Genomic DNA, 121,896 nt, shown 5'->3' with positions numbered 1-121,896 from the left:
AGCACTGTCTCTTTTCCAAGCAATGTATTTATTACAATTATGTTTGCTGGATCTGAAATAGTAAGGCCCAGTGTAAAGAGGGGGGAACTTGCTAGATAGGCCATGGTGGCTCTCTTCTGATGTTAAGCTATTAATTATTTGTGTTATTGAGAGTTGGTTTTTCATAGAGTTCCAGCACCTACATAACTCTTTCTTTTCCTTTCAGAACTCTCCTGTTCCTTAATCCAAGGAGCCATCCAGCATGCAGATAATGTCATTCCATGGAACTGAAATATCTGTGAATTAGTCCAGGTTCCCTAAAGGACTGCAAAATGGAGCCAATAACTTTCAAAGTTAAAAAGTGTCAAACATCTAGTGATTTCTCAGCAAGTTTCAGTCTCCAGCTCGTGGGTTCTCTTCCGGTGCATTCCCTAACCACTATGTCAATGCTGCCTTGGATTGTGGCTGAGATCCAATTGCTCAGTGCAAAGTCTTCCAAAGAAGAACCCAGCGCCAGCCAAATTCGACTTTGTGTTTCACCAGCCAGTTTGCGGTGTGAGCCAGACACAGGGGAAACCCAGCAGTGGGATCCTTTAATTTGTTCAAGTTTATTTGAATACAAGCCACAGCAGGTCCACAAACTGATTCACAACAGCCACGATCCGAGCTACTTTGCTTGTCTGATAAAGGATGAAGCAGCAAATCAGCAAAGTATCTGCTATGTATTTAAGGCTGATGATCAGACAAAAGTAAGTAAAAAGAAAAGAGCTAAAGGAAGCATCCCTGGAGCTGCTTTTGTGCTGTTTGAATCCTTTCACTACACTGTAAAGCCTTAAGGTTGTACTCACAATTGGAGACCACATCTCATTAAAACTTACTCACTTTAGTTGAAGTTAATTGCTCAGTGAAATTTGAGCGAGCTGCTCAATATGTGAAATGAAAGGTATGTACATCTCCTACAGGATCAGGGCCTGAATTTCATCAGCTTAAAAACCATTTTAGTTTGTGATGTGGGCTGAAATCTTGACCCTCAAGTCAGTGAGAGCTTTTCTGTTGATGTCACTAGGGCTAGTATTTCACTCTCAAGTCACTGTGAACTTTATCTAATCCTGCACTCAGACCTCTCAAATTTCTGTTTTCCTGATGTGACTGGGAAACAGAGATACCTCCTTTCTCAGAAAGAGGAGAGGGTAGTGTGGAGCCTCCATATGTATCATATCTCTAACAACAGGGCCCTGTGGAAACCTTTTCCTAGTTCTATAATTCTCAAAGCCTGGCAGGCAGTTTAAAGAGTGGGAGAAAGGCACAGTCTTTGCACCTCTGTGACATACAGGCTTGCTGCTGCATAGTGTGAGACAGGAATTGGATATGCATGTCTGGCAGTGGGTGAGATTTGGCTTAGTCTGCATTTCCTAACCAGTTGTGTCTTTGCTGAAAAAGTGGAAGCATTAAAATTGTTGATCTCTTCTGTTAGAGAGTGAGACACTGGTTCTCATGAATGAGTAAAATGAGTAAGATTTAACACAAAGTTATTGTGAACTACTGAGGACAAAATGGTGATGTATCCTTCACCTCTTGAATGTCAACTCTGGTCTCCATAATGTTGGAAAACAGAATGCTCACTTGACTCATAGGAGGTGTCCTGCTGAAGAACCCTGGAGGCATTATGTGAATGTACACCACACATGGGATTTATGCCAACCTGCCCAATAGCAAAACGTTGTACAGTTCCAAATCCGTGGTCTCAAGCTTACGGCTCAAAACATATGGAAACAGCTTTAGTTAAATCGCCCCAGATAAAACTGCAGTTCCAGTAAATTAAAAGGCAAATACATTGTAAATCATAAGCATTCAAGTGAAAAATCCTGTCAAGTTAAATGTGGAATACCAAGTTTATGTATGTAAGAGCAGAAATAAGGAATAGTTATTTCAAAACTTGGCATTGGATAGCAGCTGGTGATGCATTTTTCAGTTTGCATTTACTTGTGCTTGTGATTTTCCAGGATTATTGTGAAAACACAGTACTGATCACCTCCAGTACATTTTCTTAAGCATTTTCTTTTGCAACAAAGGATTCAAGTACTTTTTCTTTATGTTTGATCAAATTCCTGGACATTTTTGAAATGATCAAGAACAAACTAAGTCTTTAGTTAAATTTGCAGCTGTGTCTGCATGTTTTTGGAGGCAACACCCACAATTTTTGTATGCCTCCTTTAACTACTTAGCTCTAGGTTCACACAGATGTCCATCCTTTCAAAAACTGCCTTCCACCTGGTCTCTTAACTTGCCTCGTGTGTAAGAGTTGTTTCTCTTGACTTCTTTGCAGTCTAAGTAGACATCTAATCAGCATTTCTGGACCTATGTTTTAACAAAAGGGTGGTGGAAATGCCAGGTGTTCTTATCATCTAAAGTGAAACCCTGCCTCTTTTACTTACATTTTGTGCAATTTCCATATTTAAAGTAAGTTCTTTGTGCTTTGTAGGGTGTTGTTACTTTGCCCTGAATATGGTCATACAATGCCTTTGAGCTAACTGATGTTTGTGTATTTATCAGGAGGAGGGAACTGATGTTACCTGTTGTGCAGATGCCCAACTTGAAAGGATAGGGAGTGCACATATGCCTTTGTTACAAACTGAAGGAGCTGTTGTTAAAAACCAGTGAGTTGGGATGAAGGATTTAGGATTGTTAGTGTAATTATGTTCAGTTTCAGAAGAAATAAATTTTAGAAATTGAACTTTTGCAGCCTGTGCAACTCAGCAGATTCCTGTGCTGGCACTCTTGTTTGTAAGAACCCTTTTTTCCTATTTGCTTCAGGTCTGTAAAAGAATCACAGCAGTCCAGATACATTTAATAACAGAATTTACATGTTCATTACAATCTTTAGCCAACAATCTTGGACATTCAGACTTTTGTGATAATTACTAATTACAATAATATTTTAAACTGCAAGAGCCACAATTCTTTGTGCCTGCATGTATAAATCTGTAGTAGAGTTGTATTTGACGAAGAGTTCTTGGATTAAGTCACGTCTGACTGAAGATTTGAAGTAGAAGGTAATTTGTGGCTTTGCAAATAAGTTCTGTTGTATATCCTCACCTTAATATAAGTAGAATAAAATGGGGGAGAAGTGTGTCTGTGGGAGAAGTACAGTAGGAAGATTAGAATGTTAAGACAAAGGCAGTTGAGTAGAAGACTAAACAACTAAAGCCTTTAAGAGGAGGATAAGAAACTTGGAAGTCATGCAGACAAGCATAGCACTGGAGATGGTAGAAAGTACAGAAATCCAGGAATGGTCAGGCTTTTAGCATCAGCGTTGCAATCCATTAACTGTAGTTTTACTCCTTTATAGATAGAAATTGAGCAAGAACATACATCTGCTTAGTGAGGGATTATTTTACTGTTTAATATGAGAGTTTTGTTAATGTTGCTGGGTCATATTTAGCTCAGCTCTAGAGCTGGTGGAGGTGCATGCAATGCCATGCAATGTTTTTCCTGAATACAAGGCTCTTGGGTTCTTGTTGCTGCATTTCCAACATAGCCACTTCAGAGAAGAAATCCGTAGACAGGTAATTAACACTAAGTAATGTCAGGATTGTTTGCAAGGAATTCTTTGTTATCCTGCTCTGTAGCAGTGAAAGAAAAGGTAGTGCCCCATCGTGGTCTTTGTCTTCCCTCTGTAGGATCTGCTGTAATTGTTGCCACTGTACCATGATGGCAATGTGTGGCTCACTTTCCCTGCTGGAAAGCAGTAAGTAGGGAAGGATGAGATGACATTATTTGAAAAGAAGCATGTGAATATGGAGATGATTTCACTCTACTTTGTGCTTAAAGGATGCCTAGAGAGAGCTTCTCTTATGGATTAGAGCCTTCTTTCCAAGTCAATTTGTCAGACGTGGGATCTGCAGTGTTTCTTCCTTCATATATAACTTCAGTAAGTTTCCACTAGTTACAGATAGTGGAGTTCCTTATCCTTACACCCTCATTCTGCAGAGGTTCTGATTGAGTAGGTTCTGATTGAGAGGTTCATGATTGAGTAGTTTCTGCCTGAGGGTGGGGCTGAAGCATTAATGAATATTCTTTGTAGGTGCTCAGGAATGGAGCTGGATTCAATTATATTGCCTGCAGGGAGCTTATGAAGGCTACTTATAGGTGAGGTGAGTAATGGTGGGGGAAGATGGGGAAAAATTAAATCTCCCCTAAATCTGTTTGCAGAATAGTCCCTTCAGGATAAGAACACAGCCTTGCTGAGCACCTTGGTGAGAGTGCTTGCCTACTGTAGGAGTGCAATGAAACCATTCATGCTCCACCCTCTGTGTCTCCCCAGTGGCCTCTGGTCTGACATTTGCCTGTGTACTACAGAAGTGGGATGCTGTTGATACCACTGTTGTTGTTGAAAACTATATACTTTAAAAATTATTGGCATTTTAGTCCTGCATTTGAGATGTGCTAGTTCTAAACTGTTTGGAACTGCAGGTGACGTGTGCCATTCCTTCCTGAGATCATTCTCCCCAGCTTTGCTTCTGTATGAAGCCCTGTTTTATCACATCATTCCCTCCAAAAATGAAAGAGATAAATAATGTGAGGCTAAGGGCATACTGTAGCAGGGATTCCCTCTCCAGCAGATGCAAAGTACCCAAAACATTACGGAGGATGAGTAATTGCTGTTCTTATTTTCAGCTTGGAAAAGTAATTCCAGATGTCATTATGTTGATCCTTCTTTGGTGTATCGAATAATTTGTTTTACTTAGGTATATTTAATCTTACTTGATGGATGTTTGGGCTGGCAAATGGAACATGGGTCACTAGTTTATCTGACTCATGCCCTGAGCTAGTTTAGATTTAAGGCAAGTTAAGGTTGTGCTGTCCTTTATTATTGCTTTTATATTTATTGTAAATGCAGATTAACAGTTCTAAATTTAATGGTTTCACAGAGGTCTGAGGACATGCAGTATCTCAGCCTTTTCCCATGTCCTGTGCTCCATTCAGCAGCAGGCTCACATTTTCCCAAACCGGTCTTCTGTCACCTACATAGCTATAAAGACTTTGCTAGATTCAATTCCAGGTGGACTTCAGCTTTCCTCATCATGTCTCTGTCTTGGGTTGGCAAATTCTTATCGAGGCTCTCTGGAAACTGGCTGGATTGACTATGCCCTGCTGTGTTTTTCCTGCAGCAAATATTTGAGTGGTTGAAGTTCCTCATCAGGAGCAGGGTATGCCAATGTGAGGCTACTCTGAGCTGTCTATAGAGTGCATCATCCACCTATTCTTTCTGATCACAGGGTAAAATAAATTCCTGTATGTAGAGCAGAAATTGGCAGACAACACTGTCATTTTTTAGTTTATTTTTTTTGGTGAAGCAGATGCTCAGAAGGCTTGAAAATTTCCCCTTTTTTATATTGTGATATGAACTGGAGGTTTAGAGAATTTGAGGGAAAGCCTAGAAACTTGAGCCTGATGCCTTGCAAGGAAAATATTTCTGTGACATTACTAATGGAGAACTGGAGTATGAAGAAAGGTAAAAAGTTCAGGTCAGATTTTTAAAGGGTTACATTTTGTACTGGTGTTTTTGTTTGCATGGGTTAGGGTTTTTTGGTCCCCAAGAGTCTGTGCACAAGTTGTCATAACAGCCTGTAATATATGCTTGTGTTTACCAGAGCAGTTAATGCTGTGATGGCAAAACACTGGGTAGAACTTCTCTGCTTAATAGAAAAATATTGCCTGTGATTTAAACAGGATCACAGCTGCACAGGAGATGCACAAGTCTGTGTGGTGCTTCTGAATCTTCTCTGTGGTGTCACCAGTCAGGGGCGGGTTTGGGCCCAGGCAGCTGCAGGGTGTTACTGTGAGAGTTGCAGCGTCTGTGTGGTTGCAGCAGACGGGGACACCTGCTGGAAACCTGGGCCTGCTGATTGACTTCACCTGTGCCAAATCTGCCCCGAGGCAAGCACAGATAGAGCCCATCTCCTTACACTGAGGAACTTCTGGAAATGCAGCACCTGGCCTCTTGTGGAGCTTTCTAGTTACAACTGTGATGCCTTCTGTTGTCTGATGTCTTCGGGTTTTTTTGTTCACCCATTGCTTCAGCAGTTATTTTGCTTTTAAACAACCTTCACCTACTTTCATGAGTTAAAATAGCTTATGCACTTAAGTAGATCACGCTGTCTTACCTGGAATGCAGCACTCTGTTACATGTTGTTTATGATCTGATTATGTGCTGAAGAAGCTGGTTTCAGATAATCAACACTTAGCTCTCTGTGAGGCTGCACAGAGCTGAACTTCACATTATTCATCTATAAAAGGAATGGCAGGGGCCCAGTGAACTCCTAAGCAGTTGTTGTGAGGCTTGGCTTCATGGCTGTCTATTCTTACACAACTTGTTTTTACTTTGGACTTTAAGGTATAACCTCACTAAGTATCTATTTTTAATAGCACCATTCCCTTTCTTAAAAGAATTCAGGGAACATAATTTTAAAGGTAGAGGTGATCTTTTTTTCTGTATTTTACTGACTGATGAGTCAAGGGAGATTAAAACATGTTTCTTCTTTTGCAAAAAACATAAAACACTGAAACAAAATTAAGTAACTGGACCAATGTCAGTGCAAGTGAGAACTTAATTCGGCTGTTTTTTGCCTCCTTATGCACCTTTGGGGGTTTTGATTGAATCTGTGTAATTGAAAAGTGCTAGCACTGCTTTTTGATTTAGGACATCTTTCCTGTCTCCCAAATACTAACTGAAGAAAATGTAAAGTACAGAAGGAGAAAAAAAAATGCAGCAGAACAAATGAAAAATCCAATAGATATTTGTGATGTGCACATACACAGTCCAGTTTATAAAGTAGGTCAAAGTTTAGCTGTGTAAATCCTAGCAGAATATCCTGTAAAATGCAACCAACCAGCTGTGCTTTCAGTACTCTCACAATTAATCAAGCTTTACAGGCTTCTTGAGCGTGAGTGTGATGACACCAGTTCTATCCTGGGATCTGTTTGAACAATCCATGTACGTGAGCTATTCTGTCAGGGACCTTCCGTGGCCAGTGACCCGGTCCCTAGCAGCATTATTCCAAGCCTTTATGGGGCTCTTGTCAAATCTTTGAGTGACTTTGTGACGTGCTGCATCAGCTAAGTGCTCGTGTGTTCACTCTCATTTTATAAAAAATTATTGTGGGATTTCCCTAAACTTTTTGTGATTGCCATATGGAGGAAGTAATTTGTGCAATACCAGTGCTGCTGAGTTATAGTCAGAGGTAATGTCTGATCAAGGAAGATGAAATTAATCACAAGGTTTGCAAAAAGAGTTGCCTATTCCCTCTCTTGTGGCAGCAGCAACATAAAAATTATATATTCTTGTGATTTCATATCTTAGTATAGTACTTGTATAGTAAACTGCATCAGATAGCATTTTTCATGTACTTTTCTACTTGAATAATACTGAAAGTAGCTGTGTTCTACTTGTGATGTTACATGCACTTGATTTTAGGGTAAGAGTTCATGCCAAAGCTATTTATTGTTCAAGGCTATTAAGGAACAAGGAAAAGTTGTTCATTCACTTTTCCTGGTGGAGATTGTAGCAGAAATACAAAACAGTAGAACTGAGGCAAAAACATAATTAGTGGATTTATGATGGCCTCTCATCTGATTACTGACCACTCTTTTTGTCTTATTTGTGGCCTATGATGTCCAGCACAGGTGACTGGAGCCATGAATATCTAAGCATCCTCTATATCTGTAGAAGAGTTTTCTTTAAAAGCTCCTGTTCACACAGAGAAGAGCTTCTGTACATATCTCCAAAGAGAAGCTCACTCTTAACATCTTAACCAAGTTAGTCAGCTTTTCGTGGCCTTGTAATCCTTTGTTTGCTGATTTGCACATTCCCACCTTTCTCCCTATTCTTTATACTGTGGTATCACTCAGTGGTATGTTTCAGAGTAATTTGAATATTCTAAAGGAAATGTGATAAAGTTTCAATGAAATCAGCATCCTAACATGATCACAGAACAGTTTCATGTGCACTGTGTGAGTCAGAGCATAGCCACCTAGAGCCTGACCTCACATCCCCAATTCACTCAGTCTTAAACTGCTGTGGGGTTTTAGTTCAAGTATAATCTGTGATGGTACACTGAGGAGATTTTATAGCTGTCCTCTGTCAAAAAAAGGCAATTCTGTTATTCTTTTCTCTTCTGATCCATCCCTTGATGTTCTTCCTTGGTGTTTTCCCTTGTGCTGGCACTAATGTTTGTCCAGCTCTGTGTTGAGCTGCTTTAGGGGCTAAGGTAAAAGAAATTAATTTCATTTTTCTCCAAAACCCATTTGGTGCACCTTGCTAGATCGCCATGTTTTTTGTCAAATTTCAAGTAGACATAAATTTTATAAAGAAATAATTTTATAAATAAAATATTTTGGGACAAGGCTTTCATAAGCAGGTGAGGGAAAGAGAGTGTCACACCAGGAGTACTCCAAAGGGATTGGGCTGTGGAGCAGAAACCTATTGTTCTTTCTTTGTAGGATGACATAGATCTTAAAAGTAAGACTGTGAGGATGGAGGTGCAGGGACACTTGCAGGCTTCTTTGGTCTCTGCACACAGAGCCACCGTGTTTGGAGCACAGTGCTTGTAACACCAAGGTTGTGGAGTCAATCCCCAGATGGGCCATTCACTGAATAGCTGCACCTGGTGATCCTTGTGGGTCCTTCCCAGCTCAGAATATTCTCTGAAAGTGTCACTGACCTTGAAATCTGTCATGCTAATCATGTGTGAGAAGAAATCACTGCATAGTTGCCTAATGAGTCCAAAGTAGCCTTGCTCTAAAAAGACAAACATCACCGGGTGGGTGGTCTTCAATTGGGAAACCGACTATCCAATATTGCCTAAAGACTAATCATTTTAAAAGTCCTCAGCTTCACAACTTGTAACAATAACAAAATATTTAGCAACAAAGTTATCCAGCTCACCTTACTGTGGTGTAGTAGTCTGATTTCTGCGGAGGTGCTGGATGCGAGACACAAACGAAGTGAATGGGTCCCTCAGTGCCTTGCAGCCTCATCAGTGCTACCACTTCAAACAAACACCCAGCAAGCAGACAGGGATGGGCACATCAAAAATCCCAAACCAAACTGAGAGACTTGTGCCCATGGAAAAGCTCTGATTGAGAAACAGAAGGAGTGTGGAAATAAAAATTGTGTATACAGAATTAAGAGTTCAGAAAATATTGTTTGATTTGTAGCAATATTGAATATAAGCTGCATACACACTACTATATAAAGAAATACTTAATGATGAAGGAGCTCCAGTGTATTTTCTGAGTTATCCACTGCTGAGGCTTAATGAAGTTAAGACTAGAAGAAGTTTGGAAGTTTGAATGCTGTTTTGTTGATCTCTGAACTCAAGCCAGAAAGTCTAATCTAGACTCACTAGATGGTTTTTATTTTTATAAAATTTTCATAATCTAGACTCATTGGATGGTTTTTATTTTTTGTTTAACTACTCAACACTCTTAAGTAATACAAAGTATGCACAGTTGCGAAGTTCTTAAAATAATTTTGTGGATACTTGGTGCAATGGTAGTTGTATGCAATTTAAAGCCAGAAAGTAGAGAAGGGGGGGAAACTGCTTTGAAAATAACAGTTTTTATTTTAAAAATCAGTCTTACCTTGAACAGTGATAGTTGTTGTGATGCACAATACAATAACATATTGAGGACAGTGTGATTTAGTTAGCAAAACTGAGAAGGTAATTTTTGTCAAATACAGGAATAAGCAAAGGCTATATCTGTCATGTAGGTTAGTACAGTCTCTACAGACAGACTCAAGAGCGGCTCCTATCTGGTTGATACCAGTTATCTTTCCTCAAGACTAATAAAACCAAAACCTCCTTTTTAATTTGCTTTGCAAGTTTCATTAGGAAGCTTGGGCTTTAGCTCACTTGGAGCTACTTAAACATGGACATTCATGTTCAGGCAGTTGTATTTTCTTCTTTTCAGATTTTAAAATGCAAGCTATCCACATTCAAATATGAGGATGCCAAGTCATAAATTTTGATACTGAGTAAATCATCTTCCTGAAATAGCTCCTTATGTTTCCATGCAGTTGGCTTTTCATTTAGAGTTTTGCCTTTCCTGGGCTGACATTTATGCTGTGCCCTCAAGGTCATCAGATGGGGGCTCTTTGGCTGTAGTGGAGCAGAAAACCAAAGCAGAGGAGGCATATATAACTGCTGTATTTACTTTAGCAGCACAATCTCCCATCCTGTCATATGTCAAAGTGAATAATGGTAGAAAATCATTGTCGTAAAATCAGTGCTTTCCCTTGCCTGGTGTAGACACAGTTGTTCTCCATTTCTGTTTTTTTTACCCTCTCTGTGGGCGTCAAGTTATGGGAAGGGCTGTGGGAAATATTTTCCTAAAGAATGATTTGTGTGACTGGACAAATACAGGCTTAAATGGATATGTGTGTTTGCCCTAAAGGTTGACCATGGAGGATCTGATACAAGGATTGAGTGGATAATGCCAGCTTATACTTGGTTTGTCCTTTGTATGAAACTGCTGGTCAATGTGGACTTCCCCTTTCTTTCCCACCCTCCCCCCACTTTTTCCAGAGTGACAGTAATTGAAATCTATTGCTAGTCATAAAAACTGCTTCACTGATGATGATTCTTCTTGCATGGGATTGTTTGGTCCTTCTGCATAACTAATTGAACACTTTTCATGTGCAAGCTTCTTTAAAAGACCCCCACAAAACTAGCTTCACACAGGCAGAATGTGCTTCAAAATTGTATTTCTAGTAATCATTATGTCGTTTGTTGTGTTACTTTGTTCCTTATATGCTATGCTTCTACTTACAATGTGAAGAACTTGCACAGGAAGAGGGAATAAAAGCTAGATTTTATAACTCCTCATTTGAGATTTTTGGAAGCTATGTTCAGCACAAAGGTGTAAAGTAGAGCTTGCACTGAATATCTGGTGGTGTATTTGCATCTAAACCTGTGGCTAACTGAAATGGAGGTGGTTTTTTGAGAGTCAGAAAGCAAATTGTACATAAATCTTATTTCTGAGTCTTTGAGGATGAGTTCTGTATGTACTTTAACTTCAGGCTAGGTCCTTTGAAGGCAGTGGATATACTTGCAGCAAGACTTTGAACATGCTTGTAGATACTTGCTTGGTTAGCACCTATAATACATAACATATCATTCAGCTTGGTTTTAGCTCTGGATTTTTTTCAATGACAATTATGTTATTCACGTAGAAAAAGAAGGTTTCCAATACCTATAATTAATTTATTTAGGAAGATTTTTAATGAAACAGAAATACTTTTAAAACCAAACAAGAAAAATTGTAATTCAAATACAAGAATATATTGAGGATGATTAACATGGTTGATTCAACACCACTATTACAAAACTTAGGTTTCTTTCCTTAGTTAAAATTTCAAATAGAAGTATGCCATATGTCTATGAAGCAATAATTTACTAAAGTTTTAAGAAGAGCAAAGCCCCGTTCATCACTTTTAATTCTCTGCAGACTACAAAAACCATGTTCTAATGTGCATCTCCTACAAATAGTGTTGGTACCTTCAGAGGTCTCTCACTGCAGCTGAATTCAGAGGCATTTCTAGGAGTTATCGTGTTAGGATTGCCTTTGTTGGACCAGCTGTCCAGCAGCAATGAGGCACTTCAGGTTTCCTGACTTACTGCAGATTTCAAAGCGACACAGTAGTGGGTACTGACACACTGGAACGAGGCACTGATTCCCAAATCAGGACTGGGACTTAGAAGAGAAAGCAGTTGCTTCTGAGGAGCTCTCTGCAGTATCTCTGCTGCTGTGGAGGTCTGTACAGCAGACCTCCTGTACTGTTCCTGACAGTAGCATTCGTAGCCAGGCCGGTAGGAAGCTTTTCTAATTGCAGGAAGAGAACTTCATTGTTCTTGAAAGGGATTATTCCCCAGAGCACATAACTCCTTTTGTCCCTCCTATCCCTTCACAAGTTTGCAGCTTCATCAGGGTTTAAGATGAGGTGTTTAAGTGCCACTTAGTGGCTGTCCCGAGCAAATGTAAGATCCTGCGATTGCTGTGACAGTTTTCACCTCTTCTGCTTTCCACTAGCAGGAGAATTGCTCATCTTACTGTGGTGATACTGAAGGCTTAATCTAAAACTGGTAGAAATCAGTTGAAAGATGCTGGTGGGTTTTCACTTAGGAAGTTTCAGTAGTGTAATTTCCATTTTACTTTTTTTCCCAAATTGCCCTACTGAAGTTCTGTTTGGGTTCTCCTAGTGGGTTTTTTGTTTTTCGTTGGGGTGTTTTTTCAATAATTTTGCAATGCCTCTAAAAATATTGGAATGAGTTTGCATTTTACTACATAACAAGAAGCAGCACTATGTAAAGTCTGTGGAACAGAAATAATGCTGTTTCTGGAGTTCATTCTTGTGTGTTAAATTTCACTAACATCGGTTAGTGTTTGACATCAGCCGCTGTTCTGGGGTGTTTCAGCTCCCCTCAGCAGAATACCTGATAGATGTGAAACCATTAGCTCTTGGTCATGTTAGGATCTTGCTATAATAAAGTTTTTATGTGTGCAAGGACAAAAGTTTATATTCTAGAAACTTGCAGGACTTCTGGATATTCTTTACATATATGTTATTAACATACTTAAGATACATCCTTAAGACACATAAAGGTATAGTAGTAACTTGATCTGTGATTTAAGTGGGGGCAATTCTCAAATGAATAGCTTTTACATCTCAGAGTGCATGCATTGCCTGTATGTAGGCTTCCTCTTTACTGGGAGGAGGTTTTTCAGTGGGGTTTCTGCAGGGAGTTCATGTACTGTAGAAGACATGCTTCAAGTTTTTCTTTAGAATGGAGTTGTCTTTTTTTTTTCTTGTCTTTCAGTTTTTGTGTTTAATATAGTATCCATAAGCATGCTGGATTTAGAAGAGTCAGAAGATTTCCCAGGAACCTCAAATAAACAAAACACAGATTTCTGATTACATTTCTTGTTTAAGTTACAGAACAGAAATGGTCAAGGTCTCAAGACAAACCTCTTTGCACATGTTGAGACAACGTACTTCCAGCAAGTCATATAAAACCTAGATATGTGACAAATTTTCCTTAGCCAGATAACCCTCAGTGACCTGACTTTAGGTACATACATTTGCACAGGCATGTCAGCCTGTTCTGGAAGTCTTGATGCCAGCTTGAAACATCCGCTGAATTAGACTTATGGGTTTTTGTCTTTTGTTGTGAGCAAATTCAAAGCACTTGTATGGGGATGACGTGGATCTACAGTGAGAGAAAGTAATACTTGATTCTTATTAAGTTCTTGTTGTTTGACTGTATATTACAGCACTTTGCATAAGAGAAAAAGCTGGAAAGATTGATTAAAACGAGCCTTCATTTGACTCATAAATTATAATGGAAAGCAATGGGAAACTTGAGAATTTAATATACCCTGCATTAAATGTTCTGTTAATTATCTTTATCAATGATCTGGACAAGGGGATCAAGGGCACCCTCAGTAAATTCACAGATGAGACCAAAGTGAGTGGGAATGTTGATCCGCTGAAGGGCACAAAGGTTCTGCAATGGCATCTGGACAGGCTGGATAAATAAGCCAAGACCAGTTGCAAGTGGTTCAGTATGGCAAAGTGCTGGATCCTACACCTGGGTCACAGCAATCCCAGGCAATGCTATGGACTGGGGGCAGGTGGCTGGAATGTGGCCAGAGCTGGCTGAACATGAGCCAGGGTGTACCCAGGTGGCCAAGAAGGCCAATGGCATCCTAGCCTGTGCCAGAAGTAGTGTGGCCAGCAGAACCAGGACTCAGCACTGGTGAGGCACACCTTGAGTCCTGTGTTCAGTGCTGGGCTCCTCACAACTGAAAAGACATTGAAGGGCTGGGCCAGAGAAGGGCAAGGGGGCTGGTGAAAGGCCCAGAACACAAAGCTTATGAGGAGCAGCTGAGGGAGCTGGGATTGTTTGGCCTGGAGAAGGCTCAGGGGAGACTGGATCACTCTTTGCAACAATCTGAGAAGAGGTTGTAGTAAGGTGGGGATCTACCACTTTTCCCAGGTAGCAAGTGACAGGATGAGAGGAAGTGACTTCAGTTGCACCAGGAAAGGTTTAAATTGGATATTAGGAAGAAAAATCCTCAGTAATTGGGTTCTCAGGTATTGGATCAGGCTGCTCAGGGAAGTGGTAAAATCACCATCCCTGGAAGCATTCAAAAATGTGTGCATGTGACACTTGAAGATATGGTTTAGTGGTGAATATGGTAGTGCTGAGTTAGTGCTTGGACTTGATGATCTTACAGGTCTTTTCCAACCTAAATTGATTCTATGATTCTAAAAGACCTGCTCAGATGACTTCTGAGGTTCACTTATCCATTTGAGTCTTTGCACCAGTGAACACATTCAGATATGTGAGTTAAGACTTAAAAATTATTCAAATATGTGAGCTCAGACTTGCAAGTTGTAGTGGTATCTGAAGTTATGAGATCACTTCAGTGAAGAATTCAACTTTCTAGCCCATCCATCCAGCTTTGTGCAGGTTTCTCCTGGAATGCTAGAGTTCCCTGTTGCTACTAGGAATACCCAGAAAGGAGGAAATGGCAAAACTGACCCATGATTAGTTATGTATTTATTTATGTATTTCAATAGTATATTGCATGTCAACTAATATTTCAGACTTTATTCCTGGAAATATGTACACATTTCCAAATTTGATGAGTCTTACATGAAATGCTGCTGCTCTCTCCCCTTCTTGGTGACAAGATGGTTAACAGAGCCTGTGGTGAGGGGCTGTGTGGATCTGTGGTTTTTGGAAGGCTCACTCAGCACGCAGAGGCTTCCATTGTTCTGGCACAGGGCTGGGAGCGCAGTCAGCACATGTGGGTGAAATGTGCAGCAGTGACTTACAGTAGAGTATCCTGAGCCCTTTGAAGCAATGTAGCTTTATCAAAACCACAAAAGAGCCATAAGGACAAATCCTGCTGCTGTATTTTAAAAGCCTCTCTATTGTGTGTTATATTTCACAAATGTTTTCCAGTGTGTTTTTTAGGAGTTAAAACAGAATTATCTTCAAGTAACTAAATGTGGAATGTTGTTTGTAAAGAAACCTGGAACTGTAAATCTCTGAATGGAAAGCCAGCTGTATCATGGGGAAAGTGATTTTTCAGATTGGTAAAGACAGTGTTTGAATCTTGGTTTGAAAGATGGTTTATTGCCATTTTGTGGCTTTTGCTGTAATTGAAAGACAGTATGATTTAGCCAAATATACAAAAGCAAAAGAGTCCACATCACTGGCAAAAATACACTTGATGGGTTAATAAGCCTGCAGAAGAGGGTAGAAAGGGGAGAGACTAGAAACAGTTAAAAACGTGTGCAAGGGAACATAGCCGATAAAATTTTCCACTTTCAGGACAGCTGAGAAGGAATATAATCAACAGCACAACATAGCAAAGTAAAAATCACAGATAATTTAATAAAAAGGCAGATTTATATGCTCCATACAAAGTTACTGTACATACAAATTATTATGTTATTAGGTTCCAGTGGTATTCTCAGTTTCACATTACGCTGGAGCTACCTAGGGAAGGACTGTGCTGCAGCTTGTAACCAAATGGAAGGCTGGTGATGAGAAGTGATGCAGAGCAGGGGCTGGGCAGGCAGCTGAGTGTGCTTCGTAATGAACTGCAAGGGGCTGCAGTAGTTCTCAGCTGGCTGCTACAGTTCTTACACCAGGGTTTTGTCCAAGAGCACCCAAGCAGGGAGCCTTGGGGTGTGAGAGCAACCTTACAGACATTAAAATTTCTTCAGCTTGATTCTGGAAAAGAACAGGACAATATGGTATTTGTTTCTTCTTTTTGTTATCTCTGCTTAAGATGCATAAGGATATAGTAACAAGCTGGTCTGTGATTTTAGTGGGGGCAATACTCAAATAAATAGCTTTTACACTCAGCTGCTTATCATATGTGAACTGCAATATTGCTCCATAGACTTTAGGTAAGTTCTGGACCCTGCACTTGCTGAGAGATAAACCTGAACTGATAGTTCTTATTGTTAAGCAATTCCTAGGAAAACCAAGAAATGTTTTGGTTTGGCAGTAGAATAGTTAACACCTAAAGTTTTATTTTAATTGTTGGAGTTTTTTCAGTTTACTGAAATGGGGTTTGCTTTAGGGTACTACAATACAAGCCCATTTGAATCTGTGTACTGGCTTTGGGGATGGTGGCTGAATTAAATAATGAGAAATCAGTGCTGTTAGAAATAGATTTAGTAACTAAATTGTGGAGAACTGAAAAGACTGGCTACTTTCCATGGCTCTCCATTCTGTGGAGCTCAATATACTTCCCATGTCTCCTACTGTTGCAACTGAGGTATGCAAAATAATATATCTAGGACAGTGGGACTATTTTTGTATATATAATTAATTATGTGAACAAAGAGCTAGGCTATAACTCTGTAAAATGATGCATACATTATTCCTTATTTTGTATTACTCATTACTAGAATGTTCTAGTGGGCTACAGTAAATATGGACTAACTAAACTAACATGAAGTCCCATGTAATGGAAATAGACATTCATAATATATATGTCTCCCATAGCATATGGGGAATTGATAAAATTATAATTATGTTTTGATTTTAACCAGTCAAATGAGAGGTGTCATGTTCTGTTCATAGGTTTTCCTCAATATTTTAGACATTTTTTACTCTGTCGCTTATCTGTTATTGGAAGTTGAAGTGCTTAGTAATTTGGAGGATTTTTTCCACTGTGAGGTAATGCTTCTTTACAAAGGAAATGTGACCTATCTTCAAATGAATTGTCTTCTTCCCATCTGAGTTAATCATATCAGCTTCAAGATCAACAATCACTTTAAGTATAACTTTTAACTAATTGCATTTTGAAAATGTTTTTTAAACTTTAAGAGGTTTTCTTATTCTCCTGAGACCCGTGGTGCTTGTCACAAGGAAGCAGCAGGAAGTTGACAGAAGAGGGTGCAAAGTCCTTTCAGGGCCAAGTGTCTAGTGCCAGGAGACATTAATGGCAATTTGATTTTCACATGTTTTGCATCCCAGTGCCGGGAGAGTTTTAAAATAAACAGTCTTGCATAAATAATATTTTATAGTTTATCCAGTTGTATCAGGGTGTGTGTGCAGGTGTGTGCCATCCTTGTGGCAACTGCTGCCCTCTCCCCAGAGCCACCTCAGCATGGACAGCTCAGCTAAGTTATCCCTCAGCTTGGTGACGCTGGGAAGACCAAAAGCTACTGCCCTACAAGGAGGAAAAACAGGAGGTTTCCAGCTGTTTGAGCTGCAGTCAAGACTTAGCTGATTGTCTCAAAGGCTTGACATGTGTGTTTGTCATTGCACACTGGGAGCACCCCATTTATTGAGCTCTGTGATTTGGTTCTGCGGTTTGCTAGTTTGCTCTACCTGTTTTCTGCTCTTCCTACTCATTTCACAGCTTCCAGAAAACCCTCATAGAATAAATGTATGGAACTTCTGATGTCTCTTTGTGACAATTCCCTCTGTGCTCTAAGTTTCCCCTGTTGCGCATTTGCCACATCGTCCTTGTGGGTTTTCTGCATCCAACTATTCAGATCAAAATTATCTCCTCACAAGATATCTTTGTAAATCTTGCTTGGACTTACCTGTTGATTCAGGCAGTGTTTTTCCACTCATTTACAGAGATCTGATAATTTGATTACAATTAGATCATTCAGCAGTGTACATTTCATCTTGGTCAAATGCAGACATATGATTATGCTTGAGTGGAATTAGTCAGAACCCATGGCAAAGTTCCTGACAGCTTTAAGCTTTCTTCTGCTGTCTCTGGGAAGACAAAAAATCCTCAATCCAGCATAAAGCTTGCCAATCCAAAGTTTGCTCATTAATGTTTTCAGAAGTGTTTGAAGTGGTACAATGATTTCAGTCCAGGTGTGCTCTTTGCATCAGATGACCCTAATGTTTATGAATGGGCACCAATGGACCCAAAGCTAGATTGTGTAACCATTAAGCTGATTATGTATAGCCTTGGTTACCTTTACAGGATGATGGGTTCCACATGCTGTGAGTAGTATTTTCTCCAGTTCCTTGTTTGACTAAGGATTTTACGAAAACCCTTCCACTCTGAACTTTCTGGAGCAAATATTAAGAAATTATCCATTCCATTCAAGGTAACTGACTGATCATCCCAGCATCTGCTGTCACCCACAACTGCCTTCTAACAGGGCATAAGAAAAGCACAAACAGTTTTCTCTAGATACAACTTTTCAAATGAAAAAAAGAATGCCTAAATACTTTCTGGTCCAAAACAGACCCATGGGAAAGAATCTGAAGATGATGGTAGCCAATCAGGAAAGCTGCTTCAACCTTATGAGGTGTTTTATCCTCTAATACTCTCATGACCTCACTCCACTTGATGTAACCCTGCCTCTAGGATATGACTTGCCCAAGGAAGTCTTCAATTCCACTGTCTGCTGAGTGAGCAACATGGCCCGTGTGCTCTAACACTTCTCTCCTACAGGTGTAAGATCACCTTTCCCTTGCAGATCTTGCTTTCCCTCAGTCCTCTTGCTGAGGTGCAGTTGAGCCTCAGCACATGGTAACCCTCTTATGCTCTGACACTGTTGGAGAGAGAAGGGATAGTGGTGGTAGAGAAGAGGACATCACCAACATGACTTTCCATTCCTGAGTGAGAATCCTAATATCACTTGAATCAAAGCATTTTAGCAATTACAAATCTTGTGGTGGGAAATACAATGATATGTAAGCTAAACCTACAGGAGAGATTGGAGAGGACTCTGGTGCTGAATCAGTGCCCAGCAGTCTGGTGAGGAGCTGTTGTCTTCTGTCTGCCACAGGGGCAGTGAATTGCAAGTTATCTCTGGGCACCAGCCCAATGTCAGCATTTTTCATATTTGCTACTGGTTAGCAAATAGCCAGAAAATTTCACTTACAGTACTAAGAAGATTATCCAAATTGTGTAATTTCTGTTTCCACTGAGTATCTAGAAACCACCAAGAAAGTCATCCCAGGTGCTTTGGTGAAAGCTGGATTTCATCTTTAGCATGGGCAGTGGGCCCCTGTGCACTTTAATTCAAAGGGACAGCCGCTGCTAGCCTGTGGTTAGGTGTTGGGTCTTGCTGTTGTCTTTCATCAGGGGGCTGGTGGAGATCTGGTTTGGTGAAGTAATTGGTTTTATGATTAATATTTCATTTTGTATTGAGAAAAATGTTTGCTTATCATTTAGCCAAAAGAAGTAAGAAAGGTTACTCTTTTCTTTACCACAGTATCTATTCAGAAGCCACTGAGTTAGGCTTGATTGAGTCTTTGCATAGGATGAAATCCAGAGGATTCATTACTCTTTTCCATTGATGGATTCAGATAAATCATTTTTTGCATCTTGCATTGTGGGAAGGTGCCATAGAAGTCTGGTGTTTCCTTAGACACCTTTGTTTTGGTATGATTTATTACAGCTGCATCTAAGAACCAAAACATTATTACATTTTTGAATTCACATCACAAACAGTACTCTCACAGTAGTTATTTTCTTCTTCTCTTTTTTCTCTGATAAAGTGGAAACCATCACACCTGGAACTTTCGGGAAAGAATGAGACAGTACTCAGGGAAACCCTAAAGAACAGTGAGAAATACGTGATAAAGGATAAAAATTGTGGGTGTTTTTAAACAAAGACTAAGTATTGGAAAGTGATAATTAATGGCAGGCCTACTTTTTTTCTTGTATTTTTTCCACCTGAATGTATTAAGACCTTCTTGTGTACAGGAAGGAAGGAGATAAGTGAAAGTTGCAAGTGAATGTGGACAGAGGGACAATTCATGAGAAGAATAACTGCCAAAGTATGTTTAAGTACCATTCAGAAGAAAAAACTTTAAATGGGAATGGGATCTGCTTTAAAATCTCCACTAGTGGTAACACTAGAGCAACAGGGAGAGGCCAGTTCTCAGATACCACAGTTGAGGCTATACCCTTAATGCAAGTTCTTGTGAGACATCATTCAGTGATGACACACTGGGAAGATTCACAAAGATATTTATGGTCATTAAACCTAGAGAAACTGAAATCAGAGGAAAATTAGTTCAGGAATACTCCTCTTTTGAGTTGAAAGGTCAGCTGCATCTTCCTTTCTTAATACTTCCTTATGTCTCCCTTCTCTTTTTATATCTCTTTCATTCTCCAGATGGCTTCTTTAAATGGCGAAAACTTTGTTGGAGAAAAAATCATGGGGGTATTTGTGTAAATTTATGCAGGACATCTGTAGAACAGAAAGATCACCTTTCTGATGATGGAAGCTCTAAGTTGTGTCTTTGAAGTATTTTAATTGGTGCTGTTTTAAAAACAGCCACAAATATCTTGCTAATACTTTCCATAATAACATGAAACAGCTTATAGGACTGAGGGGTTTGTTTTGATTTTTAAGAGATCATAGACTTGGATAAGATGGTGTCAAGTGCTACTTACTATTTATGCAATACAGATGTTATTCCCTGACCCTGAATTTTTCCATTTCCCCAAAATGGGTATGTAGTGTTTTTGGAGAGACAGTTATCTACACAAGCCAAACTTAAAATACTAAAATACAGAAGTTCTCTTTTTAGAAATTTGAGCATTCTGAAAAATGAACTCAGTATTGTTCCCACTACATTTCTAAATGCATCTTTTTTGGAAGGTAAGCAACAGAGTGACCTTTTCATTTACACAGAAGAATTTAATGCATTACTAAATGTTTTTATAGCTGAACACTTAAGCCTCACTTCCAGCTGTTTCCCAAATGCCAAAGTGTGCCCACTTCTCCTTCCTTCAAGGCCAGCATCTATCATCTTTTTTTTAACAGATTAATTAAAGCAGAGAGAGCAGTTATGTAGCATGCCTGAAAGTCGTGTTAACAGCAGAAACTGGAATTCATTCATTATCTCCTAATTCAGTATCTTCACCACAAGATCACTCTTCTACCCAATCCTACAGAAGCATATAGAAGTTTTCAGGGTACATTTGAAATACGAATGTCACTATAACAACTCCATGCAACAGGTTTCAAAGTTAAGTAGTATGAAGTGACACACTGGAGATGGCTGTTTGAGCCAGTTGCAGACAGGATGAGAAGCCAGATATCCTGACTGACATCAGTTTAATGTGGACTCTTGGGCAGGTGTATGTATTGTTAGTTTAAAATTGTGTAAAGATGTCAGTCAGGAAGGGGGAGCTGGAAAAACTCCCAAGCTGGCAGGATCTCCTCAGAGAAAGGGGAAGAAATAATTATTTAGAAGTAATATTGTTCACACTCAGCGTGAGAGAAATGAGACTCTTGAGACTCTCATGCTGCCATCAAATATAGCGGTTATGCTGTACAACTATGAGCAGCACATAATGAGGAGGAGCATTCTGCCTTGCTTGCTCATGCCCTCAGTTACTTTATGAAATAAAAGTAGAGTTCTTGTCAGGTTCTGAGTTTAAGGCCCTGAGAACATGTTATTTTTTCATGTTTGTGCTCTGTACATCATGAACAGTAGTGAAAATTTCTCCCTCTATCATGCCAGTAAGCCTTTAGAGACTGCTACCAGAAGGGGGTCAGTCATATTGAGTGACTTATTTGGCTTATGGCTAAGAGCATCTGTACAATCAAAATGTCCATGGCCACTATCATAATCACAGAGAGATCCATTGGCCATCCTTGTGAATTATCTCTAATGTGTAGTAGTATTAGAAAATGGAACTCCATTCTCCTTTTATGAAGGTCTGAAATGCATTTGCTAAGGTTTTCATTTCAGAAACTGAATTGCCTTTGTGTTGCCCCCTCATCTGTCTGTGGCCCATTGCAGAGATGCAGCCGTGCTCGGGCACTCACCAGCACCAGTTAGGAGGTGACAGAGCTCTCTGGCTGCTCCTCCCTTGTTTGCCTTGCATGAACCAAACCCAGGGCTGCAGGGTCATGCAGTCCAGGGCAGGGGCCAAAACTACCCATTTTCTGCCTCAGAGAGCTGTGAGATTGGTCTGCTTCTCCCCAGCCCACGTGCGTGGATGTCACTCTTCCCCTCCTGTTTTCATTTAATAACTCAAACAACTGGAGCAGTGTCAGCTCTGACCTGGAGACCATTCCATTGGCCATAAGTGTGCAAGTGCAAGCATGTGCAGGGCACTCTCACAGTGGGGTAGCTGTCTCAGGGAGAGTGTCTTTGGGCAAAAAGAAGAGTTGAATTTGGCACTTCATCATCTAACTTTGACCAGTTGAATTTTATTGAGAAGTGCATAGCAGACCCCTATGCTTTTCTGTTATGATTGTGCAAATCTAGTTCTTCATGTTGTTTCTGAGGTGGTGGAAAATAAAGGGCTTTTTGTTTTGAGCCTAGTGGATTATTTCCTGTGAACTCCAAGCCTTTTTTCCTTTTCTGGTTCTGTGCCCTTCCTCCAAACTCAGGAAAAATAGTTGTCTTGGGCAGCCCTACAGCCACTGAGTAGGAGAGGAGGATATTCACAGCCAGCTCAGCCGGAGCAACGACGGGAATGAGCATTCCTGGCTGAGTGGCAAGTAACATCCCTGGACCTGCGGGGAACATGTACACTACTGCCTGGCCTTCCACGACAGTCTGATTTCTGGAAGTTGAGTGCTAGCGTGTGATGTCAAATGCCATTAGCTAACACGAATGGCAAGACAGACTGGAAGTGTAACATTTCACAGTGTTTTCAAACAGATGCTTTTTCGCTCGATCCTTTAATTTCAGGAATGGCTTCGATGTCGGGATGTTCCCGGAAAGTTTTAATTAGGAATCCCGCGGTCAGCGCTGCACTGCGCGGCCGGGCAGCGCGCGGTGGCGGCCGGCGGTTGCCTGCGTTGCCGGGCGCGCTGCCGCAGGGCGAGCCCGCTCCCTCGCCGAGCCCGCTCCCTTCCCGCCGCCGGGATCGGGCGGCCGCGGCCCGGGCGCGGGGAGCCCCTCCGGAGGCGGAGCGCGGCGGGGGCGGGACGCGGCCGCGGCCCTTCCTTTCCCTTCCCTTCCCGCCCCGCAGCCCCGCGGCTCAGCCGGCGCCGCCACGGGCAGTGTCCCGGCGCGCAGGGCTCCGGCGGGGACAGCTCGGGATCCGCGCGGGCCCGGCCCTCCCGGCGCATGAGACGGCGGGAGCGGCGGGCGGGAGAGGCGCAGAGGAGCGGCCGGAGCCGGGGATCGCCGCGCCGGAGCCCCTAGGATGTCACCATTGTTCAGCTGGGTGGCCAAGGTAGGCGGCGCGGCGCCCGCCGCCCTCCGCGCTCGGGAAGTAAAGTCCAGCCTTAGGGCTTGCAGATGTTCGCGTGTAATTCCAGGCAAGTCAGTCACCCCGGGAAGGGAGCGGAGCCCTGCTGTATTGTTCAGCCAGGGAAAAGGAGGAGCACTCAAAGTAAAGTCAACCTGCTGTCTGACATGGCTTGGGTTTAGGGGTTAAAAGTGAAGCTGCAGACTTGTTCTACGTTGCTGTGGATCTGCAGAAGGGGAGAGCTGAAATTAAAACTGCTCGGCAGGCCCGATCTTATTGCCTTTTGAAGTCTAACGCTACTTTTGCACTCTGGGGAATGTGTAACAGCGCTCCCACTGTTTGTTTTGGAGTCTTTTTTTTTTTTCCATGGTTTTTGTCATGCTCTGAATTTATGAAGAACAATAAGTTGGATTTTAGTGGGACACTTACATGTTTTACTATGACAATGCATGTGTCGTGCTGCCTTCTTCATCTGTGTGTCTAGGGCTTCAGTAGGGTTTTCCACTGTAACTGAAATTACATATGGATGCAAAGCAGTAAAGATGGTTAAAGATCTCTAGAATATAGTTTTGAGCTGGTGTTTAAAAAAATTCTAAAGTAACTGTCATTATGAAGGAGCTGCGAATGATATTCTGTCTCAAGGCACAGTTCAACATGTAGAAAAGGACAAGTGTGTGAAACAGCTGTATGGCAGTCAAGAATTGTAGGTCCCTTGAATAAATTAGCTGGGGGAAAAAACGTATATCTTGAAATTCAGCAGACAGTGTAGGCTGCTAGGCAGACAACACAAAACCTGATTCTCCCTTCTCTGTTGTCAGGTGTAAGTGGTCAGTTGCTTAATTACTTCTGCACCACTCTTCCTGAATATTTAACAGGTGAAATACCTACCCTCAGAAGATACTATGAGGAAAGTGCTTGATCTGTGACTGTTGCCTTTGTTCAGATTTTCAGATAGAAGGATTTGCTCTATTCTGTTTTGAAAAGATTCTGCTGACTTTTAGACACACCCTGAAAAATGGAAATGTATCCTTCTGTCTTTCCACTTGCCTTTTTCCTCGGGGTGAAGACCTGTTGGGTGGAGCACCTGTAGTGACCTCTCCTGTCGCTCCTCAGGCTCTGTCCCGTGCAGAACCTCACACCCGGCTCCCATGCAGCCTGCAGGAGTGACACCGGCCGATCCCCGTCCCGGCTCTTTTAATGTGCTGGTCTCCTGTACAGGTGGCTGCTGGCAAGGACGGGTGATGCCATTGAGTTCGTACTTCAAGGATGCCCCCAAGGCATGGCTCATTTCCTTCCCTCCCCGTTCACTTGCCAGCTGGGCAAGGCAGCTGGTCAGAGAGCTGGTGTGGTCGGAGGAGGTCAGAACTTGCAGCACACGGAGCTCGCTGTGCTTTTAGAGAAACAATCTCTTGCACCAACGCACTTCAGAGTGCTTTTAGGAGTACTTTCTGTGCTTTCAAAACTAATTATTTCAGTGCTGGTTCTTCACAACTACTTAGTTTTATTCTTATGATGGCCATTAATTGTCAGCACTAATCTGGGAGGGAAAGCAAGGCAGTGAGTGTACTGCCTTGATAGAAACATAAAATCAGGCTCTTTAATAGACAAAACTTCCCTGCCTGCCAAAATCTGATCAGTTGTAGGAGCTATTGCTCCTACAAGTTGTTGTGGGCTTTCAACACAAATGCAAGCCTTTCCAGTATTTATAAGATGGTGGCCCATTCGAGAACAGGGAAGGACTGTAGGAGGAGGAAACTGCCCCCCCTCAAAGGAAAGCTGTCCCCTTGCATCTCTTACTTAAAAATGAGTGACCTTCCACTTAAGTAAGTCACCAGGCCTGCAGATATTTACATGTGAAGCAATTTACTCCCATGTGCTATGAAATTGACTTCCCTGGTGTTTGTATAAACATTACCTTTAATATATCTTGTTTACACATTTTTATCTGCAGTTGCACCCAGCTTGTCTCTTACCGACACACAGGCTCCTTCAGGGCTGAGTTTTGCAGTGCTGCCAGGCTCAGCCATGGGTCCATTCTGGCCTGGAGGATAAAGCCCCACTTGAGTCACATGTGGATTGACATTGCCCCCATTGGCCATATGGATGCTGGCTGAACCCCTGTGTGATGGCTCTGTGGGTAATGAATTCCAAAGAACTTACTTGTTTTACTATCATACAATTATTTAAATAAAAAAGAATAGTTATACCTGTTTTTCCTGCATGGTTTGATACAAAGTCAGACAACTGACTCAAAGGAAACCTCTGACTAAGCACCTGAAAGCAGAGTCTCTTGGAAGTGTAAACTATGTTTGCACTGCTCTGAGTAGAAAATACAGTTTTGTGCTTTGGTAGATACACGAAGACTATTCATATTCCGTTTAGATTACTGAAGTAACTGTTACTAAAAGTAATCTTTGTGGGCTTGAAAAATGTCACAAAAAACACATGCAGAGTTTTAGTGGCAAGCTGACACATTATTAATTCATTAGTAGGACATAATAATACAGTGACAAGTGTTACAAATAATTTTATTTCTGTTCCTATACTATTTAATACAGCTTTAGTGAAAAAAAGATATTTGTCTTAGTTCTTTACAAATTGCTTAATTTTATAATGCAAGTTTCTATTCAGAAGCAGCTTTACAGAATTAGAGAACTGATTGCTGAAGAAATTGAAACAGTTCTTAGTGCAAGAAACTGTATAGAAAATTTGAGTAAATGTGTCCTCAGATTCTCAGCTAGCTATGAAATATATATAGTTTGTCTGTCAAGTTACAAAAAAACCCACTGTATATAATTTAATAGCTGTGTTCAATTTATTTTGTCTGAAGGATTATAAACCAACAAGGAACCAGTAAAGAAAATAACTAAGAATGCAAAGCAAAGTTACACCATTTAATTCAAGGTTTCTTCTATAATTATTAAGCGATGCTCCTTCCTGAGGGGAGCTGCAAGTGATAGAGTTTGGTGCTGGAGCTTGAGGAGCCTCACTTATTGCCACCAGCACTGGAAGAAAAGGATGGATTTACAGTGTAGCTGTCCCCAGCTGGGTTGGCTACTCTTGGACCTTGAGTTGAGAAAGCCAATTGTTTGGATTCCTTCTCCTATGAAAATCAGATTTTAGCGTGTATTCACAGTAGATGCTCTGAAATTCCAACAGCAAAACAAGAAGTAAGTTTTAGTTTGGTTTGGGTTTTTTTCAAGGATTTCTGACTCGGAAGGGCCTGTGAGCCTTCCACAGTTTGGGAAGCTCTCAAGCTATCAACAAAGAAAGTTTCTGTCCTATTCAGTGCAGCAAGATGTGGTTACTTGGCTTGTGCCATGAAACATTACTGAAAAAGTAATCATAATAATATTGGACCATGCCAGTTATATTTCTTGTAATACTAATACAGCTTTTCATTCTGTGTTAGAATTGATATTGCTGCTGTTTTGCCATCATTCCTACTATTCCTATTCTTTGTGTAACAGAGTGCCTAGTAGACCTCTGGAGGAGCATGCATGGGAGTAATGATATACTTCTTAGTTTAGTAGTTTAGGTCAGAAGCTACAAAAGAAATTAATTTGCCTTCTGCAAAGGAATGAATAGGAATGAGAGACTAAAAATCCTGATGGCCAAGTAACCCCCTCCTGCTTTTTTTTTTTTTTTTTTTTCTTTTCTTTTTTTTTCTTTTTTTTTTTCTTTTGTCCTTTTTAAGAGTGTTCTGAAAGGATGGTTTTGGCTTTTTTTGCTGGTCTGTTCTAGGGTGTATCACACTCATTTATGAGGATGTTTTGCTCCTTTTTAACTGACATGCCTCTTTCTTTTATTCCCCACAGCTTCCAGCAAAGTTGAGCACCTCGGTCATCTTTAATCCCTCAGTGAATGATTTACATTTTAGCCAGACAAATAAAAGTTTTGGTCTCTTAAGGAGCCCTCATAACCAGCCATTTTAAAACAGTCTAGAGCCAAAAAAACTTAAACATTTGTTAAACCTGTCTTTCTTTTAAGCTCATCTTACTTACGATAAATTATTTGGGTAGGTGAATAAGTGGCAGTGGTATTCTGTGGGGTGCAACTCCTGTTTGTGCTAGTGCATTTATCCCTGATAACCCTAATTGTAAAGGAATTTGAATACTTGCATACTGTATCAAGAATCAAGTGGTTAATGAGAGCTAGTGCCAGGGAAGAATTGGGAATTGCTGAGGGGGGAAAGCTCAAAAGCCACAGTTTTGCTTGTAGAAGAATCTCCTTGAAGCCATTGACGCTGTGGGTAGGGCTGAAAGGACAGACCCTCGCTTGTCTCCCAGGCTGGGTGCCAGCAGTGGAGCAAAGAGAAAGTGCAGATTTCTGCCAGAGCTGTGTTTTGGTGCCCAAGCTTGCACAATGCCCTTGTCAGAGAACACTACATTTCTGCTCAGTGTGATTCTCCAGGTCAGTTTCTGTTGGGGTAAAATGTTGTTGCCCATTGACAGCTTTCAGATAAACGCTGATTATCACCAAACACGGAGCAGTTGAAATGCTCTGCTCTCTGTATGCCAGTCACTCCCGCCCGCCCCTGCGGGGCCCGGCTGATGACTGAGGAATATGCGCTCAGCATTGGAAATGAAGTCAGCCCTGTGGTGAAACCCCTCACTTACTCAGCACTTAAGTTCTCTTTGGAACTATTTGCTTTTATTCTTCATCCTTCCCGTTCCTTTTCTGTATGCCAGGCTCGAATTGCACCTGCTCTGCTTAGGTGTTCCCCATTTGATGGGAGAGGCTGGAATATGGTCGCTAACATGGCGTTTGTGTGGCTGCACAGGTGTAGCAGGGCAGTGTCCTCTGCCTTTGTCAGCTACATTAGGGGTGCTTAGTAAGGAGCAGAGCTTTTCACAGAGAAATTCCTGGCCATGTAGATTGCAGTTTAGCAAGGTTTTTCTCTTGAATCATTTATGCCTTTCTGAATTAATTTCTCATGAGTATCTTCTTTCAGGTTCATGTTGACCTTCAGATTTAACAAGCCAAGCCTGACAAGGTAGCTGAGCTTGCTCTTTTGTACAGGTTCTGTCCTCTGCAATTCAAAACAGAACTTTTAGCCTCTAGTCAAACAGCATTTGTTTTTCTTTGCTGACGGGCACTCTGGAAGTTGGTGCTAGCTGTCTTCATGTGGTTAACATGTTCTGAGCCAACCAGTAGCAAAACTACTAGTAAGTCCTGCAGGATTAGGGAAAACCCCAGGTTGTATCAAAGATAGATAATACAACTACGAGTTTGTTTGGATTTTTTTTCCATATATACATTTGTCTGCAGCACTGCATTTTAACTTTATTTGCCTTACAATTGATTATTTAAAATACGGTTTCACATCATAGCCTTTTTTTGAAAGGCTACTGTAATGAAGCAGTCTTCTATGTGTATTAGAGGAATTCATGAGAACACCAAAGCAGCAGTTCCATTCTGGGTCCCTTAAATAGAAATATCCTTAGGGAAAAGTCAGGTAAAGGAACCTTTATGGTTCCTAACTTCGCATCATCCTGCATGTAGAAGCTGCAGCATTTCTGAGAAACTTCTGCTTTAAGGAGTTGTTGGAATTTTTTACTGGGCTATCTAATAAAAGCTTTAAATACTTTTAAGAAGTCTTCTGAACCATTTTATTTTAAATTTGAAGGAGCTGAGGTTGTGTATGGTGTACAGAGGTTGACTAATGACTTAACAAGTAAATCCTCAATGGACTTATTAAATTATTATTTAATTAATAGAATTACAGCTTGGCTCTTTTTTTTTAATTAGAAGCCTTTTACAGCTCTACTGTTCAAGCTGAAATACTTATGGATGGTAATGACTCAGAGGAAAAACATTCTCAGACTCTGTTTTGGTAGTATTTTACATATCAGTTAAGATACACAAAATATGTCAAGAGATGCTTACTAATTTGTATGGGGAAGTGAGGCAGCAGAGCTGGGAAAAGCAGCCAGAACTTAAAGAGCAGTAGCTGAGGCAGAGGAATGACTTTAACTACTGTGTATTGGTTTTGTCACTGAGGTAACTCTACTGAATTGTATTTGAATTGCTTTCAGTTATTCTTGCTTTTAAATCAAGTTACAATAACAAATCATGAGATGCAATAATGCATAAATATAGAATTTTAATAGGAGTGTTTTCACAGAATAAGCTGAGTTGGAAGGGAGCCACTAGGATGAAGCCCAACTTCCTGGCCCTGCACAAGGCACCCCCAAGAATCACACCACGTGCATCATCCAAATGCTTCTGGAACTCTGTCAGGCTTGGTGCTGTGACCACTTCCCTGAAGAGCCTGTTCCAGTGCCCAGCCACCCTCTGGGCTTTTTTGAATATCCAACCCAAACTTCCCTGACACAACTGCAGGCCATTCCTTCACATCCTGTCACTGGTCATCATAAAGAAGAGATCAGTGTCTGCCCCTCGTCTTCCCCTCAGGAGGAAGCTGTAGACTGCAATGAGGTCTCTCCTCAGTCTTCTTTTCTTGAGGCTGAATCAACCGAGTGCCCTCAGCCACTCCTCGTACGGCTTCCCCTCAAGGCCCTTCACCATCCTCATCGCTCTCCTTTGTGCACATTCTAACAGCTTTGTACCCTTATTATACTGTGGCACCCAGAACTGCCCCCAGCACTCGAGGTGAGGCTGCCTCAGCCCAGAGCAGAGCAGGACAATCCCCTCCCTTGCCTGGCTGGCCATGCTGTGCCTGATGCCTCCCAGGACAGGGTTGCCCCTCCTGCCTCCCAGGGCACTGCTGGCTCATGTTCAACTTGTCATGGACCAGGACCCCCAGATCCTTTTCCATGGCACTGCTGTCCAGCATCTCATTCCCCTGTCTGTCTGTACATCCAGGTTTGCCCCATTCCAGGTGCAGCATCTGGCACTTTCCCTTGTTAAACTTCTAGATTTGGTGATTGCCCAGTCTGCTAGTTTATTGAGCTTGCTCTGCAGGGCCTCCTCGCCTTTGAGAGGGTCACAGCTCCTCCCAGTTTACTGTCATCTACAAACTTGCTTAGTATCCATTTTTTAAAGTAAAATCTTTCTGAAAAGCATGGTTTTCTTGCTGAGAAGCAACAGGGAAGTTCAGGCACCTTTTCAGTGGACCTGTTTCAGTGGACTAGTGCGTAACAACAGATTTCTGCTGCCTCTTTTCCCTTGTGCTTTCAAGTTCCCAAAAGGCCGGGCCAGTATTCCTGGAACAGCTGGCCAGGTGCACAAAAGCTGCAGTTCTTAGCCTGGATGAAATCCCCTGTAGGTTGCATGTATGTCAGTAAGTGCCATATAGCAACATGTTGTTCAAGGGGGGGCTGCTGGTGCTGAGGATGGGTTCTGTGCCTCACTCTGGGAAGTGACTTTCACTTTGAATTGGCCCTAATTTGGTGCTCTGAACCAAATGCCTGTTTGCAGTGAAATGTATCACCAAATGAAGGTTTAGTTCTGTGTAAATGGGTGACAGTTCTGGTGTTTTGAGACATCCCCATAATGTCGTCTGTGACACAAGAAGTGGAATGGGAGAATACACTCTCAAACACATTCCTGGTTCAAAATAAAATAGTTAAATAATCACACCAGATTATACTTGAGAGTCCAATTAGAGAAGCTGGACAAACAGCATACACGTGGCTTTGGCTGTGTGGCTGTGTGGACACACAGTGGCACAATGGATAGCTCTGATGTAGGAATTAGGGGCCCATCAGGGAATTTTTGCTTTATTGAGATATAGACCTTTTGGCTAGTGCTTAGTGAAAATATCAGGCCTGAAGAGGTTATCTGGAATTTCTGTGCCTTAGACTTCTGTCTGTAACTAACTGAAGAACTGTGAAGAGAGTATAAAAACATTTGTTGCCTTCCATTCTCAGGGCACTGTGTATGTAAGCACACATGTTGATGGTCACATTTTAAAACCAAACTAAACATTATTCTGGAGTATCTGGAAGCTTCTTTCCAACTCAAAAAGTTGCTAGCTTTGGACATGTAATGTTTCTCTTTATACTTTTGCAGCACCATCACTGTAATCAAAAAATGGGGTTTTTTTCCAGGGAAAACCTTTGATATGCAGCTACCAAACAGGATTTTCAGGTACAGATATTCTGTGAAATTGCAGGTTTGGGGAAAACAGGCTGCTTATGCATAGTTGTGCAGGCACACCCCGTGCTACTGAAAATGGCAAAGCTGAGCTAAACTGAACAACTCCTTTCTTTTTCAATGAACCGTTTTGGGGAATTTATATGTTTATTTCAAGGAGCTATATAGCCAAATGTCTTACTTTTACCAGATCTTAACAGTCACTATATTTACTGAACTATTGGTCTGCTGCTGTAGTACCAATGAGGTAGCTCACTGAAGCCGTTGTCATGGAAATTTGGATGGTTGGCACGAAATGGTTCATGCTGGTTTTGTTTCTGTGGAGCTTTTTATAGCTTCTAATCTCCTCAAATGCAAGTCATGGAAAAGAAAATTTGTAGAAGTGCTTTGGAGTTTTAGACAATTATGTACAAGGGGCCTGTCTTTAAAACTGTTGTTACTTACCCAGAACCTGAACTGGTAATATGTTTTGGAATTTCAGATTAGGGTATGTCCCACTGGAATATAACCTACAGTTTATCATTCTGAGAAAGCAACATTTCTGCTTGACATACAGTCATTGAGGGCTGACCAATTGAGACTAAAGCATATTTTTTCGTATGCAAACAGTTCATGTAGCTGATGTGGATTTCTTTATGAAATATGGAATCATATAAAAATTATTTATTGTAGTTTGTTATAATTCCATCAGCATTTTTTCTTCTGTTTTTTTTCCTGTGTCAGCAGAGAAGGATGAAAACTGGTGAACTAACTGCTCTTTTAAGTGAAAGTCAGAGTAGTTTTCATGGGATGTTTAGTCATTACTTTCCCATCCTGCTCTCCTGGGAGCTGACCTGAGGCAGCTGAAATCTGTTACTATATGACAAAGCAGCAAATGTGCTCATCCACAAGCAAATCAGAATTTTGTACCAATCAGGCAGAATGCTGGATAAAGCCGATCAGCTTCTTCGCTCCAGTTCCCCTGGGGCCTTTGTAAGTTTAATTTTCAAGTAAGATTCTTCCAATTAAAAACATCATCTGTCCCTGTGCCGCCCACCAGCAGCCCTAGGAGGAAGGGCTGTGTGGTTGGCTGTTTGCTTTGGAAGTCTGTCAGCTCTGTTGTCAGAGATGGTGTTTTACTCTGCTGCAGATAAAGCTTACACATCATGTCAACCAAAAGCATTCATAGTTTGACTTCCCCCCACTACCTTCCTTTGTGAAAGCATCAAAATACATTTTGAGGGGAGGGAGATTTTGACACACATTTGGGTCAGCTGTCAAAAACGTTATGTCAGAAATAACCTTAGTTGTAGTGAGGATACAGATGGAGTTTTCTTCCTTTCTTGATTTGAGTTGGATATTGATTAGAAGGACAGAAGAATTTCAGACTTTTTTTAATTTGTAAAGAAATTATATTCACTTTTGTTTGTTTTGCTCACCCCTGTTTTGCCAGTTGTACCAATTTTGATAACTGCCAGAAGCCCAGGAACAAAGGAGACCAAGAGAGAGCCTGTGTATGCTATTGTACAAATGAAATTTAATCTGATTAATAATTCATAAAAAAAGTTACTACCTAATTTCCTTTTTAAGTCCTGATATTGCCTTTCAGTTATAAAACACAAATTCTCCACCCTGCCTCAAAAAAAATCAAAACAGAAAAGATCTCTTGTACTGAAAGCTTTGAAATGCCATTGCTGTCTTTTTCCATTTATAGCTATTTAAGAATAGGCTTCCTTCTGTTTCCCACCCCACAGCCTCCAGCAAAGTCCCAAACCTGTCTCAACCCTGTGAAGGGAGCTGCTTGCAGTTCCATCTTGCACCTCTCCCAGAAAAAAGGATTTCATCTCTGTTGATAAGGAATGAGCACAGATATTTCTAGGCATTGCTTTACAACAGGTATTGCCTCGTCGTTCAGTACTCACCTTATAAAATGTGAGCCAGGAACTCTGTAGGTATGAACAGCAACTAGACCAGACTAGAAATGCTGTTTTCATTTGTGAAATTGTGTGAAAAGAAACCTTTGAAACAAAATATGGAGAAAATACTTCTGAAGATGTTAATACCTTATTTGAAATATCTTTTCATTTATTTCACAGTTGTTCCATATAAGTTTGTGGTACTGAATGGAGGAGCTGATAAAACTGTGCAGGATGAAAATAAATGGTTGTTATTGTAAGGACAGAAAGGACTGGGCAAATATGAATTAGTGAACACCATGTAATAAGCACACCAAGTGTATGGCAGAGTATACCTGTATTCTTCCCAAAAGCACACCTTGTGGGAACAGCCCCTTCTGAACCAGTCAGGTGGTGTTGCATTTGGAGGTATTCTAAATACACATTTTGCCAACTGCAGTTTGCTTTTGGGTCATGCATTTTCATGGGGAAGGGTCTGAAAGTAAGAAGCAATCTAGGACATGGAAGTTTATTCCTGGAGAGTAGCCAGCTTTTTTTGTATTGCAGGCTTCAAATAAGGTATGCCTTAAAAGCATGTGTAAGAAACCCTTTAAGTGTACTAGCAACATGATACATCTCTCCTGAGGAGAAAGCACCATCACAAAACAGAGCAGTCCAACTTCAATAGAGTACTGAGTACACTTAAGTTCTACTTCTGAGCTTGTTTACAATACTCCATCAACAGATTCTGCAAATACTCAAATACTGGTTTGTTGTTTTTTTTTTTTTTTTTTTTTTTTTCAAAAGGAAAGAAAACCTTTTTGTGCCTCTTTAAATTACATGGAGTGCTCTCAAACTCACATGATTTTGCAAAAAGTATGCTCTTTTCTGTCTGGCTGAGGAATCATGAGGAATGTTCTCAAGCTGAGATTTGCCTGTGATATTAAAAGGAATGTGATATTGTGAAAGTGGCATACAGTACTCATGACATCAATCTGCAGTACTTTAGCAATATTCTGGAGCTAGCACTTGATGTGTGTGGGAAGTCTATCCTCTTTACAGTTCTTCATGATAATATGTAAACTGTAAAGAGTATGTGTTGGCTACATGGAGCTCCATTCTTCAGCCTACTGTGCTTACTGTGTCAGTCATCTCAGACAATGCTAGTGGCATTTATCCTCTCATCCAGGTCAAAAAGAACTAGATTTAAACAGAGAACTCTCTTCTGCCCCACAAAGAATATCCTCTGAATTTTAGTGCAGATTCATCAGCTTTTTAAAGCATCCCTGCAAAATTTGAGTCTTAGCCTTATCACCCTCACTTATCCCTTTCTCTGTATAATGCCCATTCAAACTTTACTAAGGAAACCATGCCCACAAATAAATATGTGTATGACTCTTCTTCCTTTCATGGGCCCATGGTGATACTCAGCTGTTGAATTCTCCCTTATTCAGGCTGAAACAACACCTTTGTCTTGCTTTTTGTGGGTTTCACAGCCCTTCCTAAGTAACACACCTGCACTGTGGCTATTCCTGCTGGCTGTTACCCTGGCTACCCCTCTCATCCCTCTGGCTGTGCTCCAACTTGTTCTCCTTTTCAAAGGACATTGATGAGTTCCCTGGTTAAGTGAGACACCCAGTGCATCTTATGCACTATAGAGAGAAATGTGCTGGACCAATGTGTGTGGCTGGTGAAGCTGCTAAGAGTGGCACAGTTTATAGCTGGTTTATGAGCAGTGAGGATACAGCAGCAAAATTTTGGTTCATATGTGTTGAGAAGTGAAGTCATGGAGTAAGGGTGACTTGTCTCTCTGTGCACCTGCCAGTCTGAAGTACTTAGGGAGCTGTTGGTAAGAATGTCACTTTAGTTCTACCCCTGGTGCACTTGCTATGCACAGAATTGATAGGAGCTTGCAAGGACAGTCATCAGCCAGGGCTGGAAGAGCTGTGAACTCTGTTGTTCCCTGAATTAAATCTGGGTTTGAAAGTGGTTTTGTGGGAGGAATAAAAATCAAATAAAATCTGTTTATTAAGGGTCAATGGGTTAAAATGTTTTAAAATGAGAATTGAAGTTAATGACTGGAAAAATCAGGGAGGTGTAGGAGACTGTAGACCAGTCTCTAAGCAAGATAACAGAAGAAGAAAAAAGCATGTGAAGACACTTGAGATAAGACCTGAATATAAAAAGCCTTTCACTGAAATAGAAATGAACTGCAAAGTTTATAACTCTTTTCTACCTTGAATTTCTGCTAATGTCAGAGACTAAGAAAATTTTGTCTTGGTGTTCCTATGTGGACTTAGCTGTATGTGACCCCCAGCATCTCATCAAAGTTTGAAGTTGTATCTAACTTGGACGTTTGCCTTGCTTTGTGGGAGACTGCACCATCAGAGGTCACTTCCAAATTAAGTAATTCTGTAATTTTGGAAGGAGAAATTGTGCAGTATCTCAATTGAAAAGAAGAAGAGTATCTGTAAACTATATTAGTTAAAATGCTTTAGTTTAAAAATGCCAAACTTCAAATCCTGAGTGGAGAAAAGTGTTTGAGAAGTCAGTTGACCACTACTGTGGGTTAAGGAGTGGTAAGGGAAGGAAATGCTGATCTGCATTGATTTCTGGACAGTTATTTTGCCATCAGTGTGCTGAAAACAGACCAGCTGCTTTTTATTACATATCAAGCTACTGAAATAAAAACTTTTATGCAGTCTTTTTAAAAATGCAAGTAAATAATGTGCTATGTTACCATTTATCTGTGTTGCTTACAAAACAACATGTTTAAAAACAATATGTTTAAAAAATTAATTTCTTCATTCTACTGCTTTTACAAATATTCCATGATTGTAAATAACTTAGAGGTGACAAAAATATTGCTGTCTGTCCTGATACAAATAGAGAGCTTCTCCCATGACATAGCTTCTCCCATAAATAGCTGTGTACCCTATCTTTTCTGTAGTAATACTCTCTACTAAAATCAAGAAGGAAAGATACTAACAGCAAACAGCATTAGATTTCTTGACATTTTATTGAGCCTGCTCTATTGATCAGGAAAGAAAAGCAAATAAAAGCACTTAAAAATAATTCTGATGTCCTCTCTTGCTTGAGTAAGCTAGCAAAATTCAATCAAAACATCTACTTGTTTCAAGAGTTTTGTGAAAGATTTTCAAGGCTTTGTTCTAGCTGGGGTGGTATGAGACCTTCTGTCTGAGGTTCAGCCTAAGAATCTGACCCTAATGTTTTTCAGTCTCCAGCAGTTTCTAGAGTCTGTTGCATAAGACCAGTTCCTGTCAGCACAGGTCTGGCTTAGGTTAAACAAAACCCCCTATGTCCTTGAAATCATTGAGCTGGTGCTTGAGCCTTATGCAGAGACTGGTAGGTATAAATAGGTGGATTTGTACTGCAGGTATAAACATTGCATAGCATCTAGAATAATAAATTATCCCACTTTTTTCTTTTTTCTCCTAGTCCTCCTAGCTGATGTGTTAGCAGTTCTTTTTCTGTGGCACGTTTTGCTTTTTTAGCTACCATGTATAATAGAAACTAATCTTTTTTTTTTTTAGTCTGGTCTTATTTACCAAAAGTTAGCTGTTGCATTTAGCTGTTACTGTGCTCTGTTCATTAAAATATTTTCTAACTCTTTCTTACATCTACTGACAGGATAAAGACCTTGACCTCTTACATGCTTGTATGTAAACTTTCAGGGTGACTGCTAGTTTCAAGGGGTAAAAATGCAACTGCAATTTATGTGAGGGAGAAGAGCTGTTCTTTGTTCTTCAGATGCAGCAAACCCATGCATGCTTAAAAATTACTGCCCTTTGTATTTATTTGGTGCATGGCATAGAAGCTGTAGCTATTTGTCTTGTAACTGAGTAACATGCACTAGGAAGTCCTAGGTGTTGGTTTGTATTTTGCTTGAATAGCCACAAGCCAAGTCACAAGAATACTCAGCATTTCAGTTCCCTGCTTTGTCTCTGCAAAGTAAACATTTTCATTATAGCAGAAATAATGTGGTCTGCTTTAAAAAAACCCACAAGTCCAGTGTTATTTTTAATGGTTATAGATACATGATCTTTTTCTGTATCTAATTCAGACACTCTAAACCTTTTCCCTGGTACATTTCATTTGTGTCTTCTGTTCAGCAGGCGTATTTGACCTGAGGTGATAAGAAGGTAATGCTGTGTTTGGTAAAGGTTCATTGTTGCTTACACTGATGTTCTGTACATAGTTTTGTGGGTTTGGGGAAATAATTTTAGGTCAGCAGCAGTGGTTTTTCTGACTACAGAAATAATCTTTATCCACTAATTGTATATTTGTATACAATTAATAAACAAGTCAGAAAACACTTAAGAATAGAAGTATGCTAGAAAAGAGGATTTCCATGGCAGGAAGAAATCCTAACTGTGTGCAACAATCTTTTCCCACTGTCTTGGCAAGTTCAGATTAGAAGGCACAGTTACCAGTAGGCATGTATAAAAGCAGTTGGTCTCTAAATCCCCAGGGTGACAGAGGGTGGCCCCTCAGGAGGCCATCTAGTTCAGCCCCTGCTCAAAGCAGGGTCACCCAGAGCAGGCTGCTCAGCCCATGTCCAGTCAGAGTTTGCTTATCCACAAGGATGGAGACTCTGCAATCGCTCTGGGCAACCTATGCCAGCTTGTAATTAAGTTACCTTTGTAATTAAACAAAAAAGATAAATATCTTGTGTATATAATATATCTTATGTAAACATATTGTGTATCTAATTCTTGTGTTCAGAAAGAGCCCACAGCCTTTAAAAGACTCCAGGCAACATTAACTTAATTCAGGAGCAATTTCATCCTTGCTGCTTTTTGATATAAATTGAAGAGCCATAAAACCTGATTCTGTTTCCATCCTAATTAATTTTTGGTGGTTTGCAAGAGATGTAGTTACTGATCACCCAGTGGCATGCTGCTTAATCTGGAAATGTTCCAGCTGTGCTTAATAAACATTTGCCAAGATAAAGCCTACATCTTTATTCTAGTAACCTGAAATAATTATTTTTAACTACTGTTTACTTCATGTTTATTTACTAAGCATCCAGGCCTGTTCACTTGGAGAGCCAGTGTCAGAGGATACAGAGGGCAAGTGGATTGTTCATTTTCCATACTTGCATAAAAAGTCTGGAGTGGTACAGGTAGATAAAAAGAGCACAAATCTTGATTAGGCAAAGAGCAGTTCCAGGGCAATAAGTATTTTGGATTTGTATTTTTATTCATCATGGAACTTTACTAATAAAAATCTTTACTAATAAAAATAGATAAATGTTTAACATACATAAGTATCACAGGAAAGTGAGGTGATGATCTGCTGCTTCTGTTGCTTCTACATCAATTGCCTAATCATAAGTAATAAAATTTTATTAGCAGGCTGAAAATTTTTTTAGGTCTGTAAGTGAGAACAGAAGAGTCTGTGTTTTTTAGTAAGTGTAGCACGGAAGCCAGCTGTTACTTATCAATGACATGATTCAAGCCCTAGCATGTGTGAAAATAAATAAATAAATACTCCCCTTGATTTTTCATCAAGAGGCCTGCTTGGTCTCCTCAGACACAAAGTTTATTAACTACTGCAAAGTCCTTCTGTGTGATGTAGTGTCTTTCCGTAAGCACTGTCTGTATATAAAATATAGCCATAGTTGAATGGCTATCTTTTGTCAGTATTATTGACAATATTTTGAATGGCTATTTTGTCAATGTTCAAGGTGTTTGTTAACAAAAAACATTGAAGAAGTTAAATTCAGTAAGTGCATAGATGTGCTGGATCCCTAATGCCTTGTCAGGGCTTTAGCTCAGCTGTAACCCTTACAGCACCTGCACTGCTGGAAACTGTCCTTACAGTCATTGAGGTGTGTATAGCTGGGGCAGCTTAACTGTGGTTGAGATAGTGATCCTCTTTTGGGAGCTGATGTTCCTGGCTTTACCAAAGTAAGCAGAGTTCAGAATATGCCTCAATCCTTTGCTGCTGCCTCTGCAGCCTCAGCAAAAGTGGAGGTGGGATTGCTGGTCTCTGCATGTATCCTGGGCAGCTCAGTAGCAAAATTGCCCATGGCTGGTGAGTCCAGACACTCCCACAAGAGTAAAACATGTTTATTAAAAATTGCTAAAGCAGTTGCAGCTTCAAATGTGAGTTGAATGAAGTTTTACATTTTACTGTAATTCTGATATGTTATGCCACTCAGAATTGTTTCTGTGAAGGAGTGTTGAGTAAATAAAACTGAGGTAGATCTTAAACTCACTGTAGAGCAAATGCATATTGTTTAAGGTACTAAAGATTTGTTATACCCTCAATGTTGTTCTTGCATATGATGAAGTTCAGCACAAAGCTGCCTGAGCCCAAGGCTTTCTGACTGGTTTGTGACATATCAGAGAATGGACTTAAAAATTCCTGATCCTGCTTTTCTTGCCCATTCTTCCCTATTGTCTTTGTTGAAAGATTAGCTAATGACTCATGCCTTGTGCTGAAGGGTGAAGTAATGCTTCCTGAGTTCCTATTTTGTCATGTGTTACTGTTTTAAATCCACTAGCTATATGCATGTGAATATCTATGTATCTCTCTCTCTCTCTTTAGCTATCTACCTACCTACCTGCCTATCTATCCATATCTTTATCTTTGTTTCTTTGTCTATAAAAGGAATAATGTTGAGGTCTTTATGAGCACCCAGAATATTCATTCAATTTTCACGGTTCAGATTTTTTTCCCCTCAAAGTCCTTTGCTGTTTCCTCAGTTGGTTTATGCACATTACTGCATTATGATTAAGCAATAGAAAACCATAAAAATGTCTGAAAAAAAACAGAGGCCAGGTCTCCAAAATATTCTTTAGGTTTAGAGATGCCTTTTCTCATAGGGGAGGTGGTTCTTCTGGGCTGCTATTTTAGTCTGACATTCCTGGACTTCCTTCTGTACTATCTGCAACCAAAAATTTGTAAGTAAAGCGAGTTCCAGTTGATGCTTGACAGGGGAAATCTGTTTTGTCAGGAAATTAGCACACTTTGCATGGATTTTTCTCAAACTAAATTTGGTAAATAAAACTGGCAGAATTAGCAGTTGTAATCATAGATGGTGGCTTCACACGTTTCGTTACCGCAGGAGCAGCACAGACTGCAGAAGGACCTTAATCTCCTGGGTCAGTCAAAGCAGTGTGATGTAACCAAGCATTGGCCTCACAGCAGCTTAGCAGAGAGCATATGCCTATCACTACCACATCAGCAGCTGAGACCGTTTACTGTCCCTCATGTGTCACATGGCAGTTTGGGTTCTAATTACAACATCTGTGATCTGTAGCAGACTGCTGTCTCATACAGTTGCCCTGCAAGTCATACTGTATGTGAGGTAATAATATTTAAAAGTGTCATCTAGGATAGTAGAATAAAAATGAACATGTAAAATAATGAATATAGTTATTAAAAAATACAGCTATTTACATTTTAAAAAACCCCACCAAACTGCCATAACAATGTAATTTGCTATTATGAAGGGGAAAGCAAATTTGCAAGAGGCTCATTAACCTACATGACATGAGTGTTTGAGTAAGAGAAGGGAGTGAAAAATAACAGATTAAATAACTTTACCAATTAATTAGTCCATGGCTCCTTCTGTGCTTTTTGAAGTACTTTTATCTTTCATTTTGGGTTGGAATGTGTCACATTATAAAGGTTGCTTCAGTGGCAAAAGTTTTACTGAAGATGAGAAGAGCATTGCAAGGGATAAAGTTCTTTTGACAAAGTGTTGATGATGATGAACTCCTGGCAAGGAGACAAATGAGAAATTCCTCTTCTCGCTGTTTAACTGCTGAAATGTGTCTCTTTAATAAATGCAAGATCACTTCAACTCGTCTTTTATTTTTGAAACTAAATCAAAGTATCCTTCCAGGAAAATCACAACAGAGAGCGTCTTAATTTTGCAGTTTGTTTGTCATAAAATACCAGATGCTAATGTGTATTTTTTCCCCCTCTTATAGGTGCCTGAGATTATAAGCTCTATTCGACAAGCTGGAAAAATTGCCCGTCAAGAAGAGTTTCAGAATAATCTCTCAGATGTTGAAGACCCTTTTACCAAAAAGTTTGAGGTGCTCTTCTGCGGACGGGTAACAGTAGCACATAAAAATGCACCTCCAGCACTCATAGATGAATGCATTGAGAAATTCAATCGTGCAAGTTGTACAAAAAATTCAGATTTCAGCTCATCATCCCAGCAACATGAAACTGCCAATAACTTTGGAGGTTTCTCTTTCAGCAGCAAATTGCGGTCTGTGTTCCAGCCCTTGGTCAATGAAGAGGAGGAAAAAAGGCCAATTAGGAAATCTTTTTCTCAACCTGGACTTCGTTCCTTTGCTTTTAAGAAGGATTTCCAAGAGGGAAGCCTTAGGAGTAACAGCTTTGTCAGGTCTTTTGAAGAAGATGCAATTTCACTGAACCTAAAAAGCCAGCTCATCTATGGACACAGTGTTGTGCAGCCAACTGACATTGCAGAAAACCGGACTATGTTGTTTACGGTAAAGCAAGATTTGCAGCTTCGGGTGGCGTTTTCACATCTTGGAGTTTGGAGTGGCAGACACCAAAGCAGATGTTCTGACAGATGGCAGTTACTTCTTTGATAACTTAATTGCAATTACCAAAGCTTAACTTAAACTTGCCTGTTTCTCTGGAGAGCATTACTTGTTAGTGAGAATTGGCTTACATATTCTAAATAAGTTTATATTAAATAGTTTAAAACAGTACTACCTGAAACCTTGGGCTTCTAAAGAAAGCTTTTAGAAAGTTACTGCAAGTTAGTAGGTAGTTGTGCAATTGCAGAATGCAATTACACTAGCTAGTAACTGCAGAAATAAATTTCCAGGGAAATGAATTATCTGTAACTAGAGCAGAAGGACCAAACCATGACTGAGAGCTAGTAGACTTTGTCCCGTGATAAGCAGTGTAATTGATGAAGGTGCTCCTGCTGCCAGCATGTTTGTGTAATGATGAAGTAGTAGTGGAATAGCTTCCTATGCTACTCCACACGTGTTTCCACTCCTGCCCTGCTTTGGTGTGGTTAGCAATGCCCTTGCCTTGATAGGTGAGCAGCAAAACTCTTTTCTGAGAACTGAGAAGCAAGTAAGGAATGTGGTATTTGCTCCTCTTACAATCCTCATGATGGTAAGCTATATTTTACTTAGCTTGTGTATTCTGAGCATAAGACAAACCTGGAGCTGATTCTGCAAAGACTGACTCTCCTAAGATCATCTTGGATCCATCAGCTGCTGTTGGAGCTGGGCATTCTTAAGGCCACTGTGTTATGTCTGTAAAAAGTAGCATGCAGAAAATGTTGTAGTCAGCTCTACCTGAATTAAAGCTTCTGTTTGGTTGTGGCAGGCTGACATCAAACAGTGAGTGCAGGAAGGTGGAGAGATGTTTCTTCCCTAGTAAAAAGAAAGCCATCCATGTTCACCTTCTTCCCCTGAGCATGTATTTCACATAGAAAATACAGTACCCTTTATAATAATAATGCCTAATTTTAAATAAATCGTTACTCCATTATTGATTCATGGCACATATTTTAGAAATAGAGAGATTATAGTTGGGCTGGGTAGGTCCAGATCCTCTTACTCCAGTGAGTGAATTTTTAATTTATATTAAATAGATGCAGCAGTTCTCAAAGACACCTGCAGCTTCAGTCTGAATATAATGTCAGTCACCTGCTGGCAGCCACATTTCAGAATTGTGAGGGTTTGCTGATCTGGCTTTGTGTCTTGGGTTACTTTCTGTCCTTTCTGTCTGGGAAAATATTGTTTAGTATGCACAGCTGTATTCTTTTTCTATTCAGCCAGTCTAAATTCAGCTGAATATAAGGAAGTGAAGTAACTCTAGTTTGTGCCTTCAGTATCCGCAGGCAGCAGCTGATGGCAGAGCTGTTTGTTGGTTGCCTTTCCCCAGTGTTCAGCAGGTTCTGAGTCAGGGAATGCAGGCAGCATGGTTGGGTCTCATCAGTTTGTGTGTGGCTACATACAGAGTGCTTTCAAGTAGCTTAGTATCTAGAGGAAAAAAATGGTTGGTATATTCTCACTTATTTAGTTAGATTTTGCCCAGGATTGAAGCAAAGGTTGGTTGATGCACGAGGTGTGAAAAATACTCTGATTAATTATCTGGCAACTCTCCTCACTTGATTCAAACAGTCCTGATTTTCATGTCTTCTTCCTGAAGAACTGCTTTCCTAGCCAGTTTCTCAGGATTTGAGGAGGGGCTACTTTTAGGTTTTTCTCCTGGCTGTGCTTATTGAGGGGGAGGGGGAGGAGATTAGTTGGTTTGGATTTTTTCCTCTTGTTCAGTTGACTTCAAATGATCACTACTGCCCAAGGGCCAAATGTGAAAGAATTATGTGAAACTGAGCAATGAGAAGGAGCCTCTTGCTGCAGGGAGGGGAAGACAGCAGCAATCAGGTGGCTGCTGAGTAGGTGTTGGGAGGAATAGCCCCATCAACAGATGCAAGATCAGCCCCAGGGACTATATAAGGAAACCAGCAGGCATCTGGGGAGAACCATTGTGACTGGTTGAAGTGAAAGAAGAGGTAGAAGGAATGCACAGGGCCATTTTTAGACATACAGAGGTGGCACATCTGACACAATCTGTTCACACATGAGATTTGTCCCTTCCCATTTCTTAAGAAAGTACAGTTACATTGGTGCTGCTGATGGTTTTGTGTGCTTCTTTTGGGATTTGGTACTTTGATTTGATTGAGGCAGGTTTCTCCAAGTCATACTCATGAGTGGATCCAAATTCTGCCTTCCTAAAATCTGAGAGTTGTTTTTAGCATTCTCTGACATGCTATAAAATATGAGGAATTTAATTTTTTTTTGTTACTATCTTACAAAGATGTTGCCAGAAGTTGAAAAAATGAAAACAGTAGTTTCACCATAAAAATGCCCTTTGCCCATCAATACTTAGCATCATCTTTTGATTGTACTAATGGCCTACAGATTAAATTACATTAGAAAATATACTCCAGTAAATTCATTTGTATAGTTTTTGAGTTAAGTGCCATAAATAAATAAAGCAAGCTCACAAAAATTATTAGGTAGACTACAGAAAGAAGTACACGCTTGGCTTTAAATTTTAAAGCAGTCTCATTAAGTAGCTTCTGTGACTGTGGTACATTCCAAGACTGCAGAAAATAGGAAAAGGGAGTGTGAGTGTATTTCTCTCAGTGCAAAGCAGGTTACTTGTGATACAATATTGCTGTCATCTGTTTAAACATTATTTTCTTGTCTCATTAAACCTCAGTGCCATAATGTGCAGAGCTCTCAATGCCAAATCAGTGTTGTTTCAGTATTCTTTCTGGTAGTAATATGCTAATTGGTATAAATATACAGGTAGAAAAAAATTTGGATCTGTATTCAGGAAACATTTTATAGTGGGACAAAAGGAAGTGTAATGTTACTTTTTAGCATCTTGCAATTTATTTTGCTCTTTTTAGATTGGCCAGTCTGAAGTTTACCTTATCAGTCCTGACACAAAAAAAGTCGCAATTGAGAAAAGCTTTAAAGAAATATCCTTTTGTTCTCAGGTAAGATTGTAGGGTATTCTTTTTATCTTTTTTTGTTGTTTAAATATTCTCTACTTGTGAATGCTCATGTAATCCTCTCTCCTTGCACTCTGCATGGATTCTCTCAACAGCAATTTCAGTGATTGCTATTTTAAAGCTGCTAATTAATCAGTAATTTTATAAGACCATTATTCTTCTTTCATGCTTTGCATTGTGATTCCTGAGATGAAGACTCACTCCTGTGTGCAGTGGATGACTAACGTTAGCTAGAAGGAACACACTGGTCAGGAGCACACTCTTGTTTGAGATTGCAGTGAGCATGATTCACGGTTGTGCAAATCTTGGGATCTCTGAGCCATATTTTTCAAGAAGTGAGAATGAAAGGAGAAAAATTATATGGAAGAGTTATCTGAAAAATACTTTAAAAATATTTTCTTTTCAAGAATATAAGTTACATGCGTTTAAATGAGGACAGTCCTCTGCAATGCAGAGGTAGTATATGTCATGCACTGTGGGCAGGTATGTGTCAGAGACTCCTCACTCGCTCCTAATCCCTGTTCTTTTTGCCACAGAGTTTGTTTCTCTGTCCTTCTGCCTGAGATTTTTTTGGTTTCTTTTGTAGGTTTTGTTTTCCATAAATTAATTTGTTTTTTAATTTGATGATTGCAGCTTTCATCACTAAACGTGCAGGCACATATTCTGAAAATTTCAGAGTAAAGTACATTTTTAATAGAATTTATTAATCTCTGGGTCTCCAGTGTGGGTCTTTTATAATTCATCCATAAAAAACAAAATGAAAAATAAAGCAATGTCTGACTTAATTGAAATTAAAGATTCATGAAGTATTAGGTTCTATAACAGGACAGAATTTTAATGGCCAGATGTCTTTAATGTAGCTCTAACAGAGATAAGTGACCTATATGTAATGCTATTTTGTTCTTTTCTTCCTGAAAGAAATACAGGTACAGAACATTGAAAGTAGGTATGGCTGTTTCATTGCTGTTGTTTCTTTCCTAGGGAATTAGACATGTGGATCACTTTGGGTTCATCTGCAGAGAGTCTTCAGAAAATGGAGGCTTCCACTTTGTTTGCTATGTGTTTCAGTGTACAGATGAAGCACTGGTAAGTGAAAGAAAAGAATAGCCAAATAGAATATTAGACCCTAAATGTCTTCTATTGCTCTATGCTCTGTATTTTGCTGAATGTCATCAAATCTTATTCCACTCAGAAATACAAAAATGTAACTAATATAGCTGTCTGCAAGAGACCTTTTCATTTATTTTCAGGGCAGAAGTTAAAATCCTCTTTAAAATCCACTAAATCTTCATTTCACAAACTAAGTTAGACCTTATGCTTCTTTTTTGGGGAGAGTTTTCTCTTAGGCCACCTGTTCTGAAAGTCAGCACTACACTCCTGTACTCTAAGTAAGACCAGTGCATCACAACTGCAGTAAGCTTTTTGAGCATAGACAAGAAAGGGGTTTGAGATAGAGGGTAGGATCTTTCATTAGACCACAGTAATAAAATTGTGTGGTCTAGAAGATACATGAGTTCATGATGAGTTTTATTGTGCTTATGTGTTTGTGCACAGAACCAACATATGAAGAGCTTGGGTTTTTAGTCATAAGCACATTCCCAAGCAAGGGCAGTATTATTCTAAAAGACTGTTGTGTTTGTGTTAAGGAAAACAGTGGAAGAGTGAAATTCTGTTCTTCTTAATGCTGTTCTTTTCAGGTTGATGAAATCATGATGACATTGAAACAGGCTTTCACTGTGGCTGCTGTGCAACAGAATTCCAAGGCACAGCCCCAGCTCTGTGAAGGGTGTCCTATGCAAAATTTGCATAAACTCTGCGAAAAGATAGAAGGTGAGGTTTAAAGAATTTTCTGGTTGAATATTTTTTGTGGCAGTTTCATTGGGGGACAGTATGTAAAATCCTAAGGAAATTAGTGCTTACAAAGAGCTTGGGATTTGGGGTGTAAAGTTGAGAGCCAGGTACTTTTATTTAGAGGGCTGTGGTATCAGGTTTTCTGTAAAGTAAGAAGAATTTTCTAACAAGAGGTAAGCTCCTTTATTGTGTTTTAGCTGAACTTTTAAAATCTGTTTCCGAGTGTAAACATTAGCAAGTTGCAGCTTGTTTGGCTCTATTAGCCCAATAAATGCAGAAGCCTGTAGATAAGGAACCTCTGATGGGTAGAAGCTGCAATAGCTATGACCTGTTGTCCTATTGAATACACTTAGATACTGGGATTATGCTATCACTAAGCAGGAACTGAACAGTATGCTTTTAATATCTGTGTTTGTCTGCTCCTTCATGGAAATGCAGAAATTAGAATTGTAGTTGTTACCCGGAACAGATGTTCAAGTCATAAAAAATCTCTTTATGTTTTAGCAAATTTTACTGTTATTTTGTTAATTTAAGTGATGCTTGGGGTGAATAGAGGGCAACAGCAGCTTGTCAGATCACGTGGCAGTGACTTGTTGGACTAAAACCTGCCTAATTTGATGAAACTGGACAACTTTCAAAACTACTTTCACTCTATTTTGGCTTTCAGCTAGCTGTGATTTTTGGGAAGCTTTTTAAGGGCCAATGTCCCTTAATGCCTTCAATTGTGCCATCCTCTTAATCGTATCATCTGCTTCTGAAGGAGATATTCCATGATCAGAAACTGAAGTACACAATACTGTTGATGGTTTGCTGTTTTTCCACAGAAAATAGAGGAAAGAAATTTAATCCAGGAAGAGAACAAAAAAAAAATAATCTGAATGAAAGGGTAGTCTGCTTTAGACTGTCAATAAATGTTTTCATCAAAAGGCAAAGTAACACCTTCACTAACAAGCAATAAATTTACTTGTTTTCAGAAGGGCCCACAACATAGAAATTAGAGAAAATGAAAGGGAATTCTGTTTATACCATAAACAATATCCAAGCAGCACTGCACTAAACATCAACAAAACAGTCTGCTAAAATGCAGTAGATTGTGGGTTTATTTTTTCTCATAATGGAGTCTTCAGCTAAGAGTATAATCCTGGTCTGTGCTCAGTAAATCTCCTCATTGCAGAGTTCATGTCCCTCATTTTAAAGGCATGAGTTAGTAGTAGCTTCAAATTAACCTAGAGTTCTTTCTAATGCCCTCTTATGAAATCATAGAATGGGCCAGCTCAAATAATTGAAAGCTTTGGCTTAAATTGTCAGCATATTTATGTGATTGATTAATTCTGAAAAATTTGACCCTCTAATTTGTTCATTTTTGTTCCTCTTGGTAGGGTTGCCCTCTTCTAAGACTAAACTGGAACTACAAAAGCATCTAACCACACTAAATAACCAGGAACAGGCCTCTGTTTTTGAAGAGGTTCAGGTAAGCTTTGTTTCCTACAAGATTTTAAAGCAGCTGGTGATTTTGCTAACATCAGTGTAAAACACAGAAGTCATTTTAATTTTTTGTGAATCATTCATTTTTTTACGTAACAGACTGTTAGCCAGCTTGTGCTTTAATTTCAGTTGTTTTTTTAGAGCTGTTAAAAACTTAGTTTTTGATGTAAATTACTGTTTTACTAATTTTTCTTCCCCTAATACTCCTTGCTTTCCATGGAGCTGTTGCCTTCTCATTGAGTAAAACTGAACACATTTTTTATGGGTGAAGGCAATAATGTGTACTGTGAGGACATTGAAACTGTTACTTGGACCAAAACAAATTTCTGTAATATTCCCAGATGAGAAAATTTCTTGCCTAAAGTTTATCCTAGATCTTAATTCTTGTCAAACTAACTAAAGAAGTTAAACATTCTATCTCCTTAATTAAATCTATTTTAGGACCGAGGAAAGCATAGCTGGATTTAAAATAGATGATGTAGATTGTAGGAAATGTCACTGGGATTGAAACACTGTTGAAGATTAAGAAATGTCAGACTTTTTAAAAAGTAATGTTTCCTTCCTCTCCTGAGTCATTTCAGTCTCTTTGTGTGTTTCCACGTGGCAGTTTATCACTCAGTACCAAATTTGGAAGTTACTCTGTGGAACCAATTCCATAAGCTGAGTAATTTCTTAGCATAGGGCAGCTAGCAGCACTGTTGCCTTTTAGTGTTCCGCACACAGTCTAAAGCTTCTTTCTAGTAGTCACAGGAAACTGTTAATTGCTTCTGGTGAGGGTCTGCAAAGCATTAACTTGGTAAAACTAAGGGTAAAGTACAAATCTCCTGCCCATCTTTCTCAGCTAACTTTTTCAGTTGGACAGCCTGGAATGTTGCATTCTTGCAGATCCATGTATTGTTACCATGATTCACATTTTTAGGTAACTCTCTTCCTGTGGTACTTTTATTACTCTAATGTGCTACCTTGGCATTGATTCATACAGTATGCTCTGCATTATATCAACAGGCTTAAGGCAGCATATGTTTTTCTGAAGTTAAGTTTCTGGGATTAAATTCTCTAATAAATTGTTTTAAAATCTTCTCTTAGAATAATTGAGATTGAAATAAAATGCAGCATAGATAAATAGGTTCACCTGTTGCACTAATTTAAAAAAGACCTATGTCATTTCCCAAAAACTAAATGTCCAGTGTGAAGGATTTCTAGAAGTGTTGTGAATCCTATCTCTAGGACAGTGCTCCATGTGTGCTACAAACTCAGAACTGCAGTGATTCAGTTTTCTTTATATCAAAAGAAAATAGGCAAAAATCTTTTTAAAGCCTTTATTTGCTTGTGGCAGTTCAATATCTGTACAGTTGTCTTCTGTCTTAGGTGTAAATTCTGTTGTGTATGAAGTGAGGTCAAGTGTTTTTGTGGCTGTATTAGTACTTTGTCTGGGACACTGGTGTCCTCTGGTGGACTGGAGCAGTAGCATTAACAGACTAAATTTGTTCCTACATTCATGATTTATTTATTTATTTACAGTGACAAATGAAAAGTGTAAACATTTGCAAACTGTTACACAAATGTATAATTACTGTGCTTGTGGTGTTCTCAATTACAGAAATTAAGACCACGAAATGAACAAAAAGAGAATGAGCTGATTATCTCTCTTTTGAGAAACATGTATGAAGAAAAACAGAAGGACCATGTTCATATTGGAGAAGCAAAACAGGTAAGTTTAATAATTCAATTTTAGTTCATATCAGGAGAAGCTGTGGGGGTACCAGTCGTTGGTTTCTCTGGGTGTGAATTGAAGGCACTTGAGACGGTTGTTAGTTCATGTTCAGACTCAGGTGTTGATTATCTCTTATCAGTAAAACAGTCTCACAACTGTGAGTTCAGCAGCTTTTCACCAGAAGGCATAAAATGGCCAACAATCTCTTGTTACAAGGTCTTTTAAGACTAAACTATCCAATTAAGAACTGACCTAGATTATTTTCCCTTTTAACCCAATAACTGATCCCAAAGACCCTGCAATGTGGACTTTTCTGCCCAATTACAAAATGCCACCCAAACCCATGAGGAAGAAGGAAGAAGAAGCATGAAGAAGAAACCCAGGACGATGACACCCTGTGCCCTCCATCTTGCTTCTATCCAAAACATACTAAAAATCCCAAAACCTAAATTTCTCACCAAGTGATACACGTACACTACTCTCTATAATCTATTTCACACTTTTGTGGGCTCTAGTCTATCTTGAAGTCTAGGAAACTTTCTCCATGAATGAGGGTCAAAGTCAGTGCTCCCCTGGGGGTCAGGGCACCCCAGAGCAGACAGAGAAATATTCCCAGTGCCCTGGTTTTCCACAAGAAGCCAGGAAAAAATTTTTCCGTTCAATTTTTATGTCTTTCCAAAGGCAAATTTGCATCACTTGCAATTTGAAACTTCAGTGCGTAAGCAGTGGTGAATACTGGGTTTGCTTATGCTTCATAAACTATTGTCATGTAACAAAACAGATATCTCAAATTTTGAGGGTCCCTGGTACAGTCTGATTTCAGGCCTAGGAGACAGGGGTGCAAACAAGACAGACTACTAAATTGTTTATTGATTCTCTCTGCAAAGAAAATTCAATATATGTGAGAGAATGTATAATGAATTTGTGATTGCTGTCACCTCATCTGTGGCATTTGCCATCTTGCTGTCAGTGTTGAGTCAGTGTAATGACACCACATTGGATTTGGTCATAAAGCCTATTACATTTACTCAGGACTGAAAGTTTGACTTGTGTGCAAACAACCATTTGAAGTGGCCTTAAGATGATGAGGATTGCTGCAGAAACAGCAGCAGAGACTCTTATCCATGTCCAAAGAGATGAGCTACCTTTTATTCTCTATCAGAGGATAAAATAGCCAGTGCTGTTTAACTGGCTGTTTATACAGCACAGTTAAGGTTTTTCCAAAGGGATTAGTGGTTTTGGATGCCTTGGTTTGTGAGTAGCTACCTTGAGACAACTCAAGGAGGTTAGTATTTAAAAAAGGATTCCATCCACTCGCTGGAAACTTTCAGTTCCAATTATTTAGACCCTTTTAAAAGTCTTGACTGTCCCTCTGCTGTTGGTTGATAATTCCACTGTGATGATTGCTGTCAGCCATTTGTGATATAAACTAGGAAATAAATACATGGACAGTTATTAGACCTGTGAAGAAATTAGGAAAGTAGAAGAAAATCATCCTTTACTGTATTTTCACTTTGTTAATCTCTTCTCCTTTTATAGCTTACTAACTAATTATTGACCTTCCTGAGTAAACAGAAGGAAAATTGCATATTTCACTCTCTGATTTATTGTATTGGGCATCTCACCAGAAATATGCTTTTAAGAAAAAAGCATTTCAGTTGTGGGATAAGAGGAAGAAACATTGCCTGAGGTCCTCTGTCATCATACCTAAAATATTTTTGTTTGGTGTAATGCTAGCTGATGGTCAGTCACAAACAGCTTGGAAATAGGGATATACAAAGTGAGATAAGATCTTTAGGTATGAAGTACTGAAGTATGTCTTCAATGATTTGAAAATATCTAAGGCCTGCTGCAATCTGTTTGCTCAGTTCCTGAAAACAAATTGGTTAATATGACACTTGCAAAGATGCCAGTGTTCTAAGAGAACTGACTTCCCCATAATCTATCATTTGTCTCAGCATAACATTTTATATTTACTCTGATCATTTATCTCCAGGCCTGTGTAATAGCAGATAACTTTGAACACATACTGTTATTTGTCTCAGCAATCATTAACCCATCACACCCTGATGTCCCTGTTCCCTTCTGTTCTGCATATTCACTTTCATGCTTTTCATTGCCTTTTTAAAAAATATATTTAAATGAGTGGAGAAAAAAGATTAAATGTGATACTACTATATGGATCTTGTTTAACAAAAATAAGAAAATATTGAAAATAAATGTCTTTTCATAAGAATGTAATAGCAAGCAGCATCTGATTTACTCTTGGAGAATAAAATGAGGGAAGCTGTAGTGGTTTAGGAATGGTACTCTCCATTCAGTGCCCCCACCAGGACTCTCCAAGCCAGGCACCTACTGTGGTGGGATGGAGAGGACAGTTGGAGGCACAGAAGGCAAAGATCACAGGCTGAGATAAGAACAATTTACTGGAAACAGCAATGAGGTAAGAAAATGACCAGTAATAGCAACAATACTAGTCACAAAGGGTACAAGAAAAGAAATTATTCACACAGAATCCATCCCCCAGTAATAGAGTACTGGAAGGCTCCCTCCTGACACGTTTTTTTGACTGGAAGGAGCCCCTTCTCTCTGAAGAGAGACCTTTTCCCCCTCCCTCCAGCAATGACAGATGGTATAAAATGTCCTTCAGGTCCTGGCCATGCCCCTTCCCAATTACTACAAAAATTAGCCTTGGCCTGGCATAACCAGGATAGAAGGTAAAAAGAAAATACAGGAGCCTGTAAAGTTGTCATACTGGAAATAGGATGTTTTAAAATTACATCTAGGCGGGACAATTTGGTGATGGTTATATGTCATTCACCTGCCCAGTACTAATTGCACAGATCAAGCATTCAGGTCTCTGAATTTAGGGACAAGTAGAGAGGGCTCTGGTGCCTGTCAGCTTCAAGATGAACCTCCCAAAACAGCACTGAAAACTGAGCTCTGGTTTCTACTGCAGATATTAGGTTTGGATGGTAATATTTGTATCACAGTATTGTTTTTATGTTTACTGCATTAGTATTCACCAGCACTAAAAATGGGCTATAATGGAAATGTTGAGAGTTTCTGTTAATGATGAGATCTTGAGTCATTTCTTGGTTAAAGAAAAGGCAATCCATGAGAAATCTCGAATCTGCCGCACTTAAACATTTAGAATTTGTACAATTCTACATTGGCATAAATGGAAAAATTGTCAGTAGAGCCGTAAATCTGTATTAAAATGGCAATTCTTCTGAAGCATGCTAGTTCACTCAACATGTTTCCTTTAAGAGATTTCCTGTCCTTATTTTAGGATAGTTTGTTAAACTTCAGTGCAAGTATCACTAGAGAAAAATGCATGACAAGGTGAGGACACCAGGAAAAACTATTGATACGGGTTATAGAAGTCTTCAGACCATTCACTGAGATTTTCTCCATGCTGTTGAGTATTTTGCATTTCTGTTTCTAAACACTTGCAGGCTTCACAAGCTCCTGCTGAGAATGCTGTAAATGAAGTGTCCAGCAGTGCTTCGAGATTCAGATTAGACATGTTAAAGAACAAAGCAAAAAGGTCTCTTACAGAATCTTTTGAAAGTATTTTATCACGTGTAAGTATCTTCATGTTTATTGTCTTTGAACATAATGTCATTGCTTTGTTTATTTGATAGAAAAATCATATTTGTTAGCGTTCCAGGCCTTAGCCCAAAGGTTATTAAAGTCACAGTGACAAGAATATTTGAGTATCTCCTCTTGTTACTTCCCAGACAGCATTTCTAGAATTCACCCCTATAAAATCCTACTGCAGCTGTGCTCAGGATATGAAATACAATGTTAGTGTTGTTATATTAGCTGTAGTACTGTTCTAGTTTTCTTCAGTTTGTCCTGACCTGGTATAAACTGCCTATGTAAGCATAGTTGTACACTGGTTGCATATTCACTGCCGTTGCTGTTTTGATGGAAACTCCTGATTTGGATCAGATCTGGAGCCAGAAGTTTTGGCTGAACTAGAGAGATAGTCACTGTTATGAGTAATGACAACATTTTATATTTTACCTGGAATAAAACTTCAAAGAGAACATGAGCTTTAACTTCAGAACATTAAAAAATTACATGATTTAAGGTTAGGAAGATACAAGTTCCATAATTGTGTTAGCACATCAGAATTCATCAGATACTTTTCTTAGTTACACAGCAACATTACTCAAATTATATAAAAATATATAAATGCTTTCTGATTTGTAGATGCTGAATGGTAATACCAGAAATTATGTTTTCCTGTGTATTAAATTTACATGGATTTAGTCCTTTGTAAAAGACATCCTTTTAATTTTTCTGTATCTTGGTAAGTACCTAATACAGAAGGTTCTTTAACAGTAGTTCTAGTACATGTGAAATACATGATTATGTACATACCATGGAAAGCACATCAATGCCCATGAGAATTCCTTAATTCTACAGGATCCTTCACATTGACAAAGACTATCCTGAATGAAGCTTCTGTTTCCCATAGGGAAAAAGGGTATTTTTAGGTATTTCAGGAAATCAAATTTGATACTATCTGTGAAAATTACAGATCTCAACTGTGCTACCCAAATCTCTTTGGTGTGCCCTGTATATCATAATCTTAACTGCTGATGTGCTTTATTGCTACAGGGCAGTAAAGCCAGAGGTCCACTGGACAGGTCTGGTTCTGTGGATTTGGACACCTCTATGTCCAGTACCTTAAGCAGCACAAATAAAGTAAGTAAAGCCTGGGATAATTGTACATATTTACACACTTCAAAAATATTCCCTGAAACAACTAAGCAAGTATGAAATATGGTCAGATGTGAAATGTTTGAACTTGCTTTCAAGCTTTTCATTCTATTCCCTGTGTTATAAACCAGAGAAGTGCTATTGAATTAGAAATGCCTTGTACTGTATATAACATATATTTTGTATGAATATGTGAGTATATGTGAAATAAAACATTATATAACATCATCTGAATTTTACAACAGTGTGCAGCAAAACAAGTGCTATAATGACCATGCTGCTGATCCTAATATGACTGGTTTTAGTCCTGAAAGTTCAGACCATGAACGCAGGACTGTATTACAAGAAACTTAAAACTAAGACAGAAGGTAGAGTAATTTCCCTGTTTGTGTGGATAGAAAACTTTTAGTCTATATAAAACAATGCAAACAAACAGCAGGGAAGGAGCCAGTCTTCTTCCCTGGAGGCAGCATAGCACTGCAGGCTTAGATATACAGCTATTGATTCTGCTGTAAATGCCTGCTCACCTGCAGACTCCTGACGCCATGTAAACAAGAGTCTGCTCTTTCTGCTTATGTTTTTGAAAGAATGGCTGATTCTGCAGGAAACATACAAGGTGAGGAATAAAGAAAATGCATGGCTTGGGATTGAAACAGGCACCTAGTCATAGCTTAAGTTCTTTGTGTGAATCTGCAGGTAGACAAGAGGAATATTATATGGTTAGATTGGGTTGCTAAAGATACAGCATTCTGCAATGCCACCCTTTTCACTGTTAGCCAAATGTCACCATTTTGTCCTGACCCTATGTCTTTTGAGTTGTATTCAACATAGTATAAAATACAATTACTCTCAAAATTACTCAACATTTTCTCTGCAAAATAAAAGCTCTGCTTTGTTGGCCTAAGTGATGAATAACAAGGACATAAAACATCAAACATCTTTCTTTGAACTAGCTTGATAAAAATGTGTGTGTTTGAAGCAGATGTCTGTGGGATGTGAATAATGACACAGTACTGCAATCTCAAATTCTAAACCCACATATTGCTGACCTTATTTCTTGCACTGCTAGGAGCCACCATTGTGTGAAAAGGAGAAAGACAGACTTCCTACACTTCCTGCAGAAAATGCTGTCAAGACCACTGGATCACTGGATGATCTCTGCAGCAACACAGAGGATTTCTCTCTGGAGCAGTCTGCTCCATTGCCCCAGCAGAGCTTTCGGAGGCGAGCAAATACACTCAGTCATTTACCAACAGAGAGCCAGGAGTCTCTGGGGCCTGTCGAATCATCACCATCTGTTCCTCAGAGAAAACTTATGAGGTATCACTCAGTGAGCACAGAGACTCCTCACAAAAGAAAGTAAGCCTTATTAAAAGCAGGCTATGATTTTGTTTGTTGAGGGCATATTTGGGGATGATAATTGCATACCAGGTATGTCCTCTTAATGGATAAGAGATGCAGTGTGTCACTCCTTGGAGGTTTGTAGGTGTTCTTTTTAAAAGCACCTTTAGCCCTCTGTGCTTCACAGGGGAAAGAAGACATGAGATGTGTAGTTCCACGGTATAGGTTACAAACTACTTGATTCAGTTATATTTGTCCAAGCAATCATTTTTGTTGTTTTGATCTGTGAACAGTAGAAATAAATGCTACTTCTTGTTTTCTATTTACAGAGAAAAATCCAGTAGCCTCTGTGATCCTGAAAACCTTACTAGTTGGTGTTTTCATATGTAGCTTTGAAATAGCATACAAAAGTAACTTAAAGTGCCTAGTTATTGGTAGAGGTGGGGCTCCTGTCTAGCTTTTCAATGAGCCCATCTAGATTTTACTGACAAAAACAAACTACTACTTGCTTTAATATGAATATTCTTCAAGCTGTCCTCCTTCAAAGGCCTGCCTCTGCATCTCCAGTCCCCTCTTAAATTTATGACAGTTTTCTCCCTCCCTTCTATCTGGCTTTTTCCAATTACTGTTGAAATACTTCTGTATTTCACTTTTCATTCATTGTAACTCTTGATCATATGCCTGACTTTCTCATTGAAATCAAGGAGAAGCACATATAAGGAATAAGAAATGGGGGTGTTAGTGCCATTTTTTGGTAAGTTATATTCTGAAATGCCTTGCTGAAGCCTGTAAATGGGAATTTGAGACTTTGCTGATTGGGTTAAAAAAAGTTCATTTTCTTAGAGTTGCTGCATTAACTATGAAAAGCATAGGAAATGTCTCATTTACATATGCCAACTCCATTTCAATGATTAGAGAAGGGATTTCATTTTTTTTTCCCTCCTTTCCTTTCTTTCTGTGTTGTTCTCTGTGCTACCTCAACTCCATCGCTCTGGTTGGAATCCGCACTATATGGTGTGAACGAATCTGTCGGCAAATCTAAAAGTTCTTCTGGTCAACTTGCACGTTCTCCTACTCTAGCTCGTCTTAATCCCTCGGCCTCTTCACCCAACTTTCTAAAATATCTAAGGCATAATTCAAGTGGAGAACCAAGTGGCCATTTTGCACAAAAAAGGTGAGCTAGTGCCTGCAAATAGTTTGGGGTAGGGTTTGTTTTCCTAGGTTGTAAATATGAAACTCTGTAGCAGAAATAATTAAAACAATTTAGTATAGACCAAAGGTGATAGATTTTTATGGGAGAGGGAGCTCTTTAACTGCTCCACCACTGAATGTAAATCTGGTGCTTACATAATTTGTTGTTTTAATCAATCAAATTCTTTCAGGCACTGGCTCTTTCTTTAGAACCAGTTGTTCCAAAGCAATTTGTTGTTATGCAGCAGACAGCAGCACTCCTTAAATTGTGTGAGGGATAAGTTGCCAAGAACCTGAGAGCTCACTCTGTCTGTCCTTCTTGAAGCATTTGGTTCTGTCCTTTGTTCATGGTAACACAAAAACATACTACTGTTCTTTTGTGCCTGACATCAAAGGCAAGTTGACCCAGTAGTTACATGGGGCAAGAAGCATCAGGAATATGCAGAGCTGATAGGAAAAAACCCACCACATACAACCCCACCACCATCCTCACAAAACCCCAAGAACAAGCAAAAACCCCAACCCATCAACCCATCATTTGTCTTGGTCTTGATACTCTTGCAGCAGTATCAAGTTATGCTTTTCCATGCCTTCTTTCTTAGAATTAAAATATAGAGAGAGAGCATTGAAGAAAAGGACATTAACACTTGTTTCCCTGAGAACCTGAAACTGAGTGGCTCCCTAAAAATCATAAACTGTGAAACTCTTTCTTAACCTCTTGAGCTAAAACTGCTTATTTCAGCTCAAAAGGCTAATGAGACCAAATGTCCTCAGAAGCACTGTCAACAGTCACTGGCCATTGGCAAGAAATTTTTATTGCTGTTGCGTTTATTTTTTGGTTTTGTTCTCTTGTGTGAAAGTTTCCTGTTTCCCCAAGGTGCTGATTTTTCTAAACCTAAGAAAATACTCAACTGCAGATGCTGCTTCACCAGTTTCTTCAGTTGCACTTGCTGAGTACTAACTAGAATCTCTTAATTCAGCTTTACCTCAGAAGTATGACGTATCTCAAGGCAGGAAATGCGAGCCTGCAGAATCCTGTTCACTCTTCAATTTAATAAGACTTACTTGAATACTGAAGGTTAAATTCTCAAAGCATTTTTTCCCCAAGTGATTTGGTGATGATTCTGTATATACAGTTGCAGCTTCTCCTTTCCTTTCCCTGTCTCTTAAGGATATGCCATACTGAACATTGAAGCAGCAACACTTAAAATGGAAATTGATAGGGATGGCAAATGGGTTAATAAGTTTAAATCAATACAGTCAAGCTTCCCAGTTCTGTAAGTGAAATTACCATGTAATTGTAATGGATTTACAATGTAAGTGAGCCCTGTTTGGAGGGTTATCTCAATACCAGCTACTAAAGAACCTGCTTCACTTCATGCTAGTGATCATCCCAGAGTATTCTGTCCTCCCCCATCATTCCATTCACATCTTCAGGAAACAGTGCTAAATGCCATCCAAATAGAACATTATGGTTTATGAGAAACAATTCCTTCTTAAACTTACTCTTTCGAGACTAAATTCTCCTACTCGTGATTTTGTGTACTTGTCTCAGAAAAGGTCTTCTAGTATCATCAGCCAAGTAATTTTCTATATTTTCACTCCATGCAAAAAACTTTTCATTATCTGAGTTGTTCTAACTTCATTCTATTGACCTTCTTCTGAGTATGTTTCAGACTTGTTATTTTAAAAGACAAATAATTATTTTAAATGAAAGGAATTTCTGTTAAAACAATTATGTTGGCCAGAAGACTGTTGATGAAATTTGATTAGCGCTCCTGTCTGTTGCATAAATAGAGCCACAATCCTAAATGATCAGTCAGAAGGCTTAGCTTTTAACTTTACAGTTCCAGATTTGTCTGAATAAAGCCCTGTTACTTCTTTACGAAATAGGTTTTGCCAAAGACTTATTTTTCATTTGCCAGCATAGTGATTATCAGTGTCAACCTTTCCTAACCTTTTCCCCCAAACTTAGTCATTTAGTGAAACTCATGTTTAAGAAAATGTACTAAAGTTGTCATTCCTTCTTATTAGATTAAAGGAATTTATTTGAAACATGCACTAAAAATTTTGTGATATATCAAAGAATAATAACTTTACTGGAAGTACATTTATGTACGTTGGAACATTTTAGTTTGCCCAAACAGATATGTATCTCAAAGTAGGGCTTTGTTAGCAGTTTTAGTTCTGACTTTGGTTTCCTTGATATTCAGACCTTCAGGATTTAGCTGCCTTTTGTTTGAAATTTAGGAATATGTATTATTTTTATTCTGTGGATTTATACTTCTTTGTTCTAAACTATACTTCTCCCAACTGCACTCTCAGCATCTCCTACCGTACTGCCTTAAGGAAAAAGCTTCATTCTTCCTCTTCTGTGCCAAATTTCTTAAAATTTCTGGCTCCTGTAGATGAAAATAACACCTCTGACTTTAGGAGCACAACAAGGTAGGGTTCTCTCTTAAAACCTAGAGGTAAAACTGTGTTTTCAAAGATTTCTTTGTCTGAAATATTTCAAATGCTTCTTGCACTTGCAAAACCTGATTTGTGCAGTGGTTCACCTGCGTGTATTCTGCATGTAATTTCTGTCAAAAGAATGAAGGTATCCCAGCCTACTCTCCCATTGGGATTGCAGATTTTAGTCATTTTTGATGTTGGAATGTCCTTACAACTTCCATCTATGTATTTCTGTGATTATTCCTGACATAGGAGAGTTTTCACTTAAGAGAATATATGATTCATCCTGAGCAATGTCAGTGTCCTCAAGTTGGAAGGAGAGGATGATCTGTAAAATGCTCCTGCCTGTTGCTGCCAGAGCTATCTGGATTTCATTTGTCCCTTTCAGCTTCTACAAAGACTCTTGTAATCATTGAGCTAATAGCTGGAATAAAGCAATGATTAGTTCAGAGTTCTAACAGGTGAAAGTTATTTGTGGGATTTTAATAGGAAGACAGCACTGTTCCTCACTATTTCATTTTCTGTTCTGAGTAAAAACCTCTGTATGGCATGTGTAGATGACATCAAAGGAGTAATATCCAAGGTTCTTGGATTTTGTTCCCAAGTTTGTTGCATATTTCAGAGGCTAACAGAAAGGTTTAAAGTTTTTCTCCCAGTCTGTGTTGGGAGAAGATATATTGCATACCCAGTGCACAGAAGGTTGGAAGTTCAGTTGAAGTTTAGAAAGCTCCTTGATGAGTACTAATAAAAGGCGTCAGCAAGTCTTTGTGTCTCCTATGAATAATTGCTAAGTTTTGTGGATGGCATGTAAATAGTGTGATGGTAAAGCTACAATATTGTGTATGTATCTTTAATACATTCTGATTAATATACTGCTGCAAAGAAAACTGAAAATTAATTAAGCTGGAAAGAGTAGACTGTACAGAGCTGCCAGTCCCTGTCTGTGAACCCCAGTGCTGTTTGCAGCCATGTGTAAGCCTCTGCCACAAAGCAAGTTTCACCTTCCTAACACTGCGAGCTTGGCCCTGCACGTGCACAGCACACTGCACCCCCAAGGCAGTGCCCAGGTGTTCACTAGGGCTGTGTGGCTGTTCCTGGCAGCGCAGGTGATCCCCTCACACACTGTTCTGTGCTCTGCCCTTTCAGCGATTACGAGTCCAAGCACAGCCAGCAGGCCCTGGATGCCGACAGCCCCGTGAGGACTCGAAGGCATTCCTGGAGGCAGCAGATATTCCTGAGAGTGGCCACCCCTCAGAAAGCCTGTGACTCTCCCAGCAGATATGATGGTAAAGCCTGGTTTTGCTTCTGTGAGCTTTTTGGTGTATGTAGTGCGTGAAGTGTGAATCATTGTGTCCACCAAGGGGATCTGTTTGCCTGGTGTTCTGTTTGTACTGTCATTGCAGTTTGCCACCTGCTTTTTTGTAATGCTCAGCTCATTAGCTGTTGAATTTTTACATTTCAGCTTCACATGTAAATTGTTCCTATTGTCTCATGTTAACTAGCCAGAGAAGAAATTATTTTTATGTGTACTATTTTAGTTCTGGGGAAAAAAATGCATCACCAAGCATTGTGCTGAAGAAAAGAGGATGCTTCTATTTCATCTTTCTGTGTTGGAGTATAGAACTACAGACTAGAAAAATCCAGGTGTACCAGCAGGAATTACATATATTTTATGATCTCATTTGAGTTCTGTAGTGTATGCTTTGTCCTCATGTATGCTGCTCTAGTCTGTGACATTTGCCACTTGAGTCATAATTATCCACTGTTCCCGTAAGTATTTTGTGAAATTTTGTAGAGCTGAAGAACCACAGACTAGAGGAAAACCATTGTGTATAAGCATGCATGTGCATCATTTTGTACATTCACTTTATGTAAGCCAGATAGTACAGGACATGCTGGGGCCAAGAATCCCTGAGAAAATCCTTTGGCTCACTAAAGTTTGAATTTCACAGCATGAGTTTTAAAAGCTATATCTTCTGACTTACCTCTAAGGCCATTGTATGAAAAATATGAAAAAGTGTAAGGAAACAGAAAGGAACAGTATCTTATAGTAAATGTAGTAAAAAGTAACCATCCTAATGTCGCTGAGATGTTTTTCTTGCATCTTAAAGTGAGATCTTGATGAACTGGAGTAGGCACGTAAAGAAGTGTTTCTATCATTAATGCGCTGCCTGCAATGTAATTTGACTGACAGTGAGATAAGCTGCATATATAGGCACAGATGCCTCTCAAATTTAGTGTACTTCAATGTGAAGTGATTTCAGGAGCATGATGTGTGAACATAGGTGTGATATGCTCTGTTGTACCTAAAGGCATATTATATGAAGGACTGTTGTATGAAACTTCTATTTTTACAAGTCTCTCTTTGTGAATGGAAATAGTCTTACTTGTTTTTGAAAGCCACAAAACCTTCCCCTATTAAATAGGAAAATAAAATCCACCTAAATTGCCTACCGAAGCATTTCCTCTGAGACATAATAGCTGCAAGATACAATCTTAACAACCTACAGCTGGGTAAGCAGAATAGTTTGGGAAACAAGTGCAGCCAAAATGGAAAACAGGATGTGCTATTAATAGGAGCAGCAATTTAAAATATTTGGCCTTTTTTCTTCATTCATTTTCTTTTTTGTTTCACTGTACATACTTAGTTTATGAACAGAAGAAAACTCAGTGTCAGCGGGTTTTTTTAATTATTTAAAGCAAATACTGGATTTTTCTATTTGGGCTTTTATGCATCTCCTGAAGTGTTTCTGGCAGTGAAGAATACTCACTTGTTATCCAGTCTCTGTAGCTTAAAGAGAGCTGCTGTACAGCTGGCCCTACATTGGAATAACCACCACAGTTAACTAAGAAACCCCTCTAGTTCCAAAGTAAAAATAACTACCTGTCATTCATCATCTTGTTTTTCTTTCATATTCTGTCCTTTTTTAAAGTCTTTCTCACTCTTTTTAGACTGATTTCCTTTAGTTTATACAAACAGCTGATATATCACCAAAATATCAATTTCAGCCAAACTGGACAGAGGGCAAAGAAGGTTTTAAAGATAACATGCTTTGTCATGTTCTGCAAAAGTAAGCATGAAGGGAGGGAAATAAGGGAACATCTGTGATTTATGGGTTTCCCTTTATAGACACATACTCCACTGACCAGTTTCTTCCCTGCGGTGCCATGGTCAACACCCTGCTACAGAGTAATCTACAGGAGAGGAGTAAGGAAAGAAGCTGGGAAAGGGACTGTGTTTAAAAGCTAGTAAGTCTCTCAGCCGATACCCAGATCTCTGTATCTCGGAGATGATACAGAGTTTTTCCAGTTTAACCTAGGCTGCCTTACTAAAGTTTGTGTTAAATGTGAAATCCACCAGGGTGCCTGAACTGTGTATTGCTTTGACCACATGTGGGCAGGCATTGTCAACAAAATGAAACTGCTCTGTGGCTGTAATTTCTCTGGGTTGTAATGAGTAAATTGCACATAAGAGTGTGTAAGTTGTCACAAGAACTAGAGACAGCTTTAAGCTTTATATTTGCAGAAAAACCTAGGCTCTGACATTTGTGGTTTTGTTTGCATAGACAGGTGGTGAGCTGAATCTCTAAGTGCATCATATTCATTGCTGCTCTCTGTGTGGTTAACACAGCAGGATATGAAGGTATATTTACTAAAAGTTTAAAAAAAAGAAACCCCAGAGAACTGGTACATAGCTTTTGCTGAAATTTTGATCTTAACACTTTCGAAGTACTGAACTTGATAAAAGTCTCATATTCTGAGTTTCCACTTGAAGCTTGAACAGCTTAAACAGCACTGAATCCCACTGTCTTGCACTTCTGAATCCTTTAGTTCTTTAGGAAGTGCTCATAAATAGTTTGAGCTAAAACTTCATCTTCTGTAGCTCAGGTGGAACAAAATGGTTGCTGGCTGTGCTTTGGGGGTTGCATCACGAATTACCAGGCAGAGAGCACAGTTTGTTTTGCAGTCACCATTATTCCAAAGGAAGGATTTACTGTATATGAAGGAGAGTATTCTGTCCTAAATCAGTAGAAGAAAAATGCTGCAGATAGATATGCTAGAAAGATGGGGTTTTTTGCCAGTTGAGATTCCTGCCTTGCCTGATGATTGGACTAAAGTAGCCATGCTTAATGAGGCAAGCACTCTGAGACAATACAAAGCCTTGTAGAGAAACCATTACTTTTGGTTGTTGTGGGAGCAAAGCCCCACATACACACCCTTTTCCAGCCTCTTCCTGCTTGTTGGTGCTGCCACTTTCCCCTTCCCCTAGTATTTTCCCCTGCTTCTGTACATAACTTTACAATTAAGCATATCAGAGAACTATTATGCAGTTTGCTGCCTGACAGGAGAGCCAGGTGATCCCTAGTGAGCCTGAAGATGAAGCTGACCAATTTGAAGACCTAGAAAAGATTTTCTACATGGGTGAAATGATTTGTCAGACTTGTAATACTTTACAGATGATAGCTAGAGGATGTAGTGCTGACTGATGCCAGTTCCACTGTAGCAAGCTGCAGTTCAAATGCTCCAGCCTCAGCTCCAGGTGTTAGCAGCTTCCCCTGAACAGTTGTGATCCTGCAAGTTGTGTGGAGCACCAGGGGGCAGCGTTCTCACACTGGCACCTCCAGACACAGTGTCTCATCCTCGAAATTCTGCTTCTGTTGTTTATTTGTGGGAGTGAAATGAGTGTTGAATCCTGCAGAGTGGAGAGATGGAAAAAGGGAAGCAGAGTCTCCTTACCAAATGGATCACACTTTGATCTGTTACAATACTACATTTATCTTGAAAGAACGTGTTTATTATTCTTTTTCTAAAGCTCTGTCTCTCCTACTCATGATCTTAAACATTCTAAGTAATGTTTAATGTGTTTCCTCAATTATTTGATTTTCACCTTTATACCTCCCCACCCTACTTGCAAGCAGATGTTCCTACTTCTGTAGCATCACTCAAGAGCCACATTTTTTGGCCATGCAAGTGGTCCAGGACCCTTTAGTTCTCTGTTCACCAGTAAAAAGATGAAGAGAACCACAACTCAGTGATCATTTTAAACCAGATGAAGTATGGACACACTCAAAGGCCCTAATTTTCACTTGGGCCAGTTTTCTGGTCCCACTCACAGTATTACACAAGCAATAGAGCAGGCAGGGACAGGTGTCTGGAAGGTGAGGGTGGGTGCCCTTACTCTGCTCAGGAGCAAGACATCCTTAAATCTGTGTAGACTGATAATGAAACTTCACCTTGCACTGCAGTGCAGCAAGATAGTCACTTATATGTATTCAGCATCTACAGTCAAGTCAATTGCTGGATTTAAGGGGGATGCGAATGGTTTTTGAAGGAGATGGTAGGAAAGTAGTGGTGCTTGTTGGAGCTTTCTTGGTGAGGGAGGTGTGTTGGGAGTAAACAAGATTTTTGTAACAGTTATCTCATTTTGAGGTTGGAGGATAGTTGATTTGTTTTAATGTGGGCAATGTGTAATGAATTTTACCTGTTGAATAGTGAAAGAAGTTGAAATTCAGAGCAATGAGACGCTTGTGCCATTTAGCTCTACTCCGCAAATAAATTCAGGTAAAAAATCAACTACATTTTATTTTAGACCTTGAGTTGCAGAAAAAAAATGGTATAGAAAGCACAAGTAACTCTGCACAGGAAAATGAACTTGATTCATTAATTAAAATTAATTTGGTTTCAGCGTCTGTCAGATAGAGGTGTCAAACTGTTAAATCCTATGTGCTGAAGAAAAGTTTGAATTAGAAGAACTGTTATTCTTTAAACCAGCTGTAGTTAACACCTACCTGTCTGTTTATGTGCTTTGTGGTGTAGGCTATATCTCTTCATTATTTATGCAAATTTTTTTTAAATCATTTTGTAGTAGCATTGCAAATACCATAAGCTGTTGCTTTAGCATTCTGTGCTTAAGAGTGTTTATGGGGTGTAAACTATTTGTAATGTGTTTGGCAATACTGTTTTAGCAGTATTTGCCTACTTTTTAATTAATAGTAACTGTTTTAGTTACTATTAATTAAAACCAGTTGGTTATAATTGTTTAATCAGTTCTGCTCCTCTCAGAGCAAATATGTGCTCAATTTGGATTTGTGGTACAGAAGTTTGGCTACAGCCAGTAAGTACATGATTCACGTTTGGTGGCTTCTGTGCCCACTGAAATATCAGGGCATTCCTTTCTCAGCGATTGATAATATTAGCAAATGAGATTATTTTGGAGTTAGTGAGTACTTTTTAAAAAGTCTTGGCTTTAGAAGAAAAGTCCAAAGCATCCAAAACAGTCCAGAGCTGATTTTAATCAACAGTGTTGAAATACACAGTTTTTCAAGAATTCCTCATTCAGCCATTGCTTTAAGTTGTATGTCAGATTAGAAGAACTTGTTGCTTCTTGTGGTTCTGTATCTGAAGCTTACTGATTACAGAAGGCTCCTGGTCATTTTACCACATCTGGTTATGAAGTTAAATATTCCTGGCAACTGTGTAAAATAATAGGAATATTATGTCTTTGGTTATAGAAGCTTACATTTCTCTTTATTTCTGTACCATGTATGAAAGAAGGTATTGTACTACCTGAATGGAAAATCTGAAGAGAACTAATGATGTTGATGTCTTTTCTTTTGGCAACTGAATCTTAAATGACTTTGAAATTCTCTTGTTTGCCAAGCTAAATTTTGTAAAGTTTAAAATGCAACAAAGAAAAATAACATAATGTAGTAAATAAAAGGCTTAATAGATTCTCTGTCCAGATTCTCACCATATGTTGTCTGACTTTTTAACCCCAGAGAGTGGATGTGACTGGTAAACACTGCATGTAGAGAGCCATGTGTAAACAGTTCTGTAGTGAGGTTGGTGGTAATGAATTGTTATCAAGCCTCCTCCCTATCTGTCCTTCCTTTCTGCTTGAAGCGTTGGAGTTTCTCATCAAAGATTAATCTTGTTGTCTTGGTTGTGACAGTTGAGCTTGGTTAGACTAAGTGATTCTGAAAAAATGTTTTTTTTAAATTTAGGCTTTTAGGTTGGTTTGTCACTTAAACCTTGTTTAATACTAAGGTGGATTGATTAGGAAAATATTTGATAAACTTAATTTTTTCTTAGTGATTTACAAATAAAATATCCCTGTTCATATAATTTTTGATCAGATATTGTCTGTTTGAATTACTACTGAGGTCATTCACCATCTTTCCATGTACAGGCTTTCTTTAGTGTAGGCTCTGGTAGAAATATGTCATGATACTTCCTTCTTAATCTTTTGTACTTTGTTTTTGCACCATCTTTCCATTTAAGAGTAATGTGTTTGTTGATCCTTTTGGAGTGTAGAGATACTCTTCATCTTAGGGTTGAAGCACTGCCATGTGGAGTGAACAGCTGAATATGAATAAATAGATGAGCTGTACAAATTCCATCTCAGTCCATTGTTCCTACTGGCCTTGTCCTTTGTTGGGTATTATAAGTAGTGGAAGCATAAGAGGAATGTTTTTGAGGTATGTATGGATGTGCTGTGTGTATGCATTGCTCCATGTTGCTCCATGTTTATGGAGCAACATTTCCATCTGGTTCATGAGAAGTGTCATCTGAAATTCAGTACCTTGAAGAAGTTCTCACAAGCCCAGGAAAGATGGTGGCTTTCCCAGTGAAGTGCAGTTTCTCAGGGAATCCTTGGGTTGACACACAGACTTGTAAAATTCCATTGTGCGGAAGAACAATTCTGAAGTGTAGTCCAAGTATGAACCTCAAATGAGAATTACCATAAAATTACCTTTGATAGTTATTAATAGTGATCAAGTCACCTTGCCAAATCCTGAACCTTAGAGAACAGAAGTGTTATAGGCTCATAGGAGTAGCTTGTATGGGGGTAGAATTTTACGTGGAAGCAAAGGAAGCAATGTATTTGAAAGGGGTTAGGGTCAGGTCAAATGTGAAATAGGCATCAACAAAAGCTGACTAAGTTGGCAGATGAACAGGGAGGCAGTCTTTCAGTGTGTGCTGAAGCATTCAGATCCTGCTTAAGTGCACCTCCTAATCTCATAAAAGTTCTGAAGGGTGCGCATTGCTTGGATGTTAACACATGGTGGTTTGGCGCAGTGGAATGTGAGCTCCCAGTTAGGTGCAGTTGAATTGCTGTACTGTTTATCTTTGCTTTCTCTGTTATCTTCCAGATCCCAAACACAATACTCAGTTCCTTGTCCCAGTATTTCTGCTCTTGTCTGTTCTGCATCTGGAAGCTGGGTGGTATGTCTCTCTCTCACCTTGTATGTTCAGGGACATGGGTTAGTGCTGACTTACCAAATGTCTAGTTTTTATTTTGCTTTGAGGGATTACCTTCACGTTCCACCTTCTTCCCTCCCTTACCAGCCAAGCAGCTGATGCAACTCTGCAGACTTCTGACAGGCCCCCCGAGCAGTTAAACAGGTTCATTTTGCTTTCTGTAAATCTTGCCAGCGTGCAGACAGGAAGGAAGGCAGCTTTTGAATGTCTTGCACTTTATCAGAGTAGACTTTAGACTTTCTGTTAAATGTCCACAAGTGATAAGAAGCAAAAGAAAAGATAGAAAAGGAGCTGCTGCTTGGAAGGCAAATCAATCCTAGGATTCTTCACAGAAGCATTAGAGGTAGGGTTGATAATCATAATTGTTCAGCTTATAGAATTTTGTAGCCTTTTGGTTTTCTTTTATAGCCTTAAGCATTATTTCTTTTAATGATTTCTAATTTTATCAGATTAGTCAGCAACAAATGGGAAATTTTCAGCCTAAATGGAAGGAGCACTGTGGTCTTCAGTAATTCATGCTTTGCAGCAGTTCAGGTCTTGGCACAGTTTGACCGAAAACGACAAGTGAGTTATGTCTCTGATAAACTTGTGAATTTGTACTTGAAGACCAATCCCTGAAAATTGTCCTGAGGAAGTGGGATGTGTACATTAAAGACAGGAAGATACTAGATGTTGAATGTGTTTTTTTCTTGCTTTAGGAATGCAATGTGTTTAATCAGTTTCTTTGCATGTGTTTTGCCAGCCTGGGTTTTTTTGGTTTAGGTTTTTTTAGTAGTAGGTAGCCATAAACTTTATCTGCACATAGTCTATTTTCTAACATATTCGTGCATATATGCAAATATACAATCAGAATACACATCTGATGCTAAAAGAGATACATAAACCACTGGGAAGATGTGTAGAGGAGACTTGCTTCACCAAGATGTGCCTGCATTCTATATTGGCTGCTTTGAGAATGGAACGTGAATGTAAGATGTGAATAGACTACAGACACTGTACAGTAGAATAAGGGGTTTCCTATCTAGATCAGTTTTACTTTTTTGCCTTAGTGTATGGTGAGCACATCTGTTGATTCCTCTCTCTTATGGTGTCATTAGTGTATGCAGCCTTAGAGGAAACCAACAACTTCCCTTGAAGATTGTCTTTTATTTCTTTATTATTTTATTTAAAAAAAAAAAAGTGGATTCTACCAGCATTAAGATTAATTAATTAATTAAGAGCATTTCCCTTTAAATATTTCCTAATATTTAAGAAAAAGAAAAATTGGGATCAAAGCTACTGTATTTAGAAATTTACATAAAAATGTACAGAACATTGTTGACAGTATAGCACGTGCATCAAAACCTACAATTGCATCAAAACCAGCAATCAAATAAAAATAATTTTCCTTTCATGATCAATACAAGTTGAAAGTTACTGAGTGTGTGTATCTTCTCTGTGTGCTGACATTTGCCTGTAGCTCTTTCATAATTGCAGACCTTAGCTCATTAAAGTCTTTCCATTTACCTGTAAAGAAAAAAGGTTAATGTTTCCCAGTTTCTTTTAATGAATATAATAGTTTCTTTATTGTATTGATAACCAACTGTATTGATAACCATTGTATTGATAACCAACTGTTTTCATAACCAACTGTATTTCTGAGTGCATCTGTCAGTTTTCCTATTTTCTTTGCAAAAATGGTGATTGCCATTAAAGTGTCAAATATTTGACCTTTGCCTGATTCTCATTCCCATGATGTTCATTGTTCTTTGAAATGCTGTAGATATCATATGTGTGGGTATCCACATCTAGACCCAGAGTGCAAGATTGTAAAGGTTTAAATTGTTCTGCTAGCTGAAAATATTGCACTCTTTTTTATATGTGTATTTTAGCCCCAGACTTTGTGGTGGCAAGCAAATAAATGTTGTATAAGGAAACGGGTGGTATTTGAAGCCATTCTACTTCTGTCTGACTCTTTGAGAAAACAAGACTGACAGTGGCAAGACTTAGAAAAGCAGAAGTGAGCAGCTGTGAACATTTCCATTCTTAGTCATTTGAGCTCAGTTGTGCGAGTGCCTTCGAACAAACAAGGAAAGAATAGCTGCATATGAGCTGCATGAGTCAAAGCAGAGTGACAGTCTGGGCAGGACTTAAAGGGGGGAAAACCTTCCTATTTCATTAGTTTTGAAGGGATGAGATGATGTGTGTGTTTAATTCAAAATCTTTACCACCATGCTAGTGATAAAGATGTGGAGCACAGAGCTGCCATCAGAATAATTGCTTCAGGAATGCTCCTTCTGCAGGAGCTGTTTGAAGTAGCACACAGAGATGTACTTGTCCTTGGCTGGCCAGGCTGTGAGTGGATTTTGTGGCACGAACTTTAAAGCACGTGTATCTCAGGGAGCCATTTCACAGCCATTCTGGTTGGGTGAAGAAGTGCTGTTGCTATGGCCTTCTGTTTGAGATTTGCTAGGAAGAGATTGGTTGTTTTGACCATTCATTTTAAAGTTGGTGAGTTGAGTAATTTTTCTTCTAGATACAAGTTGTGTCAAAGACTACTGAGCCTCCAGAGAAGCTGTATAAAACTGTAGCTGTATAAAGTTAAGTGATACTGCAGCAGGTATTAAGAAAGTATAACAGCTTGCGCTTCTTACATTGATTACTTATGTAAAACAATGTTATATACCCTTTTCCTAAAAATAAATGATTTTTCAATTTGCTTGAGATTTATTTAATGTTCACTTTCTTTTGTAATATTTTCAGTCTTAGAATTGCTTTGCATGCTTGACAAAATAATATATTTTGTGGTAGGCCATCTGAAGCCAAAAGAAAAAGTGCAGAAAGTTATTATATGGTTAATGAAATGAGAAGTGAAAACAAGCATGTCTTAAGTGCCTGTCTCTCTTTCCACCTATTTACTTTAAGAACTGGTAGTCATCCCATTGTATGGCCTTAGGTGGTGGTGTGTTTGTGCAGCTAAGGGCGTGTGTTTTCTTTGTTAAACATGCTTTAGAGATTATTCTTCAAATTATGTGGGTGTTGTATTTGATTTTATCTGCTATTTGAGTCATGCCACGTTTCAGCTGTAGGTTATGTTTTTGTAATTTCTGAAACTTGCCTTTTCCTTTCAGTTCTCTGCAGGTAAAGTTCTAATTAGCAAGATGTGATCTTGGCGGGTGGTACAATGTTTTTACCAGGTTATAGAAAAAATATTCTGGGCTTTAGCCTGTATGATTCTTATTCTGAATCAGCTTTTAAGTCTGTTTGGAGCTGTCATTTGGGAAACCTTGCTTGGTATTGCTACCTCTTATCTATCTGTCTAGATATAGATGGATACATGAGTTAGTGTGTGTATCTATAGATGTGTCTGTGTATGTGCAAACTGTCCATTCGCCTGTTCAAGACATCCAAGTAGTTAACAGCAGCTTCTCTTTTTCAAAGATTATTGTGAACTGGGAGATCTCCCACCCAGATCCCCATTGGAACCAGTGTGTGAGGATGGCCCCTTTGGGCCAGTGAAAGAAGAAAGAAAGAGGACACCCCATGAGCTTCGGGAGCTGTGGAAGAAAGCCATCATTCAGCAGATACTGCTCCTCAGAATGGAGAAAGAAAACCAGAAGTTACAAGGTTGGTGAAGTTCTTTTGTACTACACCCTACTGCAATACAAATTCACCTTTCAGTTTTCTCTGTGGTCTTGGTAGTGGACTGCACCAAGACTTAATGAAACATTCTGGGAACCCACAGGTAAATCAGATTAGCAATATCTCCCTCAGCACTCATTAGTGTAGGTGACAACGTATGATAATTTTTTTATTACTTCACCTTTTATTTGTTTACTTAATCTGAAGGGACACTCTCTTTACCATGGCTGAGGTTTTTTAGGCTGGTGTCTAGAAGCCCTCACAAGGAATTCAGCATGATGAGTATCATGAACTGAATTATTTTCTACATTCACATCCCCAGGTCCTTGTCTAAGTATTGGTCATTGCAACATTGTGTTTAGCCAGTCTTGAGGTTCAAAGGAAGTTCTTAAAGAGGTTGGTGTGGACATGAAACTATGGGTTCCTGCAGTAGTACCCATACTGTGCAGGCAAGGTTTCTGCAGAGTGATAATGACTTAGATCAGTCCAAAGGAACTTGAGAAACTGTAATTTTCAGTTGTTCTTAACCACAATTTTTATGTGAATGACTTAGCTACAACAAATCCATTTTGGTGGCAATTTTTACACTTAAAGAACAGGTGTATGCATAATCACAAGTGATTGCCTTTGAGAGCTGCTCCTTTGAAAATATGAATGATGAGGACAGAAATTTTTATCTGGGTGATTTTTAGATGTTCAGGAAGGGAGTAGGCAGCTGAACCTTCAAAAGGGGAGATACCTGACATGAAAATGGCGATATTTCTTTTTCTTTCTCAACTTGAGGAAGGACAGACTTCCAAGAAGTGTCTAGAAAGAGGGCCCAGCTGTATGAAAAGTTCAGTACACCAAACATGAAATCCTTCTTTAAACTCAGGCTAAGACACATGGCTGGAAAGACAGAGCACCTCTTGGGTATTGGATATGGCCTGCCAAAGCACTCGACCCACCTCTAGGCTGTTTGCTCCTAGCAGTGTAGCTCTCCTGTTTCAGCCCTATTTGAAGAACACCTGACACCTAAGTTTCCTAAGAACCCCACAGGTGGCAAACCTGTTCCCAGCAATGTACTAGCTAATCCAGTAAAATAAAATATGACAGTGGATACCAGATATACAGTGTCCTTGGCCAGAGGCTGAGGCCATCTGGAGAAGAGGTGCTAAGAGAAATGATTTATACAGTCTCTTCAAGCTTAGAACTGTGCTGTTGTAAATGAGCTTCTGTAACTTTTTTATGGCATTTGGAAGTAAATTTTCTCTGTTTTGTGTATTTATACTCCTGATTTTTTTTAATATCTCTTGTATTCAAATTACCTGAATTTACCACCTGCCGTCAAATTTTTGGCAAGTACAGGTCATTGATATCCATACACATTTTAGCAAGTTTACCTAGATGCTCCAATTTTGTATTCCCAAAACAACAAATTGGAAAACCATCACACATGCGTTAAGATGAATATGTCCGAAAAGCCAGTTAGTGAATGAATGAGGTTGGCAGAACTGAAGGCCCAGCTGTGCTGTGTGCCCTGTGGGGTGAGGAAGGTGTCCTAGGTAGCTGCTGCATGAAGAGCTCAGATGGTGGGACAATAGTTGGAAACAGCAGAGGACTGTGCTGCAGTGAGCACAGCATCTTTACTAGTAGTGCTTACGTGTGATATTGGGAATTGGGTAGGGTCAGTATCTAAATAAGCTTGTTGGTAAAGGCATATTCTCACCTCAGCCCTCACAAGTCACATTTTTGCACATAGCATAAGAAGACTGAATAAAGCAGGAGAGTCTGAAAAGTTGCCAAGAACCAGGAAACATTTATTTGCAGAAGATGAAACATTAAAAGATTTCTCAAGGTTTTTTTCCCTATAACCTGAAATTTAAATGCATTTTTTTGGTTATATTCATACAATAGCATTTGTGTTTTAAGGTTTTTAATATTATGATTTATAAATATGTTGATTTTGACCTGACAAAAATATTAAGAAGTTGACAAATAGTTTTGAAAGACTGAATTACTTTCAGTGTGAACGGCTGTAATAAAATTGAGTGGATGCATTTCATATATTTGTAGTTAATTACTGAATTAAAAATTAAATATCCTGAGTCCAAATCTTGCAAACACTTAGGTAACCTCACAACTCACATGAATAACCTCATTGAATTAAGTCATTCACATGTGAAAGCAGCTACAGGATAAGCAGGTACCCTTCCCAGATATAAACAGTTCTTTTCTTTTCAGTTTTTAAAATCTAGATGCTTGTGTAATCAGTGGGAGTACAGGACCAGATAACCCTTTGTGACTTTAGAATCCAATTATCTAAAAAACCTGAATTGCAGATACAGATCTCAGAACAAGTTGAGTTTAATGTGTTGATAGTGTCATTTACAATGTAAATGTCAGGCAATCTTTAACTGTTTTCTAAATTTATATAAAAGAGTTGAAAATACAAATAATGGAGAGTTAAATTATCAAAAGATAATATAATAACATTTTAACATAGATTGTCTCAAGACTGAAATGAATAGGAATTCATACTGTGAAGTCCTCAAAAGTAGAAGCAGGCTTATGATATATGGCAGAATATCCTCAAAATAAGAGTGTCTTGTTACCATGACAGTAATGCATCATCACAACACAGAAGTACTGTAAACACATCAGGACAAATTAATCGAAAAACATGGTCACTTCATGATACACTATTTCATAAACATAGTTTCAAATCATGTTATTTGTAAGAGAATTACCTTTTAATTTTTGTTTAGTACTAAAGAAAGAACCTTTCCAGACTTTTACATATTTTGAACTTTTGCTCTGCTTCATTTTTTGTAAGTAGAGAGCTGCTCATGTCCTGGAACTAGGTGCATTTAGTACTCAGCCACATTACAGCATAGTTAAAAATTTGAAACCTATTTTGTTAGTTTCTCCATACATTTCCCACTGTTTGTCTCTCCTCAGTGCTGTCTTTGTAACTTCATCTTGGTTTCCTTATAGCATTTTCTTTCATCATTTCATCCTTTTAGAAATAGATGACTGACATATCTGTATCTCATATGAACTACATCTTTTTTTCTCCTCTTCTATTTTTTTGGTCTTATTACCTGCACAGATCCATCCACTGTCACAAAATATGCTTAATTATTTAGTTTACACGATTAATATTATAAAATCCTGTTTTCTGGGCACATGATAGTACTAAAATGCCCCCACAGGAAAAAAACTTGAAAACTTTACCAAGACAACCTTTGAAATTCTCGCTCTACTTCTAAACTTCGGAATTACACTCTGCTACAAAGTCATTTGCATTTCTGCCATGGTTTTTTGATGCTCTCCCAGCTATTGTTATTACTTAATTACTACTATTACGGGGCTGTATGCATAACAAATAAATGACTGAATTGGATTTGTGTTTTCATTTGCTGAAAGTCTTCTGCACTAAAGAGCTGGGAAAATGAAAATTCCTGTTATGAAAATCATATGTTTATTTCATTAGTCATCATGTCTCATGATTCTTCATATTTAGGAGTTGATTAGAAGTAGGGAATTCAATTTAACTGGCCAAACACAATTAATATTGCACATAATATCTTTCAAAAACCAAGTAAACTGATCCAACCCCAGAATCATGGAATTATAGATATTAATTGTTTCAAGTAGTAGCACCAGACAGTTGTAAGTTAAATGAATCCATTTTACAAATAGTAAACAATATTAACTGCTACATCCATTATATCACTTTTTAGCATCTGAAAACAATTTGCAGAACAGACGCCTGAAACTTGACTATGAAGAAATCACACCATGCTTAAAAGATGTAACTTTGATTTGGGAAAAAATGTTGAGTACACCTGGAAGGTCAAAGATTAAATTTGATGTGGAAAAAATACACTCTGCTGTTGGACAAGGTAAACTGTTTTTTGAGTTGTTGAAATGCATGTAAATTGTATCTGAATAGTGTGGCCACTTAACCACTCCTTATAACCATTCTCTCTAGTGCTGTTCCTCAGGCTGCTGACTAAACAAGTAACAAGTTTTGGTACCATCATGGTTATGCAAATGCAGGTACCAGTCCCTTTCAGTGGCAGCTGCAGTTGTATCACTGGAGCTACAGCATGCATTTTTGAATAACATCTGCCCTTACCAGGAGAGTTGTATACTACCTCAATGCATTACAGTTTTTGCAATCTAATTTTTATAAATTAAAAGTTACAATTAAAGAGAAAAAAACCTGGAGAGTGCCAATAAATGACTGTGTGAATAACTGAAGAAGCCCTCTGCACTGTTTTCTGGAAATTTTCTATTCCAGGCTGTGTACTATGTCTGTGCACAAACAGTAGACATAGTATCTCTGCAGAACTGTCTTTTCTCTGAGGTCAAGAACTTTCTCTGAGTTCAGGAACTTTGTCCTTGAAGACACCACTTACAGTCTTCCTCACAAGTGCAGGGCTGACCAACCACCCCTATCTCCACTGCAGCAAAAGTAATACAACCTAAAGATGTTTTTTACATGTTCTAAGAAATTGGGCTATTACTTAATGTTGGTTTGCCGTGGTTGGACCCGAAGGCCTTAAGCTGAGTGCTGTGTGGACTAATGGTGAAGATAGATCCAAGGAGCTTTTTCTAGTTCTTTACAAAGCTTCCAACATATAAAGGAAGTATCAAGATTTAACCACTATCAGAAGTTTAATATTTTAAATATTGCACCTGGCTATGTGCAATTATACAAGCAAGTTAAACCAAATTGCCCATTTAAGATAACTGGGTAATTCTAGATTTTTAACAATATCAAATCCTAATGTGGTTTGTTATCTTTCCGTGTAAGTTTTATGCTTGAGTAAATCTTGATTTCTCCTATTGTTATTGTCCTCCATATGTTACAAATATACCAAAAGAAAAAAACAGTCCTAAGAACTTCAAGCTGTAAGTTACTTCAAACTGTAGTGTCTGGTTCCAGTACATTATAGATTAGATGGAACACTTCCCCAAGTGAAAGTGCATTGATTTCTTGTGTAGCTGATTTAATAGTGAGTGATAGTCTCATGCTGAATTAATTTTACTCTCAGAGCTTTACATACAGTTTAAAAACGAAAGCTGTCATTACTTATGTGAAATAGTTAAGTAACATCTGCTGTTTTTACAGAGAATAAATTCAAATTTTAAAACATTTTTATATGCACCAGTCATTAAGCAAGCCAATAGCAAAACTAGAAATACAGTATTTGCTATCTGATTATCTGCCTTGTGTTGTAGTCTCTAGATCACGTCTCATTTGTACTTATCTATATTTTGATATGTGTGCACCCTACCTTCCTAAAACCTACTCATAACATCAGAGTCCATGCTGTATTAGGGAAAAGCGTGAATTAGTTCTATTGCAGTACTTTATTGTGTACTTTACACAGAAAAATTTGAGATAAGCATATTCAGAGACAAGTATTGCAATTCTTGATGCCTCTTCTAGTGCTTCTCAGACTGGATGTAAGCATTAACCCTAGGCAGTTCATAGTATTTCTTTCTGCTTTAAATCACTCCTGTTAAGGTGCTGATGCCTTTTATTGGTTGAGGAACTAAAAGCACTGTAGTTTCATCTACTTCTGTGGTCCACTGGAAGTAGCCAATAGGGATCTGCCTGACTATGTAGCATCTTCATTTCCTCAATCCTATTAACTACAGCAGAAGCCTCAGTAGGAGTACAAATTACTGATTTAATTGCTTTCTCTGCTCAGGAGTACCACGTCACCACCGTGGGGAGATCTGGAAGTTTCTAGCTGAGCAATACCATCTTAAACATCAGTTTCCAAGTAAACAACAACCAAAGGACACACCTTATAAAGAACTCCTAAAGCAACTAACTTCCCAACAGCATGCAATTCTTATTGACCTAGGTAAGTACAGTGGTGGTCTGAAATTAATAAAAGGGTTTGTGATCTCTGTGAGATACTTAAAGAAGGTCACACACAAAATGTCTTTGACTATTTAATAATAGGTTGTTGGTAAGAGCTGCTTTTAATCTGGTATGAGAAACCAGAAGCTGATGTTTTTCCAAGAGGATCACAGCCCTTTTGTGTGGGATACTCCCACATTGAACTCAGTATTCAATATGCTCTTCCCTAATAAAGGCAAAAAATCAATGTCTTGCAGAGCATAGCACTGACACTTCGGTTCTGAGGAGCTGTATGGGTCAGTTTAAGAAGTCCATTATCACTGCATTTGATTAAATGAATTTGCAATGAAAAACTCCATCAAAGGAAATTATGCACTGCAAGTAACCAAATGTCAGGATAAAAATTTATGGGGAAAAAGTTGTACTTGGACTGATCTGAATTATTTTATTTTTATTATTGCATTATTTTCTCTTACATCTTTTCTGTAAATCAGTAGTACAAAATTGTCCCATCATAATTCTGCTCTTTATAACTACTCAAACAGTATTTAAGCATTTTTCACTGCAAGTGGATCTACCCCCTTTCTTGCCTGATAAGGAAGGATTACCTTTACCCAGAGCTGTCTGGGAGCCCTCATTCATTATTTTATTAAAAACTCAATGTGCTGACTGTCTTCAGTGGGTACTAAACTGTGAGAAGATTTGTCAAACTTAAGTGGTGACCTAAGCTTTAGATAAAAAGAGGCTATTTTCTCCTCTTTTGCAACACTTGGTAAAGTAAGTCAAAAAACCAAAGCAGTGCATAGAAAATACATTGGAATGTGAAGGAACAGGTGTGTTCCTGCAGAAAGTGGCGTGACCGGAGGTGGGAGAGGGTGGTGGCTGCCACCTTCACTTTCCCCTACTTGGCAGACCTGCCTGGTTTTGACTTGGTACTGGGAAAGTAACAGTCCAAGGAGCTTTAATGCCAGCTGGGAAGGGGCAGTGGCAGTATGTGTAAATTGCCTCCCTTCAGACTTTGCAAACCAATCTAGGCATTCCCCTGGACCAGCAGTGCCAGACAATCTTTTGTGTTTGAGAGAGACATGAACATACAGCCAGAGATCATTTACTGGCAAATACCTGTTGGTCCAGCATACCTGCTGAACAGTTTTGTGCTGGACAAATAAATTGAACACGTTAGCAGAGGGATAGTGCTGGGACAACTCCTGGACAGTAGGGAGCACAGCCAGTCTGAGCTTGGCTGTCTCAAATGGCAGACTGGGGCTTACTGGCTCAGCAAGCTGTTCATATTTTCTACCTGGTTCTTCACACAAATACTTCTCATCTTAGCCATGTGCTCTTCTTGTAGAAACAAATGACTGCTTGTGTTGGCAAATTGGTAACTTCATGGTGGTTTTCATGCAAGCTGCTGTTTCTCCAGGGTGCTATTTGCCAGCCCATTAGCTGAAAAAGGGATTGGGCCCTGTCATAACCATAAGGTGAATCAGGAAGCTGAAGACTTCCTAGTGATTTGCATTGAAATACTGCTGTGCTGCATGGTAACGGACAGCATAACTGGATAGGCAGCTAGAAGGGATTTGCATGTTGTGACTTGTGTGCCTTCAGGCCATCAGAAGCATTTTCTCTTAATCTTTAAGAATCCTTCTGAGAGCATGCACTTACAGCTTGAAAGAAAAAAGCTATGTTCTCACTATATAGTGGTTGTAATATTTGACAATCTTTCCCAAATTGGGCTAAGTAGGTCTTGTTAACACAGTATGAGCCAAAGCTGTAATAGTATTGCTCACACTTAGTTGAATTGATGCATCCTCAGATGTAAATAGTGCTTCCTGAGGCTGTGAGTGTGCATATGGGTGCAGAGCTAAGGTATAGCAGCTGTTTTGCTGGCCCAATTTACATGTCACAGTGCTAGCATTGTAGGAAACCATCCATCACTGGGTGTTTGCTGAACATGGTAGGAAAATTAGGTTCTGTTTTATTGCATTTTAAAAAGTAAAGTAATAGGTACTAACCTAGAGCATTCTGGGGCTCTAGTGATATCACAGTTCATTTAGTCTCTTCTGGGTAGGGTCAGAGATCTTTGGTCCAAAATAAAGGCTAAAATTCTTATTTAAGCCAACATCCGAGCACTCAGAAGCATGTCAGTTTGTGAGTTTAGCAGTTCTTCTCCTCCATTTACTGGTTTTTAGAACTTCTTAGCGTTCTTATTCTTGCTGAGCTTGTAACTCTTTTTCATGACTTAGCAAGAAACAAGCTTTGCTGCCTGAGTGAGGCAGTGCAGGTCTGCCTTCAGTGTGCTGTAGTAACTTGTCCTTCAAGCAAAGGAATGCAAGCTCCTTCTCCTTTGAAAGCTAGAAATACTTATTCTGTAACATTCAACTCTGACAGCCTGGCCAGGGAGACCTACTCAGAACTGAATGCCTTGTCCCATGTGACAGGCTAGAGCAGCTTCCAGATGGCAGAAGGACTCTGCCCCAGGCTTTGTCTTGAAACAGGAGTTCTGATATTATCTGGTAGCACAGCAGCATTCCAGGAGCTAAAGGGTGGGGTAGTATTTAACAAGTGGGCAACCAGAAAACAAGATCACTTAATAGTAGAACAAAAGAGGTATTCAGATTTCTCCTCCGTTGAGGTATTTCACAGTGGAAGTTTGATAGGGGGAGGGTTTTTCCTAAAAGTGAAAAATTTGCCTTTGGAAGTTTTAAAAAAAATCTGTAACAAAGCAGTGGTGGAGTATAAGAGTCAATTGTTCTGTATTGTTAACTTTCTTATGGTCTTCCTCTGGGTTGACTCAAAATCTGCTTCTCAAAAGAATCTACAGTTTTGAAAGACTGTTTAATTTGACAGTATGACAAGGTTTTGGGGGTTATGTTGTTTATTTTCTAGTTTCAGTCACTAACTTCAGCTCTTTTCGCAGGGCGCACATTTCCAACACATCCGTACTTCTCAGCACAGCTGGGGGCTGGGCAACTGTCACTCTACAACATTTTGAAAGCCTATTCACTTCTGGACCAGGAAGTAGGATATTGCCAGGGCCTTAGTTTTGTAGCAGGAGTTTTACTGCTTCATATGAGTGAAGAAGATGCTTTTAAAATGCTGAAGTTTCTTATGTTTGACATGGGCCTGAGAAAACAGTATCGTCCTGACATGACAATTTTGCAGGTATGATTTCATTTTTTTTAAGTAAAAGATGCTAATATTAAATAATAATAATGCAATATGGCTAGCATTGTCAGAAACTGAACTTAACTTGAATTCTTAAAAATAGGGAAGGATAATCTAGGAAAAGAATACATCATCTTAAATGCATGATTTTCAAATCAAAATACTTCTGGGGAAACTGTGGAAACTATAAATAAAAATACTTCTCTTGTGTTCAAATGAGGTTCAAATGACCCTATAAACCAGCCTGTTGTAGGCTCAGAGGTGACCCATCCTGTGTCTTTTAGGTGGCTTCCAGGTATTTCTTGTTTCCACACAATTTCATCCAAACATCAATTGACAAATACCTTTCTCTGTTTCTGACAAGGATGAAGCATGGACTTTGCTGTTATGAATGTTAAAACGTGTTGATCTTTATTCTCTTGTTCTTATTCCATTTAGATCCAGATGTACCAATTGTCTCGACTTCTTCATGACTACCATCGAGATCTGTATAACCACCTGGAGGCTCATGAGATTGGCCCCAGCCTCTATGCTGCTCCCTGGTTTCTCACCATGTTTGCCTCCCAGTTTCCCCTTGGATTTGTATCCAGAGTGTTTGGTAATTCTTCATAAAACTTCTCTCTGTTCTTTCTGAAGTCTTACATGTGGAATCTTGGTATTATTATAGCATTACTATCCAAGCAGTTTCAGACACCCAGGAGAAATATTTTGCTTACTGTGAACAGAAGAAAAACAACAGAGGTCATCCTATGAAATGTGCAGTATATCAGTAAAAGTGGAAGAGAGAGGAGAGAAGTAAACAACAGCCCCTAGTGTCTTTTCATCCCCATTATTACATTTTCCCACCTTGTAACCACTTTTAGAGAGGATGTAAAATTTGATGCCGTGAAGGCAGCCATTGTATTATGACAATGACACTTCAACACCAACAATTAGTTATTTTCAAGCTGAAAAGAGATGTAACAAAGACATCGTCTGAGAAGTATATCCATTTAGTCCATTATCATAATTTCCAGCAGTGTCAGCAGAAAATTAGCTTGAGCATTATGTTTTAAGGCGCACACAGAGATGGCCCTTGCAGTGTAATCATGGACTTACTCTGCAGAAATACAAGACATTTAACCTAGTGTTTCTTGTCCTGACAGTTTTAGTTCCAAAAATGTTTGGCATCATCTGGGGTTTAGTTTCTAAAGTCACTTCTGTAGCCTATTTTTAATATCTACAGAAGCTTTCTTTTTTAATTAAATTCCAGTTAAGAATTTACCTTGATGCCATCTACCATATACATGCCATGTATATTTCATGGACTGTTTGATGTCTGAGAAGATGCTTTGTTTCCTTTTCAGTTGTTTGTTTTTCCACTTCATTATGTGGTACTGGATTGTCCATAATGAGTGGGGTGGATTGGAACTTTCTCCCAAGTTCTTCTCTTCTAGTGAGAAGCCAGTTTCATTTTCCTTAGTCATTGAGATGCAATGAAGAAATTGTTCATCATTAGCAGATTAATACTGACACTTTCTTGACTTAAAAAAATATGGTTCTGCCTACCACAAATAGGAATATAGAGCTCAGGAAGAACCAAAGAGAATCCTGTCTAGTTTCTGTTTAAGGGCATGCTAAAAGTAATGCTAGAAAAGCTCACAGTGAAAAAGATGGTGTATAGACTAAAACTATCTGTCCCGTGATTAGCATCCAAACTCCAGGGAAAAGAGCATATTTTTTTCCTTGAAGAGTGCAAAGCAGGTTTATGTGCATCAACAAGTATGTAGCTGACAGTAATAATCTGTAGGAATCAAATTAGGTGCTGTATGCAAGTGTCATATACTGTTTATAATCAGCTCATCTTTTTGTTATTCTTAATCTTTCATAGTATTGTACATGGTAAGAAGTGTTTGAATGGGGCAATTGACTGCAGTGATGTTGTAAAAGTGCCTCCTGTATCCATTATATTTGGATTAGTATTTTCTCTGTCATTGAAGGATTGTCGAGCTTTAGAAAACAAAGACTTTGCATTAGAATTGAAGGCACAGATACATGATCTCCATACATCTGATTTTAGATCAAGAAGAGAAAAGCATGTGTGACAGAAACTGTTGCTTCTTAGAAACCTCTGATGTTTTTTAGAAAGTTCAATGTGACCAAAACTTGCAGCTTTGTATTTCATATTTTCCTTAAATTCAGTATCTCCTTTGTATTTAGTAATTTCCTTAAAACAGTATTTACTGGAGCTATGTTGGTTAGGAACATTGGACATTCTCTTACATTAGAAAGTAAAGTCTTGTCCTCACCCGTACTAAAGACTCTGAAACACAACTTTAAACAAAAAAGGTTAGAGCTGTTCCTCTGCCAATGGCTGTCAGCAGCAACATGGCAAGTTAAAATCCAGTCATTTTTGATCTATATCTTCACACATTCCTGCAGAACATACTTATACAGATTTTCATTGCTCACTTATTAGAACCCTTGGGAGGAAAGAATGTTGATGCTGAAGTGACTGAATTATAGGTTGCTAATAGTCTGAGATTGCACTGCCATTTTCTAGCATGTTAATTTCTGTGAACCCCTAGTATTTGAAACTAGCCCACTCATATTTAATTATATAATCGTTACAGCCCATTCTTTTGCATTTCCATAGAGCATGCTTTTTGCAGACATCTAACAGGCAATATGTAAAAGAAATGGGTTAGACTGTTTTATAAATCAAATAGCAAAACTCCTTTTAAGTTTTCATTTATCTGTCCAAACTTTGAACACTTCTGAGCAGGAGCTGATGAAAGTAGAGTGTTACAAAAGATGGGTTCTTTAGTACCCCTGCTTACTTTTTCATAGAGGAGATTTGATAGAATAGTGTTTATTTTGTTTCAAGATTGTAGATAAAACTTAATTTTTTTTAATCTTGTAGGCTACTAGCAAGTCATGCTGACATTAATTTGGGTACCTTCACTGTGTTGTTGTTGGCTGGGAGCCTGCTTAATATGAAGCATGGGGAGTGGACAACAAACAGGTCTTTGTTAAATACTTGCTGTCTTAAATGAGAGAGGGATTTCAGCTGTGTATTACCAGCTCAGTCATACAGACTTTCATTAACAACTTTCAGGTCACCTTGAGTTAATCTGCATGTCATTATGGGGCAGGTGCTGAATCATAAAAACACATTCTTTTTAGCTTTGCTTTTTTCACTTTGTGTTTCTAGCTGTTCTTCAGTATTTCCTGTCTTAATACGGAGCTTTCCCTATGAATCATTTTCCCATACTTACGAGTTTCAATAGAGAATTGAGGCAGATGCCTTCTCTGTTACCACTTTTTAATCATTTCTGCCACTGGAGTTCACATTCAGCTCAACACAGAGCTGAAAAATGTTACACCCCTTCTAGGACAAATGGCAAGAACGTGTGAGATTTGTGGTTAGTTTTTACTTGTGCTTTTCTTTCTTGGAGGGAGAGAGTGAAATGACTTATGGCTTCAACATTGCAAGCTAAAGAGTGCAAGAGGGGAATTTCATTATAATACAAATTTGGAAATAGAGTTTGGTTTTACTAAGAAAGGCTGTTAGCCAGTGCTTTCTTAGGTTCTTCACTACATCAGAGATAACTGTAGTTTTGCTGGAAGGCATGCTGGGTTTTTTCTATTTCTTTGCTTTACCTTTTTTTTTTTTTTTTTTTTTTTTTAGTATCAAGGTTTGTTTTTTTCTTTTTGTGTCACTATGCTACTTTTTATGTGAAGTGTTTGTGTATTGAAATATTGATTGTGGCTGCATTCACAGCTTCAAATACAAAGCAGGGAAAGAACAAGAGAGAAGCCTTTTCAAAGTAATTTTATATTTAGGAAATATGATAAAAACTCCACAGTATCTTCTATTCCTTTATCACCTCCATCAGTATTGTTTAATTCATTAGATGCTTTTGTCTGTAGCAAGTTGAGCCCTTCAATGAGACCAGGAGCAGATTCTGACAGTAGCAGGAAAGTCAAGTGCAGGGCAATGCTGTTTGTACAGACTGGGTTTCTTCTCTGATGCCTTTATTGCAGACTTCTATTTCTTTACTCTATAAATACATAAGCACTTTGTAAAAGAAAAGAAAGGAAAGGACATTACATTGAAAGGTCACTGTATATTGTGGTTTCAGTGTGCTTGGTATGCCAGGTGCTGTCATTGCAGGGCCACCTGCAATATTTACACCTAAGCTGTATGACTAAGATTTCAGGGTATTTATTAATACCCTTATTAGCATATTAACAGAAGTGGTTGAGACACATACTAAAAATAAACACATGCACCTGAAACTTGAGGCTACTGGAAAGTGTGCATTTAGCCTCATGTGCTAAATGTTTTATTGTGGTTTTGTGGCTTTTCCACCACATGAGAGAAAAACCAAATTTCAGATCTTCAATTGTGTCTTCAGGTATAGGTTTTTTCCCTATTGTACTACGATTTTTAAAGGGCATTGGGAGTATATTTCTATTCAAATTTATATTCCTACAAACATGAAAACAGCTCACTAAACTATTACATGCACAAAAAGTGGCAACATTGATAAACTTGACTACTTAGTTTATTGTAGACCTAGCTTAAACTTGAATTGCTTTTTTTTGGTGAAAACTCACTAAACAAATTAATAAGTGATTGTGTTAGTCAAGTGTGGTATTCACAGTAATAATCTTGATCCTATAAAACTTCTAAAGCCAAGAGCACATGTCCAGCACAGTGTATCTGACCTCCAGGTCACTCCTATCAGAAGTTGTTGTCCTTTGACTATTTTTGGCTTTGATATTCTTGTCAAAAGATGTGTTTGCTTGATATAACCTGTTTTTTCCTTGTTTTCACAGATATGCTCTTTCTTCAAGGATCGGAGGCTATATTTAAAGTGGCTCTAAGCCTTTTGGGAAGCCACAAGCCCTTGATTTTGCAGCATGAAAATCTAGAAACTATTGTTGATTTTATTAAAAGCACTCTTCCCAACTTGGGTTTGGTACAGATGGAAAAGACCATTAGTCAGGTATGAAATAAACTGAACACATGAGAGGTATGCAAAGGAATGCTTTTGTTAAGTTCTCAACAGAAAAAGCAGAACAGCTACTACTTCAAGCTGAGTACTCCCTTGAAGTTTGGAAGATGTTGAAAACTTCTGGAAGCAGATGACTTGTAAACCAAGATGACTTAGTAGCTTTCTATGATATTGTAACCATTGGTTATTGTCACTTTATGAAACTTTTAGTGAAAATTAATTCTTATTTCATCAAAGCTTGCCTTCCAAGTCTCATATCAGAAGCAAAAATTGACTTACAAGAGCCTCACAAATGTTAACCTTACTTAATGAAATTAGAAGCCTTCCCACATCCAGTCTGTCTCTACTGGCCTTTATGGTGCTGGCCCAGTGTGTAACAGCAGCACCTTTCCAATTCTGTCAGGAGTACACTGGGCAGTGCAGACTGTTGCAGTGAGTAGTGACTCTAGAGAGCAAGACTTGGAATCCTTGATACAATTCTTTTGAACAGCAGACAAGGAAGATGATGCAACATTGCTAATACTCCAGATGATACTTATGTATTATGAAAAAAACAGAAATTATTTAAATTAAGGCTTGCCTGTTTAAAAACCCTAAGTGTTTTTTACACTTGATATCTAAACTGCAGCAGACAAATAGAAGATGGGCTTTAGCCAGTTTTTCTGAAGGCCTTTTGTGGTCCAGAACATAGGGGCTGTGCTGTGCAGAACTGCAGATGCTGACACCCCCCAAGGGCTGCCAGAGATCAAAGCCCGTGGGTTGATAAAGAAAGCAGCAGCACAGTGCTCTGCAGAGGGCTGCTGAAGGGCTCGCTCTGAGCCCTGGCAGCAAAGCTTCAGGGGGACACAGCTCACATTGGGGCCAGAAAAAAGGCTCCTGGTGGTTACTGTCAGAGATGAGAACTAGAATGTCTGTGCAGGAGGAAGGAAAGAAGGAATTTCCAAGGGGCAAAGGGGGTTGTGTGTTACCTGCCAGGCTGAAAAACTTGCAGTGCTTAGGTGACCTGCAGAAAACCATGTGCTTTGAGCTGAAGGAGGGAGGGATGCTCTGTTTAGGCAGCCCTGACTGCTCTAAATTTGAAGTGGGTAGGTAGAAGTGAGTAGAAGGAAGAGCAGTGGGAAGGTAGAAGTGAGTAGAAGGAAGAGCAGTTCCCCCCTTTGATCAGGGCTGACTCTGAAGAGAGAAGCTGTTTGACCAGCCCACAGTCCATACACAGTTCCTGGGTTAATCCCCATGCTCCTCATCCTTCTCCAGCATGGCCTTTGGTTCCATGCCTTAACATGCCTTCAGTTAGCTAGGTTTCAAATCAAACATTTTATTGCCTCAAGTTTCCCTTCTTTCAGATTTCATACTCTGGTTATGACAGCAGGGATTTCCCTCCCTCCTCAGGAGCACAGAGGCTAAAAGTGGCAGAGGTCATAAGAGGAACTAACATTCTGCCCTGCTGAATTGCACTGCTTGTTTTATTGAAATTTCAACAGGGTGTCTTCCCCAGAGATGCTCAGATTCACAGGAAATGGAAATTCCCTATGCGTAATCAAACTCAAACTAAAATTGTGTTTCAGCCTTCTGTGCTTAGATGCTCAGTAAATACATTTCTGCTGCTATTTAACTATGAGATAATTTTTTATTGGACATATGACAGAAGCTTTTCATAATCTGATGTTTTCTTTAACCAACAGTTAAAGTTTCGTAGACAGAGCAGATAAATAAAATAGGCAAATATCCTTGTTACTTTTAAGAGGTATTTCAGATGGGATTTGACATTTGACTGATTTTCAAAATGAATAAAGTACAAGAGGTTTAAAAACAAAGAATGACCCTGGAATTTCCTTTCTTGGGGTATTTTTCAAATACATTTTTAAAACAACTTTTATTTCTTCTATGTTCTGTGATTGGCACACTTGTCCTTTTCATTTACTACCTTCTTCATTGCTTGTAGTGGAAAGTGGAGTCATATTAATGAATAATTTGAAGGCAGATGTTTGCCAAAACCTAGAAAAAGGTAAAGAAAATAGTAGGGCTTTTTCCCTTGGGTCACTCTGCATCTCAGTTTATTTATCTGCTTTTAAAATAAAAGTTTTTCTTAATGTTCATGGATAAGACTGAGCTTTCGTTTCAGTGATTTGTATTTAACAATAATAGAAATCTATTTTGATGTTACATTATGTTTTTGTTAAGTGTGTTAGTGTAAGGATAGAAAATTTATTCTTTCAGTCTGTAAAGATACTATAGAGTCATAAATAAAGATAGCAAAGTCTACAGTTTTTCATTTAAGGCTTTTCTTTTACTTAACGTTACACATGTGGCAGGACTTTGGACCACACTTTTTCTGAACTGACAACTAATTCTGAGTATGACTAGAAGGGTTTATGCCAAACTGAGATGTATTCAGTTTGGAAAGGGGAATACCCTACAATGTCCACAGCCTTGAAACCTTTAGTGTAAGTAGTTTTGCTGAAGTCAGGCAGCAAATCAGTAGCAAAATTTTTAAGTAGATCCAATGCCAATGTATTGCACTCTACTGCCTCAGGCTTGCCATTTCCACAATAGAAAATGTGAATACCAAAAAATAAGTTATTTTCTTGTATGCATTGATTAAATATCTGAGTCTAGATCTAGATCAATAAATTTTAAAGCCTTGAAAGAGCAACGATTTTGATCTGCACAGCACCTAATAATATTTTTCTATACAACAGGTGTTTGAAATGGATATTGCCAAGCAGTTGCAAGCTTATGAAGTTGAATATCATGTGCTTCAGGATGAGCTTATAGATTCTTCTTTAAATGACAATCAGAGACTGGATAAATTAGAAAAGGCAAACAGCAGCTTACGCAAACAAAACTTTGAACTCCTGGAAGAACTACAGGTACAATTTATATTTCATATATGATTAACAGTCTAATTTTTTAATTGATGCACCTTTTCAGAAGAGCCTGTCCTACTCCACTTCACAGGAGGGATTGGTGTTTGGTCTAGTGAATTTAAAATGTAGCCACTTAAAGTTTTATTTAGTTTAGCCCTCAAATTTTACATGCAGAAGAAATTCTGAGGGGTGGTTAGAGCATATACTTGTAGTTAGTGAAAAGATTCAATACACTGCCTCTTCTCTTTTAATTAAAATCTTATCTGTAGAAGATAACTAAAAATAAAGTGCTTTTTCAGCTTCATTTATATATTTTCAGTCACAGCTTTATAACAGCAGGGATACTACTCTGCCAAAAATGGGTATACTAATTCTAATGTCACAATTTAAGGATGCATTGTCTATAAAGGCATACTTTCTATTGCAAAATTTTAGCTGTTTTCCACATTGTTTAAACATTATGTGAAATAATAATTTCTAAAATATATATTCTGCAGCTTTTTCAGAGGCAGCATACCTGTTCTTTGTAAGGGGTTATTCTTTGCTTATCTGAGTAAGAAGTCAGTTTTCTGGCTGCTTTATAACAGATGTTTGCTATAGAACTTTTGACTGTGCATTTAGTTTGATGGAGAAAGGGACTTCAAGGGTAAGAAGCAGACATTTCAAACCTCTTGATTATTGTTAGACATAAACTTAGTAAAATAATTGCTGAGGGAAGTTTAGGTTTCTCAGACATTGGTTCTTTTTCCTACTAAAGCCAGTCAATCATGCAGATTTAGATTGCCCCTCCTAAAAAAAATTTTCTTCAGCTGTACATTCTGATCCTGTGAGATCTGATCCTGTTTTAGGTTCTAGCTTGAGCCTTAGAGAAGTCAGAAGGAGAGGCACTCTTCTGCAAGATATTTTCATAAAGCTTTGGGCCAATATGGACAAGGAAATTGTTGGATACAGTAAGGGGAAGACGGATTTCTGGGATGATATTCAAGATGTGATGTCCTGTAAATATCTGTATCAAGGATCTTCAGCTTGGGAAGTGTGGGCTGGACAGTGGACAGTGTGGTGGATTGAAAACTGGCTGAGAGGGTTGTGCTCAGTGGCACAGAGTCCAGTTGGAGGCCTGTGACTAGCAGTGTTGCACAAGGTTCAATACTGGGCCCAGTATTATTTGTCTCATTCATCAAGGACTTGGATGAATGGGCAGAGGCCTCCTCAGTGAGTTCACTGATGGCACAAAGCTGGGAGGAGCAGCCAATACCCCAGAGTGCTGTGCAGCCCTTCAGAAGGGCCTCAGTAGGCTGGAGAGATGGGCACAGAAAAACCTTCTGAAATTTAACAGGAGAAAGTACAGGGTCCTGCAGCTGGGCAGGAATAACCCCAGGCGCTAGCACAGGCTGGGGGCCAACCTGCTGGGCAGCAGCTCTGAGGAGAAGGACCTGGGGATCCTGGTGGACAACAGGCTGTCCATGAGCCAGCAGAATGTCCTTGTGGCCAAGAAGGCCAATGGAATTCTGTGGGGCATTAGGAACTGCACTGCCAGTGGGTCAAGGGAGGTGATCCTGCCCCTCTACTCAGCCCTGGTGAGGCACATCTGGAGTGCTGTGCCCAGTTCTGGGCTCCTCAGAACAAAAGAGACCTGGAGCTCCTGGAGCAGGTCATCAGGATATGAAGAGAAGGTGTGAAGTGGATGGAGCCAGGCTCCACTCAGAGGTGCAGAGCAGTAGGAAAAGAGGGAATGGGCAGAAACTGATGCATAGGAAGTTCCACCTGAACATGAGAACTTTACAATGTCCTTGACTGAGAACTGTCACAGGTGGCCCAGTGGAGTCTCCCTCACTGGAGCTATTCAAAAGCACTCAGGACACAGACCTGAATGACTGCTCTAGGGGACCCTGGTTGAGCAGGGATGTTGCACCTGAATGACCTCCAGGGATCCCTTCCAACCCTATCCACTCTGTGATGTTGTGATCTTCCACCCACTCCTGTCCCTATAGACTTGGCAGCCTTAATCAGTTTATTATGAAGCTCATCTCCACCTCAGTACTGGCAAGTCAGCAGCTAGAATCACAGCAGGGAACTTCACCATCTTACACTGTAGTGTTGGAGCAATCCCTTTGTCTTGGAGATGGGCTGCATCAGACCTTGTTTCATAGGGTGGAAGGTGACCCATTGCTGATAGGAGGGAAATGCATCACCAGATAATGTCAATGGGTCGATATCATTTGTCAATACTTTGTCCCCAAGGGCTGAACTTTTTAACCCATCAGAATTACATGATGGGTAGTGGGCTCATCAGAAAGGGAAATACTTTCCTGAAAGCAAAGACCACCCTGTACTCATCCTGTCTCCAAATGTTATTATCCAGTGCTGAAACTTCCAGACAGATACCTGACGTTGTCAGAGTACCTACAGGTCTCACATGGTGACTGAACCATCTAATACTTTGTTTCACCATAAAGTAGAATGCCAGTATTTGCAGCCTTTTGAGGGGGAACTTTTGAAATTTTTCACAATGTGTTTTTCATTTGCATATTGCTCTAAATCCTCTTCTCCTTTGCCTTCAAACCTGGTATTCATTGGACTCAATGTTGAGGACTCAATGAAATGAGGATGCAGCTAACATGTTGAGTTGTCTTTGTTTTGCAAAGCAACAACTGTGGCTGGCCAAAAATATCTCCCAACTGACCCATACAGAAGCTTATCTTAACCTGCAGTTCTTTGGTATAAAATTTGGAGATTTGGCAACTTTCTAATTTCATTACTTTGCATTATATTCTGAGTTTAATTTTTCATAATTTCTTTAGTATTTTATATATATTCATCTCAAAAAATAGTTTAAAGATGGTTTCAGTCATTAATAAATTTACCAGTTTTTCCCTTCCCATCCTTTCTCCCCTACTGTCTTTTTACTTTGATAGGTGGCTAATGGAAAAATCCAAAACCTTGAAGCTACAGTAGAGCTTTTATTGACCAATGAAGGCAAACTGAAGCAGTCCATTCTCGCTCTTGAGCAGGAGCGAGCAGCTCTGCTGAAAGCTGTGGAAGAGATGCAAAAAAAGATGGGTGATACAGATGGGAAGCCTCTTCTTACTAGACAAGAACTGGATGCTGACTGACCTGCACAGTTGTAAGGGAGCAGAGAAGCTGAGCAAGAAACAAAGGGAAGAACTGAGTCATTTTGTCATGATCCATGAGGATTTGAAATTGTTGTGTTTGTTGTACACACCTTACTGTGGCAAAGCAAGATAAGGGCATGGTGGCTTTCCATTTCAGAGAAGCTGGTTGCCTGGGGAAAGACTCTTCTCTTCTTAGTATGTAGAAATACTGTGAAGAGTAAGATGCCACATAAGAAATAGTAAACAGGAGAAACTTGCTAGTGTGTGCAGTCATATGCAATACACTGTAAATATGGTATGGATTCTTCAATAAGTGCTTCTAAACCTAAGTGCTTTGGGTTTGTCACATTTTTGTTTGTGTCTGGATCACCACCAAGTTAAATAGCACATCCTTTAGAAGGTCTTTTGAAGAAATATATCAGTGTAAAACCTTTAAATGGATGACTGCCCCATTGCAGCTGTGCAGTGGTAACATTTACAGGTGATTTGTATTGGACTTGAAATTTTTTTTGGTGTAACTCCCCTACAGCTTGGCTGGGTTCTGTTAATTATGTTGTTTACACCTCAGAAAACTGCTTCCTGATGCTTGAAAGTGTGAATCCATTGAACTCCAGGGAGCTGGACATTATCGTATGTAACTATGCATAACTGGGGGTTGCCTTCCTTTTTTTTAAGTATGTTGGTTTAGTATATTTCTTCTTTAACTACCATTAATTTAGTGTATTGTTAGTTAGCGTTATCTCATAAACATACTGTATATAGTAATTGCATTATTCTTAACAAAATATACTGACATTAATTTGGTGAAGCATGTGACTCTTGCAGCATCATTCAAGGATTTGTATTCAGACTCTTCAAATTTCATCTTATTTATTTCTGATCTGCTGTGTAATGTAAGACATCTTTTTTTTTTCTGGGAAAGTAACATCCACTGTCATTTTTTCCCCCTTTATTTACTACTCTATGCACACCCATCCTTTAGGAAATCTAAAGACTTTTTCTGAAGTGCAGTCATTTCAAGAGCTTTATGATGTGCCAGATATGCTTAAACTGTTTCATAAAGGGTATAGAAGTTCTAATTAGGATGCCATTATTTTGCAGTGCATCTTTCAAATAAGATTACATATCTAAAAGAGTAAGTCTCACTTTTCTTAATGCAAAAGTAGTTTGCAAGCCAGTTAAAGCAACATTGTGCAATAATACCCTTGGATATGTTGTTGTTGGGTTAACTTCAGAATTAGGAATATTGCCATAGTTTTTTTCAGTCGCTAAGCACTGAGTTTATAGGCACTGGTGTTTTGTTATAATGGAGATTCACCCAGGACATGATTTTTATATGTTTGGTTTTTGCAAGTCCACTTTGTATTCACTTAGTATTGAAATTCCACATACATCAGTTATTATTAATCCATTTACCTCTTAAGCTTGTTTTTTTTTTAATTTGGAAATCCACAGTGAAGCTTATGCTTCATGTTTAAAATCTTGTCATAATGGACCTCATACTGTCAGATCACTCAGTAATGTTGTGTTTTTACAGCATAGTGCCATCGTTCATTCACTGACTTTTTAACAAAAGCAATAAAAATAATAATAATCTATGCCTACATCTATGTTGTTACATTTTTTGGTATTCAAACACAAAACCACAGTTGGTGGGGTGCCAGTTCAAAACCACGTGAGATGAGACCTCCCCTGGAAGTACGGTGCTGTCTACAGTGGTTGTTAATTTCCATTCAGCTCCCTGGTCCAATGGAACAGTTGCTTCTATATAATTAGAAAAGCCTCATGTTGCTTGTTACCTATTTACCAGTTCATGCTTTCTGAGAACAGTGACTCTAGTTCTCATCTAAGTGCACTTAGTAATGTGCTTACACAAATTCTCAGTAAAGGCTTTGGACTAGAAGTTGAAGGGAAGTAATACCACTTACCAAGTTCCCAACTTTGAAAAAGCTCAGGGCTTTTCCATCCAGAAGTATGAGAAAGAAATAATAGAGCCCAGAGCTAGTCCCAGATACTTGATACTCTAACTATGCTGTAGCTGAGCATCCTTAAAAATGTGTAAAATTAGGTCTCCTATTTTCTGAGCACCAGAAATTGTCATCACATACCATCTTCTTTATTAACAGTAATTTCTGATTCAGAGAATATTTTTTTTAAAAGCCACCTGCAAATCAGGTGGAATTTGAATTGAATCTCTCAGCAGAAATAGCAAATTAATCACTCACAGAAAATCAAAGTTGAAATAATCCACATTTTCTCCATATCATTTCTACAGATAAAAACCCCCAGCAGTGATGCCTAATCTTTGAAGAAAAGAAAAAACAGTGAAGAAAGAAGGAGGGAAGGAGGGAAGGGGTTCATTGGTATGTGCAACTTAGGCTTCCAAAGGTGCATGACAAAGGCAGCAAGGGATGCAGTGTAAGTGTGCTAGTGAATTACATGGATGCAGTAGTCCAGAGAGAGACTAGCCTGAAATGTGGCAAGAACTGATGTTGACATGAGCAACAAGAAAAAGGCAGGATCTCTGAAACCTTTGCAGTGAACAGTGCTGCATGGACGGAGCACTGGCTGCGCTGTGTCGTGGTCACCAGTTCTGGTTTGGTTTTCTTACAGCGAGTAATTGTGGTAGGTACCTGGGACATGCTGTGCTTCTGACTGTCTGGTGTACTTCTTGCCCTAGTGTCTATTTCCAGAGATCATTATTTCATACAGAATTGGAGAAATGATACGGTGCCTATCGTGGGAAAATCAAAGCACTTCCATAAAGGCACAAGTTCTCTTGCTTAGAGTGAGAACTGAGTCACAAAAATGTGCAATGATTTGCACCAAATATTTCAATTTCTCACTGGTTGCTCACATCCAGTGCAATCTAGATCTTCTAAGTCATGTCAAACTGTCTTACTGGTTTTCTGAAAGATTGTTCCAGAAGGTCTGTAACATGTACTTGGTATGTCAGGCAACGCTCTGCCAAAACAGTGTAAAATGGGAAATGCAGCCACTGGAGCCTCGTCCTTTACTGGCAGCTATTCCTCCCTCCCAAAAGTAACTCTCTCACTCCCACTAAAGCATGCTGTGTCCTTGCCAGGTACCTCTGCAGGTACCCAGCACACACCAGCTCTTGTTTGACACATGCTGGAGCGGAGGCTCTGCCAGCGATTCTGATCAGCAAGGACTGTAGTATAGCAGTCAATAAATATTCTTGGAATTTTTTTCAAACACAATAATCTGATAGGAATTGCATTATTTAGGACTAAATCACAAAACTGCAGCTAGTAGGACTCTGAATGAAGGGCAGTAGTCTCTGCATGGCAAAGAAGGCAACAAAGCTGGTTCTTTTTCTCCTTTGGGATCTTCTTCCATCATTCAGTGAAGCAAGGAACTGAATCCAGTTTTTTTACTTCAAGCCCACTACAGTAGGTGCTGCAATTCCACTGTAATAAAACAGCCTGGTATGTCAAAATGGCAGAGCATACCACTTTGTAGCCAAGTCAGGTGGGATACTATCAGTGCCCTCACTGCATTCCCCTCTCTGCTGGAGATTTGGCTGCTTAATTACATAATGCAGACATCTGTCTTAAAGGTATTTCAGCATTGGGCCTCAATGCCTACTGGCCTTGCAACCATTCAGCAGAAAGCTGGAAGAAGCCAGCTGCTTCCCACACTGCCACCATCTTTTAGGAGATGCATTTAAATTGTATTTCCTGTGCTTGGTCCTTGCCTGAGCTATGTTGCAGCTACACCTGCATCTGGCTATGTACCCTTTTTGACCCTGGCCTATGGGCTTGGCTTTCTTGCTTGAGCTCAGCCTTGACTGGTCATCTGAACTGTTGACCTGCCAACACAGTTTTTTGAGTACTGTGGGACATGCTCCTTGTCAGCAAGTTGTTCCCTTTGCCTGCCTGTCACCCTCAGCCCCTGGCTCAGTGTCCCCTTCAGAGCAGCCCTGCCCTTGCCGCTCCCCAGCACAAGCTCAGGTTTCATATCTGCCCCGCTGCTGTTTCCGGGGCTGGGCTGGCCAGGGCTTGTTTAGGTGTCTGTGCATGCCACTGCTCTTCCCTGAACAAGCCAGCCTGTTCTCTTAGAGCCTGCTTTGGCACCTCCAGCACAATGGTTGCTCTGTGTAACACAGCCCTTTACTAGTCTGCTATCCATTTCAAAATTCCATGTTCACATTCTTTTTGACATCAAACACTGCACCGTATTTGCAAACACAATTTTGGTGTTGATGACACCAGAAAAAATGCCTGAAATTAATACATTTTGACTACAGCTGGACAAATGCCATGGTTGCTTGAGGCACCTTAGATCATTGCACAGCATTTATATGGTGTCACACCCTGTGACATGAAGCAATTTTTCTTCAACAGAGCTTTACTGGAGCAGGTGCGTGGGAGGGAGGAGAGCTCTGGCAGCCAGGCCAGCCATGGGCACTGCAATCCAGGCATTGCCTTCAGAAGGCACATGTGTGAGTTTTACATAACCTAAGTTAGGGTGGGTCACTAGGCACTCATTTGCTCATGTAGCTGCCAGAAAACATTTCTTTCATCTAGACAAACCTGAAGCTGCAAGAACTTTCTGTGCCTCAAAATAGGCCTTTTCAGCATAACCCAAAGCAAATTAAGAAGGACTTCATTATGTACAAGATTCTAGTTATTCTTTTGTATAAATGCACTTTTCCTTCTGTCTAATTTTATCACATATTTATTTTCATGGTGCTAGAAAAGTGTTGGGGCTATAGATGCTAAAAGATGATGAAACTCCTCTTGCAGACAGAACGGAGATGATTAAAACAGGGCTTCTGGAGAGGTTTTTACTAGTTCCCCATCCCTGACTTTTCTTGTGCGTCATTTCAGAACCAAAGACATTTTAGAAAAATTTCATTACATTTCTTTTTTTGATTAGGAACAACTGACAAAAATGTTCTGACAACAGCCATTGATCCTAGGTTCAACCAAATGCCTGTTTCTGTCATTTTCTAGAGCTCCTATGTAATACCTTTCCTTTTGTTAACCATTTCACATTAGACTGCTTGTGGAGAAATACATTTTTCATTTTCTAGGTAAAAGCAGAATATGATAATTATCTTTTGTATCTGTCTGGTCCTCTGCTACTAGTGAGGCAGTGAGTTTCCATTTCTCAGTAGTTATGTGCAAGTCATTCTAATCAAGATGGTCCTTAGGAAAAAAACTCTTGCTACAGTTTGGTTCATCCTATTACCCTATTTCAAGTTCATTTTTCTCAGATTTCTTTTTTTTTCCTAAGTTTTTACAGGATGAGTGAATACTAATAACACTACTATATTCAGTCTCTTTTTTCTGTCTTTCCAACATTTGATGCATAGGATGTTGTTGGCTCTGTAGATAGTGGCACTTCTTGTAATGTTGCAGATTTGAAATTGCCAAGGCAATGGTTGTCTTAAAGAGCATTTCTTCCATGTACTAGTTAAGATAAGCTGAGTAGCTTCAAGAGTCTGCTGCTGGCTGGGACTTTGAGCTCATGAAGTCATGGATTCTTGCTGGGATTAGTGGTACATGTATGTCTTCCCAGTTCATTATTCACAGTTTTCTCTTAGGGCATATCACAAAAAGTCTGACTGCAAAACAAACAAAACCTGAAATGCGGTTGTTGTTTAGTGTTTAACGGCCTGATACACCAATTGTCTCTGGTATTATTTGATAAGGAATCTTAAATGGTGGTTTCAGTGGTTAGAGACTGAGGTAACAGGCAGATACAGAGGAGCAGTGAACCTTGCAAATGGTAAAACAGCAATCTAATTATTATGTAAGTACAGAATCATTCTAGAGCATTTGAAGCTCATTCTATACAGGAAATGTGTCCAGCAAGTTGTTAACAGCCATTATGCTCATTTTTGAGAGAAGGAAAAACCAGGATGCTTACTAAAAATGAAAAGAGGTGGACTGATAAGAAGGCATGTAGGGCCAGACAGGATAAAGCTGTGACATTTTCAACACCTGCAGTAGGATGTCTGATATACCATAAAGACAAATACCCACTGAACTGAGAGGCAATACAAATGTGAGCAGAGTGAAATAATTGGGATAAGCCTCAGAAAACCTTCAGGTTTTTTTCAGTCCCTGATGGAGCTCATAAAGGCAGGCTTCAGTGTCAGCAGGGTTTTTCTGATAAAGAAAGTGTTCTGTTCTTTTAAAGCAGTGGAGAAAGTCAAGTAAGACCTGATTACATAACATAGTCATCTGGTCAGAATGACCTGCTAGAATGGAAAATGAAAGAAGACTTGTTAATACAAAAATATCTTCCATATCTTCCAAGAGCTTCTGGCATATCTCTGGGATGGACTGACATCTTCATCATGCTGAGAACAAGCGTCCACAGTACCTAGAAATCAAATAATTTAAGTAGCAAGTTCAGCCACAGACACTTAGAACATGTGACTTTGCTGGAGCTTACACGAAGGCAGTCCATTATGCTGATCTATTATTATGCTGCCCCTAATGGAACCATTTTTTGGTGATACCTGCCACCTTACCTGACGTTTAATAGAAAGTTACTTGCTTACAAATTTGGGGTTTATTGTTTGTCTCCCAGTTTTGGGGTTTATTGTCATGTCTCTGACCTTAACCTTCATTGTTTGGCATTAAACTCCTAAACTATGTCAAAGGGGTAGAAAGATTGCTTTAATGCACTGACTTTGCAGGAAAACAAGAAAAAGAATGGTGAGACAGAACATATGTGGGTGTTTTACCATGTCTGAACAGAAACTGCAGCTGCAGAAACTCCAGGTGGCCCACCTCTCTCCTGCAGGATTTAACAGGATAGAGTGATGGAGTCATATATAACTGCTGACTTCAGTGTTGCTGCATGCTGCCCTGGATACACTGGCTGGCAGGAAAGGTGCCATGCAAGCCATTGCCCACACTGTGGCAGCTGCCAAGTTCCATATAGGGTAGGAGAAATAAGTCTGTTTTAGCCTAAATCCAGCAGACATAAACAGTGTCTTCTATCCTCAGCACATCTTTAGGCATCCAAAATTATTAGCATTTGTTTAAAAGGAAAAAGAAAGAAAAAAAAAAAAAAAAAGCCAGCATTTCAGATTGTTCCAGAAAGCAATACTGTTTTAACTGGGGCTAATGTTTAAAAGACATTTGGCTAAATGGCAAAATAGGTACAAATTAAGGCAACATGTGCTTAAAATTGTGGACAAATAAGGGAATATATATTTGGACATTTGAGTGAATCTGTGTTAATTATTATTTGCTGAGTTTATATTGCAAGTGCAGTAAATTCTTGTTTCCCCTTTTAAAAAACCTCATGCCTCAACAAAAGATAAAAACTTCCATTGTCAGCTTTTGCTTAAAAAAGAAGTAGGAAGTTCTATGATTAAAGGAACATAAGTGTATGTGAGAGAAGGAGGAAATGAGAGTTTCAGAAGCAAAGAGCTGACAGCAGGGATTTACCCAAACCCTTTGTGTGACCTCCAGAGATATCCCAGCAAAAAGCATGCAACAGTTCACTGCTGTCAGCTATGAATTTCAGCAATTTTTAGTTACTGCAGTGACTAAAAGTTCTCTCAGAGAGAAGGTTATGATATACTTTCCCTCTTCTGCATTTCCCTCCCACCAGCTATTCTATCTTGCAACATAAAGGTGGGTCATGCACACAACACAGACATAAGCAGAACGTCTGCAAGCTCTGTTGTCTGTCACTTGAGCACCCTGCCCTGATGAGCCAAACAGTCAAGAGGAAAACCATCACTGAGGACTGAGGTATTTTCCTTTGTGAGCTGTGAGGTCCACGAGAGTCACTGGCTCTGTACTAACACCAGTCCTGTGCATTCTGGTGAAGCACCTCTTCTGGAAAACCAGAAGCATATGATCCAGCAAGTGTCAAGAGATGACGACTCTTCCACTTTCCATGAGAGTTAGATCTAGAAGGGTTGACCATTCTTTTGTTCAAACAAGAACAAAACATTGAAGACCCTGCATAGCCAAAAGATTTTGTTGTAGTTGTTGAGGCAGATCAGCCAGTGGAATGGAGTTCTTGGAAGATTTTATGTTTTCCCCCAGATTTCCTTCATTACCAAGCATGGTTTCTGCCCAGAAATTGTTGGCACTGCCAGCCCTCTTCCCAAAGGAAATTAAGGGCATGAGCAGTCTTGAAGCTTTTATTCATACCAAGATCTGTCTCTTTCAGTCAGAAAAGAAGGATGTAAGTTAGACATGTACCCAGCATTCCTGATGAATGGTTCCAAATTCAGCTCCTCCCTTCCATTCTTGATTCTTGACTATTTCCCAATGTGTATCTCCACAATTCCCAAGAAGCAGATTTACAAAAAGCTGTCTGTGATCTGAGATACACTAAGCCTTCCAAAAGAGGTATTTAATTTTACCCAGAACCCACAACTTTCTGCTCTGCTTCCTGGCCAAGTTTGTTGGTTTGAGCTCAGTGCAGTCCCAAACTCAGGAGTTACAAGATTCCCAGTTTGGAGTTACTCTGTGCCCATCAAGCTTGGAGTATAGAAAAAGCTCACTCATGTCTGTCTACACCATTCCATGTTGACTTCCTTTGAGTGTTTTCAGGTCAACTTCAAGACTTCTCTTCACCAAAGTACAACGAGCATGCAGGTAATATGAAGCATTTTACCAGCCCCTGACCATTTATGTTGTGGGCTTCTGTATCACCTTTCATTTTTCATAATTATTGGAAGACAGGGACAGATATTCCATGGGATGGTCCATGTCCCTGGTCTTCTGCATGCCCCTGGTTAGTCCTTCATTTCCATCTTTGTAGATAGCATTCTTGTTCCAGCACCCATAGGGAACTCGTGTTAAATTTGCTGGCAATGGCCACGGCTCCTAAGGCCTTTTCAGTAATTTTTTATCATCCCAAGATTTATTCTGTAGTTATAGTATAGATTATTCATTCCCAATTATGTAATTTCCACTGTATTAAGGCATTTTGTTTCCACAGGACACAATATCATTATAAGAATCAAGACCAGTCAGAAACCTTCCTAAACATCAGAAACCTTCTGAAACATCATCTGTGCAAAAAATCTTCTATACCTGCATTTCTTTTTCCCCTTCAGAGGTTTGCAAGGTTCACTGAAGTTTCCAGTCTGGAATTATGTACATCATGACCCCCCAGCTTCCCAGTCCTGTTTCCAGTCCCCACTGTTACATAGATGGGCAAGGCAGCTGTCTGAGACCAGATTGTGGTTTCATTTTTTAAAGGTAGGAGCAACATTTAAAAGCAAGCAATATTTGAAAGCAAGTGCTCACGAGATGTCAGCTGTGTTAGTTTACCAAGCCCCTGAACATCCAGTCTAATGTTCTAACTGGATACCAAACTGACCTAATTTGGAAGCAAAAAAAAAAAACCAGTTATGAGTCTCACTGAGGTTAAACAAAATTGTGAAAAGATGTACTGCATCTTTTTACTTTACTGCATCTTTTTATTTTCTTTTTCCACAAAGAAAATGCCGAGCTCATTCCCTTGCCTTAATTCATTTGGCCATTTTTCCTATTTTCTGACTGTACTGAAAGAGCTTTTTCCAGCTCTCTCCAACCATCTTTTGCAAAAAGATTATAAAGCTTCAGGTAATTAGCCTGGGTATGTAGCTATTGCTGTTACTGGAGAAGGTTTAAAAATTAAGCATGTCCATTCCCAGGCCCTTCACAAAAATCAAGCTGATTTCAATATAGTCTTACCCTGGGCATATTGTAATGATCTTCTCAATTACAAGTTTTAAGGGCTTTCTTTCTCTCAGATCTACCGTGTTCTGTCTGTGTAAGTGAAGAAACACCAACAATTGTGAAGTATTACCCTGGTGCATCTTATCAGAAGGGAAGAAATTTGATTCTAAAAAGAAAACTCACAAAACTTTTGGCAGATATTTTACTGTCTCATTTTACTTACCTTTTAATGGCTGATATTCAAGTACCCAAATTTATCCCCAGGGAGGAATTTGATCATCGATTCCAACAGGAACAGGATGACGCCCTCAGATAACAAACTGCCTCTGGGGGAGGGGCTCTCTTGTTGCTGCTGGGTTATTTTTTAATGTGTTTATTACCCTAGGAGTGTCAGACCTAAGCCTGTAATCTCCAAAGCAAAGCAGCTGCTGTGACCCCGAGGCCAGGAGGTGCTGCAAGGCTGTTATTCAGAGTTGTGCAACCCCTGTGGCTGTGCTGCACAGAGCGCTTCCCTCTCTTCCAGACTGCAACTCCCAGAGTGCAGCTTTCCTCAGGGAAACCAGGGCTTGTGCAGAGCAGCAGGGAAAGTGGGGGATGAACCAAGCTCCCAGTATGACATCCACACGTATGCAAGTTGCTCTAGGCAACCTTCTGCAAGTGAAAGTGTGGCCCTCATCATGGGTGGATTTAAAAGCAGCCATTGGCCTTGATTTTTCCACTTTGGCATTTGAGCACTGTATAAAGTTAGTGTCCCTAGAGGATGGAGTGTTTTCCTCACAGTTAACTTTCACCTACATCAGAGGGGTTTAGGCCACAGAGGATTGACAAACTAGCCAAGTCTAAAACTGCAAACTGGTTTCAGCCAAAATGCTGAAGTAAATGTGGCAATGAGGGAGGAAGCATGGTAGGTCAGGAATGACACAGATGAGACCAGACAAATTTTAGGGGAGTTGTTTCATGTCCTGCATGCTCCTAGAGCTGTGCTTCACTGTGGAGACCCCACTGAATGCTGGCTGTTTTACCAAAGCCTGTGCAGGGGAAGCAACTGGTGGGACACAGCAAAGAAACCCAATAAACAAACTGAGCATCAGAGAGAAAGCGTAGGAAGGTCGGGGTGGAGGTGCAGGAAGTGAAAGCCCTGTGACCAGCTTTTTCGGAATGAATATCAAAGCTTTCTTCTGAAAATCTTAGGGAATTAAAACTAATCTAGAGATTCTTGTACTGATTTTCTGAATTTCTAATATTACTGATCTACAGTACAACTGAAAGACTCTTTTACTGCTCTGTTAAACCAGTCAGCTAACTTCAAGCACTGATTTTCAAAATGAGTATTTAATTGACTTCCTAATTCAGCATTAGGAAGTGGTGAACAGTCTTTGTGCAATAGTCACACAGTGTATATTTCTGCATTGAGGAATTCACATCAGTCCTGGATCATATTCTCCACTAGATGGTAATGTTGTTTCAAATAGTTTGTGTTTAAAGGAGCTTCCTTGCCAGCAACTCCGAAAGAAAGCGGAAGCTATGAGATACGTCCAAGAAATTATCTTCAGATGACTTGGAAAATTAAAAAGTTTCCAGTTATTATAAATAATTTTTGGTTTGAAAAGGTTTTGATGAAAACTTGGTATATACTGTAATTACTAGGATCATGGAAGTCTTAGTTCCTGAAACAAGTTTGAAAAGGTCTGAAAGCAATGAATCAATTGACAGAGAATGCAGAAGACAAGCAGAGTGATCTCTACTTCATGCTATCCGATACCCATCGTTGTTACTGAGTGACTCAAAATCCTTCATTTGTTTTTAGCCACAGATTTTCCTGGGGAGTAGGAAAGTGCTCTTCTCCTCCTTTTATGGCAATGGAGACAGAGGAGTAAAACAACACTCTGCCATGGTGCTAGAAAACTTCTCTGGCTCCATCGGGATGTGGGGCAAAACAGCAGCTGTGCTGCCCTTGCCCTGCTCCCTGGGGCTGGCTTTGGCAGGCTGCACATGCAGCACTGTGCCTGCAATGGAGGCTGCACATGCAGCACTGTGCCTGCAATGGAGGCTGCACATGCAGTGTGCCTGCAGTGGAGGTGGCAGCCCTGCAGTGCTGTGCCTGCAGTGCAGTGGAGGTAGCAGCCCTGCAGCGCTGTTCCTGCAGTGCAGTGCAGGTAGCAGCCCAGCAGCAGTGTGCCTGCAGTGCAGTGCAGGTGGCAGCCCTGCAGCGCTGTGCCTGCAGTGCAGTGCAGGTGGCAGCCCTGCAGCAGTGTGCCTGCCGTGCAGGTGGCAGCCCTGCAGCAGTGTGCCTGCAGTGCAGGTGGCAGCCCTGCAGCAGTGTGCCTGCCGTGCAGGTGGCAGCCCTGCATGCTGGCAGGGCCCCGCTCTCCGAGCACACTCACGGGTGCAGGGCTGTGCCAGCAGAGCAGCAGGGCAGCCCTGCCAGGCGGCTTCAGCAGCGCTGGGAGCAGCAGCAGCAGCAGGGGACAGTTCCTGAGTGCTCACAGGAAATGTGGCTGCATTGGGACCAAAGGACGGCCCTTGTCACACAAACATGATTTATTTATTTGTCTTCAGCAAAACACAACCACTGTGAAACAAGAAGGGGCCAACTTGCCCCACAAGAAGCACAGTCCCGGTGTGTGCTGCAAGCAAACAGCTGCAGGCTTGCTCCCAGGCAATATCGTAGGCCAGTGCAGCTCTGGAAAATGTTTTTTAAAGTCTTTAAATAGCACATAGCATTAAAGCTAAACACTGTTTCCACCTTCGGAACCCAAGGTTTCCAGCTTCTGTATTAGGATTTGTCATAAAATTCAGTGAAATCCTTAAAATTAAATTTTACTGTAATGTGCTGACAGGTCTAAACCGATGTATTAAAAATCCAAACCTAAAATTAGCTCAGTTTGTTTCTTCGAAGTGACCCATCAATGTTACAAATCAAGAGCAGATTTATTCTGTTTGCAAACAATAACCAGCTCTCCTCTAGCACTAGCTGAGAATGTCATCCTTTGACTTACATAAAGTGAGTCCCTGTCAACACTGGATCCTCTGATCACATGAGACTCAATTACATATACTTCAAAGTTCATCTGTGCTTGTTTTATTTTTCGCAATCAAGTGAAGTTTAAAAAAAGACTTTTCACCTTTCACTTGGGACAAGAGATTAGGAAAATTCAAGAGAAGTTCAATTTAAAAAGCAATTCTGGAATTTGATAGTTCTGCAATGTGATCTCATTGTTACTAATCAATTAATCCAGCCTTGGCTGCAGATGTTGTTGTGGCTGTTGATACAGTTATGGAAAGGCACCATTTGGTTTGGATGAGAAAAATGTAATGCCTCTGCTTCAAGTTTGGGATCCTATTCCTTATTCTTTGCTAGATGGAACAATGGATAACTGTCAGTTTTGCTTTAAATCAGAGAAGCAGGTTTATCCCTCTCTCAAGAGACATGAGATGAATCTCACACTCAGGGAAGACTTTGCAGGCACTTCTAAGGGCACTGTCCCATTCATTGCCAGCTGCTGTGCCTGTGCCTTATCTAGAGAGGCAGCATTTCCAATGACAGGTAGCAGTTTTAATCAGAGCTAACCCATCTGATATCCTTCTGGGCTCACATTGTATTCGTTTGTCCAGGCAGGAGGCTGCAGTATCAGAACTGAAGGAAGGTTGGGCATCCCAAGCATTCCACACTGGTTTCCCTGGTTGCTTTTGCTGGCTTGACCACCAAAGACACCTTCTTGTGGCTGTGGCTAATCCAGTCCCCAGCTGAGTAGCTATCACACAAGTCAGAGACCTTAGTTTAAGAAGGCAAAGGTGGTGTTTTTTCTAAAGATTGTAAATTATGCTGTCTCTGCCAAAACTGCCTCTGAAGGCCAAAGACCAAGAAGAAGGATGAGTGCATCGTGCTTTCCCAGTCTGCACCACACCACAGCATATGTGCTGATTTTATTATTTTAATATTCTGTCACAAACAGCTGCTCTGAAACATAACAAGATAATTTAAGATTCACGTTATATTGTTCGTTTCTTCATGTTGTGATCATCTGGATGCATAAAGAGAGCAGCACTTCTGACATGCTTTGCAGAACTAGCCCTTAAGAAAATCTCTGGGCAGCCCATCTTCTATACACAATACAAATTTCTGTCTGTACTTGGTGACAGCAATCCACAAGGCCCAGTCAGCCTTACACAATGCAAGTGTCTGACTGTTGGCAGAGCAACCCAAACGTGCTTTTTCCAGAGAAAATACACAAGAGAGCAGGAAAACCTTTTTGGTTTTTTTCCTAATTTGCACCTGCTGTTTCATCTAATTCTGGGGCATCAGAATGTCTTAGATGTCAGACTCCCAGAGGTAAGGCAGTACTTGACCTCACAATTTTCTTGTGGGTCGGGTGTGGGGGCAGAACCTGTTTCACATCACTGACACATGGCACAGCTGCCAGGTCACTGCTCAGTTGCTAGATACATGCAAAGAAAAAGATCTGAAAATGCAGATTTTTTGTTCAAGTTGACATGAGTAAGATGTTTGTGTCACAGTCTCACAATCTTTCAATATTATGAAATTTAATTCTTCCTATTGTAATTTGACAATTTTTAAAAATTCTTACCTAGAAAAAAATTAATGTTTTCAACTTATCACTTCAAATTAGAATCCAGCAATTTTACATCCCTCTGTTCCCAAAGAGCTAGTTGAAAGCATTATTCCATTCCTCTGCTCTTCTATAGAACTTCTCACCTGCAGATTTTTCAAGTGCCTTGAAGAGGATGTCCCCTTTTTTTCCCCTTTACAAGCACAGTGGTGGGAACATAATGAGTTTAATGTTTCTGTTTGGGCTCAGTGTGCTCTGCAGAAGCAGAAGCAGGATGGAGATGGGTGCTGGAAAGTCCTTTAGCCCCACTCAGACACTCTAACCCTGAAACAGCCCTGCCTTTCCTGGGCATAAACTCATCAAAGTGCAGAGCATGGTGGCTCTGAGCCAGGACAAAGAAGCTCAGCTGTAGAGGCAGAAAATGTTGAAAGTTATTGCAGGGCTGGGGGGATGTGAGTAGTGCTAGGGCATAGGGACAGGCAGCAGCCTGCTCGGCACCCAAGACTTTAACAAGTACCTTTCACTTTGGGCTATGTATTAGATGTCTGAACTATTTTCTCTAAATAGATAATGATTAGACATGTATCTTAACCTTTGGAAAGCTGGAATATTTAGCTGTTCTTCCAAGAGTGGGCCCTAACACTAAATCACCACAGATCTATATTGCTGCTAGGTCTGCACTGCAGTCATCCCTATTTTTAGCAAAAGGTTATTAACTTCCTTTGTCCAAATTAATGAATTTCTATGAAAAACACCCAAGAACACAGAGACTAATGCTTTTCCCCATGCAACAAGAGAAATATATGAAGGACCAGCAAGCAATGAGAGGCTGGGCAGGGGCACCCTGGACAGCAAACACCCCTTGCCTGATGTGGGGCCACTGTGACTGGCCAGGGATGTGTGAACAGGGCAGGGCTTGAGCAAGGCACGGCAGGAGCCCAATTTTGTTGAGCAGTGCCCTCCAAAATTCCCTAGCTTTGTATTTGGTGTGAGCAGGGTGGCAGATCCAGAGAGTATCTCTTAAGAGCAGAGGGGGCCTTGAGAAAAGCATCAACATGTGAGAGCCACTGGGCCGTGACTGATCCAGGCTGGAACAGGCTGGTGTCCCAGATTATTCCCGTGTGTCGCTGCCCGTTCATCCTGGAGGGACACAGGAGCACAGCATGGCAGACAGAGTGGGGGATAGATACATCCTGTCACAGTCTGTGCAGAACAAAACAGGTGAGAGGAAGCAGGAAACACCTCTGGAGAAGGCAGACTGATAGAGCTGAGATCACTTTGCCTGAGAACAAGTGTGGTGAGATTCTGTGCTGCCTCTCTACAAGCAACCAAGCTGAGTTCAGGGAGAGGGTGACACCAACAAAAATTCTTGGGCCATTCATGGAATTGTCAAAGGAACCATGGCCTAACATAAGCTCATGTCTTGGCTTCCCACAGGCTAAACACCTGTTTCTGGACAGCTCTGCAGCTGGAGCAGAGCTCCCTGCACTGCTGCCCTTACACACACCAGCATAGGGGAGTCCACATGCATTCCCATCACTGGTGTGAGATAGAGAGGTGCTTTCCGAGTCCCCGTGGGTCACTGAAGCAGCACAGCTGGCCAGCTTCAAGCTGCACCCCAATGCCACATGTTTCTACAAAAGATGCTGAGAAACTGCTCCCTCAGTTCCTACCCCCAGGGCATCCTTGCTTCACCTGTTTTGAGCCTCTCCATCAAGGTGAGCCCCCTGCAGCAGGTAAAGGAGGGGAAGCTGAGCTGAATTCCTCACCTGTAGCACCTGTGTGCTTTGAAATGTGAGCAGCACTGAGGGAAAAAAGCTTGTACAGGAAAAAGGGGGGCTAATGAAGAGGGCAGCACTACTCAAACTGGTGTAGGCCGTTGGGGTAAAACTCCTGCAGAAGAACTGGAAGGGGCTAAACCATGAGTGTCATGCGCTATAAGTTGACTTTTTGATGATGCCAGTCAGTAAGGCTATGAATAAATACCTATGACGAATTGGAAAGTAAATGCATACATTTGATGTCTAGAGATTTTAAGGGAAAACATGCTGATAATGAAACAGGTACTCTCCCTCTGATCTTTTTGAGCCTAATATCCAGAACAAGTAGGAAGCATTAGAGCAAAACCAGGATTTCCTCCTAGTAAATTTGATTTCCCTTGTTTAAGCTAATTACATTGTACTAAGTGATGTAATCCTTTTTTTAAGTTACAGACTGAGAATTTAAGGAAAAGGAGGCAGAAAACCAAAAAAGAGATGATGAAAAGCAAGAGCACATGTAATTGCATCGCCTTTGTGGTGTGAAGCAGTGCAGACAGAAGTGACTTGTGGACAGACTGTGCCCTAGGGCTGTGTACAGCTTGTACCAGTGCCTGGGCTGTCCTTACTGTGCTTGCTCAGAGCAGCTGGTGCGCAGTGAGTCTGGATTACTTTCTATGCATATTTGCTTGTATCTACTAATGAAAATCAAGACTAAAATATTGTGTTTCTTTAGCTATGTCATCTTAATTTAGTCACTGCCAACCACTTGATCCCACTGTGGATTTCACCTCACTCTAGTTGTTTGATTTTACCCCACTCTAATTTTGTCTTTTTTTTTCTTTCTGCAGAGCTTTCTGTTCATCCAAAGAAATCTCATTTATTGATGGTCTTTCCCTAATATTTTAGTTATAGACTCAACAAAGTTTTTGTTATCGAGGATCTGAAAGTTAAGTAGGATACTTTTTTTCCTTTGCTGTCCCCTTAACATTTAGAACAGTAACTAACACAGACTTTATTTTTCTGGATGCCTGGCTTGTGCAATGTGCCATTGGGAGAGGGGTGAAGGGAACAGGGGCTTATCCTGGGAGGGATCACCAGGCAGGACTCCTCGAGGCAGCTGCAGAAGGTGCAGGAGGGGAGGCTGAGGTTTGGGAAGGTTCGTGCTGTGAATTGGGCCACTGTGACCCAGAGCAGGTGTGGCTGGCGCGGGCGGCAGCAGCGCCTTTTCTGTCGGGAGCGCCGGCAGAATGCAAATGCGGAGAAATTGGCAGGCAGGGAGTGCTGGGGGCAAAGCCAAGAAATCATATCCGCCCAGGGCTGCGTGCTGGGGGCCAAGTGACAAACTGTCCCGGAGGGTCAGGCAGCCCCAGCCGCTCCGCACTGCTCCAGGAGACTGGCAGTCCCTTGGCAGCACTCTGCATCCCGCACCCCGCATCCCGCACCCTGCACCCCGCATCCCACACCCGGCACCCCGCATCCCTCATCCCGCATCCCACATCCCGCACCCCTGCATCCCGCACCCCTCGTCCCGCATCCCGCACCCTGCACTCTGCACCCCGCACCCCGATCCCGCACCCCTCATCCCGCACCCTGCACTCTGCACCCCGCACCCCTCATCCCGCACCCCTCATCCCGCACCCCGCACCCTGCACTCTGCACCCCTCATCCCTCACCCCGCACCCCGCATCCCGCACCCCGCTCCTCGGGCCGGGCCGCGCCCGGGCAGCGCCGAGGGCCGGGGATGGAGCGGGACTCAAAGGTCACCCCGGAGCTTCCTGCGCACGTCGCAGAAACACGGCTGGCAAAGGGGGCACACACGGCAGCAGACCTTGAACCCTTGTGCAAATTTACCCGGGGATATGGAAAAACAAACACGGAGGAGCCTGGAGAGAGCGGTGGTGGCGGCTAAAGCCACCTCTGAATAGCAGTTTTCAAACAGAGTTGGTCATGAATTTTGCAGCCAAATGCTTTTTATTAGATATTGCCTGCTCTGGTCAGGCTTGAGAATCTTTCACTAGGATGTGTATATATCAAAAAAATCTTTTCTTTTTCTTCTCTTTTTCTTCTCTTTTTCTTCTCTTTTTCTTCTCTTTTTCTTCTATTTTTCTTTTTCTTTTCCTTTTCTCTTTCTTTTTCTTTTCCTTCATTTTCATTCTAAGGGGGAGAAAGAGGAGCGTTTATGGGACAGAACAGGCTATTTGGTCATAACATCCCATTTGGTTGGGATTAGATCCCTCCCCTGGAATGAGAAAAAAGCCCAAGGCTGGATCCATACCCTGCCAGCTCCAGGCCAAGGGAACAGCACTGACTGTTTTCCTTCCCAAGTGTTTTCTCTGTTGGGGAGTGATAAGGAATGTGTTTTGGGTGGTTTCTGTGAAAGCTCCCATGCTTGTTAGAGAAAATTGCTCATTTTGCAGACATAATTGTTTCTTTTCTTTATGAATGGTCGCTCTCACCTTGGGGCAGGTGGAACAAATGGCTTGCCAGCCCAGGGAGAAGGACAGTCAGTGCTGAACACCTCAGGCCAGGCTCTTGGCTGGTGAGACATGTCTTGGTTGCTACAAACTGCTTCAAAAAGTCTTGGGTTTTGTCCAGCTCAGTATAGGAAAGATTTCAAAGTCTTGCAGTTTGGTGGGAGGAAGAAACTGTTTTCCACCAGATGCTATTCCTCAGAAAACATGTTAGGAAGCAGCCAAGGAAACTGCCAGAACAGCAAAGTCTTCATGTGTCAGGCTTACTTTTAGTGGGGTCAAGGAATGGTTGGGTCCACTGCACTTCAGGGCTTTTCATATTTTGCCTGCATTGCTGTGTGAGCTTGTAACAGAATAGAGTTCCCTAAAGTGTTTTCAGCCAAAAGCATTGTTCCAAAAATTGACCTGAAGGATATTTCTCTTTGAGACTGGGTTGGGGATCATTCGGGCTATGAGTTTAGCAGACAAGGACATAAAGAGCTTAAATCTCTGTAAGCAACTCTAAAGTAAGAAAACTTACACTTCATAGAAACTTGTTTTAGTAATGGTGTGTTTAAAGGAAAAAAAGGTTTGCATTAGCAAATACTTGTGCCACTGCTACTCTTTGAGGCAGTAACAGTTAACAAGGCCTGAGTGAAGTCACTGGAAATTAAAGATGAGGATTTTAGGATAACTAGTTTGAAATGCCACTGAGGAATTTGTGTTCTTAATAATGTATGTTGAGACTTTTGTGAAGTATTTTTGGTGTCTACACTAGAGACACCACCTTTTTCATCACTATTTTGGAAGCTCCAGTCACTGTAAACCCCAAGGTAGGAAGTTTAGCAAAAATGTTCCTTAGGATTTTTTACTTCACTGCTTTCAATATCCAGAATATTTTCCCCTTCTTTTTAGCTTGAGTTTTCTTTTACTTAGATGAGTTTACACTTTTTGAAAGGCTAGGCAGTAAAAGTTTGTTTATGACAACATTAATTAATTAATAAATAATTCAGTGTGTGCATTATTTATTTTGCACATTACAGTAGTCTCTTTGGCTTAGATATTTCCCATTTGTTGGCTGATGCCTGTTTCTGAAAATGAGTTTCTAAATGTCAATAATTCCAAATCTGTCTAGTTCTAGTAGCCTGCCTGATGGAAGATTGTATTTTGGTGAGATGGATAATTTCCTGGACTCATAAGCACTAGACACAGTGCAATCACTCTGCAAGGTTCTCGACATGAAAGCTCTGTGTGTGCTCTATCTAGTTCCTTTTGATGTTTGGTTAGCTCACCCCAAATAATTGCTGGCTAACTTCATGCCAATATGGAATACAAAACTTTTCTCTCTCTTTTCCTCTGAGAGCAATTTCTACTGTAGATTCCTAGGAGGGAAGCTTGGCCCCTCCATGAAGGAAAGTGGCTTGTATTTTCTACAAAACATGTGTGAAGATACAGGTCTTTGTGTCTGGTCCCCACTTGTGTCTGCTCCTCCCCTCCATATAACTTGAAGTCCACTTCGTGGTTCTTGCTTTTTCATCACAGCAAAATTTGTGTAAAGGCAGTGAGGGAAGCCAGTGGCTACAGTAAAGGGGAAACAAGTGGCTGAGAAAAAATTGAGGCTAGTGTAGAACAAAGTGAGAAACAGGAGAGTCATTGAGAGGAGAGAAGGGAGGAAAGCTAAGAGAAGTCACTGCTGTGACAGGGTAAGAAAAAGCTGAAATGTGTCTCTGTCACAACAATTGCTTTGGACATTAGCAGCCATCAGCCATGTAGTAGTACAGAGCAAAAAATGAAAACTGTCTTTTTTTAAAGTCCTAAATTACAGTTGCCATGTATTTCCACCAGATATTGATTAGGCAGCCACTGTACCATCACTGCACAGTCAAGTGTCCCCCTCATGAGAACAAGTGAACCACCTGTTTAACACAGCTCCATTTTCCAATGCACTTCACAGAGACTTGTCTAAAGGCATACTGGACAAGTCTCCTCCTAGTATTACTTATCTAGGAGACACTTGGGGCCTCTGAGATGACTCATAACTCATCTTTTTCTTAGAGTGCTGTTTGATATCCTTCCAAGCCAGACAAATCTTCTTTAGCACAAACCTTTATGGTCTTTTTTGTCTGTACCCTGTAGACTCCACTCCATGGCTTGACTGCTAGCTCTGGTATCTGATTTCCCCAGACAGTGGGTAATCCATTTCCACTTTCTTTAATAGTAGCTTTGATGTGTCTCCCTTGTACTATGCTGTGCTCTCATTTGTCATCCATCCAACCATCCATTACTGTCTAAAATGTGGAGGCATAGCAATGTTTAGAAGTGTTCTCATCAGTTCCTTTGTGGTCCCCAGTGTCTCTGAGCTGTTCAATAAAATTTCCTTTACATTCTGTTTAGAACAGAAGTTTATTTCTCCGTTAATCTTCATTTACACATCACTTTGAAACAGTAAAATCAACTGGTTCCCCTCCATTCCCAGTACTATTATCTGCTTTAATGTCACAGCATCAAAACTCACAAAGTTTTCAGCCTGAATGACTCTACTTCTGCAGTCTGTGTGTTTTGCTACATTATTCAATATCCTTTTTATCTTCCCCGCTCTATCAGCTTCCTGCTTTGCAAGTTTGTGTTTCAGTTTCCTCCCACTGTAAATCCTTGCAGTCACATGTCTGGTCAATGATATCACCTGTGAAATCTCGGTCTTCCAGGATTTTGACTGATGTTCACCATATCCCTGCCACTGATATTCCTCAGTCAATTCCTCCTTCTTCAACTCCTCCTTATTCCTCCTTCTTCCATTCAGAAGAAGTAGCAAGAATGTTCAAAAATCTGATTATCTCAAAGTAGTCCCTGCTTTGAATGACTTCAAAGCTGCTTTCTCAATTGCAGCATAAAAAACATTCCAAGCTATTAACAGAAGCTTAAACTGTCCAACTCTCCACAGATCAAATGTGCTCTCAGGGATTATAAAATGAATTTATTTATTTGAGTACCATAGAATGCTCTGTACAGTAGATGACCATAACATGATCTTACCATCCTATTATTATTTCTGCATTCTGAATTTGACATAATTTCAAAATTAGGAATCCATTGGTTGTCTCAAATTCTCCATATTGTTGTTGACAAGAACAGGCATGATATAGACATAAGTTTTCTCCTTGAGGTATTTAATAAAGATATGTCCTTCTACTCATGTATAACATTGTCTGCTTTCTCCAAATTTTGCCAAGAAGTTTGCTTGTGGCAGCAGTTAAGGTTGGATGTCCTGTATATTAACAGCTAACTGCAATTCATCAGTTCCACAGACTGCATTTTCATTATGCAGGGTCTGGAACAGTTCCCCACAATTCAGCATGTTTTTAAAACCCACATCAAGAGAAAGGCAAGAAAATGAGGAGATTTGTGTATTGGTGGACAGAGGTGTTGATTTGTTTTTAGTTCCAGATTTTTTTTACCATGTAAATGTTTAATGTGATCTTATTGATGAAATTATGGTCTGTCATCCTGCCAAAGCTTCTTGTCATGCAGATATGACTGTCCTTACCTTCAGCCAGAAGGGACACAAGATGGGCATGCTCAGCAGCTGGCAGGAGCAAGCTCTTAATTATTGGAGAAACTGAAAGTCTCCCAGTGCTCCTTGCCAGGCAGCAGTACCAGGTGGTACAGTGACAGCTTCTGGGGCAATGCTGGTTGGCATGCACCACATACCTTGCTGAAATTTCTTTATGATATTGCACACAAAGGTGCTTTCTCATGGTGCATACAAATATTGCATACAAAGGTGCTCCAATGTCGTCTGAGGGAGATTTCAGGTGAAATTGCCTTGAGTTTTCTCCACTGACAAGAACACTGACATGCAGGCATTTCCAGGGACCATCAGCAGAATTAATCTATGCCAGTAACTGCTCTTATTTTTGTGAAGTCTGAAAGGGTTTTCAGCATATAATTTTACTCATTAAGTGCCCTTCTCAGGACTGGATTTCACACCTCATCACAGTGTGGAGCTGCATGAGAAAGCCTGGCTGGGAGAGCCACCACTTCCCTGGGCTATCTCTCAGTGTGGGTAAGACCAGCCAGATCCCCTTGTGAGAAATAGCTACTTTTCACAGTTTAGGAAGGTTTATTAAATCTTATCAAAAATACAACAGAAGACTGAATAAAGAAAAAAGGTTACAGCGTTGGGAGCAAAATATTTTCCCCCGCCATGTGCTCAGCGCCCTCATAGTGGAGGCTTTCCCTTTTTAACCCTTTAATCCCTCCCAAAGTTCTGTCCATCAACCCCTTCTTCACTGTCCAGTGGTGGAGATCTCTTCCTCAAATCCTGATTGGAGGTCAGGTGTCACCATAATGTCAAGCCAGCCCTCCCAGATGTCCCAACTCCAGCTGGCCCTTGATAACCACACAAGGGGGTAAAACATAACTATAAATCTATAAAACTTTTCTTAACCTATATTCATGATATTTGTCCATTAATTGTGAAAGTCAATCATCATGTTACTCATCTATTACATTCTTTACACAAATATCTGGTAGGTGTTCCTCAGAAACACAGGGCTACCTTTCCAGAGGTGACCACAAGGGACTGTCACACGTGCAGAGATTTCACCTGAGATTTTGCTTCAGCGTTCATCTCCAGCTAAGCTTGCTTTGCAGAGAGTTCCAGCCTGGGATGTCTGAGCCAGAGCACAGCTCCTCCCTCACCCTTGTGTAAGGGGAAAGAAGGACATGTGCACTGGGTGTGGGATGTGGCATCATGTCAAGGATGGAGGGTGAGGATTCCTTCAGGGGTGGGAGCAGAGGAGGCAGGCTGAGAGGCTTCCCCAGGGCATGAGAAAGGTGAGGCGAGGAGGAAAGCAAGGCTTGCCTGGAGACTAGTGGAAGGTAGAGCTCTAGTATATACTTATCCCAACAACTATTTCCATCTTAAACAGCCTGAGCTGCCTCTAGCAAAGAGGTTTTTGTCTGTGTGCTGTGGGAAAACACATGTAAAGGCAGTGCTGGTTACAACTGCCCTATCAATGTTTTTATTTAAAGGATGTGGATTGACTGGCTGCTGAGGAAATGAAAGGGGATGCTCACAGAGGAAAGCCTCTGCTCACTGTGTAAGCATATGTTTATTTAGAAAATGTATGAAAATGCATTTCAATTTTTGGTAAAAATGAACTTCCATCATATGAAGTAAGACAAATGGATATTAATCTGATTTTTCTAAGTGGTCTGGTCCTGAGCTTCTCCTGAGGCATCTCTCCCTTGGGAATCTCCCAGGAAGAGTCTCCTCCCACCGGGGCAGTGTGCTCAGGCTGTTAGCACCTTTTAGGAGGCCACCTTCCCTCAGCACCAGCTGAACTGGTTTGTTCCACACCTTTGTTTTGGAGTGAACTGAGGCTGCTGAAGCTGAGGCTGGCACTGCTCTCTGTGTCACTGTCTCACGCCGGTGTCACACTGATGTCATGCGGCCTGCCCCGGGTTTTGGGCTATCCCGGCGGGCTGCAATGGATCCCGATAGCACAGCCCTGTTCAGCACAGCCTGTCCAAGCTCCCAGGCAGCTCCTAGCTGCAGGCCACCTTAGCAAGCTGAGGTGATATCAGCTCTTAATGATTATCAGCTCATTTTATGATTTCAGCTCTTTGCTTGCTAAGTGCCTTGGGCAGACGCAGGGAGAGAGAGGAGAAGGCTGTGTGAGGTTCCACAGGAGCGTCTTTATTGAATCTTCTGTGAAGGTTCTCAGGGACAGCTGTTCTGCCGAGCTGGGCAAAAGTAGGGGTTTTTGTAGGATACAGGAACTTTAGAAATTGTCCGATAGTAAGGGTCACAGGGAAAGCGACCTATAGTCTTACAGAGAGATAAGCAAGGGTCTGAAGGTGGGAGAGGGGCTTCTCAGGTCCAGCCATCATGACTCGGCGTTTCCTGTCTCAGGCTGCCGAACGCCAGGAGGCCTTGCAGGCCCTGGGCCTGCTGCACTGAGGTGTGTGTGCTGTGCGCTGCTCTGCCACTGCAAGGACAGTGAATGAGCATAACAGCACCGAGCAATGACCTACACCTGCATCTGCTGACATCAGCAGGGATTCTCATGTTGACTTAGAGAGCAGATTCTCTGAAAACGCCACGTGTGTGTGTACTTTGCTGCCTGTGTGAAATGGAGCGTGTGCTGTAAGAGAGCTGCCCAGCAGCCTCTGCCAGCTCTCATCAGCCCCGTGCCACCAGGAGCCTGAAGCAATGGTAAGCCTTGCCTATGGATTAGCCAGATGGGACACAGAGTGGGGTGGGAAGCTGGGATCATTTTGACCTGATGAACCAGATCATCTGGATGCATTTCAGCAGGGCATATCTGTGCAGGCTGCTGCTCAATCCCAAGGCGAGTGCCTGCAGCCATGCTCCAGTTTATCACGCAGCCTCTGACCTGGGTCAGATGTCTTTGGTGAACTAATGCCTCCCAGGCACACCCCTGCCTGATTTATGTGAACGTTGGACTGGGTGAGATCAGTGAGGGAAGGTAGTGTTACAGCATCATCGTGTTTTCATTTGGTGGATCCAGTTTGCTTTATTCACCTGTCTTCTTCTGCCATTGCAATGACATTGTTTGTTTTGGAGGGGGTTGCTTTCCCAATCTTTGTCCTATCCCAGAAAATGGAACAGCTTTTACTTCTGTTATGATGGTTTCAGAATGAACCTAAAGCATGGGACCATATTCTTACTTTTTTTTTATCCAGAAAACCTTTCTATTGAGCCTAAAGTCCTACTCTTAAAGGAGTGGCAGAGAAAACAGGATCAAGCTCAGGTTTCCATTTCTACACATATTTGAAGAGCCAAACCCTATTTCTGCAGAAACGAATGGCTTTAAAATGGCAACAAATAAAAGTAGCAGTCAAATATATAAAATTTGATGGTAAAAGTCAACAGTCAGTCAGTGTTACATAATTGTCCCCATACATTTGAGAAACTCAGCCTGCCCTTTCCAGCCAACCCAGCCTTGCCCTTTCCTGCCAGACTGGAGGTCTCAAGAACCTCCTCTGCAGTTGTACTTCAGCAGTAATCCCAAGGAGCACGTTTTCCTCTGGTCAGACTTTCAGTTTTCTATCAGAGTACCTGCCTTAGAGACTGGCTTCCTTCTGTGTGTAAACACAGCACCTGATCTTGTGTGCTGCAGTGACAGAGTGACAGCAATGGTAACACTGACATTTCCTTTCATAACTAAACCACATTTTTCTTCTTGGGTTAAGTTTATCACATTTCTCCATTCATACACTCTGACAGGTCATGGAATGCCTTCTTATTACAGAGAGGGAAAATGGCTCTGATTTTTTTCACAGGTGTTAAGGTCAAAAGGGACCATGCTGACACCTCTGACAAAATACAGAACATAGAGTTTCTCTGAGTGAGTCCTGTATAAGGTCCAGTAATCTCAAGAGGAAATAATAAAAAGGTTTCTAAGACATTCAATCTTGATATAAGAATTCAGGGGGTGAAGAATCCACCCCACTCCACAGTGAGATCCTCCAATTTTTAATTAACTTTGCAATTAAAATTTTGTACTTCAATTCCAATAGCAATTTTTGTAGCTTCAGTCTTACATTGCCAGATCTTACTGCTAGGCTCAGTAGTAACTACTGTGAAAAATGCTCTCTCCCCACAGAGATGGGGTTGCCCATACTATCTTTGATAATCTAAAATTACTTATCACCTTATATTTATTAGACTTAAAAAGGATGTTTTGTTCTTTTTTTGGAGTCCTTTACAATACCCCTTAAACAGCAAACTACTGACTTTTGTCACTTGGCAAACATAAATAAGGTTATTTGGGGCCTCTCCAGTTACCCTCTCTAGAGAATTTTCATACCAAAGGTCCTCCTTAAAGTAGCCAACTCCTATATGTGGAAGCTTAAATAATAGCTCTGCCTATTTATAGCTAAGTTAAGTTTTCCATTTACTTCCATCTTGGTCTTGTGTGTAACCTCTGCCATGCCTGCCATTTCTGAGCAGTGAGCACCCTGGGAATTCCTGTGACTGTGCCCTGAGAGAGGAATGCCAGGGCGTTCCCACTACCTGGGGCAGAAAACTGACAGCACATAGGGGAAAAAAAAAAAAAAAGGCTGCTCAGAGGGAGTCACTGAAGAGCAGGTGGGGTCTCTGAGCAAGTATGAATTAGACATGGTTTTCTTCATTTCAGTTTCTCTGGTCATGGTCATGGTGTGATAGAGACGATGAATTGATTGATAACTGTTTATTTATAAAATCATACGCCTGAAAAAGGTTATGTGGCACTGGACTAGGCACAAAGGGAGAAGCTCTTTCACATGGAGAGTGGATGCAAGTGGCTTTAGGACTTCTGTGTAATGCATGAGCATTTTGTGAGAGAAGTAAAGGGAGAAAAGTGAGAGATTCTTGACCCACTGATCATGCCTGCTCTTGGTATTTCCTCTACAGTCACATTTTATCATATAATCTCTTACAGAGATTTTATGGCTTAGCCAAGGACAAAGTGACCTTCCAGAAGATGTTCCTGGTCACTCAGCTGCTGCCAGCTCTAGCACAGGAACTATGCTCAGGTCCTTGCCCCAAGAGGTGTCCAGGAATGGAGAGCTTCAGAGTTCTAGGTTTGGCTCTAACATCTACTGCATTTCCAAAGTCCCTGAATTTCAATCAGGAATAGCAATAACAGAGCTCTTAAGGATGGGGAAACAAACAGGGCTGGTTTGCCAAGGGCTTCAAGCCTACTTGTAAAAATTACATCATTGGTTTAGACAGAGTGCTGGAACCTGCCTATGTCTTGATAACTGATTAACATCAAAGAGAGATAGGAGGAGGGATCTTCAGTTTCTGCTGTATCTGAAACAGCCACCCCCATGCCAGAGGCTTTGAATTTTTAATTTGCTGCCCTATCAACACCCAGAAGGGTGGGGCTGGGAAAGGTTTTCCTCAAATAGATCATCAGCAGATAGGGCTGAGCTTGTTCTTGGAGGAGCCCTGCAAGGTAGGCATAAAGAAGGGGATAATTACTTCACAAGTCAAATGTGTGATATCACCACTTCCAAGGACAAAGGGAAGGCTTCAGAAATATGTGTAGAAGAAATGGTGGGATGGAACAAAAGAGACTTTACAAATCTGGACCCAAGCCTGGAGGGGAGGAGGCCCATAACTCCCTCCCAGTGAGCTAACATTGCCCAATTGCATCTCTCTATACCCCCTTCCATCAACATGCATCAACTGGCCACTCTCTATCTGGGTCCTAGTCCAGTCAAATGAACTCATGATTTTCCTAGTTTGAACCTCATTACATACTCTTGCTTTTTTTCAATTCAGTCCACACTTGTTCAGCCCATATCCACACAGTCCAGTGGGACAGTCACAAGTAACCCTAATCACTGAGTCATATTCTGGTCCAGTAAAAGCTGAGTTAAAGTATTTAGAAAATGCATCAGCGTAGCTATATGCCTCAGAAAAAAATGTGTTGGAACAATAAGGCTTTGGGGGGGAAATATTAGAATAACTAGATAATTTTCAACAAAAATCTCAAATTCTTAAAGGCTGCATGACTGCATGGTGGAACATTAGGACATGTTGTCTGGCCTATTATCAACATTTTGGTCAGTTATCTCTAGGGCAGGGCGCTGGACAACTGAGAATAAACTGGCTAAGGAGCAAGCTGGAAAACAAATGTCTATGGCTAATATCTTACTAAGAACTTGTTTATATAAACAAACATATGATTATTTACTAGTGGGGCATTTAAGGATACAACAACAAAGAATTTTGTTAAGAAGAAAGATTAGATTTATTTGGGATCATGAAAAATATCTGCATTACATAAATTAATGAGGACTTGTCTACACACTTACTTGATTTAGGCTGAAATTCATAGAGCTGGTAGCTAACATTTATTCATTACTGTTTTTTAATAGGAAATCTGAAATAGGAAAATTTATTAAGGTCATTAGGGACAATAAGTGAGTAAGGTTGATGTTTTACTTAAAAAAAAAACCAAACCCTAATGAGAAAGGGAGTAATTTCTCTTCCTGGAATATTACAAATAGTAAACCAGAACATGGTAATTTCAATTATGGGGATAAATTACAAGAAAAACTGCCACAAATCAAAATAACATCAGATTAATTACTAACCTGAGATCAAATAGTGGCTATGTCTCTTTGCCACTAGAGGGAAATGTATAGATCAATTTATAGACTGTTTATCAGGAATGTTTTCATTTTGCATTGTAAACAAGATGGGTCAAAGCCTTGCCTGAATGATTTCTTTTCCAAATGGTTACATATTTTTAAGCAGAGAATTTTATTTAGAAATGAGAGCTGGAGAGCTCATGGCATCGAAATCCTTTCCATGATTAATTGCTATTGTTGCTTGGAAATTAATTTCCCAGACATTAATTTGACAGAATGGCTCAGGCTGGAAGGGATCACAGGGGTCATCTGCTCCAACCTCCCTGCTCAGACGGGGTCATCCCACAGCACATGGCACAGGATTGTGTCCAGATGGTTCTTGAATATCTCCAGTGACTGAGACTCCACAGCCTCTCTGGCCAATCTGCTCCAGTGCTTGGACGCCCCCACAGTAAAGAAGTTCTTCCTCATATTCAGGCAGAACTTCCTGTGCATCAGTTTCTGCCCTTTGCCTCTTCTCCTATTGCTTGGCACCACCAATAAAAGCCTGGCTCCATCCTCTTGGCACCCTCCATTTATACACTTCTAGACTGTATTTGCTCCACTACAGTTCACAGCCTTTGAACTTTATCTTACTTTTGCCACATTGAACTCACTTTCCTTTTGGAAATACAGAGTACTCTCCTTGGGACAGTGAGAAGGGCACACTGGCCTAGGGTCAGCTCAATCTGCAGGGTTGCAGAATGCCTCTGCTCTTTTTCAGCTCTGGCATCAGCCACTGGCTGGGTCACTCAAGTAACCCCTCCGTGACTTAAGTAAGCATATAAATCCCCATGAAATATAACCAAGGAGATTGTTTAAATAAAACACCACTACCCCTGCTGATTATTTCCATCTGAGTAGACTGACACTTTGAGCAAATTTTTTTAAAACATGTACTTCCAAGATAAGCATATAAATACAGCTACTTTTAGTGATTCTCAACATACAGCACCTTCCACACACAGATTTTTTTTTTCCCAGCTCTCCAAGGGCCCCAGGGAGCAAAAGGTCAGTATCCTCTTCCTTGTTCACTTCCCACACCCTGCTCTCCGCCAGGTTGCTGGGCTCCACACTTCACCCAGGCAGACACACTCCAGCTTCTGGGAACCCCCCATGCCACAAGGAATTCCTGCTCTGCACAGGAATGGGTGCAGTGTCCTCAGAGATATGGCCTCTTGATTGGTTGGCAAGCTTGCTGGATGAACTTGAATTAGAAACATATGCCACCAATACCTGGCCCAGGCTCCTAATTCTTCATCTTGCTCAAATGAAATAATGTTGGACTAACCATATAGCATAAACAAAGTTGATTTTTCAAGTTGAAATTGGTTATTTTAAAGTCATGACTATTCAGTAGGAGCAGTTTTGAGAGTAATAGTTTTGGGATGCTTGAGGGGTTTATTTTATTTCATACAGAATATTAACCCCATTGACTCTTGCTTCTTTACCTTATGGCACCTGTGCTGGTTTTGGCTGGGGTAGAGTTAATTTTCTTCACAGTAGCTGGTATGGGGCTTAGTTTTGGGTTTGTGCTGAGAAGTGCTGATAACACAGGGATGTTTTAGTTCCTGCTGAGCAGTGCTGACACAGAGCCAAGGCCTTTTCTGCTTCTCACACCACCACACCAGCAAGTAGGCTGGGAGTGCACAAAAAGCTGGGAGGGGACACAGCTGACTAAAGGGATATTTATTCTGTGCCATAAGGCATCCTTCTCAACAGTAATGTAGGTGGGGTCTGCCCTTTGATGACTGGATGAGCATCATTTGATTGGTGGTGAGGAATTTCACCTCAAATTAATGTTTCCATTTTTATCTCATCTTTCTTGGATTTTACTTTTCTATCTCTTTGTTATCCTCCCATTCTGCCCCGCTGCTCTCCATTTATTGATATTGATTTTG

The 121,896-nt window shown here is 40.1% G+C and overlaps 1 protein-coding gene across 5 annotated transcripts; it reads left to right on the top strand.

Moving 5' to 3' along the window:
- Positions 1 to 211: 211 nt before the first annotated feature.
- On the top strand, positions 212 to 92,961 carry TBC1D1 (TBC1 domain family member 1). 5 transcript variants are annotated; one of them, XM_058025074.1, is made up of 21 exons: positions 212 to 728; positions 41,120 to 41,653; positions 44,611 to 44,700; positions 45,697 to 45,801; positions 46,413 to 46,545; positions 47,946 to 48,037; positions 49,652 to 49,762; positions 53,224 to 53,352; positions 54,398 to 54,484; positions 55,569 to 55,819; positions 56,886 to 57,014; positions 59,357 to 59,476; positions 60,632 to 60,771; positions 71,168 to 71,353; positions 75,094 to 75,255; positions 77,077 to 77,235; positions 80,155 to 80,399; positions 80,841 to 81,000; positions 85,227 to 85,396; positions 88,105 to 88,275; positions 91,188 to 92,961. In XM_058025074.1, exons 1-21 carry the CDS (start codon positions 312 to 314, stop codon positions 91,383 to 91,385), a joined length of 3,789 nt encoding a protein of 1,262 aa, XP_057881057.1. In that variant the 5' UTR covers positions 212 to 311; the 3' UTR covers positions 91,386 to 92,961. The 5 variants fall into 5 exon arrangements, with proteins under 5 accessions (XP_057881057.1, XP_057881056.1, XP_057881058.1 ...); XM_058025073.1 differs by having other exon boundaries at positions 55,569 to 55,858; XM_058025077.1 differs by lacking the exon at positions 212 to 728 and adding an exon at positions 23,042 to 23,202 and having other exon boundaries at positions 55,569 to 55,858.
- Positions 92,962 to 121,896: the final 28,935 nt, after the last annotated feature.

The sequence above is a fragment of the Melospiza georgiana genome, chromosome 5 (assembly GCF_028018845.1).
Source record: "Melospiza georgiana isolate bMelGeo1 chromosome 5, bMelGeo1.pri, whole genome shotgun sequence".
Classification (NCBI taxonomy): Eukaryota; Metazoa; Chordata; class Aves; order Passeriformes; family Passerellidae; genus Melospiza; species Melospiza georgiana.
Note: the sequence above shows the minus strand (reverse complement) of the source record. Positions and strands in the feature narration are given on the sequence as shown.

What these genes read in the sequence shown, in the direction of transcription:
- TBC1D1 (XM_058025073.1), top strand. Translation starts at nt 312, where the DNA reads ATGGAGCCAATAACTTTCAAAGTTAAAAAGTGTCAAACATCTAGTGAT. An exon ending in AAATATCCTTTTGTTCTCAG is followed by an intron (nt 44,701 to 45,696) that starts GTAAGATTGTAG and finishes TTTCTTTCCTAG; the next exon opens with GGAATTAGACATGTGGATCA. An exon ending in CTGTTTTTGAAGAGGTTCAG is followed by an intron (nt 48,038 to 49,651) that starts GTAAGCTTTGTT and finishes TCTCAATTACAG; the next exon opens with AAATTAAGACCACGAAATGA.